Raw genomic sequence first — 141,553 nt, 5'->3', positions numbered from 1 at the left:
ATTATACTATTGTGGATGGCCTAAGGGCTTGTTCGGTTGAAGGTTTTTGTATTTGAATTTATAATGATTAGGATAGAGAGATAGGATAATGATTGGAGAGAAATAGAAATAAAAATGAAAGTAGTAGTTGAAGGTAGGAGTAATGAGTGGATGTTATAGTAGGGTAATAATTTGGAGTCTAAATCCTCAACCGAATAAGCCTTAAGAGGTTGTTAAGTTTGATTATGCTACTGTGAATACTTTTTTTGAGGGAACATTGTTAACTTTAACAACCTTATGATTTTGGTTATTCCATTGTGGATGCTCTTAGATAAAGAGATAGGGATAATAAGTTGAATGAAAAAAAAAATAGAAATCATGTTTGAGAGATAAGAGGTGGTTCTCAAGTGAACAAGAGTTTGAAAACATAGAATATTGCAAGCTTTACGCTTAGTGAAAATGCCCCCTTAGATAGAGACATAGGGATAATAAGTAGCATGAAAAAAATATTAGAAATCATGCAGAGAGATAAGAGGTGGTTCTCAAGCGAACAAGAGTTTGAAAACATAGTATATTGCAAACTTGACGCTCAGTGAAAATGTCCCCTTAGATAGAGAGATAGGAATAATAAGTAGAATGAAAAAAATATTAGAAATCATGCTAAGAGATAAGAGGTGGTTCTAAGTTTGAAAACATATTATATTGCAACTTGACTCTAGCCTAGGGCCCTTGGCATAACTCTTAAGGGGTTTTTTTGACACGGTTATTTTAATTGGTTTTTATTAATATTTTTAGAGTTAAAAGTCAAATTTCGGCACCATATTTTTTATCTCGACAGGAGAAATCGAAAAAGTATAGAAATATAGACCAAAACTGCAAAAAAAATCGCGTAAGATGTTATTTTGGTTTTGTTTTACTCACCGTTTAACGGGCATTTAGCGGAGGGTAACTATTGTATATTGTTAGGCAGGTAAGGGTGATACTGTTATTTTTTGAATACGAGGGCTGCTTCTGTAAATAAAGGAAGGAGAGCACATTACACGATTTTTGCTCAAAAGAAAAAATAAAGAAAAAGGGCAAGGACAGAATATTAGGTGTGTCCTCTAACAAATAAACAAATACACACCAAAGCAATACTAAAATCAAACCAAACTAAACAGGGCTCTAGGTCTCAATTGATTGAGATCAAGGCCGGTTCTAAGCTAAGGCCAGAGGCCATCATCGCCTTAGGCCCCCAACAATGGGTTAAAATTAGAGCCTTACTTATTTCTAGTATCTAGTATATAAGTCTAACTCTTTTTGCTGCAGAATAACACTTAGGCCTCGTTCAGTTAAGGTTTTTAATTTTTAAATATTTTTTTTTATTTACGAGATATGTCATTTTCTCACAACACATCACCTTTAATTTAAAAAATAAATAGTTAATTTATTTAATGAAACACACTCTTAGGGACCAATTTACTTAAAACTAAACAACCCATTTTAAACTTGAGAGCCTTTGGCACTGCTTCTTGAAAACAGAATACACTCCAAATCAAGGAGGGCCCATGTTAATCAGTAATGCTACACACACAGCATTTATGCACAGATTTTGTGCACAGATTTGTTGTGGGGCCCATTACGGGTCCCACACAAATAATCCGAGCCGTTCATTAAATGTAAAATATTTTTTCAAGAGCCTCCGCGAAAAATCAGCTCAATCCGATACCTATAAGTGCTTGATTTAATCATCTAACTTTTCATTATTCTGAAATTCGAATGAAAAGTTAAATGATTGAATCGAGCATCTGTAAATATCGGATTGAGCTGATTTTTCGTGGAGGCCCTTGAAAAAATGTTTTACATTTAATGAACGGCTCAAATTATTTGTGTGGGACCCGTAGTGGGCCCCACAATAAATCTGTGCACAAAATCTGTGCATAAATGCTGTGTGTGTAGCATTACTGCATGTTAATTGGATGTGGTGGCTTCATTAATGAGATCGGTGCATCTTTTCTCATACACTTAAGAAGTCTTCCTTTAAAAGCGAATACTATCGATCCGAAAAAAAGAAGTCCTCCTTTACAAATTTCTGTCTTTTTTTTTTTTTTTATATATATATATTTAAAGGTTTTTTTTTCATGTTGAATGCATGCATTTGTTTTTAGCATGTTCATTTATTGATTTTATATTGTATTACTAAAAAAACTTATTTAGGACCCCATTTTTTATGTTTACTTTAGGTCCCGAAATAACAGGGCCGGCCCTGATTGAGATGGTTATTGGAGTAGACAGCTATAGTTACAGGGAAAAGTTACGGCACGTTTGATTGTTTTTCTGGAAAATACAACAGTAAGGCTCCGTTCCAGAAATCTTCTTAAAAAATAAGCAGTTTATTTCATATTTTCAAACTCAAAAATAATATAAATGAAAAATAAATTTTCAATTTTTTTTTGCATCGTATAAAAGATTTCAATGAGATGTTTCAAAAAATATTCATATTATATATTTTTAAATTTTAACAAGCCTATAATTTTTTAACTTAAAATTATCTTTTTAAAAAATAAATATTTTTTTCCTGTTCCGGAACGGGGCCAAAAAGAACAAGAAAAAGCAGAGAATCTGATTTTCCCTTGACAGTCTATAAGTAACCGACCAACCTCCAAACTCACTCCCATTGCAAAGACAAACTAAAATCAACACTCACTAGTCACTACCACTCCTCTCTCTCTCTCTCTCTCTCTCTCTCCATATTTCAGCTCACTCAATTACTCCCCACAGATGACAATACTTGTAGCAAAAACCTCTCTCCCCTTCCCCCCTGCCTCTGACCAAATCGCCATCGCCATAGCTCTGATCCAAACCCTCCTCTCTTTCGAGTGAAATCCCCACAAACCTCCCAAAAACCCATCTCAGAAATCAATCCAATTTCTCATTCAATGGATGCAATCAACATCAACTTCGAGTAAGAGCCCCCAAAAGTCTTCAGAAACCCATCTAAGATATCAATCCAGTTCCTGATATAATGGATTCAATCAACATCTTCAACCTCAAATTCGAGAAATCCAATGCGTTCGCGAAGTACTGTAGGGTTGCAAGAATAACAACTCTGTTCCGGGTCGTCAAGCTTTTCGTCTTTCTGGTAATAATTTCCAGAGTTTTCGTCCAGTTCGCCTTCTCCGTAAAATTCTCCAGCGATTACTTCCACAAAATTTCATCCACCCTTTTCAATTCCTGGTTCGTGTTCCTCATCGGGAATGCAATCGTCATCACTCTGTTTCTCAAATCTGGATGGCTTTCTGAAAAATACATTAGCACCGGAAACAAATCCACTTCCGATTTCTGTGCAGAGTATGTGGAAAAAAGTGTGGGTGAGTATCCGAGGAGAGAGGATACAGTTGTGTTCGATACGGATCAAAATTCTACAGCAAGGAAGATATACAGGAGTCAATCAGAGAATTTAAACAGGGGTGGTGAGAAACAGAGCATAAACAGGGGTGGCAAGAAACAAAGCATAAACAGGGGCGGTGAGAAACAGAGCAGGCAATTAAGGCGGTTGGCGACCGAAAATCTACGGGAAATTCCACTGGCGGTGAGTTCTTATATGGCGGAGGAGATGAGCGGCGAAGAGTTCCGGCAGACCGTGGAGGCTTTTATTGCAAGGCAGCAGAAGTTTTTGAGGGAAGAAGAGTTTCAAACCATTGTATACTAACAGCTCAAGAAATCCCCTGTTTTTTATTCTGTTTACGTTTTCCTTTTCTTGTTTCACCCATGTGAGTAAGGTAATTTAAACTACTGTACTCTGAAGTGCTAGAACTTCTTGCTGTTTTCCCCCAGTGATGCTATGGATGTGTACAATGTACAATTAAAATTCCAGTTATCTTTGATTGCTCTGTAAATTAAGTTTTTATTCTTTTGAAAAAATATAATATGAATAAGCCGAGGATGTCAGCCGAGTAGAAGCATGACAACAATAAAGGCACTTATTTTCATAAACTCTAAGAATCGACTTCACTGGGGCTATTGAAAATTTGTTTAGCCGTTAACTTCAGAGTATTTGTGCTTAGTTGAGATGCGTGTAAATTGACCTGAATACCCAGTTTATCAAGAAGAAGAAAAAAGAATTTGACTGCAAATTCTCCGTTGCTATGAATTTTAAAACGCCTATGAGAGCATCTCCAATCAAATACTCTATTTGAGAGTACCAAAATACTCTATTTTATTCATAAAGTGATTTTAGAGAAAATCACTATTCATATTTACTCCAACCACAAACCCTCTATTTATTCATAAAGTGATTTTAGAGGAGATCCTCCATATTTTCTCCCATCCTCTAAATATGGAGGATCAAAATCTCATCCTCTCAAATAGAGGAGGCTTGAGAAGATGGGTTGGAGGAGTTCCATACTCTCAGATGGAGAAATAGAGCATGGGTTAGAGATGCTCTGATAAATATTTATGAGTTTTCCAGCAGCCATTGTTTATTATATGAAGATTTTCCAAGTCGAATATGAAGATTTTCCAAGTCGAATAGGAAGTACGTATTATTTGAATTAAAGGTGGTGTATTGTAAAAGAATGAGCTGTCTCGTAAATCGAAAAATAAGTACTTAAAAAATAAGAACCTTAACGGAACGAGGCTTATTTTTCGTTCAAAATTTTCCCCAACCTTCTCTCTGTATATTGTATCTGTTATCTATTCGCCCAAGCAAAAAATAAGTACTTAAAACTCAATTATTTACATTTCAATTTTTTTATTACTTAGGGTCCGAGAGTGCACCCTCCACTAATCCTGGGAACAATCCTACAATCCACTTGCGGGAGTCTCTCTATATGGATTGACCGCGGACTGACCGCAAAGAAGTTGATGCCACTTGAAAATTTTCTAGCCTGAAACTCTAAAAACAAATCTCTAAGTTCTAGGCTTTGACCACTAAAACTGGCTGGTGTCATTTCTTGATCACTATCAGTTGCCAACTAACCATAGTTTTGGCCTTTTGGGAAAGGAAAAGAAATGGGATGTTGAAGAGAGAATAGTATACTGCAATTATTGGTCTTGGGATCTGATGGTTAATTCGGTTATCCGAATTTTCGGAAACACATAGAATCACCTTTAATTAACGTGTAAAGCCACCACCAAAACAAAGCGGTTTTATGTGTTGGAACCAGTGAGTCGATGTCCATGCATTTTAGCACGAAAAGAACTAAAGAAGAAAGGGAAAAGAAAGAAGTCCATGCACAGCGTTGATGCTTCCAGAAGAAAGCATTTTGATCATGTTCGGTTTGGATTTTGAGAAAGATTTTTGAGAGTAATGAGTGGAGATATCTATATATAAAGAAAATTTATTGGAGACCGTGCTCAGAAATTTTGAGACCCCAGCAAAACTGTCTTTAACTAGAATCGGGAAAATACTGAAATAATAATTACCAACAATTAGTACCAACCTTTTACTCTCTCTCTAAAAACTTTCCCAACTTCTGCTAGGGTTCTTCTGTTATTTGCCGCCGCCTGGAGGGGAGGCGCCCTCCTCCTCCCCTCCTCTCCCGAGCCCCTCTTCCTCTCTTTCTTCTCCTGCTATCTCTCTCTCCATCCCTCTCCTGATCAAACCCTTCGGCCTTCTCCCCTCCTCTCCGTTCTTCGTGTTCCCGCTGCCATCTGGGTCTCCGCCTTCCTCTTTGTGGAGGGTGCAGCAGGTTGAGCCCCATGCTCTCTCTGCCTCCGACCGGGGGTTCCTTGGCTCCTCTGGGTGCTTAGCGGCGTTGGGATGGTCCAGGTGTGTTCAAAGGTTGTTGGCGGTGTTGTGGGGGCGGCGGCGGCGTAGATCTTGGTCAGGTTGCTGTGATGGTGGAGTGGTAGAGATGGTGTTCTTAGGATTTCTAATTTCAATTTGTGCAAGTTCTTTTTTCGAATTTGATCGGCAATGATGGCGGTCTCGATCGGCGGTGGTCTGTTTCGGTGGTGGTGAGGTGGATGTGGTTTGCTCAGGTTGTCTTTGTGTGCCAAAGTCTGGCCGACAACCGTTCCGAGTTCTCAGTCGAGCGTGGGACTGGCAGTTTGTCGCTCCGGTTTTGCTGTTGCTGTTTGTGATTGTGTTTTGCAGGGGTTTGTGCTGGGATTGATGGGTGGTGGTTTGCTCCTCTTTGTCCTATCTGTTTTCGATGTTTCATTTCCATAGGCCGGTTCTCACCACCGATCTCTACATCTGGGAGATGCCGACTTGGCTTAACGGCGATGCTGGGCTTCGGTGTTTTGTGCGGTGGTGGATGTTGAAGTGGTTAGGGTTTGAGGGTTGGTTTGGGTTTCAGTCTAAGGTTTGGGCCGGATTTGGGTATTTAGGTTGTCATTGTTTATATTTGGGTGTAGGATTGGGCTTTAGTTTTTATTTGTTTTGGACCATTGTAGACCCTTGGGTGTTTCGGGCTATGTCCTTGTATGATGTGTTGTCCAACTCTTTGTTGGATCCCCTCTACCCATTTTTCCGTTTTTAATAAAATTCATTTTTGCCGATAAAAAAAAAAACCTGGAATCGGGAAACTGATAACCTAATTAAGAGTTACGGCAGGAGGTGGAATTTGAACGCGACAACATGAGGGAAGCCAAATTAGATGGAGAATTTTTCGTAAGTTGATATTTGAAAATTACGCTCAGGCTTCCAATTTTTATAGAACGTTTATTAAAAATTATTGAAAAATGAGAATTTCGAAGTTTTATTGATGTCAAGTATCAACCACTCTTGGTCACCTTGTGCGCGTAGTGAACCTCACAAGATTAGGTCCATAAATGTTAAGTTATAATAAAATTTGGAAAAGTGATTTTGGCACTTTACATTTAGCCATTGATATATTATTTTTGTGTCTTCATCCCATGTAAAATTACTAAATTACCCTTTTATTTTGTTAGTGTTCATCAACTTTAAAGGATAATTTAGTAATTTCAAATAGAAAAAGACAAAAAGTGGAGTACCAAAATTAATTTTCTAAAATTTGCTATATTTTCCCCAAGTCCCCAATAAATATTGGAGCCTTATATAACAGATCCAATATAAAGAGAGAAGGTTGGTGTCATTTCAATTTTTTTTTTTTATTACTTAGGATCCGAGCCAATTTGAACGCATCTCGATAAATCGCGGAACCAATTCTACCACCCACTTGCGGAAGTCTCTCTGTATGGACTGCCTGCAAAGGAGTTGATACCATTTAAGAGATTTCGACCCCCGAGACTTCAGAAGCAAATCCCTAAATCTCAGGCTTTAATCGCCACTAAAACTCGTTGGTGTCATTTCTTGATCACTATATCAGTTTGCCAACTAGCCATAGTTTTGGAAGAAAATTTTCAGTGCCCAACAAATCCAAATATGTTTTGGACGGTCCAGATTTGTTTGGGTTTGAGGAGATATTTTGGTAATTTTACACTCAAAATTTATCCAAACAGATCTGGGCCGTCCAAAACATGTTTGGACAGCCGAGATGGTGCTCGGCATCACGTGGCCGGTACCCACCTGGCACGTGAAGAGAGAGAAACTGGTATGTTGAAGAGAGAGAGAGAGAGAGAGAGAGAGTAGTATCCTGCAATTATTGTTCTTGGAAGCAAATGCATGGTTAATTCGGTTATTCGAATTTTCGGAAACATATGCAAAGAATCACCACCTTTAAATTAACGTGTAAAGCAGAGACGGAGAGAGGTGTGGGCATATGGGGGCCACGGCCCCGTATGGTTTATGGGTTTTTTTTGATAAATATAAATATATTTTTTATTGTTTATTTGTTTGTTGAGAATATCTAGGTATTGTATTTTGTTTTGGGCGTTATTTAGACATAAAAATGCGTTCGTTTTTTGTCTCAAAACCCAATTTCTCTCTCTGTGCACGGCCTCTCATAAGTTTTTCCTTCAATTATTGATCTCATTTCTTTTTCTATCTCTCTCTACTTTCTACCCAAAAAACCCTCCCTCAAAATCTAAATCAAACAAACTACGTATTAGATATCCGAACCTTCAAATTTCAAAATCTTGTTCATAATTCGGCTCCCGTGTTTACAAAATCTTGGTTCCGTCCCTGGTGTAAAGCCACCATCAGCTTAACAAAGCAGTTTTTATCATTTTATGAGTCGAAGTCCATGCATTTTAGTACGAAAAAGAAACTAAAGAGGAAAGGAAAAAAGAAGAAGAACAAGAACAAGAACAAGAAGAGAAGTCCATGCATGCACAGCATTGATGCTTCCAGAAGAAAGCATTTTATCTCTTTCTTTAGGCCCAGTTCTTTTGAACTTAACTTGGCCCAGTTCTCTTGAACTTAATTTTATCTTTATTTGAATTTTTTTCACATTTATAAAATTTGTGTTAAATTTTTATGAATTATTAATTCGTCTCGACGATAGGAATTGGAAAAGTAATTTTTTTTTATTTTTAACCAAGTATTTTGATAAATAACTACTCCCTCCGTCCCAAATTCTTTGTCCAGTCCGCAAAACGGAGTATTTTTTCACAAATTAAAAATACTCATTGATATCTAGTAAGTTGTTAAAAAACTTATGATTTTTTCTTGCAAAAATTGTATTATTTTTAACATTCCGTTTTGCGGACTGGAGAAAAAATTTGGGACGGAGGGAGTATTTTTTAGCACAAAAATTTTATTTTTTTTAAAAAAATGGATACTTTTCCGATTCCTCTCGTTGAGACGAATCAATAGCCTGACGAATTATTAGCCCAAAAAAATTTGGCTCAAAACTAACAAATATAAAAAAAAAATTAAATAAAGACAAGGAAATTTATAAAATCAGCCCAATGGGTTGACAATAATAAGTGTGTGAATATGTATTCAATGGTGTAAAAATTATATAGAAATACATATTTTTCTTGTCTTATAATGTGCTTATCGTTAATGGGCTGACAATAACAAAACCGATAAAAACAATTCTTAAAATTAAATTAAGTTCAAGAGAATGGATCCTTAACTAGAATCGTTTACTTTACTGTTTCTTCCTTCGGTACCAAGTTTCACTCCTCGAGAAACTTTTTGGTATAATAGGTACTGTATATAGCTCACATGGCATCCCCCTTCACAAACTGACACGTGGCAAACAAAATTTGAGGACTTTAACTGTAATTTCCGCACAAGCTATTCCTCTTTCCGTACAAAGGCTTGGTTCTTTTTAATTAATTTTTTTCATTTTACGTGTTTTGTTCGTCTTTTTTTGGTTAGATTCACATAATATTTTTGAGATTAATCATCCTTCTAGTCGAGAGGTGTCTAAAAAATACAAAACTATAACCAAAAAAAAATCACTAAAGACGAAAAAAAGTATCAAACAACTGTCTTTTAGAGCTTAAGTGTCGTGTTATTTGAATTTTTTCATCGGTCTATATTTTTAAAGATTGGGTAGTTTTCATTTTTATATCTTTCAATCCATATATAGGGTATTTTTAGTATTATAAATTGAAAGACACAAAAAATTTCTTAAAATGTTCGGAATAGTAACATAGACACTCCATTCAATATGGAACAAATGCAGTATTTGTTCGAAACTTATTTCAGTATTTTTTACATTTCGCAACTTTTCGTTTAGCTTTTTGTCGTAATTTTTAGGGTTAATCGTTTATCTTGATGAGACGAATTAGTAAAGTATAAAAATATGAACCGATGAAAAGTTTCAAATAAAACGACAATTAAACTCTAAAAGACAGTTATTTGATACTTTTTTTCTCGTCTTTATTTTTTTTTTGTCATAATTTTGTACTTCTTAGACTCCTCTCATCTGGACGGATGATTAATTTCAAAAATATCACGTGAATCTAATAAAAATTTAAAAAAAAAACGAACAAAACATACAAAATAAAAAAATTAATTAAGTTAAAGATAACCAAGCCTTTGCCACGTGTCAGGTTTTTTTGTGAAGGAGGGATACCAAGGGTGGTGCTACTGGTACAGATTTAATATCTGTACCAGCGAGTACAAATGAATTTTTGGGCCTCTTTTGGGTCTCAAAAAAATGATCGGAATTGTTTATTTTGTTTAGAATATTTTGTTTATGATCCTTGCAAAAAATAAGCTCCATCCGATATCGGTAAGGGTATTTACAAAACATCCAATTTTGTCACAGAATTCAAGCCTGAATTCTAAAGCAAAGTTGGATGTTTTGTAAACGCCTTTACGGGTACTGAATTGAGCTTATTTTTTACAAAGATCATAAACAAAGTATTTTATACAAAAGAGTGGCTCCGATTATTTTTTTTGACCCAAACCATGCCTAAAAAGGCATTTATACGCACTGGTACAGAATTATGTCTGTACCAGTATCATTTCTGGATACGAAGTGGGTTATATACCCGTTGTACCAAAAAGTTTCTCTCACTCCTCCCTCTCTCTCTCTCACTACCATTTACAGAGTTTCTACGCTACCAAGTCCACCATTATCGCATGATTCACTCCCCCATTCTTCTTAAAAAGCCAATCAGAAAACACCACTCATCATTGCTTTCTCCCACAATCGCTTGATTTTGAGAAAACCCAAAAACATTTTTCAAAAAACAATCATGACCATAATTAAATTTTGACTCTACAGCTCTCGTTGATTAGCCCTAAGAGATATTTGATTCTACGACTTTCTTTGGGCTAATCAACGAGAGCCCTAAAGCCCAAATACAATTATGACCATTTAGAATAAAATTATCAGAAAACTAAAATCTTTCCACCGGTTCAAACGGATTGAAATTTGGAACACTTAATTTTTTAACCATATTTTTTAATATATAAACGGTTTAAAGAGGTTGAAAAATTAAGTGTTCCAAATTTCAATCCGTTTAAACCGGTGAAAAGATTTTAGTTTTTTGATCATTTTATCCTAAATAGTCATAATTAAATTTTGACTTTATGGCTTTCGTTGATTAGCCCTAAGAGATATTTGATTCTACGACTTTCTTAGGACTAGTCAACAAGAGTACTAGAGTCAAAATTTAATTATGACCATTTAGGATAAAATGATCAGAAAACTAAAATCTTTTTCCCGGTTCAAACGAATTGAAATTTGGAACACTTATATATTTATAAGGGCATGACCTGTCATAAATAAGGTCATGTAAATAAGGTCATGTACTGCTCACATGACCTTCTTCCGTTAAATTCATAACGGCTCACTAATGGACGGTGCTTAAGTGTCACGCGATAAACGATGAAAGGGGTTAAGTGTCTGAGTTAAACGATGAAGGGGCAACTCGTTACCGAGGTATAGTTGGAAGGGGCTTACTGTAATTTTCCCAAAAAAAAATTGTAAAGTCCATATTTTGGCAAATCCCATGACAAAATCTCTCTTGATTTGTATCCCATTAATTATGTTGGAGCTTATTGTTATAAGATTACTTGTTTTAGGAAAGGCTATCAATTGTAGTTTGTAATTGACAGAGAAAGTTTGTCAAAGGAAAGTAGATTGGTAGGATTCCATTTTGCAAGAGGATTTCGTGCAGGAAAGAAGAAAATCACGTGGGTGGTTATATGGAAATATTTTCAGTCACAGTGCTCAAGCAATTAAAGACAGTTATTTTCAGTGCTCGAGGAACCTTCCGTTTTCTTCAGCAGTCTATATTTACATGCGGCTTTGTTGGCTTTTCAAGACTACTGAATATAAGAGTGCAACCCCTCTCTTGCTCCAAAAACTGAGAAATGTCTAAGGGAGATTTTTAGTTAGTCTCTTGGAAAAAGTTATGATTGTTTGATCATCAAACTTCCGGATTAATTCCAAGAGCCCTCTCCATACTTTGTGATTGCTAATCAAAGTGTTCTTCCGGTGGATACCGACGGTGGATTCCGTAGGTTATTGGAAGGCTTGAGCGATTCAAGGCAGCGACGGTCAAGCACTGAGTGCGGTGAACGAGTGATTCGGCAATCAACCTTGGTCAACCGAGAGTGATTCTAGGTTGTAAGTATAGGTTTGTTTGTAACCGTACAATGAATTATAGTGCATGATTTTCTTCCCGTGGTTTTTTTCCGTTTAGGGTTTTCCACGTATATTCTGGTGTTCATCATTTATTCTTTGTTCCTATTATTTCTTGATTATTGGATCGGTAGGAAAATAGGAATTTAAAAAATGAATGGTTTCCAATGAGATATCAATTAGGACTGTCCACGGGTCGAATGTGGTCGGGTTAAACCCGACCCGACATATGGTCGGATAACAGATTTCTCACCCGAATTCGACCGAAACAATTGTCGGGTTAACACTGATCCGACCGTTAACCATTTCGGGTCGGGTTCGGTCGGATTGTCGGATTGGGCTTTTGTTGGGCCTTTTTATCTTAGGTTTAATCATTTTGATTGGGCCATTTTTTGACTGACTTGTTAGTTGTTAATTTCTTTGGACTTTATTTTTCACTTTTCCATCAGGCCTAATCAGGCCCAATGCCATATGGCCCATATCCACGTTTTGGGCCATATTTTAACATTTCCCAATTTTCCAGCAGGACCAACAGTCCAGCAACCATAACATTTCCAACTTTTCGATTCCAGTTCCATTTCCAATTTTCCAGGCTTCCAGCAACTCAGCAAGGCAGCAACAAACAATATCTCACTTAGACACAATCACTAACATTTCCAGCCACAATCATTAAAAAAAAGCATAAGCATATTAGAAGCCATAGCACACCATATTGTGGGCACGCGCCCCGGAAATTGCTCGATTTTATAAAATCGGGTGCGGCCCTCTTACGAAAAGCGCAGCGAAACGCTTCGGTTCAGAGTCGCCACTCGGGTTTTAGCGGTGAAAACACCCAAGGAACCGAACTCGAAAACGTTTGCTACGTTCGTTTGATTTTGGAAAAGGCGATAGACCGGTCCGTCGTCACCTTCGATATCTGAGGTTCGGGAGCTAGGTTACGAGAGAGGAAGGGTTTTATGGCACCCCTCTCGCCCAATCCGGAGATCGGTCTCTACTCAGGCATTTTGTTTTGTAAAGCGTTTGCATTTTTCTCTCATTTGACCATTTTTTAGCCAGTTAGGGCGGGGGAGCAGTTAATAGGGATTAAAGCTGTAACAAGTTGCAGTTTATGTGACAAAATGTTTATGAAGATGATTTGCTTGCAATGATGAATATAGATTAAGAACAAGCACTGAGAGCAGTATGAATAAATTGGGGTACGCTGCCCTGAAGGGACGTGAGCAGGTATCGTATCAGTATGCACCGGCCAGACCACTGCATACTAACGTAACCAGCGCACGCCACCTCATTACTGGCGTACTCCACTTACCACAAACTCACAGTCTTTGTTTGCAACCCTCTGGGCTCTGGAATGGACCAGCGCACACCCCGGACAAACCACGCAGTTTAACAAGACAAAATACACATAGTTACAGACATACGAAATGGCTTCAAGCCACTAAAAGCAACAGAATACCCCAAAAATAGTGTGGGGACAAGAAATAGGCCAAGATCACACTAAGATGCAAGAGCCAACCACTGGATCGTGGGACAACTGCCGTACGCCAGTCATAGAATGCCGTACGCAGGTGTGACCATCATCCAGTGCATGGCTTTGCATCGTCTGGGCTCTGGAACATGACCAGAAGGATCCCAGAGGCCTTTTAAGCAGATAAGGAGTAAGTATTGAACATTACAGCTAAAGCATTTTCGAATATAGAAAGCAGTAAACTGGTTATTTAGCATGCCAAGGTGATTGACAGAAATATAAGTAAACAGAAATGATGATCCATGATCCCCACGCCAGTAGTGCTCGTACTGCCATGACTGGCGTACGACATATGTGTACTGGCGTGCGCCATGTCTCATTTTAATACGACTGTTGTATTTTACCAGTTTAAGGCCAGGTCTTGTATTGCTTACTAGCCTGGGCCTTACTGGTCTCCCTCAGAAGTTGAAAACAGAAAGGGACACAAAGGTGGTATACCTTTTTGTGTTGAGGTTTGAAGGTGGTATTGAGCTTAAGGCTTGGAGATGGAGGCTTAGATGGTGACTGTATATCAGTAGAGTGTATGGAAGTGGGTTGCTTTCCTTTCTCTTTCAATGGGGGAAGACAAGAAGAGAGGAGAAGAAGGCTTTTTCTTCTTAATGTGTCTAACCCCTTGCAAATGAATGCAAGGGGGGGGGGGGTATTTATAGAGGAGAGAGAGACTGAGATCAGTTTGATCTAGGCCTTGTTTGGCTGGTTGGAACAAGGTTGGAGCCTCCCATGCATTAAATGCATGGGACTTGCCTTGATGGGGGGTGTAGGAGAGAAGGGGGGCGTCCCTGCCGAATGTAATCATCAGGGAGACTGTGACCGACGTCAAGGTGGCACAAAAGTCTCGTCCATGTGGCTGAATAAAGTTGATTTGACTGGGATTGACTGGCGTGCGCCACATATGGACTGGCGTGCGCCAGTAAAAACTGGGTCAACGGTCGATGACCGACACGTGGCAGCTAACTGGCGTACGTCACCCATGCACTGGCGTAAGCTAGTTGGGATTTGCTGGGGCCGTTTGAAGGGTTTGAAATGGGTTTGAAAGAGGCTTGGGACGCTCAAAGCTCACACCATCGTCCTCAGACTGTTCTCGACTATAATCATCATTGGGGAAAATAAAAGATCGACAAATAACGTTATCTGAACAGTCCAGAATGGGGTGTCTACAGAAGCCCCCCTTTGACGGCACTTGAAGCACCATTAACTGGAGATAAGTAACGTCAAAGGTTTTCTAGACACCCTCTTCAAGGTTATCCAGAGTACGAGAATTTTGAAGAACCTGTTTGATTTGAAATTGGACGGGTGGACCGTCGTTGACTTGAAATTGGATGGATAGATCGTCGTTGATTTGAAATTGGACGAGTGGATCGTCGTTGATTTGATTTTGGACGGATAGATCGTCGTTGATTTGAAATTGGATGAGTGGATCGTCGTTGATTTGATTCTGGACGGATAGATCGTCGCTGATTTGAAATTGGACGGATAGATCGTCGTTGATTTGAAATTGGACGAGTGGATCGTCGTTGATTTGAAATTGGACGGATAGATCGTCGTTGATTTGAAATTGGACAAGTGGATCGTCGTTGATTTGAAATTGGGCGAGTGGATCGTCGTTGATTTGAAATTGGACGAGTCGCTGCTTGGGGATGAGTCCAAAACTTTCCAAAATGAGTCGGGCTTTCATTTGAGGACGAATTCCAGCACAAGACATAAATTGGGCCTGAGGCCCAAAACTTACTGGCGTACGGCACAAAACTATTGGCGTGCGCCACGTTTCACAAAGATCCGAGCCCAGACCCGGCCCAGGTCCGGCCCAATCGTTCCATACGTCGTATAACTTCTGCAGAGGCTCGAAAACCGCCATCCTTCGACTTTTGAACTCCCAAAACTCTCAGACTCTCCCAAAAAATTGTCAATCTCTTCCATAATCCTCCATCTCTCTCCATTACCCACTCAATCCATTCATCCATGGCAGAACCCGGTGGTGGAAATGGCAATGGCAGTGATAGAGGTGACGGTGATGAGGTTCGGCTGAGGGGCGAGCCCGAGGGCCCTCAAATCGACGATCAGTCGTTAAGCGAAGCCCCGTCGGCGATCGGTGCAGAGGTTCCTGGTGGTTTGAGCGGTGGCGATGGCCATGCAGCGGAGGTGGTTGGTGGCGATGAGGGGCGTACGCCAGGAGAGGATGGGCGTACACCAGGTTTTGTGGGTACAGAGGGTCCTCAGGTTTGGCGATTGGACCCACAGAGTGGTGTAGAGGGCGTGGTGATTACTGGTCTGGGCTCGGTTGGAGCCGGCGGCAGTGGCAGTGGCAGTGGTGATGGTGGTGATCGACCGGGGACGCCACCGAGGGATCCGGTGAAGGGCAAAGGTCCCGTGGTCGAGGAGGGAGTATCCGGAGATGTACCCATGGAAGAGGTGGAGTTCAGGCCTGTATTGGGGTCTTCGGCACACGTACCCATCACTCGGGGGGATTTTGCGGAGTTCGTGTCTGAGGAGGAACTTGGCCGCTTGCTCTGGGAGAACCCGGGGGTGGTGGCTGCGGTGTTGGCAGCGCGCGAGGACAGGCTCCGGCAGGTTGAGAGGGCCCAGGAGGAGGAGCGCTTGAGAGAGGAGGCCAAGAAAGCCAGGGCCGAGGAGGAGGCCTTTGTGAGCGAGACCGAGGGAGCCGAGGAGGCTCAGGGGGAGGTGTGCTCTTTCGAGCGGGCAGTGACGCTCGCCGAGTCCATACGGCTGGCACCCCGTGCTAGGTTTGACGCAGCCACATACGTTTTGCCCGAGCCACACTTGTTTATTCCGTCTGGAGTGGACAGCCACGCACCTTTGCGGGAGAGCTACGACGCGGAGCTTATACTGAGAGACCCGCAAAGGCACCTGTCCGTGGACTGGGCACAGGTATCCCTTTGAACTCACTTTGATATGCATGCCTTGTCATTCGTAACCATATGTAGCTTAAATTGTGTAGCATAACTTGTAATGTACGTAGGCCAAAACGCTGAATTGTAACTTGACTGAGAAAGCAGAACTTGAATGGTATGCCTTGACTTTGAAACTTAACTTGACTGATAGAACACTTGGAGTGGTTGAATCGACTTGCAGAAAACCCGTAACTTCGACGAAAACCGTTAGTGCCAAACTTGAATCAATCATAAGCTGTCTCGACTAATAAGATAGCCCTTCGAACTTGAACTCGACTAAGTAGACTGCCATGACATGTTGAACGCCCGGATGGCGTGCCCCACAGCTTGAATCTACCATTTTGATAAGCAAAACACCAGTGAAATCGACTGAGAGGTGTGCCTCGAGAGAAATAAAGTCTTGTGGCTCGGAACTTGACTGAGAAATACCTTTGAATTGATTCGACTGATAGCAGAACTAGATAGAGTAATACGAGTGCCCGGTAGCTTTGTTCGACCTTTATGATGCCTATTTCGACTGTTATAGTTACTTTCGACGTCATGAATTCGACTTACTGCTTGAATTGCCATTGCTTATGAAACTCTTTCTGTTGTCTGTCTTTGTTGTGCAGAGAGGAGCAGCCAGCACTCGGGGCCATGGAGGTCCAGCGAGTTCACTCGAGTTGTACCGGGGGTTGCCCGAGTGAGTCAGGGCCTTAGTTGACGCTGCAGGGTTCCGGTCGTTCATTCTTACTCTGACGGCCGTGAAGAGCGATCACGCTCTGCTGACAGCGCTGGCCGAGAGGTGGTGGGATTCTTCGAACACCTTCCACTTGCCGATTAGGGAGATGACGGTGACTCCGTCTGACTTTGCAGCGCTCACTGGTTTGAGGGTAGGAAGAGAGCCTATCCCGTTCGATTCGGAGATTTACAGGGATCCCAGGGCTCTGGAGTGGTTCCTAGGGCAGGCGCCAGCGGGCGAGGCAGAGACCGTTCACTATGACCAGTTCAGACGGTACTTGCACGGGAGGGAGCCAGACTCGGAGTTGGAGGCGGAGCAGATGGCGAGGGCCTACTTGCTGTACTTGTTTGGGGCTACACTGTACCCGAACAAACGGTCCACGGTGCACCTGTCCTATTTGCCGGCCCTCTATGACTTGAGCACAGCTTCGAGGTTTGACTGGGGAGGAGCAGCTCTGGGCACCTACTATGGCTTCATGGGAGAGTTCTCGCGTGGGAAGAAGGCGACGGCCGGCTACTGGAGGGTGTGGAAGGTAAGAAACAAAGTTTGTAATTTACTTCCCGCTTTTCCATTTATTGCACTTGTCTTTAATTTGCATATGAACTGTATTCTGATGCTTTGATTGTCTGACCATTTGCAGCTGTGGGCCTACGAGGTGCTGAAGATGTACCCGCCAGAGAACAAGTGCCCAAACCTGAGGATGCTCCCTCGTGCCATGATCTGGGGTCCCATGTATAGTGGCAAGAAGAAGTTGAGAGGGAGCCTCTTAGCCGTTCGGACGTACCTCGACGAGCTGTCTGGCACCCAGGTATGCAACATGTCAAATTGGTTATTCTGCCCTTAGAATTGCTTTAATGCTGTCGCTGATGCCCTATAATCTGTGCCATTGTCTTGCAGGTAGAGTGGAACCCATGGAGCAGCGCCGAGCCTGAGCCTGAGTACCTAGCACGGAGCAGGGTGGTGACAGCGAGCCGGGTGCTGTTGGAGTCGGCCTTCGGGTGGCGATGGTACCTGGGTGACTGGGTGACACGACAGTCACTGGGTTCCATTGAGTTCCAGGTTCCCGGGCCACTTCCTCCTCACACTTCTCACACGGACAAGTACACCTTGGTTGAGTTGCGGCGCTTCACCGTTCCAGCCGGCCTTGCTGCTTTTCTGAGGCCCGAGCGTGACTATGCTATCTACAGGAGGCAGCACTTGGCGAGGCCTCTTGGAGTGTTGGAGCATGTTGCCGTGCAGAGCGAGGCGCTTGAAGCTGGCGAGGAGAGGCGGAGCCGGGAGAGCAGGGCAGCTCGGCCGAGAGAGAGGAGCGACTATGCTACAGCGACCGGGCTGCCTCGGCTTTTTTGGACTCTAGCGGTACGGGACGCGGAAGGAGAGGAGGCTGTAGTTCGGTTCGAGCTTGCCAGGACAGATCCCGCAGAGATCACAGGGCCGGTATGATACTCTTCTCCCCTTTGTAGTTTCCTTACTTTGCTTTCGGCATGCATATTTGGCTTGTATTCTGACTTTGCCCAAAAAAAATGTAACACAAGCTCTGATGGAATGGGTACGCGAGGCGGCTCGCCTGATGAAGGCCATGGAGAAGGAGTTTCATAAGATTGCCGGCGGCGCCTCTTTGCAGTTGCACTACCCACCGCCAGCTCCAGCTCCTGCTGTGCAGCCTCAGGTATAACTTTCCGTTCCGCTTTTGAATAGGATTGCTTCCAAAGTTTCTTGTACTTAGCATTTCAACATATACAATATGCACAATGTATGCTAAATGAATTTAAATGACCATGCAGGGACATGCTAGGGCGGCTCCTAGGAGGAAGAGCGTGCGGCCTCCTCCAGCAAAGAAGGCAGCATCGAGCTCCTCTCGACCAGCAACAAGGGTGGAACGAGGAGTGCAGATCACTCCGGCTAGCGAGGAGCTCCAGTTCCGCCGAGAGCTGAGGAAGAGGCCTGCAGAGAAGAGGCTTGCCGAGGGACCCTCGCAGAAGAAGAGGAGAGAGGAGGAAGAAGAAGAAGAAGAGGAGCAGACGTCCCTCAGCAGCGGCTCTGACTCGGCGAGCGACCCCAGGTTCCGGATAGACCCTCGAGAGTTGGCGGAGAGCGAGGAGGACGGCGACGATGAGGACCTTTTTGATGACTGAGGGCTACCACCGAGCCTTAGCTATGTTTTGCCAGCACTTGACACTTTGCGTAGACACTTTGATACTTGACATTTTGGATGGGGCCTGCGTGCCTCTTGACTTTTAGGCGAGTGTACCCTGATACTTCTAGTTCTGCCCGGGCCGTTGTGCCGTTTGATGCCTGATACATTCCTACCGTTACGTTTTGACACAGTAGTATATCATATACGCATTTTCTGTTTATCGTTTTCCCTTGCTTTGATGAGACTTGATGAAGGAAAAGGATAAAAACCTCCACTAATATCTAACATGCATTGATGAATGTTTTGAATCGACAAAAGGCACTTTGCACATGTACATGATTGGCTTAGCTCGAAGAAAAGATGGACAGAAAAGTCCTAGGATACGACACGTATCCCAGACACGCGGAGGATACGGGAATTTTGGGCGCCGGTAGGCCAAAACCAGACATTCTCCTAAACGAAGGAAACCGACCCTTTTGAAAGATAACATAGATGCATAATGACTTGCGCGAGCCATCAAAACCGGTAGAATTGCCCCGGTGCAAGGAAAATATCAAGAAAAAGCTAAAAATGCCACAAAAATGGACATAAGACGCCAAAGATGACTCGATATGGTCCCGGACCGAAACCAACACCCCCACACAGTCACATAAGGCCTACGTAACTTGTATGGTGTGACAAAACTCGGCAAAAGCCCCTAAAACGGGATTTGACCTCCCGTATCCTTGATTTTAGCTTGAAACGGGCCACCGAGGGTCCAAAATCTTCATCGGGCATGGCTTTTGGAATCCAATGCCTTGCCATAGTCTCAAATGATGTTTAAGACTTGTAGGAACCAACAAACGGCCAAAACCAGCCCCGAAATTGAAAACGACCATGCGAAGGTAGTAGCTGCTGCAAACTGGTTTCTGGTGAACCTTACTGGCGTACGCCAGAAATTGAGGCCCGTACGCCAGTAAGTGGGGGACACGGACACGCCAGTTATAAACTGGCGTACGCCAGGTTTTTGAACGCCAGATCCACTTGACTAACCAACTGTCCTTTTTCAGGGGCCACTTTGTTTTTACCCCCACACGGTTTCCGAGCTCTCAGGAGGCAGTGTCCTTTGCAGGTGCATGGTTTGGAGGCTAGCATGAGGTTTGAATGATTCATTGGTAGTGAAATGGCAAAGTCAAGGCCTATAAAGCAGAGGCATTGCATTGTGGTCTTCAGGACTGCACTGCTTCCTCTTTTCTCCAGTATACTTCAACATTCCCCATGGACAACCCCCTTCCAATTTTACTTAGGCCCTGGTTAGCGCAATTTCTAAGCGTTGACTGGCTCAATTTCCAATATCACGGCCTTGCTTCGTTCCGCTTCCTTCGACATGTGCCGCTCCGCCCAGCACTCCTACGGGCAGTACTCAGATTCTGGGATCCTGACGTCCACGTCTTTCGTTTTGGCGATGACGAAATGTGCCCGACCGTTGAAGAATTCCAGGCGTATCTCCGAACCTATTTGTCCTCTACACTTGTCGTTCCGCCTTATCAAGCAAGCATGCCTAAATTGCTGGCCAGCTCGCTCAACATTTCCCGGGGCTTGGCAAACGCTATCCTCGAGGGCGGCCAAATGAACACCATGCGGCTGATCGAGATGTACAGTCCAGACGGCGATTTAGATAACGACGAAGCTCAAGCGCGCCGCCGCTTTGCCTTGGTAATCTGTCTGCTTGCTGCTTATCTACTCGTGCCGGCCCACGGACAGGTCAGCCCTTCACTTGTGAGCGTCGCTGCCCAGATGGGGGCGCGAAGGAATGTGATCCCTTTGGTCCTAGCCGAGACACTCTTGGGTTTGGATTTGGTATATACGGGCCAGTTGGCCGCTTTCAGCGGAAGTCCGCTTTTGCTTCAAGTAACCTCACTCAGCTCACCTTTTTCTGGCTTTTCACACGTTCTTGTTTTACCTCGACACTCAGCTTAGGCTGCTTCCTAGCTTCTTACTTGTCTTTTCGCCTAGGCTTTATTTGACTTCTTACTTGTCTTTTCACTCATGCAGTTGTGGTTGTCGGACAAGTTGAATCTACTACATCCACCGGTGGCGGGCTGGAATCTCTTTCCAAAGAGGATTCATCAAAGGGAGATGCGGTACCCTGACATGGATATAGAAGGCTGGTATGAGTTCATGCAGCAAATGCAGCCTGAAGAGATCGCCTGGAGGTGCCCCTGACTAGACCTTCCAGACATGGCTATTCATTCCGATGGGTTCGACAAGATGGTGATTGCAGGACTGTCGAGCTTCACTTTCTACATTCCCGGCCGCGTCCTTCGGCAGCTAGGCGCCTCTCAGGAGAATCACCGTGTTAGCATTGGGGATTTTCGCGTCCCGAATTTCAATGCTCAAACGCTCAACGGTTACCAGAGGCGCTAGGGCCTTAGAGTCCTTCAGGCTGAGATGCCAGAATTTACCACAGGGTTGAGGGGTCGCTACAGACAGTGGCTGAGAGCGGATGTGAATGCAAGGGAAAATATTAACTGACTCCGGGCCACCTTGCTATGCTTAGAATAAACTGCAAGCCATTAGGCTTCTTTAAGCATTTCATTCTGTTTTTTCATGCATCAACTGTTTTAAGGCTTTTATGCTCAGCTTATGTATTAGAAATAGTAATTTGCAATAAAGTTGAAAGACGATGGATTTCCCCTTTTCTGATTCACTTCAATGCAACCTTGACTTGTGCTCGACCTTCCCAAACTGTGATGCGTACCCGAAATGTCAAACCTGGATCGAACTTTTGATGGAATGTGACCGAATCTCAAAGTGAGATTGCCTACGTATCCCTTTTCAAGGAATCAGGTCAGAACGTAGTTCAGGCTGAGGTTCACTCGTGTATTTTACCTCTCCTTTTATGCTCTAACTTTTGCCTAGAATCGCCCTTTTCAGGTTTTCGGCCTAGCGAGCTTTTGACTTTTGCCTATTTATTTTTGCCTAGAACCGCCTCCTTAGGTTTTCGATCTAGCAGGCTGCTCTGACTTTTGCTTGGAATCGCCCACCCTTGTGGTTTTCGACCCAACGAGCATCTCTCAGGGATAGTAACGCTTGAGTTGATCCAGGTTGACCAGGGTGTTGAATTCGTTGCCGTCGAGGTCGATGAGCTAAGCAGCACCCCCGGATAGGATAGTCTTGATAATGTAGGGCCCGGATCGCTTCGGTCTGAATTTCCTGCGGGGATCAAACACTGGTGCTCGGATTTCCTTTGTAACCATGTCTCCTTCGACTAAGCCCCTGGACTTCACCTTTTTGTTGAACGCACATGCGATTCGATGCTGATACCCCTGAACATGATACAAAGCCCGGAGCCTCCTCTCATCAAACAACATCAGCTCGACGAACCTCCCGCTTAACCATTCAGATTCTTCAAGACCACTCTCAACCATGATTCTCAGCGACGGGACCTCAAGCTCGATGGGAAGTACTACCTACATCCCATAGACTAAAGAGAAAGGAGTTGCACCCGTTGAAGTGTGAATTGACGTTCGATACCCCCAAAGGGCGAGAGGCAGCTGCTCATGCCAATCCCTCGCAGACTCGGCAGTTTTCTTGATGATCATCTCGACATTCTTGTTCGCAGCCTCGACCGCTTCGTTTGTTTATGGGTGATAGGTCGTGGAGTGATGGATCTCGATACCGAACTCCTCGAAGAGCTCCAAAACCCTTCCTTTGAAATGACTCCCGTTATCGGATACAAACGCCTGCGGAACCCCGTACCGATAGATGATATTATTTCGAATGAATTGAGCGACCTGAACCGTTGTCAGCGTCTTGTAGGATTCGGCTTCGACCCATTTGGTGAAGTAGTCTATAACCACCAGTATGAACTTATGGCCGTTCGAAGCAGATGGTCTGATCATCCCAATGACATCGATGCCCCAGACAGAGAACGGCCATGGTGAAGTCATGCCATACAGTTTGGATGGAAGGACATGCTGCAAGTTTGCATGGATTTGACATTTGTAACAGCGCCGTACGTAATCGATGCATTGCGATTCCATTGTAGACCAGTAATAACCCTGCCTGCGGATCTTCCTAGCGAGCATGACGCCGCTCATATGAGGCCTGCAGACTCCCTCGTGAACCTCTTCCATTATCCTTGTTGCTTCGACGCCGTTGACACAGAGCTTGTGCATTCCGCAGTGCGACCTTTGATACAATTTCCCCCCCACAGATGATGTATTGAGAAGCCAACCTCTGCAAAGCAATCAGATCCTTTTTCGTGGCCTCGGCAGGGAACTCCCCACGCTCCACAAAGTTCCAAATGTCATGGTACCAGGGTAGGCCATCATCGACATCATCAATGGCGTTGATATACTCGTAAGCAGGCAGGTCCCTCTGTTCAATCACAATCGGCCGCAGCTTAACACCTATTGGAAGTTCGATCATCGAAGCCAAAGTCGCCAAAGCATTGGCGAACTGATTCTTCAAGCGTGGGACATGGGTGAAAGTCACCTTATTGAAGCGAGGAATCAGTTCTTCCAAATCTTGATGATAAGGTTTCAGCTTTTCCTCACGAACCTTCCAATCTCTGTTGGCTTGGGAAACCACCAAATTTGAATCCCCGATTACTTCGAGCTTCTCGACTCCTAAAGCGATAGTGGCTTCCATTCCGACGATGCAGGCCTTATACTCGGCTTGATTGTTGGTGACATCGAAATTCAGCTTGAAGGTGAGCGGAATGTGAGCGCCGGCGGGCGTGATCAACAACACTCCTATCCCAAATCCCTTTTGGTTAGCAGCTCCATCGAAATAGAGCGTCCATACTTCCTCGACCACTGCTAACACCTCCTCGTCGGGGAAAGTGAAATCCACGTCTTCCGGGCCGTCGATCGGGTGATCAGCCAAAAATTAAGCCACAACGCGCCCTTTTACAGACTTCCTGGTGATGTGTTGGAGTTCGAACTCAGCGAGCAGAAGCAACCAACGTGCTAGCTTATGGGTGAGCACAGGCTTCTCGAACAAATACTTGATAGGATCCATTCGAGAAATCAGTCTCACCGAATAGGCTAGCATGTAGTGTCTAAGCTTTCTAGTAGCCCAAACCAGCGCCCAACATGTCTTCTCCAGAGGGGTATAACACTCCTCGGATCCCACCATCTTCTTGCTCAGATAGTAAACGGCTTTCTCGACCCCATTGTTTCCTTCCTGTGCTAGCAAACATCCCATAGCTGTTGGAGAGACGGACAGATACAGAATCAACGGTCGACCTGGCGTAGGCGGCCTCAGTACAGGCGGGTTCTGCAAATATCTATGAATAGACTCGAAAGCGGCCTGGCATTTCTCTGTCCATTCGAACGGGACCCCCTTTTTGAGTAAACGGAATAACGGCTCGCAGGTTAGAGTTAACTTGGAGATGAACCTGCTGATGAACTGGACCTTCCCTAGAAAACTTCGCACGCCTTTCTCAAACTTGGGCGGCTCCATTTCGAGGATTGCTTTGATTTTGGAAGGATCCATTTCGATTCCCCTTGCGGTGATCAGAAAACCCAACATTTTGCCTGACGTGACCCCAAATGTGCACTTTTGCGGGTTCAGACGCACGTTGTACCTGCGAAGCCTTTCGAAGAACTGCCTGAGTGAGGGAAGATAGTCATTTTCCTCCTTTGCTTTTACAATCATGTCATCGACGTAGATCTCAACGGTTTTATGGATAAAATTGTGAAACAGGGTCGTTTGAGCCCATTAGAAAGTGCATCCGGCGTTCTTTAATCCAAACAGCATCTTCACATAGCAGTAAGTGCCCCATTCCGTGACAAACGTCGTTTTCTCTTGGTCCTCAGGTGCCACAGAGATCTGGTTGTATCCGGAGAATCCGTCAACAAAAGAGAGCAAGGCATGCCCCGCCGTGTTGTCCACAAGCACGTCGATGTGTGGCAAGGGAAAACTGTCTTTGGGGCTTGCCTTGTTTAAGTCCCTGAAGTCGACACAGACTCGGATCTTTCCATCCTTCTTGGGGACATGTACGATGTTGGCCACCCATTTGGGGTATTCTGCAACCCTTATGAATCCCGCATCAATCTGCTTTGTAACCTCTTCCTTGATCTTTTGAACCCAATCCGGCCTCATCCTGCGGAGTTTCTGTTTGACGGGGACAGCCCCTGGCTCCAACGAGATTCGATGCTGCACTATTTCAGGATCAATGCCGGGCATATCCTTGTGAGACCATGCGAAAACCTCCGGGAACTCTTTGAGAAGCTCGATGGTTCCAGCGTGGTTCTTCGGGGACAGATTTGCACCAATTTGCATCATGCGGGGGTCGTCCTCATCTTTCAAATTTACAAAAATTACTTCTTCTTTTAGAGGCTGAGCACGCCTTTCGTCTTCCTTTTCGATGAGGGAATGCAACTCAGCCGGGATGTCCCCGTCGAAGTCTGTTCCTTCATCGTCAGGGTCGACACAGTTTATATAGAAGCTAGCAAAGTAGTCAGAAGTAGGATCATGCATTTCATAAAACCCAACAGGGTTGCCAAGTACAATAGACTCGAACCCAAAGTAAAAGCTACGACGTGGAGGGCCAAGAGGCACAAACTCCGACTCTGAGCTAGACTTAGACTTGACAGACTCTGTGTCAGATTCAGACTCATCGTCAATGCATGTTAGACGCGGAGTGAAAATGCAGTTATTGAGACTTCCCTGTCCCTTCACGATGAGAAAGGTAGGATCCTTGAGGGCATTTGAGGAGTCGGGCCCGAGCATCAGCACTTCAGCTTCTTCGCCCTTGCCAACCAAACCTACTTGGGAGAACAGCACCTCCAAACCCCCTTGATCAAAAGTCTTCAGCCAGTCAAACTCCTCATTGGTCTGACCCAGCCGTTTCTCGAATTCCCTTTTAGCAAGCTTCTCTTCGGCCGTTTCCTCTTCACCGTCGGCCCAGGTATCCGCAGCAAAGATTTCAAATCTCGGCAGCCAAGTGGAAGTCTCTGGATCCCAAAACGGCTCTATCTGTCCCGAATAAGCGGAGCCTCCTCCTTCTCGCACAAAATAGCTGTCGGGGTTACCAAAAAGGGTCCGAGGTTTTCCCGTGTCTTTCCTCCATTTGGCATCTTTGGCCGGCGGAGTGTAACCCAAGCCAAAACGGCCTTCGGTGAAAGGAAAGACAGGGAACTCAGCGATCCCTTGTTGGTTGACCCCGAGTCTTAGGCCAGGCATGAACGACATTTTCCTCATCATTTCGAAGACAGTTGAGCTTATGGTGAAATCGTCATCCATGGCGATGGCGAGGACTGAGCCAGATGTGTCGAAAGAGAAACCGCCGAAGTCTGAGTCTTCTTCCCCGTGCATGATCCCCAAAACAGGTGTTTCATCATCTGTGAGCGGGCGGATCCCAGAGTCCTCGCAGATTGTCAAAGTCCCGATAGGGAGCCCCAGCATGACCTTCTGGTGCAGAGTTGAAGGTACCGCCATGATGTCGGCCCTATGGAGCCATGGCCTGCCCAGCAGCAGGTTAAAGGTAGCAGGGACGTCGACAACATGAAATTCCACGTCCATCTCAAAGCCTTCGGCATCTAGTTTCAGCATCAGAGTTCCTTCCACTGCACGGCGAGTGCTGTCGTAAGCTTTGACGGCCAGATTAGATGGTGTCAAGTCATTCTTGGTGAGCCCCAAGGGGTAGGCAACCCTCATCGGGCAAACGTTGATAGCAGAGCCATTGTCGATCAGCACGGTTGGCACTCAATGTCCCCGGCACTTGACGGTGATGTGGAGCGGACGGTTGTGAGTGGTTCTTTCGACGGGCAGATCTCTCTCGATGAATGTGACGGAGTGTTTAGAAAGGAGTGGCAGCACGAGAGCAATCATGGCCTCGGGGGTGATGTCAATGGGCACTGTGAGCCGGGCCAACACGGGGGATAGCTTTTCACGATGCTCCTTTGATGACGATATCAAACCCCAGATAGAGACGGCGGCCGGAATCCGTTCGAGCTGTTTCAAAATGGCGTCTTCTTCTGGAACCCCATTCGGAAAGAACGGATCATTCCTCTGAGCAGCGAGAGTAGTGGTTTTCTGACCGGGCGGATTGGACGAGCTTCCAGCCTGGAGATTGGATGGCTGAAACACTCGGCCGCTCCTAGTGACGTTGGCCACATCCCACCAAGAAGATGAGTCAATGGAATCCCACAGATCGGCCGGTACTTCTTCCAGCTTACGCTTTCCCTTGTCCGTTGATGCCACCGTTGCAGACGAGTCTGGCCCCAGAGCCGTGTCCCATTCCAAATCCTCCATCACTAGTCCTTCCCAGAAAGTAGGGTCTTGTGCAGCATCCTCCTCAAATGGTGCCCCCGGGTTAGTGACAAACAGGACGTCCCAGAATCCCCCATCGACAAGAGCAGTGTTGACGGTCCACACTTCGTTCCCCATGTTTAGGTCGACAATGTTGTCCACATCCCAAATGTCCGCGGGCGGTGGAGTCTTAGCAGTTTCTTCTGCGTCCCACAGGTCGGCGGGAGGTGCATCCAAGACCATGATAGAGCAATCATCTCCAGGAGTCGAAACAAAAGAGCGAGGCTGCTCCGCAGAAACGATGTCCCGCGTAGGGTCAAACTCATGGGCGCAGCGGCCGACCATACCGTTAATCGAATTTACTAATGGTAACATGGCGCCAAGCGGGCGGCGGATATTGGATACAAGCTCCCCTTCTTGAAAATGGTCCCAGTACTCCTCACTGACGTCGTCCTGGTCCAAATCAGCCTTGAGACCTTGGCCTATTTGCCATCCATCGGGTTACGGATCCCACACATATTCCTCGGCTTCTTCCTCAACTTGGTTCAGCTCGGGTTGGTAAAAGAGTGCGAACAACGAGAGCCCGTCCAATGGGTCAGCCTGTGCCGCATTCCACTCTTCTTCCCACTGATCTAACCATATCTGATTGACTTGGGGGTGAGCGGGAAATCCCATGTTATACTGTTCGACCCAATCATTGCAAAGCTCCTCCCATTCCTTGGTTTTGTCCTCTATAGCCCAGCCGGCTGCCATCATGTTAATACTCGACTCAGAGGGAAAGGCTACGATCGGCTTAGGGTTGATGGTTGAGGTAATATGGTCGGTGGGATTGAATATGGTGGAGCTGAGGTTTATCTGGTTCACTTGAGGGTTGGGGTCATGTTTAGGTAGAGAATTGGAGATGACATTGGGTTTGGTAGGTGGAGTTGGAAGGGTACCATTGTCCACCAAATCTTGTATCGCATGACGGAGGCGATAGCAAGAGTCAGTGTAATGGCCGGGCATTTGGTGATACGCACAGAAAGCGCTGGGGTTATGGCTAGGGGGTGGATTTTGAGGAAGTGGAGTTAGGGCTAGAGGCCTGAGGTGCCCGGTTTTGACTAACTTCTTCAATATCGAGGAAAGTGGTGCCTCGAAATTGGCGAAGTTACGGGGTTGGTTGCGGTTTCGGGGTCTTTGAGGGGTTTGAACTTGGTTGATGTCGGCGACGTGGTTGGAACTTTGGGCAGAGGGGTTGTTAGCAGAGTTTGCATTGGCATAGCTGTTGCCACCGAACAAAGCAGTGCTGTTTCCGGTGTATGCACGGGGTTTTGATTTTGAGGCTGAGGTGGAGGAGGAATTGTCGCTTCTGGGCAAGACGCCGGTTTGAAGGACTTCTTCGATGGCCAGCCCGAAGTCATAGAAGGTTTCAAAGTTCGCACCTTGAACCAACACAAGGTTTTTGGCAAAGTCAGGCTGCAGATTACGGGAAATGATGCGGATCTGATCCTTCTCGCTTGGGCGATCGGGCATGAGAGCGGCCTTGGCTCTCCATCTTTGGATAAAGTCTGCAAAGGACTCCTTTGCGTTCATCTTAGTGGACTCCAACTCCCGAGTGGTCATTTTGAGCTGGGCGTTGTAGCTGTACTGAGCATTGAAGGCCGTGCCAATGTCTTCCCATGTCCGTCTCTTGGAAATGTCGAGCGATAGGAACCACTGGAAGGCTGGACCAGCAAGGGTTTGTGGAAACAGTTGAGCCATGGCATCCTCCCCGACACCATGCAGTTTCATTGCACCATGATAGCCTAACAGGTGAGTTTTCGGGTCCCCAGTACCGTCGAACTTTACGAAGTCGGGCATTTTGAAGCGATCGGGCAACCTGGCGTTCGGGAACGGGTAAAGGCGGTCCATGTCTAGTACTCCTGATCCTTTCCTTTCGGACTTAGCAACTGTCTCTTCCAACTTGGCCATTTTGGCGACCAAAGCTGCTATTTCCGGGCTTGGAGCAGGATTCTCGATCAGTGGTTCATCTTCGGTAACGATTTCCCGTTCCCGCCTTTCATCACCTTCCCCACCTGCCACAAGGGGAAGTCGTTCTTCGATTAGGGTTCGGAGATTGGCCATAGAGGCGTCGGCCTGGTCGGCCCTTTGCTGCATGATGGCCAGGTTGTGCTGCAGATCGGCCAATACGGTTGCAAGATTCGGAGGTGGGACATCTGCCATGGTTAGAACTTCTATCTTAACACGCTTTGGTGATGCTGGCGGGGACGGAGTAGACGGAGGGGACTCGTGCGGAGTAGTCGGCGCCGAATCCTCCCGTGACACAGTGCAGACCAGAGCTTCCGTTGCAGTCGACTGAGAGATAAACCCCAAATCAAACCCTCAAACGGACTCGATGGACGGTCCCAAGTAGGTTTGGCTCTTGATTTCGGAACCCCACTTTGAAATCGGCATGACTAGACAGCAAGGTATAAGAGCTCAGTGATAGCATGCAATCATTTTATTTGAAAGAATTCGACAAAAATGGAAAATGATCATGCCAACATCGTCGGTGTCCTCCTAGACTCTAGAACTAGAGGGAGTCTGCCCTACGATACTCGGACATTTGCCATAGAATCCTCGGATTTTCTTTTCGACGGTGTATCCTTGATTGAATCGAATGTCACTAAGGGATGCCAAAACAGCCTAAGCTTTTGGCCCTCACCCTTCTCGAAGTTTCAAAGTTTGGTTTTGGAACAAACTCGGTGTAGATGGCGTGATACCATAACCGAAGTGGCGTAAGCAGCACTGTGCCGGAGCCTAAGCGGTGTAAGTGATTAGCACTTTTAACCTAGGCGGTGTAGGCATCACGATAATCTCTCCGTTGTTCCTAGTTTTTCGGTTTGAAACCTCGATGGGGTATTGGACAAAGACTTAGAAAGTGTTGATTTCCCGAAGTCTCATTGATTAAGGACTTGAAAATTTTTGGTAACGTGCAACATCGAGATGCACGACTCGTCATCGGTCCAAGGCAACGTCGAACGGGCGCAAGGCAGACTCGATAAATGACACCCTAAAAGCCGCCCTAGCATGCTCCTATGCAGAACGGTTATGAATGTATGTACAAACATGCGATAAGGAAAACGGTAACACATAGACAGGATATGGGGTTAGAAACAACTAATCCTACCCTGCGGGTTCCTGTCTTAGGTTGAAAGGTTCTATTGTTTTGTAAGCGCTGTAGAGACCGGTTTTGGCTAAAGGGGTTCCTCTGACTAGAGCCGCGATATACCTCCCACTGCAATGCGTAGAGCAAAGTAATGGTCGAACGGCAGTATGACTCATCATCGTCCAAGGTTGTTGGGCGTTCGAGGACCCCGGGCTCCAATAAATTGTGCCGGTTACCCAAAACACCTCAACGGGGCTGACCAACCATCGATCGCGAACGGAGAATGCCGAAGAATGATTCGATGAGAGAAAAATGCAACGCTTTTGAAACAAATGCCTTTTGAAGCTTGGCTCACTTTTGTTAACTAATACTTGGAGAAAATTACACAAGTGAACAATAGTAAAAGCCCCAGTTCGGATTGGTCGGATGCTGAGATCCTGTTATGTTACCATTTCGTTCTTCAGCAGCGCAAAGCATACTGTTTTGACAGACTTTTGAAAATTGTTCGATTATGTATTAATCGCCAAATACCAATCAACACAATGAGTCCCCAGCAGAGTCGCGACTGTGGGCACGCGCCCCGGAAATCGCTCGATTTTATAAAATCTGGTGCGGCCCTCTTACGGAAAGCGTGGCGAAACGCTTCGATTCAGAGTCGCCACTCGGGTTTTAGCGATGAAAACACCCAAGGAACCGAACTCGAAAACGTTTGCTACGTTCGTTTGATTTTTGAAAAGGCAATAGATCGGTCTGTCGTCACCTTCGATATCTGAGGTTCGGGAGCCAGGTTACGGGAGAGGAATGGTTTTATGGCACCCCTCTCGCCCAATCCGGAGATCGGTCTCTACTCAGGCATTTTGTTTTGTAAAGCATTTGCATTTTTCTCTCATTTGACCATTTTTTAGCCAGTTAGGGCGGAGGAGCAGTTAATAGGGATTAAAGCTGTAACAAGTTGCAGTTTATGTGACAAAATGTTTATGAAGATGATTTGCTTGCAATGATGAATATAGATTGAGAACAAGCATTGAGAGCAGTATGAATAAATTGGGGTACGCTGCCCTGAAGGGACGTGAGGAGGTATCGTATCAGTATGCACCGGCCAGACCACTGCATACTAACGTAACCAGCGCACACCACCTCATTACTGGCGTACTCCACTTACCACAAACTCATAGTCTTTGTTTGCAACCCTCTGGGCTCTGGAATGGACCAGCGCACACCCCAGACAAACCATGCAGTTTAACCAGACAAAAAACACATAGTTACAGACATACGAAATGGCTTCAAGCCACTAAAAGCAACAGAATACCCCAAAAACACTGTGGGGACAAGAAATAGGCCAAGATCACACTAAGATGCAAGGGCCAACCACTGGATCGTGGGACAACTGCCGTACGCCAGTCATAGAATGCCGTACGCAGGTGTGACCATCATCCAGTGCATGGCTTTGCATCATCTGGGCTCTGGAACATGACTAGAAGGATCCCAGAGGCCTTTTAAGCAGATAAGGAGTTAGTATTGAACATTACAGCTAAAGCATTTCTGAATATAGAAAGCAGTAAACTGGTTATTTAGCATGCCAAGGTGATTGATAGAAATATAAGTAAACAGAAATGATGATCCATGATCCCCACGCCAGTAGTGCTCGTACTGCCATGACTGGCGTACGGCATATGTGTACTGGCGTGCGCCATGTCTCATTTTAATACGACTGTTGTATTTTACCAATTTAAGGTCAGGTCTAGTATTGCTTACTAGCCTGGGCCTTACTGGTCTCCCTCAGAAGTTGAAAACAGAAAGGGACACAAAGGTGGTATACCTTTTTGTGTTGAGGTTTGAAGGTGGTATTGAGCTTAAGGCTTGGAGATGGAGGCTTGGATGGTGACTGTATATCAGTAGGGTGTATGGAAGTGGGTTACTTTCCTTTCTCTTTCAATGGGGGAAGAGAGATAGAGAGCAAGAAGAGAGGAGAAGAAGGCTTTTTCTTCTTAATGTGTCTAACCCCTTGCAAATGAATGCAAGGGGGGGTATTTATAGAGGAGAGAGAGACTGAGATCAGTTTGATCTAGGCCTTGTTTGGTTGGTTGGAACAAGGTTGGAGCCTCCCATGCATTAAATGCATGAGACTTGCCTTGATGGGGGTTGTAGGAGAGAAGGGGGGCGTCCCTGCCGAATGTAATAATCAGGGAGACTGTGGCCGACGTCAGGGTGGCACAAAAGTCTCGTCCATGTTGCTGAATAAAGTTGATTTGACTGGGATTGACTAGCGTGCGCCACATATGGACTGGCGTGCGCAAGTAAAAACTGGGTCAACGGTCAATGACCGACACGTGGCAGCTAACTGGCGTACGTCACCCATGCAATGGCGTAAGCTAGTTGGGTTTTGCTGGGGCCGTTTGAAGGGTTTGAAATGGGTTTGAAAGAGGCTCGGGACGCTCAAAGCTCACACCATCGTCCTCAAACTGTTCTCGACTATAATCATCATTGGGGAAAATAAAAGATCGACAAATGACGTTATCTGAACAGTCCAGAATGTGGTGTCTACACATATCATTTCCAGCTAGCACACTATAATCACTAACAAAAACAAAACAAAAAACACCAAAACGAGATTACAAGTTCACCGCCACCAGTCCACCAACTAACAGATTACAAGTTTTCCAGACCACCAGATATTACAAGTTCTAAAGTTTAAAAGTCAGTGAAGTCACAACTAATGAAACCGTAAAAAAAAAAAAAAAAAAAACTGCTCATCTCCCTTCCATGTGTCCAAACCTGTTACATACAAATAAAAAATATATGAGAATAAAAAACTCCAAAGATCACAAAACAACATTTAACTTTAAATATTTTACCAACATCCAAAGCCCCATCACTCAATCCTTAGGAACTTTCGAACTAGCATCATTTCCCAAGATTTCTGGAAAAAAAACAGAAATTGAATTTAATACAATGTAAATGGTTAAATACTACCGACAATGCCAAACAACTATCAAGTTCACATTAAATTACCTCGTTCAATATCTTCAACTTTATCCATAGCTTGTCGAAGAGAGATTGGAACCGTGCTTAGAAGCCAATTTTGGGTGCATACAAGAGTCTCGACCATTGACGGTGAGAGTGAACTTCGAAATGGATCAAGTATGCGACCACCCGTACTAAAGGCCAACTCAGAAGCAACGGTAGACACGGGCATAGCTAATACATCACGCACTACTTGGGACAAGATCGGATACTTGTTGGAATTGTTCTTCCACCATAAAAGGATATCAAAATCCGGAATATCCTTACGTTCACACAAATCATTCACATACTTGTCTACCTCCGATGAACAAATACTAGAATACTCTTGCTCCAAGTAAGTGTCAAATTCACTTGCTAAACTCAACCGATCATCACAATCCTCATTCATCACTACACTCGGTGTTGCACTTGCCACTTGAACTCTAACTTCACCCTCGTTCGCATAAGCATCATACAACTTGTCCAAAACTCCCTTCACACGTTTCTCCATTTGCTCGGCCACCTCCTTCCCTTGGTTTTTATATAGCAAAACTTCACCCACCTTAACTTAAATCGGGGATCCAGTACCACCGCCACATAAAGTAAGAAATTGAATCTATCTCCCTTCCCCCAATACGTGTTAAATTTTTTTTTCATGTCAAATGCCATTTTAGACAAGAGAGGATCATTGTTGGCAATTAACTTCTCTATTTTTACTTCAACGTTATACATCTCATCAAAGAACACATTGGATGTGACAAAAAGAGAAGTCGACAATTTCTTGGTTGCATCATAGAAAAGTTTCAAGAACTTAGTAAACATCGTACAATTCTTCCAATCAAGCTTCGTTGGAATTCTTTGGACCCTATGGCTCCTAACTTGGCCACTCTCACTAACCAGCTCTATGGTCTCCCCATCCTCAAATGACACAAGCTCCCCATCATCGCCTTCCTTTATGCCAAATTTTTTTTTGAAACCACTGTCTTCCTCCGCCATTCTTTAGAATGCCTTCTCAAACTTGACGGCTACTTCTAACATCAAGTAAGTGGAATTCCACCGAGTACACACATCAAGACACACAATTTGGTTTGAAACAATTTTCTCCTTCTCCACACACTTCTTAAAACTCTCCAATCTTTGTGGAGAAGATCTCACATACCTCACAACATCACGAACACGGAGAATACTCTCATTCCTGTCTTTCAACCCCTCAACCACAATAAGATTCAAAATGTGTGCACAACATCGTACATGCAAATAATCATGATCCAAGATTGTCCGTTTCCAATCCTTTGTTTTCCTTTTTAAGAACTTAATAGCCGTGTCGTTCGAACTAGCATTATCTACCGTCAACGTAAAAATACCGTCAACGTTCCAATCAAGCAACAAAGATTCAATCTTCTTGCCAATGGTCTCTCCCTTATGATTTACAACTTGACAAAAGTTTAAAATTCTCTTTTGCAACTTCCAATCATCATCAATGAAGTGTGCGGTGAGACACATGTAGTTAAGATTTTGAATTGATGTCCATGTATCAGTGGTGAGGCAAATCCTACGACCCTTCAATAATTTTTTTAGTTTTCCCCTCTCATGGTTATGAATTGCACCAACCACTCTAGTTATCGTTTGGCGAGAAGGGACCGGTGACAACTTCGGTTGCATGACCTTACAAAACCTTCTAAACCCAATCCCCTCAACGAACCTAAAGGGTAGTTCATCAATGATGACCATTTTGGCAAGAGCTCTCTTACAATCGTCAAAAGAAAAAACATGAGTGCCAACGTCAACGCTGCCCCCATCTGCGGGTTTGAATGAAAGGTTTTGTTGTCCATGTTGGTCTCTATAAGGATATAACGGGCAAGTGGGGATATGAGCTTTCAAATTACTAACGCCATGTTTTTTACTTTCAGCCTTATATTGTTTCTTGCAATACTTACACTCAGCCCATTTGGTAACTCCCCCCTCTTTAATTTCATTGAAGTGATCCCAGGCAGAAGACCTATATCTCTCTTTTTTAGGTTTAGGCGCTTGTGGTGGAAGCTTTCTTTTCGGTCTATTTTCTCCAACTTCAACTATTGTATCATCTTGAACATTGACAATATCGGCATCGGTAGATACAAGAGGATTAGAATTACCTCCAAGTTCAACTTCTTCAGCATCTACCTCATCATCCTCAAGTTCCCCACCAAGATAGAAATCAAAAACTGGATCCATCACCTACAACAATCAAGTGTGACGATCAGATGGTTGTCAATTAGTTAAATTTTTAAACAAACTTGAATAGGCAACACTGATTCAATTAATAGGCAGCACTACAACACAACAATACAAACATGAACCGATGTACAAACATGAACATCTTTCAGCAGAGAACAAAATAACAGTCATAAAAATTAGAAATGGACCGCATGAGATCTCTTTGATCCCTTAGCTGTTTTCATTGGGAATTTGAGTTTAACGTAATTTTCATGTTGATGAGTCCGCAAAAAATGTTACATTCTATTCATCCAAATTGCGCTTAATAGCTTAATTCCAATCACTTTTATATTTTTGTAGTAAAGCATTCTGCAAAGAAGCAGACAGCAACAACGATGCTCCTCTATAAACTGTAAGAAACTAATCCAGAAATAAATTGTGCTAATAAACCGGCATGGTTTAGTCGCATTCTTCAAAAAACAGCAACCAATGTCATCAGCACTTCCAGACACAGTATACAAATTATGAAAATTCACAAATCTCTGTTATGAAAGAAATAACATGAACATTGAACAAATCAGCAGAAAACTTGATCATTTTTCTACCATCGTGCAACTAAAATGAATTCACCAGTCCGGATATAAACTTGATCATTTAGTCTGTACGTATGTATGTTTTACTCTCTCTATCATCTGATCAAAAGAGATTACACAGGGTGAAAAGGAAAATATAAGGGTGGTGATTTTCACACTCATTTTTTTTTTTTTTTTTATAAATGCACTCTATTTTCTGTCCTGCAATAAAAATTTTACGTGTAATTTTTTCACTAAAATACAAAAAATTGCATTTATCAAAAAATGGGAGCGGAAATTATTTCCCAAATATTAAACTTGACTTTTTCCCAAATATCCGGACTGGTGAATTTCTGTCAAAATATAAACTTGATCATTTTGAGTACTCGTACAAAATCACAGTCATAGACAAAATCACACACACACACACACACACAGAGAGAATCACAGTCGGGTCCTAGACAAAATCAGAGAGAGAGAGAGAGAGACATACACTGTAGACCATAGTAGGTCTCGAATCTCGATTTAGAGTGAGGGCCGAGAGGTGAGGCAATTTAGGGTGAGGAGGAGAGGCGGGGTTTCGTCTTCGATCAGTAGCGAGGGTGGACACTGTCAAACTGGAGACTGGAGAGAACTTAGAGAAGGATCTGACTTTGGTTTCTCCGGCCAGTCTGGTCGCCGATTGCCTGGGGCTGGGTGCCTGCCTGGGGGTGGGGTGGGGGTGCCGAGGTGGGGCGGAGAGAAATGAGAGAACTCAAAGAACCCTAAATGATGTATGAGAGTAAAAACTTTCATTATATAGTGTGCAATTCGATCGGGTCGGGTGACCCGACATTTATAATCATTCACCCAAAACCCGACCGACTGTTGGTCGGGTCCACAAAATTAAACCCGAACCCGACTGAGTGTTATGTTTCAACCCGTCCGTTGGTTTACTTTTCGGGTCGGGTTCGGTCGGGTCGGATGGCTGGACAGCCCTAACATCTATCAGTACTCCATGAACATAATTTTTAACATGATTAATGTTTTCGGAGACTTCTACAAAATGAATGGCATCGAGTTTCGATGTAAAACCTATAAACAAAGGGCCAACTAACTGGCCCTTTGTATCCAGTCCTTCATTGGGTGAATAATTCTCTCCTGTGGGCCCAAAGCGTAGAAAAACACAAGCGGGATGACCAAACTAACTTAACGGTGACAGATGGAGCACGAGACCAACTAATTTAGAAAAATACCAAGCACTCCATTACCATTTGAAATTTGGAAAATAAGCTACTCGAACAATAACAATGAATTATTGCAATTTAGAATTTGTAAGATAGTACAAGATTGTTGTCAAGTTGTCCTTTCCATAATTCTAGATTCGTGGTGGTTGTGCTCAGCGCTGTATGACGTAGATTCGGCCATCCGTTTCGGCAATGGAAGGTTTAAATTTTAAGCCGAGCAATGCACGATGCAAATCTGTTGGAGTTCGGATTAAATTTGAGTCATCTATGCCGAAATAAACGGTTGAATCAGCTGAACTACAACTCTGTGGTGTGGAGTGTACAACAACATGTCAACGTCTCCAAATCCCAAAATTCTACTTTGGAGTTGTGTATATTGGATTTAATTCTTTATTTTATAGCTTTAAAAAAAGGGGAAACACGGGGACCAGTGAACATGCAACCACGTGGTTATTTGTGTAGAGTCTTACTACAGCCACCAACCATGCATCTATCAATTCTACACCAACGGATACGCGGGGTTCATTTTGGGTTTCACACAGATGATACGAATAGTTCAATAATTTTTTTAAAAAAAAAAAACGAGTGTACAACAACAACCAACCTAATTTTGTGCAGGTGATCGGTGATTGTAGGTTTTTCGATTTGTGTAATTGTGTTGGTAGAGTGTACAACACCAACCAACCTACCGCCAACCCACGAGGGATCTATGAAAAAAAAATTGCCGATGGAGAAAATAAATAATAATGATAATGTAAATCTCACCCCCAAAAATAATTAACAGCGAACAAAAGAAGCTTAAAAGTCAAAAGATTCGGTCGTGGCATTTTGTTTTTGTTCAAAATGTGTCGAGGCACGTGCTACCCCAAACGTACCATTCAGACCAAGTGTAGCTCGGTCCGGTTTCAGCCGTGCTTGTTACTACGTAGTACTAGGAGTGGTACTATTTTCCCCGTCGTGGGCCCACAGTGTGGAAACCAGAACAGCATTAACAGACAACGACAAACAATCACTAAAAAAAAGAAAAGAAGACAACGACGCTCAAACTAAATTTTCTTCTTCTTTTTCTTCTTCTTCTCTCTCTCTCAAACTTCTGATTTGTTTTTTAATTCTCTTTTTTATAATTAAAAGTGTCTGGGTAAATTTAAGTACACATCGATTAATTTTGGAGATTATAAATCTACCGTCCACTAACGAGGCCCTCATTTAGAGTCGGAGAAAATGTTTGTATGAAATGGCCTCAAAAAAGGTTAGTATATGAGAAGTTTCGAATTTAAGATCATGTGAGGAGCAAACACATAAGTCTCAACCACTTAAAATTATTTTTGTCCAAGGGGTGAAGCTAAATAGTACTTCTCCAATTTTGAATGTATCCGCTTTGTTCAAATTGTTGCCCCTTGACCACTCTAAGAGTATTCATAATGTTATAATCAAAAGTAAAATATTTTTAAAGTTAATAATATTGGTGCAAAATATAGCTCACAATATTATAATCAAACTTAACAACCTCTATAGAAATAATCAAATTTTGGGTTTTGGATAACCAAAACTAGCAATGTAATGCCTCGATTTTTCACGAAATTTTGGAAGCATTAACCCTGAAAATATACTGAATTTTACAAACTACTAAACCCTTATTTGTCGTTATACAAAATTTACATTTTAAAATTTTAAAAAAATTCTAACATTTTATTTAAACATCTTCAGAGCGACTCTAGTGTTGTTACAGATCTCAAGCAGCCTCGGTCTTCGCCCTTGGTATTCCTCCTGTGTTAAATTGCTCCATTATTGAGCCCTGCACCCTCTGGCAAATTGATCGCCGAAGCAACCAATTTACCAGGATACAAATGTATCCATGAATGATAATTCACCTAGTAGAATAATCTCAATTCTACCAACCCATTACTTTACAATTAGCATTCAATAATAACAATAATATCACAATTGATAATACGCGAGAGTTACAGAATTATAGTAATCTTCTTTTTCTTTACTATCCATCATCTTACATGAAATCTAAGGATCATCACACGAGATCCTTTCCTCCCACATCCACTAACTACAACCGTCTCATGGGTTCACCATTCCTCTTGCTTATCCTGTACCAAGGTCCTAGGTGAGCGCACCTAAGTTATATACCGAACATGTTCTCACTTAAGACCATAACAGGAGGATTGAGTCATCCCATGACGTATCGTACATTAGGGTCGGACATCCACTACTCCACGCTAACTATAACCGTCTCATGGGACCCATTCTCTTCCCCAAAGAGAAACTTCCCATGACGTATTAGATATTAACGTCTCACTAACTATAACCGTCTCATGGGACCCATTCTCTTCCTCGAAGAGAAGCTTCCCATGACATATCATACGTTAATGTCATAACATATCACATCACTGGGCCTCGCAGGTAACCTATTTCAACACAGGACCCCATAGGTTACCCTTGCCATCGTCATGGCTCAATTCACAATCCACACAGTACTCACACTTTTAACACTTCACTATTTTCCATTTACTTATCATCGTCTACATGATTCACTACTCGTAACCACCCAGTGAACCTAAATCTAATCTAGCACGTACAACATGATTTATCAATAACAAAATAACGCATACAAACGATACATTTCAATAACATAACAAAATATAACAATTGATACGTGCAAGTACTTAAAGACATAAGGGTTTTCGATTGGGTCGGTGCCTTTCGGATTATTATGTTTTTATTGAATATGTTTTGTTTTCATCTTTATTATACTTGAGATTATTAATCTTGTAGTATCTCGTAAACCTTAGGATACTTGGACATACCTAATTTTTATCAATCTACCTCACACTTTCACTTAGTAAGACATTAATATAACAATTAATACAAATCTTTTAAATTAACAGTAAGTTTAGTTATTTAACTATTTTTTTGTTTTTGTTTTTGTTTTTGTTTTTTTCATTATTACTACTAATTTCTCTTTTCATCTAATCCATTATAAGTCCTTTATAGATTATTATTTATTTTAGCATGTTCAATATTTTACCTACAGTTTAGTTAATGTATACTTATATACATTATAATCACATTAACATTAATCATGGATAAACATGCATTTGTCATTTCATACTTTAAAATGTAAATGATGATAATAAGTCAAAAACAAGTTTAGGGCCGAATCTATTGCAGAAGTAAGTACAGGGACCTAAGTGTAATTCTAGCACAACATTTTTAAAACTCAACGTTCAGCTACAGTAGCTTTCCAAAAAATAGCGAAAAATCTCGGTTCATGGGTTTTGATGCATGAGCTCGATTTCTAGCACTATAATCCATTAAAATTAACATCTAGGAACTAAATATACTTATGAGATGGTAGGATAGAGATTAATCTACCTTAAATCTGGCCAAAAAAGCGGGTACTAGTTTGCGGATGATTTCGGTAAAATGAAAAAGGCGGCGGCGGCAGCGGGGGACTTGGGGCTAACTCGAAATGATTGGAAGATGATTTGTAGATACTTGGTGATGTAGTGGTTGATTGGGAACCTGAATATGATGTACGGAAGGATTTTATGTAGAAATTCGTCTCTCTCTCTTCTAGACTCAATAATAGAATTAAGAGTGAAATAATACATTGGTGTTCAATTTTTGAATTTATGTGGGTATGTATAATGAGAGAGAATAAGGTAGCGAAGAGGTGAGAGGATAAATGCGAATGGAGAAGGAGAGTGAAGGAGAGGGATACTGATAATAATAAGAGGGATATGGGACAAATACCACATTTGGTGGGGTTTTCTTTAATTCTAATGCATGTGGACGCGTATATGTATAGGGTGAGAATGTATGTCGACGCGTGTATGTATAGGATGAGAGAGAGAAATAGGGAAACAAAATCCCTTAAATGTGGGGTGTAGTTTGAAGGATAAAAATGGAGGTGGTAGAGTGTGAGAAGGAAGTGAAGAGTTAGTTTGAATAGAATTCTAATTAGGATTTAGATAGGAAAGATAAGAGATGAATATAAATCTTTAATTCCCTGTATATCTAGAATATAAATATATATCTTATACAATGGTGTAAATAATATCAATTGTATACATAATAATATATTTTAATTATTCAATCTAAGTAATTATTGAATTAGGAATTTAACAATATAAATTTGTATTTAAAAAAAAATTGAATCAAAAATCCGGATCGTTACAAACAATATTTTAACAATAACCAAATTTAATAGACTGTACATATTATCAATCAAATACACCCATCATTATACAAAAATGTTATAACTCTTTTCCCTTTTCCTCTCTCTCATTCTTTTCGAACAATATTTTCAAAAAAAAATATTTCACTAAAAAATTGTTTTATTAGAAAACAACTATTTTCCAAAAAAAAAGTTTCAAAAACTATTTCTATTCCCAGTAAATAATTTTTTATTAGTTTCAAAACTATTTTTAGAAAAAACTATTTTCTACTGTTCACAGTTTTTAGTTTTTTGTAATTTAAAAATATGATGTGATAAGTTTTAATTATTTAATTTTGATTATACCATTGTAGACATCTATATTTTTAATCTTAGCAATCTTTTAAATAAATAATATTTTTGATTATAAATTTTGGATTACAGAGCAGTATGGATACCGTAATCTTCTATTTTCTCGTCTCTGTATGTCCAAACCAAAATACTGTTCCATCCTAAACGACCCTGGCGAAAGTCTTCTTTTCTCCTTTACTTTACTGTTTCTTCCTTCGGTACCAAGTTTCACTCCTCTCTCTCTCTCTCTCTCTCTCTCTCTCTCTCTCTCTCACTGCCATCTACAGCGTACAGAGTTCCTACACTACCAAGTCCGCCAATGTCGCATGATTCACTCCCCCATTCTTCTTAAAAAACCCAATCAGAAAACACCACTCATCATTGCTTTCTCCCACAATCGCTTGATTTTGAGAAAACCCAATAACATTTTCCAAAAACAACCCCACTAAAACCTATCAATTGTTTCTCCCAAAATCGAATGATTTCGATTTTTGAGACCCAAAAACAATTTTCAAAAACAAACCCAAGACCCCACTGAAACCAATCAATACTTTCTCCCAAAATCGATTGATTTTGATTTTTCAGACCCAAAAACAATTTTCAAAAACAAACCCAAAACCCAGAGCCAACTATGTTGCCAAAAACCCAAATGCCCTCAATCCAAACAATAATCTCCGCCGCCGCCTCCGCCGCCGCCACCGCAATGGTGGTCCGGTCCGTGGCCAAGGACCTGATACCCCACGAGTTCCAGCACGCCCTCTTCGTCAGGCTCCGCCAGTTCCTCAGCACATTCTCCAACGAGGTCACCCTGATCATCGACGAGTACGAGGGGCTCTACCCCAACCACCTGTTCCAGGCCGCCGAGACCTACCTCGGCACCGTCATCACGCCCGACACCAAGCGGTTCAGGGCGAGCAAGCCCGAGAAGGAGAACCAGATCAAGGTGTCGATGGAGAAGGACGAGGAGCTCACCGATTCTTCGTTCGGCGGGTTTCGGATCCGGTGGAGATTGTCGTGCAAGAAAACCCCCGGGAGTTATATCGCGTATCCGGACGATTACCATCGCGGGTCGTTTCAGAAATCGGAGGCCCGGTTCTTCGAACTGTTTTTCCACAAGAAGACGAAGGACAAGGTAATTTTGATTTACATTAGTAGTTGTTTCGTTTCGTATTTCGTCTTGTTTAGGGTTTGTTTGTTAACCTACGGAAACACCGGTGTTCTAAATTTCGGAATTAATTGGCGATTAAATTGCTCTGTCGGGGGTTATCCGACTAATTACTATGTGCCGATTTATAGCCGATTACTAATTGCTGTGCGCCAATTACTAGGCTTCGAAGCTCGAAAGTGGCCAACCGTCCGACTAGCGCCTAACGATTTTTAAAAAATTGGGAAATTCTAAAGAAAAGGAAAAAAAAAAAAATCTTTTTCCGGTTTGAGAGTGTAGAATAACAAAACGAAGAATCGAGTTCGATGGATTTTTATAAACATTTTCTTCAAAGAATAGTTTTCCTTGTTCTTTCTTTTTGTTTCTTTTCCTCAAGTTTCCAAACAGGCAATTAAGGATGATGTACTACGTATTTGTAAGTACTTATTTTTAGAATTTGTAGGTGTGGTCAAAATTAGGATGATGTACTACGTATTTGTAAGTACTTATTTTTAGAATTTGTAGGTGTGGTCAAAATTATTAATCATTGAACAGAGGGGACTATTTGACCTTCCAATTAGCAGCGGACACGTGGCAATTTAGTTTGCGTGGAAAAGAGCCTTCTGTCAAACCTTGACCAAAACGGGGCCTAAATACTTCCACTATGGATGCTGTGTTTGAATAGGAAAAAAATACGAGTGTTTTTTACTTGCTTATTTTATCACGTAAAATCTCATGTGTTTGATTTCTCTATTTTGGCCCAGTAACTCCTAAAAAATCAGAGAAGCCAACGAATGGGTTTAATTTTTGCAAAACAAACGTGTTTTGTTCGTGTTGCTACCCGTGTCCAAGCAACATAATTTATCATCGGCACTACTTACTTGGTAAACCGAGTAAAAATGGACAGTTCGGATCATGTTCTTATGTCGAATTGGGGTTTCATGTAACCCCTAGGTCCCAATCACCATTTCTCAAACCAGAACGAATTATAGGACCACCACGGTTGCCATGGCAAATTTCAAAAACCCCATACCATTAAGTTCAACTAGAGAAGAAGTTATCCATATGGAATTTTAGTCGTGAAAGGAGAAGAAGAAGACACCAGCATTGAAAGGGCTCGCCACTGGTTCATTTGGTGGTGGTGGAAATGCCCATTTTTGCATTTTTCATTTCAGTAATTTTAGATTAGGAGTGTCTTTTGAGTTGATAATGATTTGTGAAATGCAGAATTTAAAAGTCACAATTGGGGAGAATTTTTTTTTGGATCTGATTATACTTTCATCCACACAATCTTGTCCTAAAAATCATTCCACACTTGTCATCAAACACTTTTATGCATTCTCATTATAGTCGAAAAATTCTAAAATTTATAGAATTGACTTCCGAACACCCCCTGCGTAGTGAGTACTCCCAACCTAAGAAGCACGTATCGGAGCCGTCTATTCAAGGGACCTAACTTGAATAACCTGTGTTTTACGTATTCGTTTTTATTCACAGGTAATCAACGAGTACTTGCCTTACATATTGGAGAAATCGAGGATCTTAAAAGAGGAGCAGAGGACACTGAAGCTTTGGACCCTAAAGAACGACCGGGGCATGGGGGGCCCGAGTAGAAAGCCGTGGCAATCCGTGAATCTAGACCATCCATCCACGTTTGACACTTTGGCAATGGAATTAGACGCGAAGAAAACTATAATGGCGGATTTGCAGAGGTTTGTGAAGAGGAAAGAATTTTACAGGAGAGTTGGGAAGGCGTGGAAGAGAGGTTACTTGCTTTATGGTCCCCCTGGGACTGGGAAATCAAGCTTGATTGCGGCCGTGGCGAATTACTTAAACTTCGATGTGTATGATTTGGAGTTGACTGCTGTGGGGAGTAATTCCGAGCTGAGGAACCTGCTCATTTCGACGGCGAATCAGTCTGTTTTGGTGGTGGAGGACATTGATTGCTCCATAGAGTTGCAAGATCGGATGAAGGCGGCAGCAAAAAAGGCGGCGGCAAAAGGTAGGGATCCTTTCCAGTATGGTTACGGGTACGATCCCGGGTCTAGCGGGGTAAGTGAATCACGGCTAATTCAAGTTTAGTCACACAAACACTGCTATTCAGAAAACACAGTACTGAATTTTCTCTCAATTGCAGGTGACCTTATCCGGACTACTTAATTTCATCGACGGGTTGTGGTCAAGCTGTGGGGACGAGCGGATTATTATTTTCACAACCAATCACAAAGAAAAGCTCGACCCTGCGCTACTGCGCCCCGGGCGGATGGACGTGCATATCCACATGTCCTATTGCACCCCTTGTGGGTTCAAAATGCTTGCCCAAAATTACCTTGGAATTTCAGAGCATCCACTCTTTATGGAGATTGAACAGTTGATGGTGATGAAAAAGGTAACTCCGGCAGAAGTAGGCGAGCAACTGTTAAAGAACGAGGAGGCCGAGAGCGCGCTGAGAGGCTTAATTGAGTTCCTTGAGGAGAAGAAGGAAATTGAAGAAGTTAAAGATGGTGAATTAGAACAAAAGGAATCTGGATCTGGAGGTGAGACAGATATTGAGACTTGATAAGGTGGGAGTTGTGAAAAATAAGAGATACTGTATGTTGCTACCCAGAAAATGTACTGAACAATATTGTTTCTGACAAAACTAGTAGTATTTGATATGTAATATCCCATCTTTATGCTACTATCCCCTTTTTTTTCAAATTCAAAGTGTTTCGGGTTAGTTTGCGCACATTTCGGACTAATCCCTACAGGTCTATCCACAGCTGTTTCACACGTTTATACGTGGGGGTGAGATGGTACAAAGAGTTATTGACAAAGAAAATCGAACCTGAGACCTTAAGATGGAACAAACGCTTATGTCTCAGGCCAAGATCACATTGCATTAATTTGCGGTTTTTATCCTAGCGTTTTTGTTAAAAAAGATCCGATGAACATGTAAACGAATTTATAAAGAAGTGATAGACGGTAACTAATTGAACAAATAGATTGAGTTTTTCAAAATATGTTACTCTAAAAGCATCTCCACCTTTCAAATTTGGAGGCGTTAATATTTTTTCGAAGGCTTATGTGACAAATTGACTAGTCTAAATTTGACTGGCACATAACCCTCTTTCTCTAACAACTTCAAATTTATGTGGTCACAGTTTTTTAAAATTTTGTTTTGTAATGGTTGCTTTTTCAAATAAAAAGAGATTTGAGATCGATTAATCCATTTTGAAATCATATAATCACAATTTGATCAAAGTGATTTTTCGATCAGGTCAACATTCTCAAAAAAACTCTAAAAGTGAACGATTATTGTTACGAGTTCGGAAAGAGCCACAATTGACCGAAATTAAACGGACCAGAGGAGATGCAAACTGGATGTGAGCTCAGTCAGTCATGTTGTTGGAAATGCACTAACCTGATAGAAACAACCCTCCAAGCACCAACCCTCCTAGGTTCAAGGATCCTAAAAATGACACAATGGTAAGGTACAATGCTGTAAACTAGCCGAGCCGATCATTGTCGAGCTCGAGCTCGACTCGTTTACTAAATGAGTAAAAAATTTGAGCTCGAGCTCGGCTCGAGTCGATCATTTGTTCAACAAGCCGAGCTCTAATGAGCCTAAAACTTGAACTCGACTCATTTATAAACAAGCCGAGTCGAGCTCGCGAGCTTCTTAGTTGGTTTACGGCCCTAGAGGCAGAGTCTTCTTTTTGTTTTTCTAGTAACTGAAGAGTCTTTTTTTCGTTCACCACTTTTATGTATTTCTTCCTTGGAAATTGAATTTGGCATTTCATCATGTGAGATTATAAAATAAAAATGTGGAGTGTCATTAGCTAAATCGGAGTGCCAAAATCTCGTCCATTCTTCTTTGGGCACAAAGTTCTACTCCTCTTCTCACTACCATAGAACCGAGGAGTATTTTGTTGCCGGGTGGGTATATCCTATGTGATACCTACTCGTTACATTCGAGCCGTCCAATACACTTTTGATCAGTTCGGATTGAAATACTCTCTATCCTCTCACCCCAATACTTTCTCTTTCTTTTTCATCTCTCCAAATCTGAACCATTCAATAACGATATGGACGGCACGAATGTGTTGAGCAAGGATCACGTGGTACCCATCCGGCACTGAAATTTTTTCCCCATAGTCCAATCTACAGAGCATCTACACCACCGCAGTCGCATGACTCCTCCCCGTATCATAACACTACAACATCACTCATCAATGCCTTCTCCCACTATCGATTGAGATTTCTAACATTTTTCGAAACCCAAAACCACGCTAAAGAGCTCCCCAATACCTTAAAAAACCCAAAACCCAGATAACCAAATCATGTTGCACAAAACCCAAAGACCTCCTCCCCATGCACAAATCCCCCATCCTCTCCGCCACCGCAACCGCAATGGTGCTCCACTCCCTCACCAAGGACCTCATCCCCCACGAGTTCCGACACAAGCTCTTCCTCAGACTCCACCGGTTCCTCAGCAGATCCTCACCGTCGAAGAGTACGACGGGCTCTACCACAACACCCTGTTCCAGGCAGCCGAGACCTACCTCGGCTTAGGGACGAATTCAGAAATGTTGTTTAGTGGGGGCATCTTGTTAATCACAGTAGCGAAAATTTAGTTTTCTAGTTAATCATAATAAGATCGTTACATAATTAAGACATGCAATTCAAACTACAAAAATATATAACACATACTTTCACTTAAATTATGTAGGGAAGTGCTACAATACACACCCCTTATTTGGGTGTGTATCATATACACCCTCATTAAAATACACCAAAATGTTATGAATCCCAAAATGTTACGAATCTATTGCTAAAAAGTTACGAATCATATTGTTGAAAAGTTACGAATTTTTAGTATAAAAGTTACGATACGAAATAAAATGTTATGAATGATCGGTCCTACAAGTAATTTTTTATGAGGTGGCACAATATGAATCACATAATAGGTGCATATGGTACACACCTTCAAGGGGTGTGTATTGAAGACTTTCCCGTAAAAATAAGCCCAAAATCTCAGACAAAATTTGAAAATATGTTTTACATGAACATTGACAAGTTTTATAATGATCGATACAGTTTTATTAATGATATTATTTTAAAATATTACTCTTAGACGATTAAAAATAAGTACCATTAAGGAATAATCGATTGAAGTAGACAAATAGTTCGAAAATCAACAAGTATAAAGGCACCATATGACGAAATTGAAACATAAAACTAGTTTTATATGTATATTTTCAAAATATATGCACTCGTTTATGTGTAGTAGCACACTTAATTTCATAATTATGTATAATTTATGAAAATATAACAAAATTATTTTAGTTTCGAGCGGGGGCACGTGCCCCCCTTTTCCTCCGTCCCTGCCTCAGCTCCGTCATCACGCCCAACACCAAACGTTTCCGGGCGAGCAAGCCCGAGAGGGAGAAGCGGATCAAGGTGTCGATGGAGAAGGACGAGGAGCTGACCGACTGGTTCGGTGGGGTTCCAATCCACCGGCGGTGAGTTCTTATATGGCGGAGGAGATGAGCGGCGAAGAGTTCCGGCAGACCGTGGAGGCTTTTATTGCAAGGCAGCAGAAGTTTTTGAGGGAAGAAGAGTTTCAAACCATTGTATATTAACAGCTCAAGAAATCCCCTGTTTTTTACTCTGTTTAAGTTTTCCTCTTCTTATTTCACCCTTGAGAGGCTCTGTTTGGAACTCATAAAAAGGGAAGGAAAAGAAAGGAAAATTAAAAAAAATTTCCTTTCATTGTTTAGTTGGAAGAGAAAGAGTGAAGAAAATAAGGATTTCAAGTGTAGTAAATAGTAAATTTTTTCTTCCATTTTTCTTTCTTTTATTTTCCTCTCTATGGGTTCCAAACAAAGGTAATTTAAACTACTGTACTCTGAAGTGCTAGAACTTTTAATGTTTTCCCCCAGTGATACTATATATGGATGTGTACAATATACATTTAAAATTCCAGTTATCTTTGATTGCTCTGTAAATTGAGTTTTTATTCTTTTGAAAAAATAGAATATAAATAAGCCCAAGATGTTGGTTGAGTAGGAGCATGACAATGACTAATTTTCACAAACTCTCATAATCGACTCCCATTGGGGCTATTGGGGATTTGTTCAACTGTTAAACTTCAAATTATATGTGATTAGTTGAGATGCGTATAAATTGGCCTGAATACTTGAATTATATAAAACAAATAGAATTTGACTGCAGATTCTACTCCATTCGTAGGAATTTTAAAACTCCAACAATAAATATTTATGAGTTTTTCCCTGGCCATTGTTTATTTTGTGAAGATTTCCAAGTCGGATAGGAATCCCAATAGTTTTAAGGCTCCATTCCGCTAAGTACTTATTTTTTGAATTAAAGGTGATGTATTGTGAGAGAATGACCTATTTTGTAAAACGAAAAATAAGTACTTAGAAAATAAGAATCTTAACAGAACGGGGCTTATTTATGTTTCCTATCATTTTTTTGGGGAAAACTTTGACTAATTAATGTATTGCTTTCCAATACACTCCTCTATCTCATGGAAATTGGGCAAATAGATAACAGATCCAATATAAAGAGAGAAGGTTGGTGTCATTTCAGTTATTTTTTTTATTACTCAGGGTCCGAGCCAACTTGAGCGCATCTCAATTAATTCTGGAAACCGATCCTACTATCTCACTTGCAAGAGTCTCTTTGTATGGACTGACCGCAAATGAGCTGATAACATTTGAGAGGTTTCGACCCCGAGACTTCAGAAGTAAATCCCTAAGTCCCAGACTTCGATTGTCACCGCAACTGGTTGGTGTCATTTCTCGATCACTATATCAGTTTGCCAAGTAGCCCTAGTCTTGGGGTTTTGGGAAAGGAAAAGAAACTGGCATGTTGAAGAGAGAGAGTAGTATATACTAGTACAATAAAGATAGAGTAGTATACTGCAATTATTGTTCTTGGAAGCAGATACGTGGTTAATTCGGATATTCGAATTTTCGGAAACACATGTATGCATAGAATCATCACCTTTAAATTAACGTGTAAAGCCACCACCACCTTAACAAAGCAGTTTTTATCATTCTATGAGTTTCGTCCATGCATTTTAGTACGAAAAATAAACTAAAGAAGAAAGGGAAAAAAAGAAGAGAATTAAGTCCATGCCTGCACAGCATTGATGCTTCCAGAAGAAAGCATTTTCTCTCTTTCTTTAGGCCCAGTTCTTTTGAACTTAACTTGGACCAGTTCTCCTGAACTTAATTTTGTTCTTATTTAAATTTTTTTCGCATTTGTTAGTTTTGCATCAAATTTTTGTGGGTTATTGATTTGTCTTAATGAGAGGAATCGGAAAAGTAAATTTTTTTTTTACTTTTACCCAAGTATTTTGAGAAATAACCATTTTTTAGCACAAAAATGTCATTTTCTAAAAAAAAATGGTTACTTTTCTGATTCCTCTTGTCGAGATAAATCAATAGCCCAAAAAAAATTGTCACAAAACTAACAAATGGTAAAAAAATTCAAATAAGGGCAATTCTTAAAATTAAGTTAAGCTTTAGTTAAATTCAAGAGAATGGAGCCTTAACTAGAATCGAGAAACTGAAAACCTAATTAAGAGGTACGGTAGGAGGCAGAATTTGAACGCGATCGATAACATGGGGGAAGCCGGATTGATTAGATGGAGATTTTTCATTAGTTGATATTTGAAAATTACGTTTAGGCTTCCAATTTTTACAGAACATTTGTTAAATTTATGAAAAATGAGAATTTCGAAGCCTTATTGAGGTCAAGTATCAGCGACGCTTACAGTAGCACCTTGTGAGTGAAGTGAACCTCACAAAATTAGGTCCATAAAATCAAAATTAGCAGCTTGTACGCTTACAGTAGCTCGGTGGACCCTAATTTTAACAGACTTTGTCTAGCCTTCTAAATGGTGGGCTGATGTGTTTGTCACTTTGTCACTAAAATCAAAATCTTTGCAAAAGTTGCACTAACAATTCTCTCCATTTTCCTCCTTTATGGAGGTTAATTATGTAGTGGGGAAAAAAAAACACAAATTAATCACTTATTTTGATAGGGGACAATAATAATATGAGGTATATCAGGGTCTCCAGAGGAAGTAGGAAAGCTAACTTTTATATGATTTTGTCGGATAGATTGATTTTCATAACTCGAACCTGTCTAACAATTCATCCTTCCAAAAAGAATAGAGTAGGGCAGCGACATGCGATGCAAATATAAATATTGGCCATCATCGTACGTGGTCATATTATCCTTGATAGAATGTCCTCGAAGAATTTTTAATCGTAAATATTCTTCCGCTAGATTAGAAAATATTAGGAGTAATATTTTTTAGTCTAAAATGAATGGTTTCCCATGAGACATCATTCGGTACTCCACGAACATAATTTTTAACAAAATTAATATTCTCGGGGACTTCTACAAAATAAATGGTATCGAGTTTCGATTCCAGACCCGGGAGTAAATGTGTAACGACCTGGATTTTTCTTGCCCTTTTTTTTTATACAAATTTATATTGTTAAATTCTTAATTCAATAACTAATTATATTGAATTATTAATTATAAATTATTATGTGTATGATTGATATTATTTTCACACTTATATAGGATATATATTTATACTTTAGATATATAAGTATACATACTCATCTCTTATCCTATTTAACCAAAATTCTATCAAAATCAATCTTTCACTCCCCTTCAAACTCTCTGTTTACACCCGTTTTTGGCACACAATCTTGGGCAAGCGTTGGAGGGCCATTTAATTATCTTTTAATTAAATTGGGCCGTGAAATGAAGAGTTATTGGGGCTAAATGTACTGGGCCAAAACAATGTTGGCGGGCCCAGTTAATTTTAGTCCAAGCCGACCATGGGTTCGAGTTATTTAATTATGGATTATGATTATTTAAAGCCCAATGGAGCATGCAAATTAGGCTTTTTATTGTTCAAAAGGCCCATTACCATGTCTTGGTAAGAATTTGACGGAAATCAAGAGAAGTCAATGGAAGTTTTCAACACATGTCCATTTGACCAAGTCAAATGGCCTATTACTCATCAGGTGCCCACGAAATAAGGAGGAGAAATAGACCCATTATCCTATTAACTGTCCATGATCAAGTAAACACATGGGTAATTGTTATTTACCTCCAATAACTACCCATGATCCTAATAAATATGTTAGTGGGTAGTTACTTGGGACGCTTGGCAACATCTGAGGCCTACTCGGGACACATGTCAGCTCGTGGTGAAGGTGAAAAATTTGGCTCAGGTCTGGATCAGTGCAGTATTTACCCATGATCTTTTATAACTTTCAATAACTACCCATTATTCCATGATCTCATGAATTGAAAGTTATGAAGGACACATGACGTCACGAGGAGAAGCCAACAAATCCGTTTGCATGCAGAATCGAAGACCCTTGGCCTATAAATACTAGAAGTCAAGAAGAAAAAAGGGTTCCCACACCAATCAAGCTCAACGCTTAAAACCAAAAGCCTTCCTAGCGAAGCAATTATCTCATTTCTCCCTCATTTCTATCTCTCTTGTACCCCCAATTTTGTTATTACGACATAACAAAATTATTCATATCTCCCTTGTATCCCCAACTTTATTATTACGACATAATAAAGTTATTCTTACGTTGTTACTTCTTTTCCTACACGGTTAGGAAATTATTAAGTCATCGCTCGTAGAGGCAAAACCACGGATCTTCACTGCAATCCAACCCTTAGGTTGCAGCACTATCGCCCTCACAGATTCGAAGTCAGAAAAGGGGCACTCAGTCCATTACGTTGGGCGCGACAAGTACTGGCACGCTCGCTCAGTCCTTGAGTCACTTCGGAGCCGAAACACTCTCCCTAAACTATATATCTCTCTCCTTCCGCATTCCACCACCTCCATATTTATCCCCACTCCTCTCTTACAATACAACACTCCTAATCCACTACATAAACATAAACAAGAAAAGAGGGATCACACCCTTTTAATTTTCGTCCATATCACGTCCCTCTGTTCACGGCCTATTTTTTCCTAGTTGCTGTCATTTTTAGGCCTAAGTTTTTTCACGAATGTTTTAGAGGGCGTCGAAAGCTTTGATTTCAACCCAAGAATCACCCAAAACGGTTAAGGATTGATAGAGTTATTGCTGTCCAAAGATCAGTGAAATTCTCGGATTTCTGTTTCTAGACAGCAAACAGGATTTATGAAAACCCCCACTTTTCTCCTAGTTCGAATGGTTTTCGGGCTTCGACTTCTTCACAAAAGTTGTAGGGTGTTTCAAGATCTTTGCGTTAGATACAAGAATCGTCCAGAACGGCAGAGGTTTGGTCAAGTTATTCCAGTCCAAAGTTGCTGCTAGAATACCGATCTTTCGCCGCCAAACGAAAACCCACCGGACTCCACCGAATCGTTTTGTCCGGATTAAAGGTAGATTAATCATTCTCCTACTGCTCCCTAAGTATATATACTCTTTACATGAGGATTTTTTTAACAAGTTTCAATTGCTAAAATCGAACCCATGAATCAAAATCATATAGTCCGACGTTTTTCCCCTGTTTTTCGAAAACCTACTGTTCCTGGACGTATTATTTTTGAAAATTAACACTAAAAATACAGTTAACCCCTTTAGGCTATTGAATGTATTGTTTTGGTCCAAAATTTAATGATACGTTATTTACAAATTGCAGTTTTAAACCCGTGATGGTTAATTGTACAGTTTCGACCCACTGTTATATTATCACTAATATGGTAACCTAACTTCATAAATCGACTAATAAAAGCATAGACTTACTAATATTTGAATAAAATTATTATTTATTTATTTATTTATTTTTGATAAAAATTTCTTGTATTGGTATTAACTTTTAACCATACAAGACTAAGAGCAATGGCCCGTTCATAAAAAGTTACGTGATTGCCTCGCTTGTTGTTTGTTTATTTCAATTATTATTTTGGTAATATGCATATTGTTCAAACTCTTGCTTGATATGCTAGATTGGACCCTAGAGATAAGGGTGATATGCGAATAGAATTCACCTAGACGATACTAGGTAATGGATGAATTGGAAAGTTTTATTTTTAGATTGCCTGCAGGCGTGATTTTGAGATATGATGAGATTTGTGATGAGATTGAAACTGGCGAGTGTCCAGTGATGAATTGATAAACTGGCGTGTGTCCAGTGATGATTGTGAAGTGATTTGTAAAGTGATGTATAAGATAGGCGAACCCTAGTTGTGGTTCAGGCATGATAAACTTTCCCCTTATTGTAGTTATTGGGGTGCACACTCGGTATATAACTTAGGTGTATCTGCGACAGCAAGGGGAAGTGATCTCATGGGACCGAGCATGGCTAACGGTTGGGGGAGGAAAGATCTCGCAGAGAGATCTTAAATTTCACGGTAGGTTAATGGATAGTAATGAACTGGCTTATGTGAAAAATATCTGTTTGATTTCTTCGATTCAATATTATCTTGTTATCTGTTAGTTGTATAGAAGGAGGGGTGGTTGGGTTGGATTATTCTATTGGGTGATTTATCACTCATGGATACGTCTGTATCCTAGCAAATCATTTGCTTCGGCGATCAATTTGCCAGAGGGCGCATGATTCAATGGAGAGGATACAAAGATGGTGCAGTTCGACACGGAAAGAATATAAGGAACGAAGATCGGGTATGCTTCGGATTTGTATCAAGCCTAGAGTCAGCTCTGAAGTTAATGTATTTTGAATCAGTAAATTTATCTTGTGACTGTAATAGCTAAACTTTTTTTTGAAAAATTATATTTATTTAGCAAATTTTCTTAAGATTTTATTTTATATTGCTTCCGAAAAATCGGGGCGTTAGAAAATGAGCCAAGAATTCCAATTTTGGGGTGATGCCATCTTTGCCTGTTTTTTCCAATTAAGTCCCCGATAGAGATAGGCTTGTGTGTAATGGGTAGGGTTATTTGTGTATTTTCGCTTACTTAGTGGTGGGCCTGTTTCACTGTTTGGCCATTTACCCAAATTACTAATATAGGTTTTCAGACTTTTGCCCTTTTCCTTTTGTATCCCTAAAAAAGCAATGGTATTTTGTCTTTATGCATTTGGTATTTTGCGGGTTTTTCAGGGATAGTTTTGTCTTTGCTCTGCTTCTTCGCTCTCTATTTGCTCTCTCTGTACTAAAAAGATACACGAATAATCTAGAAAACACATAAAGGTATCACAGCCAAGAAACTAAAAATACCAAAAAACGTCTAAACAAAACTGAAAATATCACACCGGGGCAAAAAACGAAAAAATTATATTCTGAATTAATGTTCTTTATTTAAACACTATTCAAAAAGCCCCGTTCCGCTAAACAAGTCAATTAGCTTATTGATTTTACTTAAGATTTTTCCATATTTGTTAATTTCTCGTCAATTTTTTTATAGATTATTGCATCGTCATAAAGAAAAGAATCTAAAACCTAAAAAACTATAGTCGAAATCACATTAATGTTCTTTATTTAAACTATACTTTTTCATCTTTATTAAAAAAATGTTTTCAATAATAATTTTTTATTTTTTAAATTCCTTTTATCATGACAATATAATAATCCACTAAAAAATAACACAAAACTAACAAATACGAAAAAAATTAAATAAGGACAAAAAAGTAAGCTAATTAGCAAACTTAGCCAAACAAAACCTAAATAAGCTAGGTAAGTTATTTTTTTACCCTTATATAAATTTCGCTATTCTTTCTAATTTCCCATCAATTTTTAACAATTAATACATCATAATGACAAAAAAAATCTTTAAAAAAAAATTACAATCTAAACCTAATATTTTTCAACAAATACAAAAATAAACCAAAAAACCATACACATTATTTCAAAATTTTCCAAATAGTAACAAAAACCCACCACTGGAAAGATGTGCAAACATAATTTCCATTTACCATTACACTATAAATTATTACATCAAAACAATTAATTGGGAAAATTGGAAAACAATAGAAACACAAACAATCTATTATAAAATTACCGATCAATATTTATTAAAATAGTACAACCAAAATCCCAAAAAACACCAAACAAAGTAAAATACCAAAATATATATATTTTTAAAAACAACCAAAACAACAAAAACAAAAAAAACTGGTCCATCTAATCAACTCAAAAAATAATTTCCTCATATCTCATAACGAATAATTTCTTCATTTTCCACTTATGAAAGTACAATACTGTCACTAAAACTTCAATACCAAATTTACAACCTAAATATTTCAAAAACCTAATATTCAATTTAAAAAATTCATTATTCATTTCAACTTATAACCAAAACAAAAATCTGTTCAAAAATGCTATTCATATGACGATTTAAACACAATAATTTATACAACTCCTTACATATATGTAGAGCTAACATAAAATATTGTATGTAAAACGAACATAAATATGAGAAATTACATTTAATCTTATGCCTAAATTATTTGCCAAATATCAATTTTAATATCTATTTTATACCTAACTATGAATGGGGAATATAAACACCACATGATCACACATGCACATGATAATTTTCTCCTTTTCTTTCCTCAACCCGTTCTTATCCCTTCCAACGTTTCGAAAAAATGGAAACAAAGAAAACCAGAGCAAAAAACGACAGACAACGGAAGAAGGGAAAAAGAACAAAAAGAGGAAAACAAGAACAACCACACTTCGCACTCCCTTTCCCAAATTCAGAATCCAAAAGTCCCAAGTTCAATCTCAATTCTGTTAGTATTTTTCTTCTTCTTCTTCTTCTTCTACTTAATGTTTCAGTGAAAATTGCAAAAAACGAAACCCTAGACCAGTTGAAATTCCATCAAAACTTTAACAACAATAAAATCGTCCAAAAAATACAAAAGTTAGGGTTTTAAAAGTTCTGAAGTATTTCCAAATTAACATTCTAATCAGATTCTAAAACAAAATTAACCAACAATAAACAAAAATCACATTACTTTAGATCTAGATTTTTATACTTGGTTAATCAAAAAACTAGATTTAAAATACGTCTTCAATAATACCTCAAAAACAATCAACACATATTACTCAATTAAAATAGATTTATATGTTACCATATCTATTACCATCAATTATATTGTATTTTGAAACCTAAACATGCAAATTTCATACAAGTCAAGAAATTTCTGAAGCAACAATGGCCTTGAAACCACCTTTTGTCCGTCCGCACTTTGATAGAACACATGAAATTGTTTCACTGGAAACAACACAAGGTCAATTGCAAACCGTTGCCTAATATTCAACTACAGGAACTACAAACTTGCTCTATGAAGCATGCCCTGCTTTCGTTGAAGAATACAGTAAGACAATATACATCGGCCCTGTTTTGCAATGGACTCCTTCTTAGCACAAGCTGAAGATAGTAAGTATAAATCTTATTAATCTATTTTTTTTATATTACCCTTCATAAAAAGAAAGCAACTTTATAATTTCAAATACTTTGCCTAATATTTAACCTTTTTAACCAATTTAGATCATGAAGGCTACTGGTTTGTCAAGACAATTACTACTAGAGATCCTATTGAATCTGCAGTATGTTTTTTAGAATTTTAAAAATAACTTCCACAAACATCATTCAATAATACAAACATTAATCCTTATCAAATATACATTGATATTCTCCTTCCACCTATTATAGGACATCCCCACAGAATACAGACAAATCTTCAAAGGTGCTAACAAGGATATTTGGATCTTGCTGATAGATGGAATCAATATATGGCCTATTCATACAATAAATAACCGATTCTGTGCCGGATGGGATAACTTTTGGATAAACCAAATTCTTCAACCAGGATGCCGCATTGTCTTCGGAGTTGAAAAAAAATGGATTTTTCACGTCATTGTTTTAAATGACAGTTTAGAAAAAGTTCATCATAATTTACCTCAAACATCTGATCAACTCAACTATGCAAGATTTCCTGACTCTGGTACAAAAAACAAAGTTCCAACTACATTTATTTACAACCATCTGTAGGGAGGTATTCCCGAGCAGATACATTTAGTTACCAAACACGTGATGTTTGGGAACACGTGGTAAATACGACTGGACTTATCGCCGAGCAGTTCGGTGAACAGCGATATGGACCAGTGATATGAGAAGTCATGGCTATAAATAGACTGTTCGGTTATGATACAGCCGAACAGATGTTGTAAAGAACCTAGCACGTGATACGAGTGATCACGGGTTGAAAGCAATGCAATCGATATCCGAATAAATGGTACGTGGGACCATAGTTTGAATATAGACAGGACAGTCATCATGCTAAACAAGTGTTCGGCAATATGGACCAGTGACATGAGAAGTCAATGGTCCAGGAAGGTTGTACGGGCTCAAGGACCAGTTACATGTGAGGTAACTGGTCCAAGCCGTCTGTTCGGCTATGAGACGGCCGAACAAATATGGAACTCCAATCGAGAGTAGGAGCAGAGAGAATACTCTGGAAGATTCCAGAATAGTCATGTCTCATATAGGGATAAAGATCCCAAGAATATAGGATCTGAGAAAGATACCCAACGAGTATGGGATGTTCGGCTCTTAAAGGAAAAGAATCCTAAAAGGACTCTTTTCCATAAACTGATAAAGGAAACGAGACTCCTTGATATCCTGGGTTTCCTATACGAGTTAAGAAATCCTATGGCAATAAGGATGCTTGGACAGCAAGCATCCATAAATCTATAAATATGAGGAAAACCTAGAGGTGAGAGGTACGCAATACGTTACATTATTATTGCTTTCCTACTGATAATTAGGGCTGAGTTTTCTAGTACGTGATACTAACAAAGGCATCGGAGGGCCTTTGCCACGAGAGGCAAAGGTGCACTCACCCCCTGTCTATTTTGCAGATTAGGGTTCAGACGTCGAGCTAGGGTTCCGGTGAAGAGGCACGAATAAGCCGTTGCAATCCAGTTGATCCGAAGCGTCAATTGTTTTCATCCCCCCACAATTGGCGCCGTCTGTGGGAAACGAAAGAGTTCCCTTTTGAAATACGACCATGGTGGAAGTAACTCCAGCAACGCCGCATGAACCAAAAGATGTGTTAGATAAGGGAAGGGACAAATCACCACCTGGGGCTCCGAGAAAGCCCCAGGGTGGGCACAGGAGGAACACGAGTAAGGACCACCCCCTTACCGTGCATCATAACTCCAAAAATAGAGGAGATGGAGAGACGGCTTCAAGATCCACGAGAAGGAGTAAATCCCGTCAAAGGGATGAATCGATCGCGCACTCCAGGAGTGTGCACCATAGTGACGACGTTCTTGCTAGAAAGAGGCAAGAAGTCGAGGAATATGCTCGTCTGATTAAAAAACGAGAGCATGAGATCAGAGAATTGGAAAGAATTAGGGAGCATCCGGAGGATTCTGGCCTGTCTCGAGGAAATTCTAGAGGCAGTAGGTATGCTATGGTACAATACAGAAAAGATCCTTCACGAGGAAGAAGGAGCAGAAGTCCTGTCATAGGGCGTCATGAAGCTTCTCCACGGAAAAGGGGAAGAAAAAGTAAAAGCCGAACACCAGAGAGAAGGACTTCTTCACGAAAAAGGAGGAGCAGAGACCGAAGTTCTACCCCCGAGGAAGAGGACACGAGAAAGCATCATCGAGACAGGTACGAAAGACCTGATGCTGATTGGGTCAGGACTTCGGCCCACAAGTCAAAGGAGCAAGAGGATGGGACAGTGACTGCACGAGAAGCAGCACGCAAGGCCCTGAGTAATATTGCAGCCTCTCCCTTTACAAAGAGGCTACAAGAAGCAAGGTTGCCGAGCAGAGTGAAGCACGGTGCATTCGTACTTTACGAGACAAATACGGATCCCGTAGCTCACATACAGCATTACCAACAGGCCATGTTTATGCACGAGGGGGATGATTCCATCTTGTGCAAGATGTTTCCCTCCAGTCTTGGCAAGGTGGCTTTATCCTGGTTTCATAAGTTGGCCCCACGATCCATACGAGGATGGAGGCAGTTGGCAGAGGAATTCACTGCTCGGTTCTTAACGAGCAGAAAGGCCCCAAAGACTTTTGAGAGTCTTTCCACCATGAAGCAGGAGGAGAACGAGCAGATCAGGGATTATGCAAAGAAGTACTGGGAAACTTTCAACGAGATTGAAAGTTGCAGTGAAGAGTATGCAATTGCTACGTTCAAAACTGGTTTGCCTGTTCGGGGGGAGCTGCGCCGTTCATTGAATAAACATCCAGTAGCCACCTTGGCTAAATTGATGGAACGGATAGAGCAACACGCCAGAATGGAGGATGACATACTCCGTGAGGATGGCAGGACGGTTGCCGAACAGCAGAAGGCACCTGCCAAAAAGGTGGATAAGCCAGAACCCAAGTCTTACAAAGACAGAAGAGAGTACGGGCAGGCTAAGAAGGAGGCATACAAGGACAAGCAAGCTCCTGACCCCAAGTCCTTCTTTTCTATCACTACGGTTTGGAAAGAGCCAATATACAGGATTCTTTATCGAATAAAGAATCAGCCATATTTTAAATGGCCCCCAAGTCTAGGTGGAGACAAAGATGCAAAACGTGCTACGAATCAGCACTGCAGTTATCACAAGGATTGGGGCCATATGACCGAGGATTGTGAGGTATACAAGAGGCACCTTGATGATTTGGTCTCTCGGGGCTATCTCAAGGAGTTTATCCAGGAGGATCCTAAAGAGAATGGGAAGGCCATGGAACTGGGTTACGAGCAACACCCTAAAGGCGTGATCCATATGATACATGGGCTGGCTGCACCTTATACGAGGAGTGAGGTGAGGCTGTTGCAAAGACAGGTCAAGCATGATCAGCACGTGATGCGGTTGGGAAAAAAGAGAGGGAGAGAGACTAATGCATGCAACGAGAGCATGGCATTTAGTGACGATGATTTGGCGGAGGTCCAAATACCCCACAATGATGCATTGGTCGTAACCCTCCGAGTTGGGGAGTACGACATCGAAAGAATTCTAGTGGACTCGGGGAGCTGTACAGAGGTGTTGTACTATGATGCATTCAAGAAGCTGGGCCTGGCCCAATCAGACTTAGAACAGTCTACAACGCCTCTTATTGGGTTCGGTGCAGGAGCAGTCTGGCCCCTCGGAAAGGTAACGTTACCTGTTCGGGCCGGATCAGTAGTGCTGAGAACAGATTTTTTGGTGGTCGATGTCCCATCTTCCTATAACGCGATTATAGGAAGGACTTGGTTGCACAAAATGAGAGCAGTTTCCTCGACTTATCACCAGATGGTGAAGTTCCCAGGATCAAATGGGATTGAAGTCCTTAAAGGAAACCAAAAGGTGGCACAGCAATGCTTGATTTCCATCATCAAAACAGCCCCAAAGGTCCACCATGTTCACACACTGGAAGTGCCAGATCAACCAACCATCGAGGACGTTGGGAGAAGCCCGGCTGAAAAAGTGGTTGAAGGCCTGGAGAAGATTCAGATCAACGAGATTGATCCTGAAAGATATTTTTTGATTGGGAAATCATTACCAGCAGACGAAAAAGTTGAGTCGATAAGATTTCTAAAGGAATACATTGATGTTTTTGCATGGATGCCAGAGGAAATGCCCGGGGTGGATGCAGACGTGATCTGTCATCATTTAAACATTGACCCTCAACACAAGCCGATCATTCAGAAAAAACGAAGGGCTGCCGCGCAGCATGTAGATGCAGTGATTGAAGAGGTCGATCGTTTATTGGAGGCCAAGGCAATACGTGAAGTCTATTACCCAGAGTGGTTATCCAACACTGTTGTGGTAAAGAAGAAGAGCAGAAAGTGGCGTGTCTGCGTGGACTTCACAGACCTGAACAAGGCATGTCCTAAGGACAGTTTTCCTTTGCCTAGGATTGACCAATTGGTTGATGCAACCTCTGGCTACGAGCGAATGAGTTTTCTCGATGCATATCGAGGATATCATCAGATTGCTATGTTTGAACCTGATCAAGAGAAGACTTCGTTCATCACACCACGAGGGTTATACTGTTACAGTGTTATGCCCTTTGGACTAAGGAATGCTGGGGCTACATACCAAAGACTTGCAACCATTATGTTCAAGAAGCTCATCGGGAAGACTTTGGAAGTTTACATAGATGATATGGTGGTAAAGAGTCGAGAAAAGGGAGGGCATATTTCTGATCTAAGGGAAGTGTTCGAAATCCTGAGGAAGTATAAGCTGAAACTCAACGCCTCGAAGTGTGCATTTGGAGTTGGTTCAGGAAAATTCCTGGGCCATTTGGTAACTTTGAGAGGGATAGAGGCAAATCCCGATCAGATTGATGCCTTACAAAGACTACAGAGTCCCAAAACTACCAAGGAAGTCCAAAGGCTGACTGGAATGGCAGCAGCACTTAACAGATTCATCAACAGGTCAAGCGATAAATGCAGACCCTTTTTTCAGCTATTGAAAAAGAGGGAGGGATTTGAATGGGGAGCAGAATGTGAGCAAGCTTTCCAGGATCTGAAGAAATACCTGGCCGAACCCCCACTGCTGTCAACTCCACAGCTAGGTGAGTCTTTAATTCTGTACTTAGCTGTTTCCGAGCACGCAGTAAGTGCAGTCTTATTGAGGGATTTGGGGACCGAGCAAATCCCCATTTATTATGTTAGCAAGACATTGTTGGACGCAGAGACGAGATATCTGCCTTTAGAAAAACTTGTCCTGGCACTTAGGACAGCAACCAGGAAATTGCCACACTGCTTCCAAAGCCATAAGGTTGTGGTTTATACTGAGTATCCATTAAAGTTACTGCTTCGAAAGGCAGATTTTTCGGGAAGGATCTCGACGTGGTCCGTGGAGTTAAGTCAGTATGATCTCGAGTATCAGCCACGCATAGCAATTAAAGGCCAGGTGTTGGCTGATTTTGTGGCAGAGTTTTCCCCCACTGTTGCTCCCTTGCCTCCTACGAGAAAGGAACAGGCAGTTAAGACATCATCCTTGAAGGATCAACCCGTAGCCGAACAGGATCCAAAAGAATGGAAGTTATTCGTTGATGGATCAGCGTGTAGTACTGGTTCTGGAATTGGAGTTGTCCTCTTTCCTCCTCAAGGAGTTCTGATTGAACTCTCTGTTCGGCTTGGATTCAGTGCATCGAATAATGTGGCTGAATATGAAGCACTCTTGGCAGGATTGAGAAGTGCGAAGACCCTTAAAGCAGAACGGGTCAGGGTGTATTGTGATTCCCAGCTTGTTGTGAATCAACTGTCCGGCGAGTACGAGACTCGGAATGAAAAGATGGTAGCCTACGTGCAGGCAGCAAAAGACTTGCTTGATACTTTCGAGAGGGTATATATTGAGCAAATAAGTTCTGGACAGAATGCTCATGCAGATTCTTTAGCTTGGTTGGCTGCAGCAGTACCAACAGAGTTTAAAAGAAGGGTGGCAGTAGAATACCTCAACGAGCCGAGCATTGGGAGGAGTGTAGACTTGGTCTTGGACGTGAACCAAGGACCAAGTTGGATGGACCCAATAATGGAGTTCTTACGAGACGAGATACTCCCTTCTGATAAAAAGGAGGCCCACAAGATAAGAGTCAAATCTGCTAGGTTTTGGCTGTCCCCAGAGGGTAAGTTGTATAGGAAATCCTTTACGGGTCCCTATTTGCTATGCGTACATCCTGAGATGGTACAGAAGTTCCTTCGTGAAATCCACGAGGGAACGTGTGGGAGCCATGCTGGAGGCAGATCTATTGCCCACCGAGCAATTACGCAAGGCTATTGGTGGCCACACATGCAAGAAGATGCAAAGGTGTATGTAAAGATTTGTGAGAAGTGTCAAAAATTCTCACCAATGATTCGAACACCCGCCGAAGATCTGGTGCCTTTGACAAGTCCCTGGCCTTTTGCTCAATGGGGGATGGATATCGTGGGTCCATTGCACAAAGCAACTGGGAATCGAAAATTCCTGCTTGTTGCAACTGACTATTTTACAAAGTGGATTGAGGCAGAACCACTGGCCAAAATCACTGAGCCTATGATAGAAAGGTTCGTGTGGAAAAGCATCATCACTCGTTTTGGGGTCCCTTATTCATTGATCACAGACAATGGATCCCAATTCCAAAAGAAATTCAAGGCTTTTTGTGCCCAATATGGAATAAGAAATTTTTATTCCACTCCGGCCTACCCTCAGAGTAATGGGCAAGCAGAGGCATCCAATAAAACTATCCTAGATGGGATAAAGAAGAGGTTGGACAAAGCAAAAGGAAAATGGCCTGATGAGTTACCGTTAGTTTTGTGGGCTCACCGAACAACGCCCAGGAGGTCTACGGGAGAGACCCCCTATTCGTTGGCATTTGGAACAGAGGCTGTCATACCTCTGGAAGTGGGTCTGCCGACCAACAGGACAGCTTTGGTTGAAAGTGGAGGCAATGATAGGGCCCTTGAAATCGAGCTTGATCTTGCCGAGGAGAAGCGAGAAAAGGCCTTGGTACATCTTGCTTCTTACCAAGAACAGCTGATGAAAAGCTACAACAAACATGTTCATCCTAGAGAATTTGGTGTTGGGGACCTTGTGCTACGAAAAGTGGTCGGCAACACCAAGGTGGCAAATGAAGGCAAGCTGGGGGCCAACTGGGAAGGCCCGTATAGAGTAACTGAGATTATAGGCATAGGAGCCTATCGATTGGCAGATTTGGATGGTGATCCAATTCCAAGGCCTTGGAATGTTCATAATTTACGAAAGTTCTTTGTTTAGAAGTATTAAATCCTGTTTTGGATTTACACTACGTGATTGTGTGGGAATTACGAATATAATTCCTTTGTTCTAGTTTTGATTGTTTTTTAAAAAGGGTACGAGTAACGCCCTCTTGCGTTTTACAGATTATGAATACAATCACTTCTTTCGAATAACTGTTGTGGTATTTAAATACGAACTACGAGTTTGGTTCTCCTTATTCGTATTGGGGAGCAGGGTATACCTTTTGAGTATGTGAGACTTGGGTATACATTTGAATGCAAGTATGAACACACTTGTATGTCTTTTCTTAAAGTACGTGATACTTAGCAAGTATGAAAATACTTGTTTTCTTTTAAACAAATACAAGTACGAAATACTTGTATGGACGTTCAAAGTACGAGATACTTATATGGTATTTTAAGTACGTGATACTTGAGAAACTATATTGGCTTGACTTATATGTAAGCCACATTTAGTTTAAGTACGTGAAACTGATGTTCCTAAGTATGTGAAACTTGAGGAAAACCTTTATGTTCAAGTACGAGAAACTTAAAAACATTAAGTACGTGATACTTAAACACAAGTATGAAACACTTGTGTGATTTCCAAACGGTTGAGTACGTGACACTTAAACACAAGTATGAAACACTTGTGTGATTAAGTGAGAGCACACTTATATGCCTTAAAAACCATTCAAGGTGGAACGCTTTTTAGTACGTGAAACTTAGAATTCAGAACAGCAAATCTTGTGTGAAAGATTTGCTAAACGTACGAAATACTTATGCAATCAAATGATGCTTAAACAGTACGAACTACTTAGATTGAAAATTGCATACGAACAGATGCAGCAAACATGGACGCCGAGCAAAACATAAAAGTTATGCCACGAAGGGCCGAATACCTGTTTTAAAAGTAAAGTATTGATAGTACTGGTACCACGCAGGGTTTAAAAGCTACGGTCACGCAGGACCAGCTCAACTGTTTTAAAGAAAGTCTTTTTTCAAAACTTACCAAAGGTTTAGTCCAGGTTTTGGACATCTGAGTTTGCCCTGACAGGTTCTTCAGTCGTGACATCTCCTACAGTCACATTCTCCTCCAAGTTGATGGGTTCAGGATTTGAATCTCGAACAGGAGACTGGACAGTCTGAGATCCAGAGGGAATATCTTCTTCTATTCCAGTAAAGTCTTCAATTTGTTGTTCAACATCATCTTCCAGAGGAACTTCTTGCTCTTGGGAAGCTGCAGCATGGCTGCTCGGTAGTTCATTGTCAATCCAGAGAGGAGAGTCCTCAGCAACGCCAACTTTTGTTAAACAAGTTTCCCAGCAAGCAATCCAAATCTGATCTTGGATAGCAGGAATCTGTTCAACATAGTTAGCAGTTGTGGTGTCGAATCCCTTCTGGTACCCATCTTCATATGCAGCTTTCTTGGCATTGTCAATCTCTGATAGAGCTTGGTTGAGACTCTCTTCGGCAACTTCAAGTTTTTCTTTGGTTTGGTTGAAATCAGACTTGGCTTTGTCTCTTTCTCTTTCCAACCTGGCGATTGTTCTGAGCATTCGGGTGTTGTCATTCATCAGCCTGACTCTTTCAGCATCAGCTTCTTGGTATTTTTTACCCAGAGTAACCATCTTTTGAATAAACTGACAAAAGAATTAAATAGTCAGAAACAATTGTAGCAATACAAGTTCGATAGCAAATACACGTATCGACCTTACAAAGGAAAAACAACAAGTACCAAATACCTTGATGCCGCTGACAAGTCCAGTAGAAACGAGCCGATCAGGTACAGATGCATTTTCTTTTTGCATATCCACTGGGAGCAGCAATCCTTGAGCTAGGGCAAGTGCGGTTTCAGATGAACCAGCACTATCCCCGACGTGAACGGGACGGTCCCCCCTAGTGAAAGGAGGAGTCCACGTCTGAGGTAGGACTTGAGCGGTTGGTGAGATGGGATGATGGGTTTCGGTATCTGCTTGAGAAGCAGTACCATCTTGATCATCTACCCTTGGGCGTTTGTCTCTATGAAGGTCAGCAGCCTCTGTGGTGGTGTCCACTTCTCGAGGAGAAGATGATGATCGTGCGGATCCCCCCCTATTACGACGAGATCGTGGGGGAGGGGCTCCAGTTGAGGCCACCCGCCCAGTCCCACGTCCCCGAGAAGAGACGGTGACGAGGGAGCTGAGATTTATGGGCTGGCGTGTCATAGTGCTCGGGATAGGAGGAGATAGAGAATAACCTGAGGATGAGGATTGGCTGGTAACACAGATGGGCGCTGGCTGTTCGGGTAATGGTAGAGAGGAGGCCTGACTCCGTGAGGATCTTCGAACCCTTATTCGTGGTAAAGGAATTCCTTCGGAAATTGGGACTTCACCCGGTTGGCCGGCTACTGTCACTCCAATGTTAGCTCTGGTACTCCTAAGTTGGGAAGCAGTGGAGGTGGAAGCAGTACTGGTGCTGGGGTGAGCGAGCCTTCTGTCTATAACCCCTCTATACGAAGGATCGTATCCCAGAAGAACTTCTGCGTTGCGACCCCGACCAGCAGTAGGAGTGCCAGGTTCGCCTGTATATTTTAGAACCTTGTTGATGTCCTCTGTTCGGATGTTGCTCGGAACGCGTCTGGGACGATAGTTAGCGTTTTCAGCTGTCGGATCACAATTGTAATATCAAGGTTAGACACATGTAAAGGCTATGAGAAAGCGGTAAACGAAAATATTACAAACTTATTGAAAGAGGAGTATTACGTGGGTATCCCCATATGTGGGGGCAGTGGAGTCCCACCACTTGACCATCCTCTCCTAATGGCTCGAAAGCTCCAGTAACGTATAAGAAGTCAATCTCATGATCCCGAGCAGAATCCGGCAGGTTGAGCACGAGACGCTTTTCTGCCCTTCTTACTTTGAAATAAAAGGTGTTATATTCAGGGTTTAGTACAATACTGTACCACCACTGAATGTCCCAGATCCCTAGCTGGGTCCCTAGAATTCTATTTAAAGCAATTACTCCATTTATCAGCCTAAAAACATTTGTTGATACTTGCATAGGAGTAAGGCGGTACCAATTTAGGATCTGACGTAGGAGTGGATGTAGGGGAAAACGGACTCCTCCTTCGACAATTGCAACGATAGGGATACACATTCTGTCCCATGAGCCACTATCTCTATCTGCTCCTAGAGGGGCAAGTTCGAGACCTACGTTATCAGGAACATTGTAATCCGTCCTAAACGTCGCCATTGCGGCGGGAGTATCACAGAATTTCCTAAACTTACTGGGTCTAGGAGGGGTGTCATGTTCATCCGCCATGGATATACTCGAAGAAAACGTAAATGAAAGAATGGGCGTGATTGAAACCCTAGAAATGACCACAATCTGAGAATGAAATCTCAGATGAAAACCTAAGCAGAAGAAATGGAGTTAGAACGAGAGTCTTACAACGATACCGTGATGATTTCTTGGAGTGTAATCGAATTTGCAGATGGCGGCGATGGCGGAAAGCTTAGGACTGAAAGTTCGAACGTTTTGGATGAACAACCAAAAAGAGCCCTTCTAGCGGTTTAAAGGTGAGAGACGGAGACGAAACGTCTCCTCTCACACCGTTACAGGAAAAAGTAACGGAAAGCAGAAACCGTTCTGACGCCGTTTCATAGAACGTCAGTTCGAATTTAATGCGTGGCATATGAAACATGCCACGTGGAGTCATTACCTCGAGATGGTATAATGACAGAGGCGCCAAAAGGCATCAATGAAGTATTGAAATTATGACTGCACGGGATCAAAAGAGTTTGGTCTAGATAGAATTCTGTTTCTAAGCGTCATATATTACCCCCGAACAGTGGTAAATACATGAAGCTGGGGAGCAATTGTAGGGAGGTATTCCCGAGCAGATACATTTAGTTACCAAACACGTGATGTTTGGGAACACGTGGTAAATACGACTGGACTTATCGCCGAGCAGTTCGGTGAACAGCGATATGGACCAGTGATATGAGAAGTCATGGCTATAAATAGACTGTTCGGTTATGATACAGCCGAACAGATGTTGTAAAGAACCTAGCACGTGATACGAGTGATCACGGGTTGAAAGCAATGCAATCGATATCCGAATAAATGGTACGTGGGACCATAGTTTGAATATAGACAGGACAGTCATCATGCTAAACAAGTGTTCGGCAATATGGACCAGTGACATGAGAAGTCAATGGTCCAGGAAGGTTGTACGGGCTCAAGGACCAGTTACATGTGAGGTAACTGGTCCAAGCCGTCTGTTCGGCTATGAGACGGCCGAACAAATATGGAACTCCAATCGAGAGTAGGAGCAGAGAGAATACTCTGGAAGATTCCAGAATAGTCATGTCTCATATAGGGATAAAGATCCCAAGAATATAGGATCTGAGAAAGATACCCAACGAGTATGGGATGTTCGGCTCTTAAAGGAAAAGAATCCTAAAAGGACTCTTTTCCATAAACTGATAAAGGAAACGAGACTCCTTGATATCCTGGGTTTCCTATACGAGTTAAGAAATCCTATGGCAATAAGGATGCTTGGACAGCAAGCATCCATAAATCTATAAATATGAGGAAAACCTAGAGGTGAGAGGTACGCAATACGTTGCATTATTATTGCTTTCCTACTGATAATTAGGGCTGAGTTTTCTAGTACGTGATACTAACAAAGGCATCGGAGGGCCTTTGCCACGAGAGGCAAAGGTGCACTCACCCCCTGTCTATTTTGCAGATTAGGGTTCAGACGTCGAGCTAGGGTTCCGGTGAAGAGGCACGAATAAGCCGTTGCAATCCAGTTGATCCGAAGCGTCAATTGTTTTCATCCCTTAAACCTATTCACATCTAAACCAATTGTTTGCTGCTGTTAATACAGATTACCTTTCAACCGCATGTCCTCCATTAACCATCACAAATACCAACTACTGTATAACTTCTAATTTGCCCATGTCTGCAGTGACACCACTTTTATTAATCAGGTTTGTTTCACACATACAATTATTTTACTTTCCGACTTCAAACTATTTATTTAAATCCTAACCATACAATCTAATATATCATAGGTATTTACTCAACAAATGGAACTATTCCGAATAGACAATGGTAATACGAGCGTGGAGTTCATAATGGGAATGGAAAGCTGGCTTATTCCAATTGTAAATGATGACTTCTATTACCCATTGTTTAGAGAATTTCTGGAAGCTTTGGAACTATGTAATGGAGATTTGATTTTAGTTGGAGTAGTAAAGAAAACAATGGTTCGTGTGCTGGTTCTAAATACCAACGGGCTAGAAAAAATTTATCAATGGCTCTAAAAAACCCAACAATATCAAACTTCTAAACTTTTGTCTGTAATAATTCCCTGCCCTCAAAACAACAACTTTAGATCTGTCTCTACTGCTATAGACTTTAAGTTTTATTCAAAGTTGACCTGCGGTTATGTAATATCTATTGATTTTGTGGTAGAAAAATGGCTTTAGTGCCGCTTTTTGTGCATCCTCAATTTCACCTACAATTAAATGTTGTTTTTTTGCAACATTCACTTGGGCAATTAAAAATTAGTACTTCATCCAGGATACAAAATACAACACAGTTGGTTTATGCAGCAAATATACATATAATGTCCAAATATGACAAGATAATATACATCAACTTCAACATTAATGAATTCTGCTATATCCCTTAAAATATAAGAACGGTATGACCACAACACTTACAAATTGTTACCTCACCTTTTCTCATACATTCGACCAGCGAGCAAGACCAAACGTGCAACGCATGTAACAAACCCCTAGTAAACCCTACAAACAAAGGGCCAACTAACCAGCACTTTGTATCCAGTCCATCATTGGGTGCATAATTCTTCTCCCGTGGGCTCAAAGCGTAGAAAAACACAAGCGCAATGACCAACTAACTTACCACTGACGGATGGAGCACATGACCGACTAATTTAGAAAAATACCAAGCACTCAATTACCATTTGAAAATTTGGAAAATAAACTACTCGAACAATTATAATGAATTTGTAAGATTACAAGATTGTTGTCTAGTTGTCCTCTCCATAATTCTGGATTCGGGGTGGCTGTGGTTAGCGTTGTATGGCGCAGATTCGACCGTCCGTTTCGGCAATGGAGGGTTCGGATTCTAAGTCGAGAAATACACAATGCAAATCTGTTGAAGTTTGAATTAAATTTGAGTTATCTATGCCGAAATAAACAGTCAAATCAAATGCACTACAGCTCTGTCGTGTGGGGTGCACAATAGCATCTCCAAATCCCAAAATTCTACTTTGGAGTTGTGTTTATTGGGTTTAATTCTTTATTTTAGCTTAAAAAAAGGGGGAAGCACAGGACTGGTGAACATGCAACCACGTGTTTATTTGTGTAGAGTCTTGCTACAATCACCAACCATACACCTATCGATTCTATAACAACGAGTACGCGGGACTTATTTTGGATTTCACATGAATGATCCGAATTGTTCAATAATTTTTTTAAAAAAATACATGTGTACCTCGCGAGAATCAACTTGATCCGATATGTTTAGGTAATCAGTGGTCGTAGGTTTTTCGATTTGTGTAATTGTGTTGGTAGAGTGTACAACACGAACCAACCTACCAACCTCGTCCTCGTGGGAATTATTTGCCCAAATATACTGAAACGGCATCGTTGCGACCCTGACAAAGCCTTTATAAATTCCTTCGTTCCTTACGAACATCTACTTGCACAAAGGGGGTGTTTGGATACCTCATTTTCACATTTTCATTATCTCATTTTTCAGTTTTGATTGTTTGGCTCCTCATTTCAAAACTCATTCCCAAAAAACACATTCACCGATTTTGCATTTAGAGGCAAGAAGTGAAAAGGAGCCCAAGAGGTCCTTTTTGCATTTTGGGCTTTTCCCATTTTCTGTTCAATTACCAAAATACCCTTACTGAAATTGGGTAATTACATACAATCCTTCTCCTCTATTCCAGACCTATTCTTTGCCACCACACACGACTGTTGAAGAGAGAAAGAGCAGACGAAAGCTGAAGAAAAGAGAAGCCGATCTAACCTCGTGGGAAATCCTCACCCATTTTTAATCTCGTCGAACACCCTTTGTAGTAACTGTGAGTTTGATTTCAGGAAAAATAAGTGGGTTTCTCTCAAATTTGAGTTACAAATAACTACCTCCAGAGATTTGTGGTTTCGTCTTCTCTCTCATCAATGGTTCTCGTTAATTATCAAACAAACTAAACAATTATTTATACACATTCCCATAAAAAATAATCAAGGGCAATATGGTAACAAATCAACTCATAATTCATTTTCATCACATATCTCCCAAATACTATTCCTATTGCAAAATGTATTATGCATTTATCATCCAAACACTCTATCATATTCAAAATACATTCTAACCATAATTCAAAAAGTCAAAAAGCCAAAAATTTAAAAATGAAAAGCCAAAAAGTAGGCTCCCAAACACCCCCAAAGTCTCTACATGCAAATACCTTGCATGATTCTTCCCCAAGAGCTCTCCGTTCACACTAGTAATTAAAACTTTTTGATTTTGTTTTTATTTAAAAAAAATTTCGCGTTTGTTAGTTTTGTACCAAACTTTTATGTGATATGGGCTCGTGTCGACTAGAGAAATTTAAAAAGTAAAAAATTAGTACTATGATTTTTACACAAGTATTTTGGAAAATATCCGTTAAACAGTCAAAAAATTGACTTTTTGAGCTTTTTTTTTTTGAACATTTTCCAAATTACTTGTGTAAAAGTCATAATTTTTTACTTTTCCGATTCTTCTCGTCGAGACGAATCAATATCACATAAAAATTTGGCGTAAAACAAAAAAATAAATTTGAATAAAGACAAAATCAAAAAACAATGGTGCATAAGATAATTACTAGCGTAAAGAAACCAACCATGTTTTCAAAAACCCAAATGCCCTCAATCCCGTTTAATCTTTGTATCCCTTTTCAAAGATTTATGAAAAAAAATTGCCGATGAAAAATTAATAATAGGAAAAAATTTAAAATGACACCTGAACTTTGAACATAATATCCCATAAACATTTGAACTTTACTTAATTTCAATTAGGCACCTGTGCTTTACAAAACCCCCAAATTCAGGCACCTAATGTTATACTCCGTCCAATATATCAAGAATGTGGTGCCATGGCATGTTTATTCAGTTAAGTGCCCCTTTGACACATGAAATCCAGTCCTTGCAAAGCACAGAATCAAAACCCATCCCCTCTCTCTCCCCCTGGCCTTCCTCCCTCCTTCACCCACCCCTCATCCTCTCGACTGCCTCCTCCATCGCCGCCCAACTCTCCTCCCACTCCTACTCCTCCGAGGCTGGCGAATAAACTCCTCTCTAATGAGCTTACCACCCAACTCCCGATTCCGACGAATCAACTCGTCTTCAATACCCCACCTCCAAGCCCAACTAAAAAGTTTACACCCAATCATGGAAACGATTGCTTAAAAACCCATTTCCCTAATCTGTTTCACTTTTTGGGCGCCCATAAAATGGAATTAAACAATTTCCAGCCGCCGAAACGCAACAGAATTTTTGAATTTTGTAAATCCAAATGAATTTTGTTACGATTTGATTTACCTTGATTCATGTAATTGCAGATTGATTGAAGACCAAAGAATTATCATAAAAAGAGAAGCTCCATTATCTCTACTGATCTCCAGCATCTTTATTATTTGTATTTCCACTGATGTAGGATCTAGATTGCTTATTACCTTGTATAGACTCCTTAGACTTAGGATTCAGATTTGCTAGTCTTTTTTATATATATGTGTAATATTTCTCTGTAAAGATAAATGAAAAGAAAGAGGATTCTCTTCTAATTACTTTCAAGTTTTCATGGTATCAGAGCGTTGATTTCTAGCGCCTCTGCAAAGCTTCCGCAACCTTTTGTTTTTCATGGAAGTTATTGATCAAGGAAATACAAAATCCTATCGATCAAGCCATGACTTCCGAATTATCCGACCCTAAAAAGCGTATTGATCAAACCATGACTTCCCTCACCATAGATCCATCTGATCCTCTTTATATTCATTCCTCAGATCATCCAGGACCGATTCTTGTTCCAAAGGTTCTCGACGGAACCAATTATGCTATGTGGAGATGATCAATGTTGGTGAGTCTCAGTGCTAAAAACAAATTGGGGTTCATCAAAGGAACCATACCTACCCCAACTGAGACTGATGCTGCACTTCCAGCGTGGCAACGCTGCAATGATATGGTCCTCTCTTGGATATTCAATTCATTGAGTCCAGACCTTGCCAATAGTTCTCTATGTCGAAACTCCCTCAGAAATTTGGGCAGACCTACAAGAACGCTTCTCACAAGGTGATTTTTCTCATCACTATCAAGTTCAACGTTCCATCGTTGAGTTGAGACAAAATCAAGATTCTATTTTCACTTATTATACTAAGATCAAAACTTTTTGGGATGAGTTGAAGATATGTAGCCCACCCATTCCTTGCACTTGTGGGGGAATGAAACATCTAAATGAAAGAGAAGAAAAAGTGAAGCTAGGACAATTCCTTTTTGGATTGAATGAGTCTTATTCCACTGTGAGAGGAAACATTATGATGATGCAGCCTTTACCAACAGTCAAGCATGCCTATTCACTTCTCTGTGAAGAAGAAAAGCAACGTGGACTAGTTGAACACAAGAGCATAGACCAAACTCATGCTATGCATGTCAAAACACACCCGCACTTTAAGCAACAAGGAGCTGATACCCAACGCCATGCCGATTCTCGTCCATGGACATCCTCTTCAAAATCCCAAGGGTCTAAGAAACCACTCCTATGCTCTTATTGTGACGGCACCACTCATACAGTGGAACGGTGCTATTATTTGATCGGCTTTCCTATTGGTCGCAAGCTTCATGGCAAGGATGTTCAACCTCCAAATCGAAACCGAAAGATTGCTGCCAATCAAATCGGCACTGAGCCCAGTCATGTCTCAACCAAGACAACACATACATCTGATCCATCAATCCAGTTCACCCCGGAAGAGCTCTCACAAATAAAGGCCTTTTTCCGTAATGGTAAAAATCCTCATTGTGCAAATTATGCAGGTATTTCAACACATTTTTGTTCATCATCCACCTTGCAAAATCCCAAATGTATTAATTGGATCATTGATAGTGGTGCTACTAATTACATAGCCTCTTCAATAACCAATGCATCTTTTGTTCCCATATCTTCTCAAGTATCTTTGCCAAATGGCTCTCATGCTAAAATCACAGGTGCTGGGTCTACCAATCTCTTGCATGACTTGCATGTTAAAGATGTTCTTTATGTCCCTTCTTTTCATATGAATCTCCTCTTTGTTAGTCAACTCACTTCTGATCTAAACTGTTCAATTCAATTCTTCCCTACTTTTTGTATCCTGCAGGACCTTGCTACGAAGAGGATGATTGGCCTGGGGAAGCAACATAAGGGGCTGTACTATCTTGTACCACACTCAGAGGCGTTGTCACCATCACCGGCATCCCACCATGTCTCCTCCCCGTCTGATATCACTTGGCATCAACGGCTGGGGCACCCTTCCAAAGGCCATCCCCTTTTTTATCAAAACAAATCCCTTCTTTTATGTTTGCTTCTCAGCATTTGTGTGAAATCTGTCCTTTGGCTAAACAAACTAGATTGTCATTTCCTTTAAGTTCAATTCAAAGTGTGCACTCTTTTGACCTTATTCATTGTGATATTTGGGGACCACATCGCGTTCCAACTCACACAGGAGCACATTATTTTTTGACCATTGTTGATGATTACACTCGATTCACATGGATTTTTTAATGAAGTTTAAATCTGAAACTCAAGGTTTGCTAAAATCCTTCATCACATTTGTTAACACTCAATTCAATTGCCAAATTAAATGTGTTCGAAGTGATAATGGCCTGGAGTTTACCTCACTGAAATCATTTTTTTCTACACTTGGTATCTTGTTCCAAAGTTCTTGTACCTCTACACCACAACAAAATGGCGTAGTAGAACGCAAACATCGTCACCTTCTCAATGTTGGTCGAGCTTTAAGATTTCAAGCTAATCTTCCATTAAAATTTTGGGGCGAAAGTGTACTTACTGCCACTTACCTTATCAATCGCCTCCCTACCCCGGTGTTACATCACAAATCCCCATTTGAACTACTGCATAACAAACCACCCACTTACACACATTTAAGAGTATTTGGGTGTCTCTGTTATGCCACCAATCTTCAGCCATTAACCAAATTCTCCCCTCGTGCTTGCCGGTGCATTTTTGTAGGCTATCCAACAGGACAAAAGGCCTATCGCGTTTATGATATTGTCACTCGGCAAATTTTTTCGAGTCGTGATGTTATCTTTCATGAGCAAATTTTCCCTTTTTCCATCCAAAACCTGGAAACACAACCAGATTCCCTTCCTTTGCCTCAACTTCCACTACCAACTCTTGACTCTAACCCCACGCTACTGCCATCTACACCAGACCCTATCAATTCTTCAACAGACCCATCTCTTACTCTTCATTCTCTTGCCACATCTCCCATATCTCCTTCACAATTTTCCCGTGACAACTCATCCTCATCTCCTGATATTCTCTCTTCTCCTTCTCCCTCACCATCGTCACCCATATCTTCCTCACCTCTTCCTAATCCAACGCCCCTCACCCCTGTTCTTCATCACAGCGATCGGCTTCGCCGACTGTCCGTGCTCCTACGTGACTTCCATTGTGGTCAAGCTAGTGCAGCTTCTGGCACTTCAACTCCAGGCACGTCACCCTCTTCACAGAAAGGTACTCGATACCCTTTATCAAATTTTATTTCCTACAATTCGTTATCTCCTTCCCATAAATTTTTTGTTAACACCATTTCCAGCACTCTTGAGCCTACTACATATACTCAGGCCATACAGGATCCTAAGTGGTGTGAGGCCATGAACTGTGAGCCCACTGCTCTTGCAAATCAAAAGACATGGTCATTGGTTCCCCTTCCCCTGGGTCAGCGACCCATTGGCAGCAAATGGGTCTTTCGCATAAAATATAATTCTAATGGCACCGTGGAGCGTTACAAAGCCCGTTTGGTAGCCAAGGGCTTCAATCAAAAAGAGGGTGTGGATTATCATGAAACTTTTGCTCCAGTTGCCAAATTAACGACTGTGCGATGTCTCCTTGCTTTAGCTGCCATTCAAAATTGGCCGTTATTTCAAATGGATGTCCATAATGCCTTCCTCCATGGTAACTTGGATGAAGAAGTGTATATGACTCCACCACCAGGTCTTTGTCGACAGGGGGAGAAGCTCGTATGTCGACTGCACAAGTCCCTCTATGGACTTAAACAAGCACCTTGAAATTGGTTTTCGAAATTCTCGGAGGCCATTAAAAAGGCTGGTTTCTCTCAATCTCATTCCGATCACTCGCTGTTTGTGTAACGACCCGGATTTTTGAACCAAAATTTTTTTTTTCAAATAAAAAGATTTATTGTTATCCTAAACTTTATTAATTTCTTTTAACTAGTTAGTTCAATAATTATTATGTAACAAAATTTAATCGATTACATGTTAAAATTAACTTTAACCATCTAAATATTTGTAATGATATATGTATATGTAAATATAGCAATAGTTTGTTTCCTGAAAATGAGGGATTATGCTCCATCTCTCATCTCCCGAATCTCTCTCTCTCTCTCTCTCTCTCTCTCTCTCTCGGCACCCTCCCACAATTACATACACATGCATCCATATACATATTAAATTTGAAAACCCATAAAACATGACTCATGCTTCCTTTCTTTTCAGCATTTCTCTCTTCCTCATCTCTCTCCGATTATCTCTCTCACTTCTCTCCACCACCTCCACCTTTATGCTCCCACTACTCCCACTTTTATCTCTACAAAACCATCCACCCCACTTCCTCGTTATTCTTGGCAGAGAAAGAGGGATAACCACCACTAGCCTTATTTATTTCTTCTCCTTCGTCCATATCCTCCAGCAAACCTATATGCCAATTTCCATTATTGATTTCTTTTTTTTAAACTCCTTTGGCAAAGAAATTGCTTCTCCTTCCCCATACTTACCACCACTTACAAGCACAACCATTAAGCACCATTTCCACCTAGTGAACACCACCGTACCAATCCATTCTAGTTTCCTTTTTTTTTTTTTTCCGGCTCCATTGTAGCTCTAAAAATTGCCCATTCTAGCCCAAAAAAACAGTTCCAAAATCAACCTTATTTTGGCTCTGAAACAACCCGAACACAGCACTGTTTCAACTTCAAAACAGCCCACTTCAACCCAGAAAAAAAAAAACTACAATACCATCAGAAAAATAGTCCCGAATCGACCACTCGAGGTCCCCCGTTCTCGTTGTCTTCTCCGATTTTTTCCGAAACTGTCCGAACCCGTTAACCGCTGTTTCGGCCGGAACCGAGGTATTATAATCTTTCTCCTACCTCTCCCTAAGTATATTCAGTCCTTAAATGATGATTTTAATGAGTTAGAATGGAAGAAATCGGTTCACGGATCAAAACCCAGTGATCCGAAGTTTTGCTCTGTTTTTCTCCGAATGAGCACTGTTCATGAACGTTGAAATTTTAAAAAAGGGGTACTGAAATTGCAGTTAGCCCCTCATGCTTACGTTGATTACAGAATTAACCCTAAACTATGTATTGTTTCATGTTTACCCTACTTGTCACACTTTGGTAATTAAAAATCTTGAATGTGTGTTACGACTCATTTATCCTGGTTAACTATTAATGAACAGAGATGTTTATTAAAAGTTTAAGCAACCCAAAAGGGCATCGGCCCGCTCATAAAATACTACGTGCTTTACTTTCTCGCCCCATGTTAAATGTTATGTTGTTATCTCATTGAAATGTATCGTGTTTGAGCTGTTATTGATTGTATCATGTTGTACGTGCTAGAATGAACTTAGGTTCATTGGGTGGTTACGAGTAGTGATTCACGTAGACGATGTTAAGTAAATGGAAATTGATGAAGTGTTGGAAGTGTGATTGTGTGGATTGTGATTTGAGCCATGGTGATGGCAAGGGTAACCAATGGGGCCCTGTGTTAAAATGGGTAACCAATGGAGCCCAGTGTTGAGAAATGTTGTGATGCTAACGTATAATGCGTCATGGGAAAATTTGCTTCTTTGTTCAAGAGGAAATAGGTCCCATGAGACGGTTATAGTTAGTAGTAGGTGATGTGCGACCCTAATGTATGATGCGTCATGGGATGATTCGATCCTCTTGTTATGGTCTTAAGTGAGAACATACTAGGTACATAACTTAGGTGCGCTCACCTAGGGCCCTGGTGCAGGACAAGCAAGAGGAAGGGTGGACCCATGAGACAGTTGTAGTTAGTGGATGTGGAAGGAAAGGATCTTGTGGAGAAGATCCTTAGATTTCATATAAGTTAATGGATAGTAAAGAAAATAATGATGTGTTATTATTCTGTACCTTATGTGTATTATCAATTGTTATATTGTTGAACTGTTAATTATAGAGTAAGGGGTTGGTAGGATTGAGATTATTCTACTGGGTGATTTGTCACTCACGGATACGTTTGTATCCTGGTAAATCGGTTGCTTTGGCGATCAATTTGCCAGAGGATGCAGGGTTAAATGGTGGAGCTATTTGAGACAGGAGGAATACCAAGAGCGGAGACTGAGTATTCTTGGAATCTGTATCAAGACTAGAGTCGCTCTGAAGATGTTTAAATAGAAATGTTAGATTCTTTTTGTATTTATTTTTAATGTAAATTTTGTATAACGACAAATAGGGGCCTAGTAGTTTATAAAATTCAATGTATTTTAGGGTTAATGCTTCCGAAATTCCTTGGAAAATCGGGACGTTACAGTTTGTGCAAGTAAAAGATTCATCTCTAACAGCGGTTCTCATTTATGTGGATGATATGATCATCACAAGGAATGATGCAAAGGCTATTCAAGATCTCAAACTCTTCCTTCATCAACAATTTCATATTAAAGATCTCGGCTATCTAAAGTATTTTCTTGGCTTGGAAGTGGCGAGATCCAAAGCTGGAATTGTCATATCACAACGTAAGTATACTTTGGAAATTATGGATGATGTTGGATTTCTCGGAGTTCAACCAGTTGATTTTCCTATGGAACAGAGTTTGAAGCTTACAAATAATCAAGGTGATCTCTTGCTTAATCCTTCTCGTTACAGAAGATTGATAGGTAGGTTAATTTACCTTACAATTACTAGACCAGACATCACCTATTCCGTGAACATTCTAAGTCAGTTCATGCATGCTCCAAGAAAGCCTCATTGGAATGCTGCTCTCCGCATTGTGAGGTATTTACAAAACAATCCAGGACTTGGGTTGTTATTCTCTTCCAATAGCTCTCTGACACTGAAAGCATATTGTGATGCTAATTGGGCTAATTGCCCTTTGACAAGGAGATCTACTTCGGGTTATTGTGTGTTTCTTGGAAATTCTTTAATTTCTTGGAAGACAAAGAAACAAAAAACTGTTTCTAGATCATCATCAGAAGCTGAGTACAGATCTATGGCTGCTGCAACTTGTGAACTTACTTGGCTTAGGTATTTATTTAACGATTTACAAGTTTCCTTGGGACCTGTAAAATTGTTCTGCGACAATCAAGCAGCGCTTCATATAGCTGCAAATCCTGTGTATCATGAACACACCAAACATATTGAGCTTGACTGCCATGTTGTGAGAGAGAAAATTCAGGCGGGTCAGATTATCACCAAGTTTGTCCCATCGTCTCTCCAGCTAGCTGATGTCTTCACAAAGGCTTTGGGAGGGAATATCTTCAAGAATTTAATGCGCAAGTTGAACATTCTTGACATACATGCTCCAACTTGAGGAGGAGTGTTACGATTTGATTTACTTTGATTCATGTAATTGAAGATGGATTGAAGACCAAAGAATTACCATAAAAAGAGAAGCTCCATTATCTCTACTGATCTCCAGCATCTTTATTATTTGTATTTCCACTGATGTAGGATCTAGATTGCTTATTACCTTGTATAGACTCCATAGACTTAGGTTTCAGATTTGCGAGTCTTTTTTATATATATGTGTAATATTTCTCTGTAAAGATAAATGAAAAGAAAGAGGATTCTCTTCTAATTACTTTCAAGTTTTCAAATTTGTTCGATAGTAAGTTGCCGGATAGCTTCGATTTTGTTCAATCGTAAGTCGCCGGACAGCATTCGCGATCTTAATCTCGTGGACCTCGTTGAGTTTCTTCTCAACCGACGCCATATCAACGCCTATGGCGATGACGTTGGGGTTAGAGAATGGGAGGCCTTGGGGTGTGGTAGTGGTATAGGTTGACGAGGTGGTAGACGAGGCAGTTGGAGCCGACGCAAAAGGTTGAGGAGATTGTAGGGGAATTTTTTTGGGTCAGTGGTGGTGTTGCCGTGGGAGTAGTATTGGGGTTCTCGGTTGAAGAGTGAATGACGACGTGGGAGAAGGGGGAGGCGAGGAGAGGAGATTGAGAGAGAAAGGAGGGATTTGATTGTGTGCATCTTTTGAAATCCTATCATGTGCAACTGACGCACTTAACGGCAAAAAGATGTCACGCCGGTACATTTTTTGACAAAATGAACGTAATATAACGGCAGGTGTTTGAATTAGAGATTTTTGTAAGTACAGATGTTCAATTAAAGTAAATTGAAGTTTAGATGTTTATGAGATATTGAATACAAAGATTTGTCATTTTGAAATTTTTCTTAAATAATAATGTAAATCTCACCCAAATAATAAATGGTGAAGCTAAAAGTCAAAAGATTCGGTCGTGGCAATTTGTTTTTGTTCAAAGGTGTCGAGGCACATGCTACCACCAACGTACCATTCAGAGCACGTGGAAAATTTTTCAATACAGAGCGAGATCACGTGGTGCTCGCTTGTGCATCCGAGCTGTTTATTATGTATTTGAACGTCTTAAATTTAGAGAGAGAAAAAGAAGAGAGAAATTGTTAGGGTAAGAGAAGAAAGAGGATTTCAATCCAAACTATCAAAAAATGTATCAGATGGCTCGAATGCGCATAACAATACTACATAGAATATGCTCGCTCAGCACTGAAAAATCGCTCAGAGCATGTGTAGCTCGGTCCAGTTTCAGTGGTTCACCCGTGGGTGTCACTAGTAGGAGTACTACTATTTTCTCCGTCGTGGGCCCAGAGTGTGGAAACCAGAAGAGCCTTAACAGACAAGGACAAACAACCAGTCAAAAAAAAACAAGAGAGGACAACGACGCCCCAACTAAATTTTGTACTTCTTCTTCTTTTCTCTCAGACTACTGATTTTGTTTTTTCATTTTCTCTTTTTTATAATTAAAAGTGTCCGTGTAAATTTAAGTACACATCGATTAATTTTGAAGACTATAAATTTACCGTCCACTAACGAGGTCCCCATTTGGAGTCGGAGAAAATGTTCTGTATGAAATGACCCCAAAAAAGGTTAGTACATGAGAAGTGTCGAATTTAAGACCATGTGAGGAACAAACACACAAGTCTCAGCCCTTGACCACTGAAATTTTTTTTTGCACTTGGGGTGAAGCTAAATAGTATTTCTCCAATTTTGGATTTACCCGCGTTGTTCAAATTGTTGCCCCTTGAGAAAGTGAAAGGTTTTTTAAAGTTAACAATATTTGTGCAAAATATGGTTGACAATACTATAATCAAACTTAACAACCTACATAGAAATAATCAAATTTTGTGTTTTGGATAACCAAAACTAGCAACGTTTTAACAATAATCAATTTAATAGACCTTACATAATATCAATTAAATACACCCATAATTATACAAAAATGTTCTAACTCTTTTCCCTTTTCCTCTCTCTCTCTCTCTCTCTCTCTCTCTCTCTCTCTCTCTCTCTTCGAACAATATTTTTTAAAAAAAAAATTTACTAAAAAATAGTTTTTAAGAAAACAGCTTTTTTCCAAAAAAAAGTTTCAAAAACTATTTTCTATTCCTAGTAAATAATTTTTATTAGTTTTAAAACTATTATCTACTGTTCACAGTTTTTAATTTTTTTTAATTTAAAAATATAACGTGATAAGTTGGTTATCTAATTTTGATTATACCATTATAGGCATCTACATAATTAACCTTAGCAATATTTTAAATGAATAATAAAAAATGATGTAGCAATTTTTGGTTATAAATTTTTGATTACAACATTGTGGATACCCTAATCTTCTATTTTCTCCTCTCTATTTGTCCAAACCAAAATATGGAAGAGAAATCTTTCTAATTTTCCTTTCCATCCATCCAAACAAACCCTTACCAAAAACGACGCTGGCGAAGTCTTCTTTTCTCGTTTACTTTACTGTTTCTTCCTTCGCTACCAAGTTTCAATCCTCTCTCTCTCTCTTTCTCTCTCACTACCATCTACAGAGTACAGAGTTCCTACACTACCAAGTCCACCATTGTCACATGATTCACTCCCCCATTCTTCTTAAAAACCTAATAAGAAAACACCACTCATCATTGCTTTCTCCCCCAATCGCTTGATTATGTGAAAACCCAAAAACATTTTCCAAAACACAACCCCACTAAAAAACCCATCAATGGTTTCTCCCAAAATCGATTGATTTTGATTTTTGAGACCCAAAAACAATTTCCAAAAACAAACCCAAAACCCCACTGAAACCAATCAACGCTTTCTCCCAAAATCGATTGATTTTGATTTTTCAGACCCAAAAACAATTTTCAAAAACAAACCCAAAACCCAGAACCAACCATGTTGCCAAAAACCCAAATGCCCTCAATCCAAACAATAATCTCCGCCGCCGCCTCCGCCGCCGCCGCCGCAATGGTGGTCCGGTCCGTGGCCAAGGACCTGATACCCCACGAGTTCCGACACGCTCTCTTCGTCAGGCTCCGCCAGTACCTCAGCACATTCTCCAACGAGGTCACCCTGATCATCGACGAGTACGAGGGGCTCTACCCCAACCACCTGTTCCAGGCCGCCGAGACCTACCTCGGCACCGTCATCACGCCCGACACCAAGCGGTTCAGGGCGAGCAAGCCCGAGAAGGAGAACCAGATCAAGGTGTCGATGGAGAAGGACGAGGAGCTCACCGATTCTTCGTTCGGCGGGTTTCGGATCCGGTGGAGGTTGTCGTGCAAGAAAACCTCCGGGAGGTATATCGCGAATCCGGACGATTACTATGGCGGGTCGATTCCGAAATCGGAGGCCCGGTTCTTCGAACTGTTTTTCCACAAGAAGATGAAGGACAAGGTAATTTTGATTTACATTAGTATTTGTTTCGTTTTGTATTTCGTCTTGTTTAGGGTTTGTTTGTAACCTACGGAAACACCAGTGTTCTAAAACTCGGAATTAATCGGCGATTAAATTGCTCCGTCGGGGGTTATCCGACTGATTACTATGTGCCGATTTATAGCCGATTACTAATTGCTATGCGCCGATTACTATGCGCCGATTACTAAGTGACCAACCGTCGGATTAGCATCTAGGGACTTTTAGAAAATTGGGAAATTCTAAAGAAAAGAAAAGAAAAAAACTCTTTTTTTCAGTTTGAGAGGGTAGACTAACAAAACGAAGAATCGAGTTCGATGAATTTTTCTCCACATTTTCCTAAAAGAATTGTTTTCCTTGTTCTTTCTTTTTGTTTATTTTCCACAAGTTTCCCAACAGGCAATTAAGAATGATGTACTACGTATTAATAAGTACTTATTTTTGAATTAAAGATGATGTATTGTTAGAGAATGACGTGCCTCGTAAAACGGAAAATAAGTACTCGTACTTATAAAATAAAACCCTTACCAGAAGGGTACCTAAATACTCCCACTATGGATGCTGTGTTTGAGTAGGAAAAAAATACGAGTGTTTTTGACTTGCTTATTTTACCACGTAAAATCTCACATGTTTGATTTCTCTATTTTGGCCCAATAACTCCTAAAAAATCAGAGAAGCCAACAAATGAGTTTAATTTTTGCAAAACAAACGTGTTTTGTTCGTGTTGCTGCCCGTGTCCAAGCAACATAATTTATCATCGGCACTACTTACCTGGTAAACTGAGTAAAAATGGACAGTTCGGATCATGTTCTTATGTCGAATTGGGTTTCATGTAACCCCTAGGTCCCAATCACCATTTCTTTGACCAGAACGAATTGTAGGTCCACCTCGGTTGCGATGGCAAATTGCCAAAACCCCATACCATTAAGTTCAACGAGAGAAAATGTTATCCGAAGGAATTTTAGTTGGGAAAGGAGAAGAAGAAGACAATAGCAATGAAAGGGTGTGCCACTGGTTCATTTGGTGGTGATGGGCATGCCCAGTTTTGCATTTTCCATTTCAGTAATTTTAGATTTTAGATTAGGAGTGTTTGGGAGTTGATAATGGGATAGATTTGTGAAGTGCAGAATTTAAAAGTCACATTTGGGGAGAGGTTTTTTAGATCTGATTATACTTTCATCCATACAACGTCGTCCTAAAAATCATTCCACATTTGTCATCGAACACTTTTACGCATTCTCATTATAGTCAAAAAATTCTAAAATTTATAGAAATGACTCCCGAACACCCCCTGCGTAGCGAGTACTCCCAACCTAGGAAGCACGTATCGGAGCCCTTTATTCAAGGGACCTATCTTGAATAACCTGTGCTTCATTTCTCCTTTGAATAATCATGGTTCAAGGTACGTAATCATTTTTATTCACAGGTAATCAACGAGTACTTGCCTTACATATTGGAGAAATCGAAGATCTTAAAAGAGGAGCAGAGGACACTGAAGCTATGGACCCTAAAGAATGACCGGGGCATGGGGGGCCCGAGTAGAAAGCCATGGCAATCCGTGAATCTGGACCATCCATCAACGTTTGACACTTTGGCAATGGAATTAGATGCGAAGAAAACTATAATGGCGGATTTGCAGAGGTTTGTGAAGAGGAAAGAATTTTACAGGAGAGTTGGGAAGGCGTGGAAGAGAGGTTACTTGCTTTATGGTCCCCCCGGGACTGGGAAATCAAGCTTGATTGCGGCCGTGGCGAATTACTTAAACTTCGATGTGTATGATTTGGAGTTGACTTCTATGAGGAGTAATTCCGAGCTGAGGAACCTGCTCATTTCGACGGCAAATCAGTCTATTTTGGTGGTGGAGGACATTGATTGCTCCATAGAGTTGCAAGATCGGATGAAGGCGGCAGCAAAAAAGGCGGCGGCAAAAGGTAGGGATCCTTTCCAGTATGGTCTCGGGCACGATCCCGGGCCTAGCGGGGTAAGTGAATCACAGCTAATTCAAGTTTAGTTACACAAACACAGCTATTCAGAAAACACAGTACTGAATTTTCTCTCAATTGCAGGTGACCTTATCCGGACTACTTAATTTCATCGACGGGTTGTGGTCAAGCTGTGGGGACGAGCGGATTATTATTTTCACAACCAATCACAAAGAAAAGCTCGACCCTGCACTACTGCGGCCCGGGCGGATGGACGTGCATATCCACATGTCCTATTGCACACCTTGTGGGTTCAAAATGCTTGCCCAAAATTACCTTGGAATTTCAGAGCATCCACTCTTTATGGAGATTGAACAGTTGATGGTCATGAAAAAGGTGACTCCGGCAGAAGTAGGCGAGCAATTGTTAAAGAACGAGGAGGCCGAGAGCGCGCTGAGAGGCTTAATTGAGTTCCTTGAGGAAAAGAAGGGGATTGAAGAAGTTAAAGATGGTGAATTAGAACAAGAGGAATCTGGATCGGAAGGTTTGACAGAGATTGAGACTTGAGAAGGTGGGAGTTGTGAAAAATAAGAGGTATATTGCTACCCAGAAATGTACTGAACAATATTGTATCAGACAAAACTAGTATTTGATATATAATATCCCATCTTTATGCTACTATCACCTTTTCTTTTCTTTTTTTTCCAGAGTGTCCCGGACTAGTTTATTCGGAGTTCGGACTAATTCCTACGGCTCTATCCACAATTGTTTTACACGCTTATGCTTAGGGTGAGATGACCCTAAGTGTTATTGACAAAGAAAATTGAACCTGAGACCTTAGGATATAGCAAACGCCTAAGTCTTAGGCCAAGATCATATGGCATTAATTTGCATTTTTATCATAGAGTAGCACTATTGATACCGACCTCGTCGGTACCGAAATCGTAGGGACGGCCGCGCCGGGCCGTCTCCGGACACCGGACGGCCGATCCGAGCCGTCCAAAAATTCTATAAAAAAAATGAGGGGGCTCACTCGGGAATCAACGGCATCCGAGGTGTGTAGGATGCTTGATCCGAGCACCCTTTTTTCGTGTTTATACGCATATATACACGAAAAGGAGGTGCTCGGATCAAGCACCCTACACACCTTGGATGCCGTTGATTGCTGCGCGGGCCCCTCGTTTTTTTTTTTGAGAATTTTTGGACGGCTCGGATCAACTGTCCGGTGGCCGGAGACGGCCCGGCGCGGCCGTCCCTACGATTCGGTCAGTACCAATATCATTTTCCTTTATCATAACGGTTCTGTTAAAAAAGATCATATGAACATGTAAACGAGTTTATAAAGAATTGATAGATGGTAAATAATCGAACAAATAAATTGAGTTTTTCAAAATATGTTACTCTAAAGCATCTCCACCCTTAGACTTCAAATTTGGAGGCGTTAATATTTTTTGGAAGGCTTATGTGTTAATATTTTTTGGAAGGCTTATGTGACAAATTGACAAGTCTAAATTTGACAGGCACATAACCCTCTCTCTCTCTCAACTTCAAATTTATAGTTGTCACAGTTTATTAAGATTTTGTTCTGTAATGGTCGCTTTTCCAAATAAAAAGAGATTTGAGATCGATTAATCCATTTCGAAATCATATCAATCACAATCTGATCAAAGTAATTTTTCGTTGAGGTCAACGTTCTAAAAAAAAAACTCTAAAAAGTGAACGATTATGATTATTATTACGGGTTCGGAAAGAGCCACCATGTACCGAAATTAAACGGACTAGAGGAGATGCAAACCGAATGTGAGCTCAGTCAGTCATGCTGTTGGAAATGCACTAACCTAGTAGAAACAACCCACCAGCCACCAACCCTCCTAGCTTTTTGCTGAACAAGCCGAAAACTCGAGCTCGGCTCATTAAGCCGAGCTCTTAATGAGTCGAGCCGAGCTCGCGAGCTTCTCAGTTGGTTTACGGTCCTAGAGGCAGTCTTCTTTTTGTTTTTCTGGTAACTGAAAAGTTTTTTTTTTTGTTCACCACTTTTATTTATTTCTTCCTTGGAAATCGAATTTGGAACTCCATCATGTGAGATTATAAAACAAAAATGTGGAGTGTCATTGGCTAAAATCGGAGTGCCAAAATCACGTCCATTCTTCTTTGGGCGCAAAGTTTTACTCCTCTTCTCACTACTGTAGAACCGAGGAGTTTTTCGGTGCCGGGTAGGTATATCCTACGTGGTACCCGCTCGTCACATTCGAGAATTCAGAATTAAGGAATCTGGATCTGAAGGTGTGACAGAGCTTGAGAATTAAGAAAGGTGGGAGTTGTGAAAAATAAGAGATCATATTGCTACCCGGAATATGTACTGAACAAAACTATTGGATATGTAACATCCCATCTTTATGCTACTATCTTACTTCTATCATGGCATTAATTTGTGCATGTTTTTATCATAAAGTTTCTGTTAAAAAAAGATCATATGAATATGTAAGTGAGTTTATAAAGAAGAGATAAGGGGGTAAATAATCGAATAAATAAATTGAGTTTGTCAAAATATATATTACTACTATAAAAGCATCTCCATCCTTAAACTTCAAATTTGGAGGCGTCAAAATTTTTGGGAGGCTTATGCGACAAATTGACAAGTATAATTTGACATTCCACATAACCCTCATTCTCTAACAATTTAAAATTTAGAGTTGTCAAAGTTTTTTAAGATTTCGTTCTCTAATGGTCACTCTTTCAAATAAAAAGAGATTTGAGATTGCCTTAAAAAATGACATGAGGTAAGTCCTGCCAAATTCACATGAGATATGGTACATTAAATAGCAACTGGATTAGAACTGGTGTTGACTTTAAAAGTCGTCGGCGCTTCGCCACGTGAGATTCGAAGGCTCTTGTTGACACTGCTCCAGACTATAATCAAGGCAATAAGTTAGAGAAAAATTCTGCAATCGTCTACTTGGTGTTTAGAAAACGGGCCGCTATAAAAAAATATATCATAGAGCTATGCAAAGAAAGTCCTTGGATCTTTAAGCAATGAACAAATCGATCCAAAGCTTTACTCATTCAAGGGACAAATCGTTCCATAAACGCAATTTAAGTCATCGTTTGTTCATAAATTGGAGAACGGTTAGTGAAAAACCAAACAAACATAATTCATAGTGAGAAAGGAACTTTCATCCTCGTCGTTGATTTTGCTATTCGTCGACGGCAATAGGTGAACAAAGGAATTGGACAACTAGTTCGGCGATGGTAGACTGCAACGGCAGAAGTAGGGCAGGAGATGCAACGAAAGTAACACCGAATCAACAACGTGATTGATGAGTTTGATCATTTCCTCGTCGGACTTGGTAGGGATTGTTGGGACCTTCGCTTTTTTTTTTTTGCGTGGAGAGAGATGGGGGATGGGTTGCTACTAGCCGTAGCTGCAACGAGTTGCTGTAGCATCCCCCAAAATGCGATGTCCGCTTGAGTCTGCTGGGTATGCAATTTTGGGTTTTACCTAGCCATTTTAGCCACCATTCAACTTTGCTTAGGCAGTTGGGAGCGCTCAGTTTACATCACATCCAATCCAGTCCACTTTCATTAATTATTTAGAGCTCACTAAGAACATCGACCACGTGAAAATCACGAGGATATAATTTAATTTGATGTAGAAATGTATTAAGTTTCAAATAATTGTGTCAAATGCGTTGTCATCCAATGTTGTACATTTTTTTTTCTTGCAAGATTAATCCATTTCGAAATCATATCAATCACTATCCGATCAAAGTGATTTTTCGATGTGGTCAAAGTTCTCAAAAAAAAAAAAAAAAACTCTAAAAAGTGAACGATTCTGTTACGGGTTCGAAAAGAGCCACAAATGACCGAAATTAGATGGGACCGGAGGGGATGAAAACTGGATGTGAGCTCAGCCAGTCTAAGGCTGTTGGTGGAAATGCTCCAGATAAGCCAATTTAATTGGAAACAACCCACCAGGCACCAACCCTCCTCGGTTCAAGGATCCTATAAACGATACCATGGTAAGGCTGTATAGGGCTGTAAACGAGCTAAGTCGATCTTTGTCGAGTTCGAGTTCGACTCGTTTACTAAATCAGTCAAAAACTTGAGTCTTTAACGCGCAGAGCTTAGTCATTTACTAAACGAGTCTCTCTTAACAAGACAAACTTTTGTTGAATAAATCGAGCTCTAAACAAGCCGAAAACTCGAGCTTTGAGCTCGACTTGTTTAGTAAACAAGCCAAAAACTTAAGCTCGTCTAGCAATCGAGCCGATCTAAGCCGAACCGAACGGATCTGCTCAGTTCGTTTACGGGCCTAGAGGCAGAGTCTTCTTTTTGTTTTTTCTAGTAACTGAGAAGTCTTCTTTTCGTTCGCTGCTTTAAAATGTATTTCTTCCTTCGGCACAAAGTTTTACTACTCATCTCACTACCATCTCAGAACATCTACACCACCACAGTTGAATGACGAGTTTGAGCTCCGCTCGTTTACCAAATCATGGTAATGCTAAGAGCCGTACGTAGACGAGCTGCAGGGCCGGCCAGGGGGTAAGCCCTGCAAGCCGGCCGGCTCAGGCAACACCCCGGCAAGGGGCAACAAAAAAAAAAAATTGTATGTATACAAAAAAAAAAAAAAGAAATCCAGCAAAAATATATATTTAGGGGCATCATCCAAAAAATTTTGTACAAATTTTTTTAAAAAAGTAAATATGTATGGTTTCCACCCACTTTTAAAAAATTATGAAACTTCAGAAAATTGGGAGGGCAAAGAGAGGTTTTCTATATGTAGGGTAAATAACAGATAAAAAAATTAAGAGGGTAAATTATTAAGAGAGAAAATTATGAAGGCTATCAGATAAGAAGAAAAAAAGAAAAGGGACGCTATAGCAAAAATGAGAAGGGGCGGGATTGTGCGAAACCCTTACTCTGATTTGCCCCCAAATTTACTTGGTGTAAATCCTTATTCTGATTTTATGAAGAAGTTAAGAACAATGCCGAGCGCCAACGCCGGATTGTGCGAAGCTGTTTTCTTTGTTTTGATCAAGACTCAAGAGCTAATTCAAGCCTAAGGTTCTCTCTTTACTCTTTAGTCTTTCAAGACCAGACTTTTTGTTTCTCTTTATCGGTAAGTGAACTTTTTATTTTCTTTATTTGGTTAGTGGGTGGTAGTAGTGGAGCATAAAAAATTAGTATAGTTGGTGATAGTGGACTAAAGTGGAGCATAACAAATTCATAAGAAAAAATCAGTATGAAATCTGATTCATTTTCGCACACTACTTTGTTTTTGAACTGGTATTTGCAAAAAAAAAAAAAAGAGTTGTTCAAATTAAGAAAGAACCAATTTGATGAGGATGTGGGAGATGATGCCAATAAAAGTCTATCATCGGAAGATCGTTTAAAATTTTCTTATTTCCTTCGCATCATAGATCAAGCTCTTGCATCATTTAAGGACCGATTTGAGCAATTTGAACTTTATGAAGCAATTGTTGGATTTTTGTTTAACGTGAATATCAAGAGTGTTGCTGAAGAGTAATTGATGGAGCATTGCACTAAAATATAAAGTTTCTTGGAATACAATTAACATGTTGATATTCACAGGAATGAGTTATTCTAAGAACTTAGACATTTGAAAACAATATTGCCGATAGAAGTAACAAAATCGATCGACATCCTTGATTTTATAAGGTCTTATTGGAAAGATGGTGGTTTCCAATGGTTTGGGTTGCTTATCGAATTTTGTTAACTATTCCGATCTTAGTTGCTTCGGTTGAGAGAAGTTTTTCGAAGTTGAAGTTGATAAAAACTTATCTATCATGTCACAGGATAAATTAAGTGGATTGGCTATGATATCAATTGAAAATAAGTACTTAGATAAATTAAAATATGATGATTCAATAATTGAAGAATTTGCTTCAAAAAATGCAAGGAGTAGTAATTTTTTTTGAATAGGATTGTGTTAATCATAAAGTACTATACCCGGGTGATGTAATTCAAGCTAAATGGAAAAATAATCTTGTTTTTGTTTTTATTCTTTTTTTTTTTTTGCTTGTATGTCTTTTTTTTTTTTTTAATACTTAACACTAGTGGGCAACCAAGTGGATGGTCAGGCTTGGGCAACCCAAAGATTGGGGCCGGCACTGACTAGCTGAGCCGTTCTTTGTCGAGTTTGAGCTTGCCTCGAACCTCAACGAACTGAGCTTATTTATTTACTAAACGAGTACTTTTAATCGAGTCGAGTTTTTGTTAAAAAATCCGAGCTCATTTAGTAAACAATAGTAAACAAGCCAACTGCACTCCTCTTTTCGTTCACTACTTTTACATATTTTTTTCGTGAATAGATATCCGTACTCCCTTTTTTGTTTTTTAATGTTTAAAGTATGTGCGTTTTTTTTGCTAAAAAACACAAAAAGAAAAGAAAAAGAACTGTAGATAAAAAAAGGAATTGATTTATACACTCATTTTTTCCATAACCACACTCCCTCTTTTTTAATTTTAGTGTTGCAAAAGTGTGCATTTTTTGTTGCTAAAAGACAAAAAGAGAAGTATGAATATCATAAAAAAAGAAAGTGTAAAAATTAATTTCCTAAAAAAAAAAAAGTGTAGAAATCAATTCCAGTTGTTTCTTGGGCGCAGAGTGTTTCTTGGGCGCAAAGTTTTCTTGGGAGGAGGCGTTGATGAGGAGTAATGCACACTTTTGCGACAGTCGCGTGAGTCGTCCCCCCAATCAAAACACTGCAACATTACTCCTCGTAAACGCCTTCTCCCACTATCGACTGAGATTTCAACATTTTCCAAAAACCCCACTGAAGGGCTCCTGGAGGAAACTCCAAAACCCAGAAAACCAAAACAATGCTGCCCAAAACCCCGAGGCCTCCTCCCCACCCGCGAATCCCACCCATCCTCTCCGCGGCCGCCTCCGCCGCCGCCACCGCAATGGTGCTCCGCTCCCTCGCCAATGACCTCATCCCGCACGAGTTCCGACACGAGCTCTTCCTCAGGCTCCGCCGCTTCCTCAGCAGGTTCTCCAGCGAGCTCACCCTCACCGTCGACGAGTACGACGGGCTCTACCCCAACACCCTGTTCCAGGCCGCCGAGACCTACCTCGGCACTGTCATCACGCCCGACACCAAGCGGTTCCGGGCGAGCAAGCCCGAGAGGGAGAAGCGGATCAAGGTGTCGGTGGAGAAGGACGAGGAGCTGACCGATTGGTTCGGCGGGGTTCCGATCAAGTGGCGGTTGTTCTGCAAGGATACCCCCGGGAAGTACGTCGTGAATCCGGACTCGTTGGGCTACGGACGCGGCGCGGCGACTCTGAAGACAGAGGCCCGGTGCTTTGAGCTCGTTTTCCACAAGAAGATCAAGGACAAGGTAGTGTTGTTTATTAGAGTCTTATTGTACATTATTTGTTTGGGATTAAACTAAACAATACGAAGTAATAACAATATTTATTACGGTTTGTTTGAAACATTTTAGTGGAAAAGAAAAGAAAATGAAAAGAGGATTTGGGGATGTTTCAGTGCGCAATAAATTTTTCTCTACTTTTTTTTTTTCTTTTCAGATTTTTATTTTCCTATTTTTTTCCCTTTTATTTTCGTTGATTTTCCTCAAGTTCCGAACAATCACTTTAATACTAACTATGGATGCTGTTTTTGGATGGATAATAATAGTGTTGTTTATTTTTTTGCTTATTTTGCCAACGGAAAAAACCTCACTTGTTTGATTTATCTATTTTTGTTAGTCTTGTGTCTTTTTCAAAAATCAGAGAAGCCAACAAATGTGTTTCAGTTTTTGCAAAACAAACGTGTTTTTGTTCATGTTGCTGCCCGCGTCCGAGAAATTTAATTTTTCATCAACACCACCACTTACGCGGTAAATCCAATAAAATGGACAGTTCGGATCATGTTTGTCCAATAAAATGGATACTAGTTTGGATCATGTTTTTATATCAGATTGGGGTTATGAGTGTTTGGGAGCTAATAATGGGATAAATCCGTCAAAAGGCATTGTGAGAATTGAACTAGGAAATGGAAAATTTAAAAATCACATCTGGAGGAGTTTTTTAGATTCTGATTACACATACTTTCATCCACACGACCTCATTACAAATTTCACTCCACACATGTCATCGAACACTTGTACGCATTCTCATTAGCAGTGAGGTGATTGTGGTTCCACTGAGCTATGTCAGCTCAAATTGTGTCGTTTTGGGTTACAGCAAGTACTCCCAAATTAGGAAGAACGTATCTGAGCCGTATCCTAAATTCAAAAATGTACCAAAACTTATTGTATATACTTAATTGATGTATGAAATATGTAATGGACCTATCTTGAATAACCTGTGATTCACTTTTCCGTTAAATAATCGTGGTTCAAGGTACGTATTTGTTTTTATTCACAGGTAATCAACGAGTACTTGCCTTACATATTGGAGAAATCAAAGATCTTAAAAGAGGAGCAGAGAACACTGAAGCTTTGGACCCTAAAGATCGAACGGGGCATGGGGGGGCCAAGATCAAAGCTGTGGCAATCCGTGAATCTGGACCATCCATCAACTTTTGACACTCTGGCTATGGAATTAGAGGCGAAGGAAAATATAATGGCGGATTTGCGGAGGTTTGTGAAGAGGAAAGAATTTTATAGGAGAGTTGGGAAGGCGTGGAAGAGGGGTTACTTGCTTTATGGCCCCCCTGGGACTGGGAAATCAAGCTTGATTGCGGCCATGGCGAACTACTTGAACTTCGATGTGTATGATTTGGAGTTAACTGCTATGTGGAGCAATTCTGAGCTGAGGAACTTGCTCATTTCGACGGCGAATCAATCGATTTTGGTGGTGGAGGACATTGATTGCTCAATTGAGTTGCAAGATCGGTTTAAGGCGGCGAAAAAACCGGTGGTAAAACCTTTGGTGGGTGGGGATCCTTTCCCTTACGAACACGGGTACGATCACGGGTCTACCGGGGTAAGTGAATCATGGCTAATTCAAGTTTACTCACACAAACACAACCTGCATTTGTATGCTTTACATCCGTTTCTCTCTCACATGCACAGGGCTCTCGGAATGGCGTGACATTTATGCCTGATCCTTTTAGTTAGTCAAGTAGTCATAGATTTTAGCTACTATTATTGTTGGGTTATTAGGAGGCAAAAAGTGATCCACACAATGTGTGAAACGGTAACTCGTAGACTGAAAGTATGCAATAACTAATCGGCTCGCGATTATTACATCAACTACGTAGAGGCCTGAGATGCTTTGTTTCCAAAAGTCTTTGTACATGCTTTAATCAAGTATAAATCACATGATATGGTCTGAATCTTCAAACAAACGAATTTCTGAGGCATGATGGTGCACACTGTAACAAGAGGGTCAAAGAAGCTACTTTGGTTCTTGACCTTCTTTCAAAGAAAATCCCATCGATTCAGAAAACATAGTACTGAATTTCCTCTCAATTGCAGGTGACTTTATCCGGACTACTGAATTTCATTGATGGACTGTGGTCAAGTTGTGGGGACGAGCGGATTATTATTTTCACCACTAATCACAAAGAACGGCTCGACCCTGCACTGCTGCGCCCTGGGCGGATGGACGTGCATATCCACATGTCCTATTGCACACCTTGTGGGTTCAGAATGCTTGCCCAAAACTACCTTGAGATTTCGGAGCATCCGCTCTTTACGGAGATTGAACGGTTGATGAAGATGAAAAAAGTGACTCCGGCAGAAGTAGGCGAGCAATTGCTGAAGAACGAGGAGGCTGAGAGTGCGCTGAGAGGTTTGATTGAGCTGCTTGAGGAGGAGGGTTGAGAATTAAGAAGGTTTGAGTTGTTAAAAATAAGAGATTATATTGCTGCCCAAAAAATGTACTGATCAGTAAAGACTCTTGAAACACCCTTAGAATGGCCTTAAAATCCTTAGTAAAGACTTCTAGTTGTATTTTGCTATAGAAATAGATTCGTTCCGGAAAGGTTTCAGTAGATATTGAGCGTAAATGAGAAGATTGGTTGCGGAGAAAAAACAAAGATAGATTTGTATTCACATACATTTATGCTACTGTCATGGCATTAATCTGAGTTTTGTTCATATCATCTACTTATAATAAATAAATAAATAATCTGAGTTTTGTTCATATCGTCTTTAAAAAAAAAAAATCACGAATACGTAAACGAGTTTATAAGGAAGACATAAATGCATAATACTCTAAAAACATGTCATTAGACTTCAATTTTGGAGGCATCAATAATTTCTGAAGACTTATGTGACAAATTGACATGTAGACTTTTTGGAGGTGTCAATAGTTTTTGAAGACTTATGTGACAAATTGACATGTCTAAATTTGGCATTCACAAAACCGGAATGGGAGGGGCTGTAGTGCACCCGCCGTACTATGTAGTGCGGTCAATCTGACCTTCCATCTCGGCAAGGCTGGCTTGGATGAATCCGAACTCCTACAAATATTGGCTGTCCATTCCTGAGATGAACGACCGGATTGGCTGCACTACACGTGTACTGCAGGGGGTGCACTACAGCACTCCCGGGCCACAAAACCTCCTTCTCTAACTTCAAATTTAGAATTCTCTAGTGCCGTTTTTTCAAACAAAAGGTCGTTTAAATGAGTTCCTTGAGGAGAAGAAGAAGGGGATTGAAGAAGTTAAAGATGGTGAAGTAGAACAAAAGGAATCGGTATCTGGAGGTGTGACAGAGCTTCCCAGAAAATGTACTGAACAATATAGTATCAGACAAAACTATTTGATATATAATATCCCATCTTGATTACTTCTATCATGGCATTGATTTGTGTTTTTATCTTAACGTTTTCTGTTTAAAAAAGGATCAAATGAATATGTATACGAGTTTATAAAGAAGAGATAGACGGTAAATAATCGAACAAATAAATTGAGTTTGTCAAAATATATTTACTCTAAAAGCATCTCCACCCTTACACTTCAAATTTGGAGGCGTCAATATTTTTGGAAGGCTTATGTGACAAATCGACAAGTATACTTTGACATCGACATAACCCTCTCTCACAACTTCAAATTTAGAGTTGTCGAATTTTTTACTGAGATTTTGTTCTCTAATGGTTGCTTTTTCAAATAAAAAGAGAACTGAGATTTCTTTAAAAAATGAGTACGTCCTGCCAGATTCACATGAGATATGATACATTAAATGGCAACTAGATTAGAGCTAGTGTTGATTTCAAAATAAGTTTGGTTAGAGCTGGTGTTGACTTCAAAAGTTGTCGGTGCTTTGCAACGTGAGATTCGAAGGCTCCTATTCAAACAGTTCAATCTATAATCAAGGCAATAAGTTAGAGAAATTTTTTGCAATCTCAAATCTCATAGAGCTATGCAAAGAAAGTCCATGGATCTTTTAAGCATGGAACAAATCGATCCAAAGCTTTACTCATTCAAAGGAGAAATTGTTCGGTAAACGCAATTTAAGTCATGGATTGTTCACAAATTGGAGAACGGTTACTGAAAACCGAACAAAAAAAATTCATAGTGAGAAAGGAACTTTCATCGTCGATGTCGATTTTGCTATTCGTCGACGGCAATAGGTGAACAAAGGAATTGGACATCTAGTTCGGCGGTGGCGGACTGCAACAACAGAAGTTGGGCAGGAGGAGTCGACGAAAGCAACGTCGAATCGACAACGTGATTGATGAGTTCGATCATTTCCTCGTCGGGGCTTGGTAGGGATTGTTGGGACCTCCGCTTTTTTTGCGCGGAGAGAGATGGGGGATGGGTTGCTACCAGCCGCAGCGAGTTACTGTAGCATCCCCCAAAATGCAAAGTCCTCTTGAGTCTGGTAGGTATGCTACTTCGGTTTTTTAGAGCTTATTGAAAACATCGACCACGTAAAAATCACATCGATTGGATGTAATTTAATGTGAGGTCGAAATGTATTAAGTTTCAGATTATTGTGTCAAATAGGTTGTCATCCAATGTTTCACACTTTTTTTTTTTTGCAATATTAATCCATTTTGAAATCATATCAAATATTGTATCAATCACTCTCCGATTAAAGTGATTTTTCAATGTGGTCAAAGTTCTAAAAAAAAAAACTCTAAAAAGTGAACGATTCTGATCATTATTATGGATTTGAAAAATGCCACAAATGACCGAAATTAGATGGAACTGGAGGGGATGAAAACTGGATGTGAGCTCATTCAGTCAGGCTGTTGGAAATGCTCCAACCAAATAGAAACAACCCACCAGGCACCAACCCTCCTCGGTTTAACGATCCTATAAACGATACCATGGTAAGGTTGAATGGCTGTAAACGAGCTGAGCCGATCTTTGTCGAGTTTGAGCTCGACTCGTTTATTAAACGAGCCAAAAACTTGAGCTCAAGCCTTAATGAGCCGTGCTTAGTCATTTACTAAATGAGTCTTTTTAATCGAGCCGAACCTTTCTTAACGAGCCGAACTTTTATCGAACAAGTCGAGCTTTAAACGAGCCAAAAGCTCGAGCTTGAACTTGGCTCGTTTAAACGAGCTCAAACAAGCCAAAAACTTGAGCTCATTTAGTAAACGTGCTGAACCAAGCCAAGCATTAACGAACCGAGCCGAACCCATCTGCTCAGTTCGTTTACTGCCCTATAGGCAGAGTCTTCTTTTCGTTTTTTCTTTGAAAATTTGTCTTTTCGTTCAGTTCTTTAATGTATTTCTTCCTTGGGCACAAAGTTTTACTCCTCTTCTCACTACCATCAACAGAGCATCTACACCACCACTGTCGCATGACGAGTTCGAGCTAAACTCATTTACTAACCATGGTAGTATTGAGAGCTGTAGACAAGTCGAGTCGATCTTTGTCGAGTTTGAGCTTGGCTCGTTTACTAAAAGAGCCAAAAACTTGAGCTCGAGCTCGGCTTGAGCCTTAACAAGCCGAGCTTACTCATTTACTAAATGAGCCTCCGTAATCGAGCCAAGCTTTTGTCGAATAAGAAGAGCTCTAAACGAGTCTAAACGAACTGAAAACTTGAGCTCAAGCTCGGTAAACGAGTCGAGCTCGTTTAGTAAACAAGCCAAAAACTTGAGCTTGTTTAGTAAACGAGCATAGCTCAAGAGCTGCTCAGTTCGTTTAAAGCCCGGGAGGTAGTTTTTATCTTAGGGATTCCATACAAACGATCCAAACCGTTCAATAATTTTAACATAATTATTCGAGTGGTCTTGGATTAAATCAGCTGAATCGAATATTTGAAATTAATTATTCTACTTCGTTCAGCTTTTCATTTAGAATTCATGCCCTAAAATCCGAAAGAATCTTTTAAAAAAAAAATTAGAGAATTGTGCATTTGGTATCCCCTTATCTAAACCGCATATATTTTAATGTACGTTGAGAAGAATATTTATTAAAAAATTTATCGTGATCGGATATCGATAGGATTTTTGAAAAATAATTGTTGCGTTTTGAAAATAATTGTTGCAGTGATGCTACTATTACATTGAGAGGGTAATTTAGGAAAGTTCGGCTAATGGGACAAAAAAGAGGAGCGCCTGAGGAGTATCTCAGTGGCGTTCTTCCTTGGGCACAAAGTTTTGTCACTACCATAGTACCATCTTTACACCACCACCGTCGATTGATCGAGATTTCACACCCAAAACCCCACTGAAGAGCTCCCCAAGACCTAAAACCCAGAAAAACCAAAACCATGTTGCCCAAAACCCAGAAACCTCCTCCCCACGCACGAATCCCACCCATCCTCTCCGCCGCCGCCTCCGCCGCGGCCACCGCAATGGTGCTCCGCTCCCTTGCCAAGGACCTCATCCCCCGCGAGCTCCAGCACGACCTCTTCCTCAGGCTCCGCCGCTTCCTCAGCAGGTTCTCCAGCGAACTCACCCTCACCGTCGACGAGTACGACGGGCTCTACCCCAACGCCCTGTTCCAGGCCGCCGAGACTTACCTCGGCACCGTCATCACGCCCGACACTAAGCGGTTCCGGGCGAGCAAGCCCGAGAGGGAGAAGCGGATCAAGGTGTCGGTGGAGAAGGACGAGGAGCTGACCGATTGGTTCGGCGGGGTTCCGATCAAGTGGCGGTTGTTCTGCAAGGATACCCCCGGGAAGTACGTCGCGAATCCGGACTCGTTGGGCTACGAATACGGCGCGACGACTCTGAAGTCGGAGTCCCGGTTCTTTGAGCTCGTTTTCCACAAGAAGATCAAGGACAAGGTAGTGTTGTTCATTAGGGTCTTTATTCTGCATTATTTGTTTGGGATTAAACTAAACAATACGAAGTAATAACAATATTTATTAGGGTTTGTTTGAAACATTTTGGTGGAAAAGAAAAGAAAATGAAAAGGGGATTTGGGGATGTTTCAGCGCGCAATAGATTTTTCTCTGCTTTTTTTTTTCTTCAGATTTTCATTTTCCTGTTTTTTCCCTTTTATTTTCGTTGATTTTCCTCAAGTTCCAAACAATCACTTAAAATACAAACCATGGAAGCTGTGTTTGGATGGATAATAATAGTGTTTTTTTTGTGTGTGTGCTTATTTTATCGGAAAATCCTCGCATGTTTGATTTCTCTATTTTTGCGCAAGAACTCCTAAAACCGCAGCAACAAAATATAGGAGTATTTTTTTGTTTGTCTCGTCTCTTTTTTTCAAAATCAGAGAAGCCAACAAATGTGTTTCAGTTTTTGCAAAACAAACGTGTTTTTGTTCGGTTGGTGATGAGGTTGTAGTAGCGATTGGAGCAATTTTATTTTTCATCAACACCACCACTTACTTGGTAAATCCAACAAAATGGACAGTTCGGATCATGTTTTTGTATCAGATTGGGGTTATATGAGTATTTGGGAGCTAATAACGGGATAAATCCATCAAAATGCATTGTGAGAATTGAACTGGGAAATGGAGAATTTAGATCACATTTGGAGGAGTTTCTTAGATTCTGATGATACATAATTTAATTTCATCCACACAACCTCATTACAAATTTCACTCCACACATGTCATCGAACACTTGTACACATTCTCATTATGGTTGTAAAATCTAGAACGTATAGCTCCCGAACACCCCCTGAGTAGAATGGGTTGCAGTGAGGTGATTGTGGTTCCACTGAGCTATGTCAGCAAGTACTCCCAACCTAGGAAGCACGTATCTGAGCCGTATCCTAAATTCAAAAATGTACCAAAACTTATTGTATATACTTAATTGATGTATGAAATATGTAATGGACCTATCTTGAATAACCTGTGCTTCACTTTTCCGTTAAATAATCGTGGTTCAAGGTATGTATTCGTTTTTATTCACAGGTAATCAACGAGTACTTGCCTTACATATTGGAGAAATCAAAGATCTTAAAAGAGGAGCAGAGAACACTGAAGCTTTGGACCCTAAAGATTGAACGGGGCATGGGGGGGCTAGGGGGACCGAGATCAAAGCCGTGGCAATCCGTGAATCTGGACCATCCATCAACTTTCGACACTCTAGCTATGGAATTAGACGCGAAGGAAAATATAATGGCGGATTTGCAGAGGTTTGTGAAGAGGAAAGAATTTTATAGGAGAGTTGGGAAGGCGTGGAAGAGGGGTTACTTACTCTATGGCCCCCCTGGGACTGGGAAATCAAGCTTGATTGCGGCCATGGCCAACTACTTGAACTTCGATGTGTATGATTTGGAGTTGACTGCTACGTGGAGCAATTCTGAGCTGAGGAACTTGCTCATTTCGACGGCGAATCAGTCGATTTTGGTGGTGGAGGACATTGATTGCTCCATTGAGTTGCAAGATCGGTTTAAGGCGGCAAAAAAACTGGTGGGAAAACCTTTGGTGGCTATGGATCTTCGTCAGCCTGATCAAGGGTATGATTGCAGGTCTAGCGGAGTAAGTGAATCATGGCTAATTCAAGTTTACTCACACAAACACAACCTGCAAATGTATGCTTTGCGTCTGTTTCTCTCTCACATGCACATGCACAGGGCTCTCGGAATAGTATGCCTGATCCTCTTAGTTAGTCAAGTAGTCATAGATTTTAACTACTATGATTGTTAGGTTATTAGGAGACAAAAAGTGATCCACACAATGTGTGAAACCGTAACTCGTAGACTGAAAGTATGCAATGGCTAATCGGCTCGCGATTATTACATCAACTACGGAGAGGCCTGAGATGCTGTGTTTCCAGAAGTCTTTGTACATGCTCTGATCACGTATGAATCCCATGATATGGTCTGAATCTTAAAACAAACGAATTTCTGAGGCATGGCAAGAGGGTCAAAGTAGCTACTTTGGTTCTTGACCTTCTTTCAAAGAAAATCCCATCCATTCAGAAAACATTGTACTGAATTTCGTCTAAATTGCAGGTGACTTTATCTGGACTACTGAATTTCATTGATGGATTGTGGTCAAGCTGTGGGGACGAGAGGATAATTATTTTCACCACTAATCACAAAGAAAGGCTCGACCCTGCACTGCTGCGCCCCGGGCGGATGGACGTGCATATCCACATGTCCTACTGCACACCTTGTGGGTTCAGAATGCTTGCCCAAAACTACCTTGAGATTTCGGAGCATCCACTCTTTACGGAGATTGAACGGTTGTTGAAGATGAAAAAAGTGACTCCGGCAGAAGTAGGCGAGCAATTGTTGAAGAACGAGGAGGCTGAGAGCGCGCTGAGAGGTTTGATTGAGCTGCTTGAGGAGAAGGAGGTTGAAGAAGTTAAAGCTGGTCAAGTAGAACAAAAGGAATCTGGATCTGAAGGTGTGACAGAGCTTGAGAATTAAAGAAGGTTGGAGTTGTGAAAAATAAAAGATTATATTGCTACCCAAAAAATGTACTGATCAGTATTGTATGAGGCAAAACTATTGGATATGTAGGAAAGGGTCTTCAAACACCCATAGAATGGCCCTAAAATCCTTAGTAAAGACTTCTAGTTCTGTTTATCTATTAGGAAGAGATTCGTTCTAGAAAAGTTTCAGAAGATATTGAGCGTAAATGAGATGATTGGTGGCGGAGAAAGATTTGTAATCACATACAATTATGCTACTGTCGTGGCATTAATCTGAGTTTTGTTCATGTCATCGATCTGTTAGCATTATAATACTCAAGCATCTCCGTAGACTTTAATTTTCGAGGCGTCAATAGTTTTTGAAGAGTTATGTGACAAATTGACATGTCAATTTTTAAAGATTTCGTTGGATTAGTGATGGCGTTGAAGTTGAACAATGGTTGTCGTTTTCACCAAGTGAGATTCGAAGGCTCCTATTCATACGTTTCTAACCTATAATCAACATGATCATATATATATATATATATATATATATATATATATATATATATATATATATATATATATATACGGGACGGTTCCGGAAACACCCAAAAAAACACCTAAAAAAACACCCCATAGCTCCCGATCAAATTTTGATGATCCGAGCCGCTCAATGTGATTAGAACATGATTTTAAGGGTACTCGCGCGAAATCAGCAAAAAAAATGACCGGGAAGGGCTTGATCCGAATAGTTTCGAACAGTTTTTTATTGAACGGTTTAAATAAAAACTGCTCAAATCAAGCCTTTCCGTGTCATTTTTTTTGCTAATTTCTTGCGGGCACCCTTAAAATCACATTCTGCACACATTGATCATAAAAATTTGATTGGGAACTATGAGATTGAAATTTGGGGTGTTTTTTTAGGTGTTTTTTTGGGTGTCCCTTGAACCGTCCCGATAATATATATATATGGGGCCGGTTCTAAAGACAATACATTTGACAATACTTTTGACAATACATTTTTCGGAGCCCCACACAAATAATCGGAGCTGTTCAATTTGTTTAAAACATGTTTTTAAGGGTTCCCGTAAAAAATTAACTCATTTGGATATCGGCAAGGACTTGATCGGCTCATTCAATTTTATCTTGTCAAGTTTGACAAGAATCAACTAAATGAGCCGATCAAGCCCTTATCGATATCCAAATGCGTTAATTTTTTACAGGACCCCTTAAAAACATGTTTTAAATACATTGAGCGGCTCTGATCATTTGTTTGAAGGTCCCATGCGGGGTTTCAAAAAATGTGTTGTCAAAAATATTGTCAAAAGTATTGTCTCTAGAACCGGCCCCTATATATATATATATATATATATATCAGGTTCCGGAGAGGGATCCCGCATTTTATTAAAATGCGAGACTCCCATTCCCGATTGAATTTCAATGATCCGAGCCGCTCAAAGTGATCAGAACGTGATTTTAAGGGTCCAAGCGAGAAATCAGCAAAAAAAATGACTGGGAAGGGCTTCATCCGAGCAGTTTTCATTGAACGGTTCAATGAAAACTGCTGGGATGAAGCCCTTCCCGATCATTTTTTTTTGCTGATTTCTCGCGAGGACCCTTAAAATCACGTTCTGCACACATTGAACGGTTCGGATTTTCAAAATTTGATCGAAAAATGAAAGTCCCGCATTTTAACAAAATGCGGGATCTCTCTCTCTCTCTCTCTCTCTCTCTCTCTCTCTCTCTCTCTCTCTCTCTCTCTATATATATATATATATATATATATATATCAGAAATGATTCGTGCACAGCAAGCTGTGCACAACAGCCTTTTTCTCCCGCCCCGGGTCGCACAAAGATGATCGGAGCCGCTCATTTTGGGTGTTTTGTTAACACCTCTAACTATATCGAACGAAGCTCATTTTTTACAGAGACCTTAAACGACATATTTTGAACAAAATGAGTGGCTCCGATCATCTTTGTGCGATCCGGAGCGGGAGAAAAAGGCTGCTGTGCACAGCTTACTGTGCACGTAGCACAGCTCTATATATACACACACACACACACACACAAAACTTCCAATAAGGGCGCCCTTAACTTATTAAGTTAAGGATGTCCCTTCCCGACCAATTTGCGATGATCCAAGCCGCTCAATATATTCAGAACGTAATTTTAAGGGTACCTACGAGAAATTAGTAAAAAAAAAAGAGACCGGAAATGGCTTGATCTGAGCAGTTTTTGTTTGTATTTTATCAAATGGTTCAAATAAAAACTGCTCAAATCAAGCCCTTCCCGGTCATTTTTTTTGATGATTTCTCTCTGGTACCCTTAAAATCATGTTCTGAACACATTAAGCAGCTTGGATCATCGAAATTTGATCGAAAAAGGGGATGTCCGCATTTTATTTAAAATAAGGATGCTCTCATAGAAAGGGGACTATGAGTAGAAGCTTGGAGTGTGTTAGTCCCCTTCTATTAAGGAAGTTCTTAACTTATTAAATTAAGGACCTTATCAGTTTGACATTGTTCCTGCTCAAATTTTGATAATCTGAACCATTCAATGTGTTTAAAACGTGATTTTAAGGGTGCATGCGAAGAATCGGCAAAAAATATGACTGTAAAGGGCTTGATCTGAGCAATTTTTCATAAAAACACTATAAATGTATTTTTATAAAAAACTATTTGGATCAAGTCCTTTCCGGTCATATTTTTTGCCAATTTCTCGTTTGAATTCTTAAAATCACGTTCTATACACATTGAATGATTCGAACCATCAAAATTCTCGCGTGCATCCTTAGTTGAAGCTTGGTGTGTGTATACAATCAAAGCAATAAATTAGTGAAAATTTAGACAGTCATCCCATAGTATATGGATGATCTAAATTGCACTTTCATGGACACCAAACCCAAAGAAAACGGGAAGCAGAATATCCCATAAAACTCTGGAACGAAAGTTTTCTTCTTCTTTAAACTCCAAGGAATTTGGTCAAGTGATTACGAGAAAGCAAAAGGTACTCCTCCATAAAGTCACAGGTTATCCGGAGGCCAAATATCTCAAATCTTGGGGCCACTGGAGGTTATACCCGGTCGTTACCTTAAAGGCTCCGGAATTAATCGTGCGCAAGCTAACCCAGTTATAAAAAAGAAAAGAAAAGGAAGTCTTCTTTAGGTCTCTCTACCACTCTTTTCAATCCTCCGCAATTTCGTAGAATATGTGCAGTTGACCTTGACTAGTTGACCTGAACGTGAGAGACGGTCACAAACGAATACCAACCTCAATTCTCTGTCAAACTCTCATACCAAAACCAAAACCGAAACGAAAAAATGCATAACATAAATGCTTTCTTTTTCTCTATCCATTGATTTGAGACCCAAAAAAACCATTGCAAAAAACCCGAAACAAAGACCACGCGTAATAGCCCTTAGCTTCAATTCGTGTGCGTGCGTGGGCGAATGGGCGTGAACGCGAGTGTGTGAAAATCTTTAAAACACACGACAAATCTACTAAAATTCGCGAGACCGAAAGTTGAGAGCACGAGCATAACTTGAGACATGAAAATGGGAACCCAGGTATTTTGAAGAATTATGCATGTGACCACCACAACACACCAAAATCCCTCCAATCAAAGATTCAAAGGCATTTAAAAAAACGCTCAAAATAAACCTGCCTGGCCTTTTTTTTGATTTCCATGTTGCTTTTTAATTCCCCTAAACGACTTCCATCCCTGGCATTCTGGCAAAGTCTTTTTTTAGTTTACTTTTCTCTTTACTTTTCCCCTAAACGACTTCCTATAATACTATTGTATGCTTGATTGATCTGAGCTGAGACACTCAAAGACCAATTCCAATATCAAAACACAACTAGTTGCGTCTTTTTTATCGGGCGAAAGTCAGTATTAGTAGAATAGTTAAATTAAATTACCTTATGTTTTCTCTTCACAATTTATTGATTTGATAGGGATGACAACTTCCCCATATCCGATGGATACCCGCCGCGCCCCACTCCGCTCATATAGAGGCGGGGTTTACTCAAAATTTTCCTCAATAGTAACGGATATGGTAGAATTCAAAGAAAATCTGCTCGGTTATGGAACGTGTATGATTTTGCAATCCCCACCCCGATTATATATAAAATATAAAAATATATATAGGAAGGAACATAGGTATAAATCTTGAGTGTGTGTATATATATAAAAATAATAATTACCTCTTTAATTAGAAAATCTTATCAATTACCACCTATTATGGAGTACTTAATATCCTAAGAATATCAATGGAGATTATATTTCTAATTAGAAATAGCAATTTATTTTCATTCTCGACTTTTTATAATTTTTTGTTTGGATATGGTTATATTTGGGGAAACTCCAATTCCCATCGGGGGGTGGGTTTAGTTCTTTATCGAATATTCCCAATGGGAAACGGGGTGGGATGGTGAAAGACTCTTGGAACTTGGAATCGGGTATGGAATAGGGTCTCCCGATCCATACCCTACTTGTTGCCTGCCCCTATGATTTGAGACCCCTCCTAAAAATCCAAAAATCTCACTCAAAAATTTTCTAAAACCTCTCCAAACCAAACCCCCAAAACAAAAACCAAAAATGCTATTTGCACAATCGTTGTGTTGGTTGTGTGCGTAATTCTGACCGTTCAGATGTATTTGGAAGATCTAGATTTTATAAAAACTCTTCCAAGGAAAAGTTTAACTTTTATGGGGAAAAGTTTAACTTTTATGGGGAAAAATTTGAGCGAATCCTGGCCTTTTATTACAGCAATGGACGGCTAGAGATTGATTGTGTGTTATGTTTTATACAACCGTTGTGTGTGTTGCACTTTTGAACAAAAACTATCCAAAAATCCCACTCAAAATCCCCCAAAACCTTCTATTCCAAACCTTCAAAGGCTCCTGTTTGAATTGCTCTAACCTATAATCAAGGCAATGAATTAGTGAAAATTTCAGCACTCGTCAGATAGGACGTAGGTGAACAAATTTGCATTCTTATGGGTTAGGTAAAAAATGCCATAAAACTCCGTAAAGAAAGTCCATTGATCTTAAGCATACCGCGTTGCGAAGACCCTGGTAAAGTCCATTGTTTACTTTCTCAGTATTCTCTCTACCACCATTTTCAATCCTCCACAATTTTGTAGCACATGTACAGTATGACTCATCGACCGAGAAATTGTCGTTTGTTCTTGGAGCACCGCCACTCTAGCTCTTTTCCACCCACACTTGGCGGTAGAACCGATACAAATATGTGCTAAAAAAGATCCTGCAGCACCGGGTGCACGAGGCGCACTCAATAACTCTCCTCGTTGACCTGTAGGTGAGACAGTCACACACGCAAGTCCATTGAATACCAACCTCTCTTCTTTGGCAAAGAGTCGTACCAAAACCATGACCAAAACGAATTCCCAACATCAATGCTTTCTTTTTCACAATATCCAATTATTTGAGACCCAAAACACATATTCCCTCGGCGTCTCCATTTATTAGTCCATCATTCTGTCATAACCGGATAAAAATTTATAATAAATTTTATATTCAAGATGAATCTTAGAACTTGTTTGATAGATCTCAATTAATTTTATAAGATAATATTTTTTAAAAGGCCTTCAATTTCCATGCTGCAATTTCCACAAGGCCTAAGCTTGGCTTGTTTTGCACGGGGAAAATGTGGCTGGAAAAAATACGCCAATAAATCCACAATGCCTTCAATTTCCATGCTGCATTTTTTTCCGAAATAGAGGTGCAAACGAACCGAGCTTCATAATATTTGAGTTTGGCTCATTTACTAAACAAGACTAAAACTTAAGTTTTAGCTCGGCTCGTTTGTAAACGAGCCGAAAATGACTAATTTATTCAACGAACCTCTTTAAAGAGCAAAATTTTAGCAATCCGAGCCGAGCTTTTAAGTGTTGAGTCGGCTCGTTTCGTAAACGAACGTAAAACTCAAGCTCGAGCTCGACCTAATTATTAAACGAATTGAGCAGCCCTGCCCCGAAACGACCTCCATATAGGAAAAGGACATCGTTGAACTGGCATTCTGGCAAAGTCTTTTTTTTAACTAGTTTCCTTTCCATCTTCAGTCTCACTCCTCCAATCCTACAGCTTTCCTATCATATAATTTACATATTTCCTATAGCCTATTGTATGCTTCATTGGTCTAAACTGAGACAACTCAAAGATCAATTCCATCACCAAAAATCCCTTTTTATTTTCCCTTCACAATCCATCGATTTGAGATCACCAAAAACATCAAAAACCAAAACCAAAACCGAAACCGAAAACTACCCAAAAATCCCACTCAGAATTCCATAAACCCTTCAACTCCAAACCAAACCCAGAACCAACCATGTTGTCAAGCACCCAGATGCCCTCAATGAAAACAGTAATCACCGCCGCCGGCTCGGCCGCCGCGACGGCGATGGTGATCCGCTCCGTGGCCAGGGACCTCATCCCCCACGAATTCCAGAGCTACTTCTTCCTCAAACTCCGCGGACTCCTCGGCAGGTTCTCCAACCAGGTCACCATGATCGTGGAGGAGTACGACGGGATGTACCCGAACCAGCTGTTCCAGTCCGCGGAGCTCTACCTCGCCACCGTGATCAGGCCCGACACGAGGCGGTTCAGGGTGACGAAGCCCGAGAACCAGAAGCAGATCATGGTGTGGATGGAGAAGAACGAGGAGGTGAGCGATGAGTTCTGCGGGGTTCGGTTCACGTGGCGGTTGCGGTGCCATCAGGTGCAGGGGAGGCACGTCGCGAACCCAGATGATTATTTTCACGGGTCGACTCTCAAAACGGAGGTCCGGTTCTTCGAACTCGTTTTCCATAAGAAGTTCAAGAACAAGGTAAAATATGTTTTGACTATTTCATTTTTCGCTGAGCTTGTTGTTTTTGAGCTTGACTCGTTTATCAAAGAGGCAAAAAAAAATTGAGCTCGAGCTCGATTTGGTTATAAACGAGTCAAGTCCAGCTATGTAGTATTAAGTTCGGCTCGTTCACAAAGCAAGCCCAAAATTTGAGTTCGATGACTGAAAACCATAATGCCCATTGAATAACTTCTCTGGCAAAGCCTCGTACCAATACCAAAACCATGATCAAAACGAAAAAGGCATATCATCAATGCTTTCTTTTTCACTATATCCAATGATTTGAGACCCAAAACACATAATTAAAAAAAAAACCCAAAACAAAAAACAAAAAAATTACGCAAAATCGCACCCCACACCTCACCAAGATCCCTATAATCATAGATTCAAACTACAAAGATCCCTATGGTAGCCTATTTTGCTTTTTTGGTGTACGCAAGGCCACATATGACATCTAGCAATTAGCATTTTGGCTTACGTATTATGCCCGTCTTTGTTTTTGAAATCTGTTTTTTCTTTTATTAGGTAAACCTTTGGATCCCCGAATTGGGGCGGGGATAGAGGGAAAAAAACAAATCCCCGTTAGGAATTAGGTCATGGACGGGGAAAGAGTTTGGGGATAGCACGGTAGCACCTTTCGGCTCCAACGCGTCCCCATTGCCAATCCTAATTCCCATGCTGCATTTTCACCGAAATAGGGGTGCAAACATAGCTGAGCTTCATAATGTCCGAGTTCGGCTCATTTACTAAACAGACCTAAAACTCGAGCTCTAACTCAGATCGTGTATTTAACGACCCTCTTTAAAAAATCGAAATTTAGCCAGCCGAGCCGAGTTTGTAAGTGTTGAGCTCGGCTTATTTCCTAAACGAGCCTAAATCTCAAGCTCGAGCTCGGCTCAATTACTAAACGAGTGGAGGCAAGCCAAGCCACGAGCAGCTCACGACCAGTTGGGTTCGTTTGCAGCCCTACCCCAAAACGATTTCCATCTATCAAAACGACATCGTTGACCGGGCATTCCGGCCGGCAAAGTCTTTTTTTAGTTTACCTTTCATCTTCAGTCCTCCATTCTTCATTAGTCTAAGCTGAGACACCCAAAGACCAATTCCATTACCAAAACCTTATTTATTTTCTCTTGACAATCCATTGATTTGAGACCCCCTGAAAAACATCAAAAACCAAAACCAGAACCAAAGATCCCACTCAAAATTCCATAAACCCTTCAACTCCAAACCAAACCCAGAACCAGCCATGTTGTCAAACACCCAAATGCCCTCACTAAAGACAGTAGTCTCCACTGCCGCCTCTGCCGCCGCGACCGCGATGGTAATCCGCTCCGTGGCCAGAGACCTCATCCCCCGCGAATTCCAGAGCTACTTCTTCCTCAAACTCCGCGGACTCCTCAGCGGATATTTCTCCAACCAAGTCACCATGATCGTGGAGGAGTACGACGGGCTGTACCCCAACCAGCTGTTCCAGTCCGCCGAGCTCTACCTCGCCACCGTGATCAGGCCCGACACGAGGCGGTTCAGGGTGACGAAGCCCGAGAAGCAGAAGCAGATCATGGTGTGGATGGAGAAGAACGAGGAGGTGAGCGATGAGTTCTGTGGGGTCCGGTTTAGGTGGAGATTGATGAGCCATCAAGTGCCGGCGAAGCATGTTGCGAACCCAGATGATTCTTTTCCCGGGTCGACTCTCAAAACGGAGGTCCGGTTCTTTGAACTCGTTTTCCATAAGAAGTTGAAGGACAAGGTAAATATGTTTGGCTATTTCATCGTCCGCCGAGCCTTAGTTGTGTTTGAGCTCGGCTCTTTCACGAAACGAGCTCGAAAATTGAGCTCGAAGACCGAAAACCATAAAGCCCATTGACCATGTTGTCGTCCACCGAGCCTTTTTGTGTTTGAACTCGGCCTGTTAATCAAACAAGCAAAAAAAATTGAGTTCAAGCTCGGCTCGTTCACGAAATGAGGCCAAAACTCGAGCTTAAACTTGGCTCGATTATTAAACGAGCCAAACCGAGCGAGCCCTAACGAGTCGAGCCTTGAGCTGCTCGCAAAGAGCTCGGTTCTTCTTCCGGCCTGCAGGCAGGATGCATTATTTGTTTTGGTGGAATAGGACTATTAAATGTGTGATAAAAAATGAAAATACAACTGTACGTTGCTGACTAGAGAAAGTTATTTGACCCCTTTTTTAGCAAAAAAATAAAATCACTTATCAAACTAATTTGGTCGAAGTTATTTTCCAACATGCTGCCATGCTTAAAAATAAGAAAACAATAGATATGTTGTTGCCATGCTCTTCCCAGATGCAGCGTAGCCTCCTTTTATGAAATTAATAATTACAAGAAAAAAACACAAACAATGTTTGAACCAAAGGTGGACTATTTAAACAAACGATATTGAGATAAATCTCGGTTTTTCTTTAATTCATAAACAACTGTCTCTTCTAAGGCCATCCACAGTGGTATAATCAAAAAAGAATAATCAAAAGTTGACACATCAGCTTTTGATTATTCACTTAAGAGGTTTCTAAGCTTAACAATGTTAAGCTTTACTATGGTCACTTTTAGTCCATAACCAAAATATGGGGTCCACTACAATTTCACTCTCTATCCCCCTCTATTTTCCGTCATTCACTTCCTTCCATTTATGTTTTTTATGGGTTAAAATATATCAATTCCCTCTCTTAATTTTGGAAAAAAAAAATTGGTGACTTCCTTCCCTCCTATTATGAATTTTTTTTTGGTGGGGTGTGTGTGTGTGTGTGTGTGTGTGTGTGTGTGTGTGGGGGGGGGGGGGGGGGGGGGGGGGAATTGAAACAGGAAAGAAGAGTGAAACACTTTAATCCGGCAACGATGAGTTGAATTGTAGATGATCGAGAGATATGAGTTTCACTTCTTAAGGAAAAGAAAGAGAAATAGTTTGTGGGTGAAGTGAAGAAGACATAGAGTAGGCGAAGAAACTTGGCTACATAAAATTTTTATTCTTCAATTTTATTTTTTTTACCAAAAAAAAAAAAGAGTAGGCGAAGAAGAGAAAAAGAAAATACCAGTTGAAACACGTGTGTATACAAATTTTGAAACTAGTTAACTTATGTGGTGTAGGGTTCACAAATTTTGATTATTGAAAAAGGTTGCTAGTTTTGGTTATCCAAAGCCAAAAATTTGATTATTTCTATGGATGTTGCTAAGTTTGATTATACCATTGTGAGCGATCTTTTACAACAACATTGTTAATTTTAAAAACAATTGGCATTTGATTATACCACTGTGGATGGCCTAATGCCACCCTACAACCAGGGTTGCAAACGATCCGAGCCGCTCGCGAGCGGCTCGGAGCTCGGCTCGACAACGGCTCGACTCGGCTCGGTTCGAGACACAAACGAATGAGCTCGAGCTCGAGTCCTGGGCTCGTTTGGTAAACGAGCCGAGCTTGAGCTAGTCGAAACTCGGCTCGAATTGGCTAGCGAGCTCAATTATATTATATATATTTATATTTATTTATATATATATTTATATATATTTGTTTCATAAACGAGCCGAACGAGCCGAGCTCGAGCTCTGTAAATACTTCTCTAGCCGAGCTCGAGCTCGAGTTCTGCAGCTCGTCACGAGCTCGAGCCGAGCTCGAGCCAACTAAATTTTTGGCGAGCCGAGCTCGAACACTCTAAAACTCGGCTCGGCTCGGCTCGTTTGCAGCCCTACCTACAACCCATTTTATACTAGAAAACTAGTACCGAAAGGGAAACACCAAAACAAGAAGCTAAATCCCGGTAATTGACTAATTAATTACCAAAATCAAAAGATTTAAGCTATTTCCAAATTTGATTACCAGAGAATAAAGAAACTTACCAAAACAAACGTCACTTAATCAGAATCTCCTCCAACAATCTATAGCCAAAATAATGAAAAAAAATTAATATAAATGCGAATCTTTTAGAGGAGGGAGAAATTAGTTATTAATTAGTTGGATGAGGTGATAAGATTTGCCAAAATCAAATTTAATAAACAAAAGAAATACTAACTAATTGGACAGCGAGTTTGATAGTATCTGGTAGACGGCATTTTGGTTTCCCCACCCCCCCCCCCCCCCCCGGGCAAATTTTGATAATTCGTAGGGTAAAGATCACTTAGGCCTTGTTCGTTTAGTAATTTTGGGTATTTTAGTTTTAGTAGTGGGTGGAGAGAGAAATAAGGTAGTGATTGGAGAGAGGAGTAATGATTAAGAGAGATAGAAAGAGAAATAAATTAATAATTGAAAAAATAGGATAATGATTAGAGAAAGATGTAGGATAATGATTGAAAAAAAAAGTTAAAACAAAGTAAATATGTTAAACGAACAAAGCCTTAACCTACGAGGTTTCCCTTATAAGTACAAATGCCCCCTCCGTGTTTGGGAAATTATTTTTTGCCCTCAGTGGTTTGGTGCTGCATTTCAATTACATCCAACTATTAGTCAACAGATAGGTCAGTGTTAAAACTTTTGGAATGCCCATTTAACTATCAAAAAGAAAAAATATGGGTACATCAAATGTATACTGGATTGTGCGAGTCCCTCGGATCCCACACAAAAGATCAAAGTTGTTTAAAATATTTTTAATTATAAGAGTCTTTGTAAAAAAATCAGCTTAGTCGGATATCGGTAAAGGCTTAATCAAGATTAAGCCATTCAATTTTTGGTCCTATAAATTCACAGACCAAAATTTGAACAAGTCCTTACCGTATCCGACTAAGTTGATTTTTCATGAGGGCTTTTCAAAACATGTTAATTTTAAACAAATTATTGAACGGTTCGGATCATTTGGGTAGGACTCCAAGGTGGGTTCCACACATTCCAGTGTGTATTTTGTGTAACACCAAATGGTGTGCTTATAGTGTTTTTTATTGTTAAAATGGGCATTTCACACAAGAAGAGATCAACTAAACTTACCAACTAACGAGTAGAAGATTGCAATGCCATTGATTTTTTCACATAAGTATTTAAATAATCTCAAAGTCGATAATGACAATAAGTATTTTTTTCCCGTGGGGTCGGACAACCCCGCAGATTCGCACATGTCATTGCCACGAATTTTTCTATGATGCCTCAATGTGGTATTAGGAGATGCCCCCGTAAATCTCAGCCATTAGATAAAAATGGGTGAATCTCATCTATTGGATCAAAACCACATAAAAAAGTAGGCTAAATTTGCTAAAACGAGGTGGTTTTGTGAGTTTTCTTCCAAAAAAATTGCACTTATACCTACAACAAAAAATGACTATATACATAGGAGTATGTTTTATGATCGCACTTATTACAACATATGATTATAATTACTACAAAATATAGCCGTTCAAAAGAGAAGAGAGAGTGGTGGGGTGATGGGAGAGAGAGGGAATAAATTTTGGCCGTTCAAAGCATATTTAAACGGTTGGAATCAATGACAGATACCACTACCCGCTCGGCAACCAAAAATTTATCTATAGAAACTAGTAGTATTCCAATAGACAACATGTTCATCAAATTACACTCTTTGAACGTATTTCTTTGATCTCCCTGGCAGGTAATCAACGAGTACTTGCCTCACATATTGGAGAAGTCAAAGATCTTAAAAGAAGAGAACAGAACACTGAAGCTCTGGACCCTAAAGAACGACCGGATGATGGGGGGTCCGAGAAGGAACCCATGGAATTCCGTGAACCTGGACCATCCGGCGACGTTCGACACTCTGGCAATGGAAGCGGACGCGAAGAAAACCGTGATGGAGGATCTGCAGCGGTTTGTGAAGCGGAAGGACTTTTATAGACGAGTTGGGAAGGCGTGGAAGCGGGGTTACTTGCTTTTCGGGCCCCCCGGAACCGGGAAATCAAGCTTGATCGCGGCCATGGCGAATTACTTGAATTTCGACGTGTACGATTTGGAGTTGACTGATATAAGGGGTAATTCTCAGCTGAGAGATTTGCTGATTTCGACTGCGAATCGGTCGATTTTGGTGGTGGAGGACATCGATTGCACCATTGAGTTGCAGGATCGGAAGGTGGCGGCATTAAAAGCGGCTAGGCCTATGGATCCTTTCGGACATAGCGTCCATGGATCTGCTGGGGTAAGTTTTTGTTCTAGCTTTATGGCTTTTAGTACTAGCTTCAACTTCTTCATCCAATGCCATTGTGATAATTGGGCTTACAAATCTAAAGGCCGTTAAGCGCAAACGAGAGCATACCATTGAGGATAGTTGCAACGATCTTTATGTGTACCGTGCCCCACAACATCCGGTGCTTCAATAGTACCCTTTTTCGGCTCATGATTCTCTAATGGTTTTTTTTGCAGGTGCTTGAGGAATTGATATTCTCTAATGATCCTCATGTTTAGTTGCTTTTGCATCTCATTTGGGAGGGTCAGATATTTCTCTTTTTGTTGTTTGTTTTGGTCCCTGCTTTGACTGTCTTCCTATTTGGCTTGTTTCTTGTACTTTTTATTATTATTATTAATGAATTTCTTGTTCTTACACCAAAAAACCGAACATCTTAGGGCCGTGTTTGGATCATGAATTAGTTGTAGCATATAATAGGAGGAAGATAAATAAGATGAAGAAAATCAGGGAAACTAGTCAGTTTTTTTTGTTTTACTTGAATAGCTAGCTGCTCTCTTCGCTTATCTTTTTGTTTCTCTCTACAAATTGCAGATTACCTTATCAGGGATGCTTAATTTCATCGATGGATTGTGGTCAAGCTGCGGGGACGAGCGGATTATTATCTTCACAACCAATCACAAAGAGAAGCTCGATGCTGCGTTGTTGCGCCCCGGTCGGATGGACGTCCATATCCACATGTCCTATTGCACCCCCTGTGGATTCAAAATGCTTGCCAAAAATTACCTCCGAATCACAGAGCATCCGCTCTTTTCAGACATCGAACTGTTGATAGGAACGAAAAAAGTGAGTCCCGCAGAAGTAGGCGAGCAGCTGATGAAGAGCGAGGAGGCCGAGGTCGCGTTAAGAGGTCTAGTCGAGTTTCTCGAGGCGAAGAAGGAGATTGAAGAAGTTAAAGATGGGGAAGTAGAGGAAAAGGAATCTGGATCATCCGAAGGTGTAACACAGGTTGAGAAGAAAGGTGGGAATGAGGAGGTGACTTCGGTGTCCCGGGTCATTTTGGGGACACCGTAACTTTTATAAAGAGGAGAGAAGTAATATAATAAAGAAATTTATATTTGGCGCGATACGAACTTCTAATCTTTTAATTCTTGTATAAATAACCGATTCTAATACAACCTTAGTGATCACTTAATACGACGTTGAAACTTATGTACCTAATAACTTCAACTTTTATTTAAATTTAATAATGTTTCTACGTTTTTATCAGAAAAAATCACAATCTAAAGTTTCTGCGTAATATAAAAAGTGCATGTATAGAATGTTAATATTAATTATAATTCCACTCCAAATCTCTATTTTTAACAAAGCATAAACATTACTCCTTTTTTCATATCAGAAAATGTAATCATAAAATTTTAACTTTCTACGGAACATATCATGTGGTGTGTCATTTTTTTGGATGGGAAAATGTACGGAATAGTTTTTCCTAGGAATGTGAGGTTAAAGAGACGTTAGAGGAGTCGGTTAGAGTTTCAGTTGGCTAATATTCTCCATCTGGTTCAAAATGTTTTTTCGGTTCGTAAAATGAGTAAAAATAATACAACATTCGTAAGGAAAATTCAAAATAATACGTATTTAACAGGTATCAATGAGTTCTAGTATTAATTTATGTAATTTGTTTTGAATTTTAGGTTGATAAAAATGTATTATTTTCAACTTTTCATTTTGCGAATCGGGTAAATTTAATGGGATGGAGGAGTAGTATTACAGGTATACGTGCACAAATTCAACATATGTGTTCAGATGGTCCGATGCATAGATGTCACTTAGTACATGCAGAACTCGCATGTATTGAACGACTCTGGACACTTTTGTGTCTGAATCTGTAAGCATTTATATATGTTTGTAATATTTTTTTCATTAAGAAATTGAACCAACGAGGAGCTGGTTTAGTGGTAACAACTCAAGACAAAGTACAAGTTTGAGTTTTCGTAAGCTCTCATTGGAGCTAACATACTCCTAATACTACCGAAATGTGATGAGACGTATGTTATCGGATCCCTCCAGTAATGTAGGGTGTGACGGGACAATATTATTGGCGGATGCGACAACCAACGCTTCCATTTTAAGCGCTCACACAAAAATAAAGAGAGAGAAATTGAACGGAGTGGCTTGCCTTTCGCGCTCTCTCCCTCTGGCCTCCTCAAACCATTTCTCTCTCTCTCTCTCTCTCTCTCTCTCTCTCTCTCTCTCTCTCTAAACCATTGTATATGTATATTTTTTTCTCCCTGTATCTATATTTGGCACTGGATTGTTTTGCTGTATCTACGCAGAGATGCATGGGGGGCCGCAAATTCAGTGGGGAATCCGGTCATAAAAACGTCTCCCTCTCTGATTCTTTCTCCTAGTCCGACATTTTGTCTCTGGTAATCTCTCTCTCTCTCTCTCTCTCTCTCTCTCTCTCTCTCTCTCTCTCTCTCTCTCTCCCTCTAGGCCATTCAGGAATCACATTTTCATTCACCAGTGTAAAATTCTCATCTCCATCCTTACTTTTGTTGAATAATTTTGATTCGAACTCGTACTTGTTTGGGTGTATCTAGCTGTTTGTGGAAATGTTTTAAATCCTGGTAATTACCATTGTTTTTGCTGTTGCTATGTTAGTATTCAACGTCTTGAAGGAATTATTTGTTCGTTTAAGTTATTTTTTGTCGTCGTCGCGGCGGTAGTATTGTTGTTTTCTCTTTTGCCTTATTGTTGTTGAACCTCAATCTCCATTTGAAAGTTCGGATTTCCATAGAATGAAGAAATTAGGAAAGATTATTGTCCTTGGAGATGGAGATGTGGCTGTGAGGTTGCAATTTTTCGATTACTTTTGTCAAATGTTTTTATAAAGATGTTGTTTACTTGAAAATAAAACGGAGACAACGGATTATGCAGCTGATCCCAATTGGTTGGGACTTAAGCCTCGATTTGGTTTGGTACAGACATTCTCCTTGTTTTCAAATGTTTTTTAATTTTCGGGGCTAGAAATTGTGAACATCTTTTTTTTTGGTCAAATATTTTTATAAAGATGTTGTTTACTTGAAAATAAAACGGCAACAACGGATTAAAGCAGCCGACCCCAGTTGGTTGGGACTTAGGGCTTGGTTTGGTTTGGTACAGACAATCTCCTTGTTTTCATCTCTTTTTAGATTTTGGAAAATTCTAAAATCAGCCCACAATAGTGAGTGTGAATGTGTATTAAATGGTATAAAAGTATACAGAAATACATGTTTTTCTCGTTTTCTAGTGTGTTTATCGTCAGCCCAGTGGGCTGACAATAGCAAGACCGTAAAATTTTTGAGGTTAGAAATTGTGAACATTTTTTTTTTCAAAAATGATTATTTTCCAAAATTTTCTAGAAACTAACTCTTGGAAATCGTCAACCAAATTGTTTCGAAGAACGTTCTGAGATATTGATTTCGGAAACTGCAACCAGCCATTTCGATCTGATCAAAATTTTTGCATTGTTTTCTAGCCTTTAACATATGGTTCTTATAGCATTTAATTCTCCCTTGATCTGGGATGAATCATATTCTGTATACTCAATAATTATGGATTCGTAGTTTTATGCGAGTACTATACACGTATATTCGTTTAAATTTATTGACTAGCTTCATGCGGTTAGCATTTTTAAGTTAACTTAGCATTAGCATTGTTGTTCCTTGCTTGAAGATATCCCTCACTAAACTTTTGTCTACTGAAAGATGTCGGCAAGAGCTTAAGCTTTGGTGTTGTGGTATGATCGATTGATCCTCTCGCACATTTGCCGTCTCACGTGAGCTAGGTTGCAAACTACAAGCATGAGTGCTGACACTATGTCTGGACCCCTCGAGCGACCCATCAAGCCAGGTAATTTCTATCCAATTGTCTTTTCGTGTTTTGAAGACCTGTAACTGTAGTTCGTACCAAAGATTCGTTGGAGCTTTTGGCATATCCTTGACAATTATGTTCAGATGTGAACAAAAGTGCAAAACTACCATTAAGCTGCTTGTATTTCGATAATGTCTTCAGACTATTTTTGTTTGAAGAAAAAGCCAAATAAAGCAAGTAATTCACATATTTCGTCTGTTACTGCACGACAGGCATCATTTTTAGTGCGAGTGTTAAAGTTAAATGACGGGAACCAGGACAGGTGAAGAAGAGCAACGAACACATGAGATGACGAAAATATCATTTTCAAAAGCATCTCTTGCTATCATTTCTCAGGGAAGCGACAAACTATAGAATATTGACACGAAAGAAGCACTAAAAAGTCGTAGTCGTGAAAAAGATACATTGGTAGGGTAGATGATTAAAAAGATTTGTTGGTTCCTTGATTGCTTTCAATTATTGGGTTTAGTTGAAATGGTTAGGGTTGAGATCACCTTGATCTATACCAAATCCTATTTCTTAAGAATGGTGCACGTATATAGCTTTTGCTTTTGATGTTTTGAGTAAGCAGCACCAACAACTACTTGAATGTTCATTGTGTTTATTTGTTGTGTTTTGTTTAAGCGTCCTCTCTTCACATGATTTGATCACAGGTCTCGAAAGATCTGACATGGAAAACTCTGAGGATGAGAAGAAGACAAGGCTTGGGTCTCTCAAGAAGAAGGCAATTCATGCCTCGACAATGTTCAGGAATTCTCTGACAAAGAAGGGCAGGAGAAACAGCAGAGTTATGTCTGCTGCATTTGAAGACGAGCATGATGCAGAGGAACTTAAGGCAGTGGACGCATTTCGCCAAGCTCTTGTCCTCGAAGAATTGCTACCTGCTAAATATGATGATTATCACATGATGCTAAGGTTTCTTTCTTTTCTTTTGCTACATTGTCCATGGTCAATTGCATGAGCAGTTATTCCAAGTTTATAATTATCCATGGCTTGAAAATCAAATACTCTTTTGTATTTGACAGAATCGCAATAAGTTTCAACTGTGCTCCCACCTGCTCTTCAAATTCAAAATGGTGGATTGTTACACAGTTTGTAGTGGATGAAAGTGAATGGTTTCTAGCTCGTCTGTGGTTTTTATTTTGATTGAGGAATACAATACTATTAGCTTGTCGTCATCTTATGAGACTTGTCAAGTAAAAGAACTCAAGCCAAGTATGTTGCTTTGGGTTGTTCTTTGTCCTTTTAGAACATAGTCCAGTCTAGGAAGCCTTGTTTCACCTCCCCCCTCATCCTCTGCTCCCATCATTTTACTTCACCATTCTCCTTTTGCTGGTAGTTCTTGTGCATAACCTCTTTCTGAAACTTATGGCAACTATTTTGATAGGAAAGATTTGTAAAAATTTTTTTTGGATGTGATCGCAAAAACCCGCAATGCTTTATGCCTTCGGTCAATTTTGTGCTCCCTGGCTTAATTACTTTTGCATGCATCAGGATGAATGATGAGGCTGTAATCTTGTTTTGGTGATCAGATTTTTGAAGGCGAGGAAATTTGATCTTGAGCAAGCAAAGGAAATGTGGGCTGATATGATCAAGTGGAGAAAGGATTTCGGTGCTGACACTCTCATGGAGGTATTTCCAGGGAAAAAACTGACTATTACTGGATTTAAATTAACTACTACTCTGTCTGATCTCTGATTTTTACCTGTCCGCTTTTTTGCTTAGGATTTTGAGTTCAAGGAAAGAGATCAGGTCCTTGAACACTACCCGCAGGGACATCATGGGGTTGATAAGGATGGGCGACCTGTTTATATTGAAAGACTTGGCAAAGTTGATCCAACCAAGCTTTTGCAAGCCACGACAATGGACCGCTACTTGAAGTACCACGTCCAAGAGTTTGAGAGGACCTTTGTTGTCAAGTTCCCAGCCTGTTCGATTGCAGCAAAGAAGCACATCGATCAGAGCACTACTATCCTGGATGTTCAAGGAGTGGTAGGTGACGATTCTTAAAAAATGCCTTGAATAAAAAACCAATTGCCTGTATTTCAAAGCAATTGGCCTTCAAATGAACCATGATTTATACCACCCCCACCTTATACCTTCAAAGTGGTGGCCTTTTATGCTCAATGTGTATCAGATTCGAAAAGTGTCGACAACTAAAGTCTTGGTGCATGTCTCTATGTGCTATTATTAAGAATCTTTTTCCATAGAAAAATCAAGTTGGCAGATTAAATAACATTTACAGTAAAAAAATTCTTGACCCTGACTTGCACTTATCAATGCCTCAGGGACTGAAACATTTCAGCAAAGCTGCAAGGGAGCTTATTCAGAGCATTCAAAAGATTGACGGCGGCAATTACCCTGAGGTCCTCACCTTGACTTGTATTTGATGTTACTTTAACTTTTTGAGTTCTAAAATAAACAATCGTTTTCTTTGTAGACACTGTGCCGTATGTATATTATTAATGCGGGTTCTGGATTTAGGCTGTTATGGAACACCGTGAAAACGTTCCTGGACCCCAAGACTACTGAAAAGATTCAAGTAAGCTATTTACATTATCTCAGAAAAGAGATGATTTTTGTTGAGGGGTTTGTCTTAGCTCATTAATGGTTTCCTTGTAACAGGTTTTGGGCAACAAATATCAGAGCAAGTTGCTTGAAGTCATTGATGCTCGGTGACTTATTTTTTCTTTGACCTGACATAGCCTTTTTTTTCCCATAAACTTGCCAATATAACTTTGAGTTCTTACTGTATATGATTGCAACATTACGGTCAGTGAGATTCCTGAGTAACGTTTTCTGCTATTCTTAACACATAACATAACATTGCATGGGTTGGCTGTTAAACACATTAGTGTTGGTCCTTACCTCACCTTTTTTCTACCATGATCTGTATCAGTGAGCTACCAGACTTTCTGGGCGGTACATGCACTTGTGCAGACAAAGGTGGATGTATGCGTGCGGATAAGGGCCCATGGAATGATCCTGACATATTGAAGGTGCTGCATACCCATTTTTCTGTTGTAATTTCCTTTCTTGAAGTCTGCATTTCATGTTTAAGCATTTTTGCAGAAGATTCCATAGCTTAATCGTTAATTTGTTTGTGCTAGATGATTCACAATGGTGAAGCCAAATGTTCAGCAAAAACTTTGATTTCGTCCATTGATGAGAAGACAATTACTGAGGATGAGAGTGCAAATCCTAAGGTACCTAGTCTTAATCTAGATATTCATCTGTTGATTCCTTCGGTTGATTTTAATCTGCTGTTTAATTTCCTGATTGATCATTTGTCTTTGAAGTTACCGAACTGTAGTAAGACTGACGAACTTTCTCAATTCTTAGGGTGGGAAGAAGTGTGACTCTTTTAACTCAGGAGCAGTTTTGGGCATGGATGATAAATGCTCTCGCGGGTATCAAAGAGAGTATGTACATCCACAACTCTATCCTGTTCGTGAAGAAGTAAGTTGTTGGCGCTCTTTTCACATTTGAATGGTACTGTGTAATTTCTTAATAGGATTTGGTGTGAGCCTATTGGCATGAAGCAGCTAGTAACTTGTTCCTAATAGTCTAATATAACACATTATTGTTAGACGAATGCTAAGACTACAAGAAGTCTCTAAAGAATGTTAATTCCAAATTGCCTTACACGGTCATTGTGTGTTAGAACATTTTATCAATTTTGAAAAGTCTTGTGAGGTCTTGTAGGCTTGAATTTTAGGGAACTATAGCACTTCATTTTGTTGACACACGTACTAAAATAGGAACGTTTGAAATGGATGTGACCATTCAGTGGTGTTACATGACAAGATACAACATGAAATGAATCCAGTAGAGGGAAGTTAGACGTGGCACCAATACGGGAAAGTGAAAGAAAGTAATTTGAGATGGTATGACCATGTAGGGATGTAGACTTGCTAATGTCCTTGTCAGGATTTGAGTGAATTGATCTGTGTTGAGAGGGTGAAGAACAGAGGAAAATTTAGGACACAGGTTGAGGCCATAACAAAGAACATGATTGCTTAAACTTAAAGGATGACATGGCTTTTGAGCTAACTGGAGCAAACAAATCTTTTTGGCCAACCTAGAGAGAGAGAGAGATCAGAAGATTAAGAGAGTGAGATCAGGCAACTTATATTAAGATAGATACACATATACCCGACATTAAGGAATCTGGATCGTATCATGGAGCACCATTTCTTTTAGATAGAAAGGTGTTCTGACTCGATGTTCAAGCCTTGGCTTTTTAGTCATATTATTTCCTTGAATTCCTTCTCTCTGTTATTTTTCGAATGATAAATCTCTGATTGAAAATAGTTGAATTGTTCTCTACAGGCCACTGGCCACGAGCATGATTACTTTGCCCCAATGGTTGATAAGGGTGTTGATGAAACTTTTTGCAAAGCTTTACAAAGTGACAAATTTGCCCCTTCTAAAGGTAACACTGTAACATAATGTGCTCCAAACTGTGCTAATTATACTCTCTCTCTCTCTCTCTCTCTCTCTCTCTCTCTCTCATGATTTTGGTGTCCTGATCTCTGTAATTTGATCCTTTGGATCTACTATTTAATGCTAATTATAAATGTATTTACTTCTAAAAGGTTGGTGAAATAGATACTTATTTGATTTTGTAATGGTTTACTCATCTAAAGATATCTTTTTGTTGACATTTCAAATAACTTGACTATTCCTTTGTTGACTTTTGTAATTACCTGACATTAAATTAGGCGTAATTCTTTGTGATATTTCTGTTATTTTGGTATTTTTCTACGGGCTTTAACTACAGCTTCAGCTCTATTATTGGTCTGAGCAATACACGACTTATTTGACATGAACAATTAATCAAAGAAGCCTTTAGGCTTTCTTCAGCGTATTCCATATTTACCGCGTCAATTGCCAATTCTTGATCGTTTAGATGACTCACGGAAATTCCGATTATTATCTAGATTTACATATTCCCTCTCTTTTTTTCCCTCCTTTCAAACGAATTGAAACGATTGAAGTTTTTCAATTTGGAATCATGTTGGCGTAATTCCTTTTAGTTTGTCTCTTCTCTCTTTTCCTAAGCTTGTTGTCCAGTGTAGGATAATAACCGGTTTTTTCCTTCTTTTTTTTCCATTGAAATCATAGACTGTTTCACAGTGCATGAAGCTAGCAAGCCTTCTCAAGGAATAAGCAACCAGATTTTCACCGGGGTCATGACCCTTGCAATGGGCTTCGTGACCATGGTCCGCTTGACTCGCAACATGCCAAGAAAGCTAACCAATGCCACCCTCTATTCTAGTTCCATGTTTGGCGACGTTGATCCCATGATGAAACCCCAGGCCCAGCCTTACCAGTTACCGGCACCCGCCATCTCCACTGCCGACTATTTTTCAATCTTGAAGCGCATGAGCGAACTAGAGGAGAAGGTGATTGTTCTCAGCAACAAGCCTGCAGTTATGCCTCCCGAGAAAGAGGAAATGCTCAATGCTGCTCTAAGTCGTGTTGATGCGTTGGAGCAACAGCTTTCGGCAACCAAGAAGGTATTGATCTATTTTTCTTGGAGTTCTATGTGGTGATTTTAGGTAGCTAACAAATTGGTTATAATAAATAGCATTGCTGAGACAAATAGAGAAAGTTTAAAATGGACTTCTAGATAATTCGAAGCAGATTATGTTTCGCGATTGAAATTCTCATTTAACCTGAGTTTTATAAAGTTAATGAGGTGTGAGATCTGCCTCAGGTAGTTGGCATATGCAACAAAATGCTACTGGATTAACTAAATCCTAGAATTATAGTTTACTTAAATGTTAATTCTTGTTTTTCTTGTCCAGGTTCTTGAGGATGCTCTTGTTCAACAAGGCGAACTAGTGGCCTACATTGAGAAGAAGAAGAAGAAAAAGAATTTTTTCGGTTTCTGATTGGACACTCTGTTCTGCTTCCAAGATAATCGCGCTGCAGATGCTATATTGTATGAGGATATATTCGTGTGTAATTGCGATATGATATATCGGAACTGGTGGCGCGAGTGATATTCAGCCCCAATGTATACTTTGCTGGATTTCTCAATTAACCTACTTGTATAGTATATAGCGTGCCATCCTTTGCAACAGTTGCATAATTTCACTAAATACAGTTTGGCATGGATTCATACGTGATGTTTTGGTCCGTAAAGGCAAGTCCCTGCATTAAAAAGCTCTATGGCCATAAACATTTCAGGGCATAATTTTGCCGGAAAATAATGAAACCAGAAGCATGTATATTCAGAATGCAAAAGGTTGAGTATAACCAACTCCGTGTACAAATTTTCACAGAGAATTGTATTTAGTCTTTCCACAGAGAGTCGTATTGCCCAATTATTAGGTTAACATGGTGTGTGTGTGGGTGGGTGTTTGAATGCAAGCATAGAAAAAACACTTTTAGAAACCAAAACATATATCCTCGCTGCATAGCATCTCTCCTTCACAGGCAACATCTCTCACCAGCAAAAATGCTTTTTTTTCTGCATCAAGAAAGACACATCAGCCCTGAACCTCATACAAGAATTTCAAATGGGGATCAAGATATTGGTATTGTTTCCGTTAGCTAGGAAAATGAAATGTTCCGAAGAGGGATTATTTCCATGGGGTGTCCAAACAATTCAATGGTTCAAATTTCGACATGCTTCGGGGTGTTTTAGTTTCGTTGGGAACATTGCAATAGAAGGGTCACACTAAGGCTTCGTCTGGTCTCCTAGGAGACATAAACATTTTGACGGTTTCACCTGAAACAAAACAATTTTTTTTATTCCTTCCTTTCAAATGGAAAAGAAGAATGAATCTTTCTTTCATTTTGAAATGGGAGGAGTTCTTTCGGTCTATGGTAATAGTCCGTTTTGTCTCCAATTTAAGAAGAAAGTTTGTGTAAACTCACCCGAAGCTTCGCTTCTGCTTGACTGTCTATGTAAGCAAGCAGATCGTCCTGCCTCATTAAAGCCTCATGCAGAGCCTGCTTGAGAAAACCATAACTATAATCAACTCAAGCATCATTTGAAAGATGAAGGGTACAAAGATAAGAGGCGCAATGATACAGCAAGTAGAAGGCAAGAAATGCCATTGCAAAGCCTGTATTGTTTTCAGTAATATGGTCTCACGATCAAAAAGTGAACTATCCATGAACCTTCCAATGAGCCGCAACCAGCAGTTCAGAGCATTACAAAAGAAGGCAGACAACTTATTTTCCATGTATTGTAACTTACAAAAACTTTTTTCTTTACTTGATTTGACTCCCATTTAACATGGAACTTATGTTTACGGAATATCGTGTCAATCAGAAATTTGAACCAACAAGAGCCACATTAATTTTTCATGCAAGCCCTCTCATCGCCTAACCTGCCCATTCTGATGCACCAGATATATGGATACCCAACTACTACCCCATGGATAAATCACACCATTTATACATGTACTAAATTCTAAACTATAGTGGTTATACCTTTTTCGTAGCAATTAACTCCGCTTCCAGGGCATCCACGCGGTAAACAGCAGCATTCAGCAGCTCCTCTTTCTCATAAGGCATCTTAGACGGCTTCGCTTGAAGAGTGTCAACTTTTTCTTCAAGATCCCCCAGTTTTCTCAGAACAGAGGAGAGCAGTTCGGCATGTGCAAATCCTGGAATTGGTGAAGGCGGGCGGAACTCTTCTTTCGGTGCGGCATCTAGAGAGAGTTCGACAATATTTTGGTTGTGGTCAGAGGAAGTGTCTTTTGGAAGATTCTTGGTCAAATGGCTTGCTACTGTATGGAAAAGTGTGAAAAGGGTCATGAAGAAGGCCATGAACATTGCCAAAATCCGAGCCTGAAATCCTTCAGGTGGCTTTTGAGAATCAAGTAGTGGAAGTGTCCCTGCATTTGATATTTGGAAATCAATTCTCAGTTGTGCCATATCAATTCAAGATCAGTTTCAAGAAACAGCAGAAGCATCTTATTTTGAAGTTTGGGACTGCAGTCCTCGTATAAAATTCTCCGGCTGCAACTTTGGACATAAAAGCTCTAGTCTTTTCGCCACGTCCGATTTGATTTATTCGTCATGCAATTTTGAGATGTCCCAAAATGTTTGTCCACTTTGAAAAGTCAATAAATAAAACTTTCAAGTTTCCGAAAACCCGTTACAAATGATCTTCAAAAGGTGGTTGTAAAGGGGCGATGTGGAAATTCTACACCTTTAAATTGAATGTGAGTGCATTAACCGCACGTCTCCTTAAAAAGTTGGAACTTCCAAAATGGGATGGAGGGTGTATGCAACATGAAAGCTACTTTATAATCATTCCAAAGGACAAGAGTAAAGGGGGTCTCCAAGTGACTACAAAAATAAGGCAAAAACCACATGCATGATACATGTTGGGAAGGGGGCAGGATACGGGTGGCAGAGTTGGAACCTACTAGTTGTGGAAAATAAAACAAATAGAAAATATTTTATGGTGAATAACGAAATCAATCGGAAGTGGAGAATAAGTTTCAAGAGGATTCCGACAGGTATGGTAATTGGTAAGGAAAATAGAAAACAAAAAATTGAACTCGCTAACCTCTGGACGCACAAGGCTTTTGAGAGGATGCTTGCTTCCAACCTGCATCAACAGCCTTGTCAACCATGGGAACATATTCATCATACCCTGAAAAGCTACCAGCATAGCTTGCCTTCCCAAAAACCTTAGCCTGTATATTCATGGGGCTATCATATTAGCATAAATAAAACATTTTGACCAGAAAGATAAATTAAAGTTCACCAAAGACAGAAAAAAAGCTGGCTTTTAAGACTTCCCAAATGGAATAGTGACCGTGCAGGAAAGTCAAGAACTTACTTCTTCACGAACGGGAGTTAACCGAAAATGTGAATAATTCCTCGTTGCTTTCGGCGACGCAATATCTTCAGGTTCAGATCCAGACTCAGCAGTGGATGTGTCACCACTTTTAAACTGCTTCAAATAGGACAACAAAAGCAACAATGTATCAAATCTTAACTGAAAGCAGATACACTAAACCCGCTATGTCCAAGCAACTTCAAATAATGTAGCATGTCATACCATTGGGTAATTTGGCTTAGCATAAACCACCTTCCCCTCACTATTCAGAATTTTAACTACTTGTCTAGCACGCCGTGCTTCACCACTAACAACCATCTGCAAAAGGATGCCCACACAAGAAATTGTTTCAGCAAAAACCAAAAGAGGTGCAATCTGTGAACGAAAAACCTAAAGTAAGGCGGATATTTCCCCATAAAAAAAAGGAAAAAACAAAACAAAAGGTTTTACATCCCAAGGAATGCACTGGACCTTCAAGATCTCTGGGTTTTTCCAAGGCCCTTTATCAGAATGAAGACAACCACCTTGATCAGCACACGTACAGGTACCCCCCATGAAATCAGGCAACTCACTGCGAAGGTCCACAATCATCAATACGTTTTGTGAAATGAAAAAAGGGAAAACTATACAGACGGTTAGAAGACAATGTCAGAGTATGAGATAGCAAAAAAAAACATGTCAAACTAGTAAAACAATCCCTACCTGGCATCAATAACCTCAAGCAACTTGTTCTGGTACTTGCATCCAAGAACCTAAGTAGAGATTCCAACCAAAATGTAAACGATACCAGAAATTTAAATGGCTGTATGGTAACTAAGAAAGTGTGTAAACAATGGAAGGATGAAAGTATTCGCATACGTGAATTTTGGAAGTTGTTCTGGGATCTAGAAAAGACTTTACAGAATTCCACAACAGCCTAAAACCAGGACCAGCATTGATGATAAACATTTGGTGGAGTGTCTGCAGCAATTAAGAGGATCAAAATCAAAAGTTCCAACTTAAATTAAGGGCAGTAGTCAATTCCTGTATTTCAGTAGGATTTTAGTATTTTTCAAGGAAGAGAAAAGAGATTACTTCAGGATAATTGTCGCCATCAATCTTCTGAAGTCGCGTTATAAGATCACGTGCACTCTTGGTGAAGTTTTTCAAACCCTGACAGCAAACAAGTATATTTAGATTCCACCCAGTACTTTCCAACTGAGAAAAACACAAGGGGCCGGACATACCACGCCTTGAACATCCAAGATTGTTGTGTTTGAATCTATGTGCCTTTTTGCAGCTACGGTACAAGCTGGAAACTTAACAGCAAAGAGTTTCTCAAACTCCCTGACATGGTATTTAATATACCGGTCCATTGTGGTAACTTGCATAAGTTTGTTGGGATCAACTTTTCCCAATCTTTCAATATAGACAGGTCGCCCATCCTTATCCACACCATGATTACCATGTGGATAGTACTTCAAAACTTCATTCAACTCTTCATATTCAAAGTCCTGATGAAAAGATAAACAATGTAAAAGCTTATAAACTTGAAGCGAGGATACTAGAACACTATCAGGAGCCACACAACCACCTCAACAATGTTCAAAGTAATTACCTCCATAATAGTGTCAGTACCAAAGTCTTTCCTCCAATGAATCATATCAGCCCACATGTGCTTTGCCTTTTCAATATCAAACTTCCTTGCTTTCAAGAACCTGCAATTTTTATCCGTTATTAAACAAAGTTAATCATAGACAAAACTATCTGATTTGCAGGTCAAATTTTCCAGTGACCTAAGCTGAATTGGTGTAAAAAGGAAAACCCAGAACATATGGCTCTAACTTAAAAAAGAAAGTAGTAGAGAAAGAGAAGAAAGATTACGGATGGAGTACCTTAACATCATATGATAGTCATCATGTTTTCCAGGTAGCAATTCATCCAATATTAATGTTTGCCTAAATTCATCAACAGCCTGTAGCTCATCAGAGTCCCGAATATCCTCTATTGAAACAGAGCTAACCCTTCTACCATCACTTTTTCGTCTACCGTTCTTTTTCTTGAGAGAATGTTTGAACTTTGTTGAAGCATTGATTGCTTTCTTTTTCAGTGTACCGATTCTCGTCTTTCTTTCATCCTCTGAGTTTTCAAAATCAGATTTTCTTTCTCTTCTTTCATCATTAGCAGAGGACCCCTCAAAGCCTGACACATAGAGAAAATTAATTCAGATACCACTACAAAAAACCTCACTAGCATCAAATTTTCTCGAATAGCACACTGTTCTCCAACTATTTTTTGAAAGACATAGACCCAGTTGTATGTACTGCACTGCATGTATTGTTGACACCAACTTGTATGTCACCATAGCGTCAAGCCCATTACGTTCACATTGCACATAGACCCAGTTTCCTTACCATCACATAAAAATGACCCCAAAACAAGGCAAAGTAACGGATAGGAACAGTATAAATTGTGCACCTGACCATAGCATTACTGTTACCCCAAACTCTTAAATCTCATATCATACGATAACTGACCAACAGCACAAAACATATCATATGTGTAAAAAACACGGTAAGTGTGGTTCCAACAGCATTGACCAGCTAAAAAATCCAAGAGAAAAAACACTAGGCTCTGATTTCAAGAAACAAAGCTTTATAATTCCTACAGAAATAAATCCTCTCACAAAGAAACAACTGTAATTTACAGCCTAAGTTGTCATGTCCTAAGAAAACTGACCAAACCCACAAAAAGACACACCATAAGAATGTCCGAAACACAGTAATTGTGGTTCCCACAGCATCGACCCGCTGAAAGGAATCCAAAACGATACCCTAAGCTCTGGCGGCAAGCATAAAGCTTTATAATTCCTAAGAAATAACTCCTCTAACAAGGATGTTGATTTTGGCACTCCACTTTTGTATGCAAGCGCTCCACTTTTAACGTGAAATTACTAGTAACTTCATGCACAAAATGGAGCGCCTGCAGACAAAAGTGGAGCGCCAAAATCAATTTCCCTTTGACAAACAAAAAACTTGAAGAAAACTGATCAGTTGACTTCAATCTTCAAAATTTCTTCTAGCTACAAACCAAACATCGGTAAATGTTCTTGAAGATTTACTGAGAGAGCTAATAGAGAGCATGAATAACCAAATCAAACAATAATCCAAAGTTCAAAAACATAAATCCAACATCTCAAACAAAAACCCTAAACAACCAATCTAAAGAATCAAGCTCAACAACAATAATAAGAACAACCCCAAGAGGTTGGTTCAAGGCCCGGGACTTAGGGTTTGCAGGTCTCAGGTTCAAAACATCCATACTGGACTTCAACCGGCTTAATTGGGCCCCGCTAGTAGACGGTGAATTGGTCCCAATATTACTCAAGGGTCCCAAGACTAGTAGAGATTACTCGAGGTGCAGGCACCGGAGTTATCAAAATGAAAACAAGAACCAAGAACAACCCCAAGAGGAAAAATGAAAACAAGAACCAAGAACAACCCCATGTATTCCTCTTGATGTCTCAGATTCAAAACCTCCATGCCGGACTTCAACCAGCTTTAATTGGGCCCCGCTAGTAGATGGTGGATTGGTCCCAAGATTACTGGGGTCCCAAAATTAGTCGTATTCAAGATCAGCAATATGTTGACCCGGACAACTTGAGTTATCAAAATAAAAACAAGAACAAGAACACACCAAAAGGAACAATATCAGAGAAGAGAGAGAAGAACTCACAAGGCCTCGCAAAGCGATCCAGCGGACCAGACATAGCAGCTGATGCCTCTCGATTCAACAGCTCCCTCAGATCTCGACGATCGTTCGTAATCTAACACTACAAAAACGACATTACGATCAAATTTCACGAGGAGATAGGAATCGAAGAAACCCAATAAGACATAAAGTCAGCTATAGAATTTTCTGAATAAAAAGGCTGCGTACATGGAATCTGGTCGGTCGGGAATCACGAGGCGGATGATCCAGCGGCGTTGAATGCGTCGATGGTTGATTGCAAGCAACGAAGTGGAGTGTAAAAAGGACTGCAACGGTGTTTCAGAGGTTGCGCAGTAATTGGTCGAACGAATGCTGTGTGCTTGCGATGGGGGACGGCGATGGGGGAGAGAGAGAGAGAGAGGGAGGGAGGAAGAAAGGGGTGTTTTGATTAGTGGGCTGTGGTGTGGGGTCGAGTGTCAGTAAATAGGTGTGGGGTGACACGTGGCAGCAGAAACCAAACGGTCGGGGGGATATTATTCACTGCCTGTGCACCGCCGCATAATAACCCGGGCAACCTTTTGGCCACACAATTATCCATGCGGGACACAGAGCGAGTCCCGTATATCTGTCAATTTCCGATCAGTGCTCTGGCAGTTGGTGGCCTTAGCATTTTCGTTTATCCAGCTCCGTTCTCCCTAATTTTTCAGTTATTTGTATTTATTGTAATTATATTTTTAACTTTATATATAAATTTTCTACCTAGTAATTGGTTTCGACAGGAGACTTCAAGAAAGGTAAAAGAAAAATTAGGACCGAAATTAGAAAATTTTATATAAAATGATACTGAATAAAAAATACCAATTGTGTGGGTTTTTTTTGTCTTTAGTTAACTCTTTTTTTTCATCCTCTCATTTAATGATTAGTTTAAAAAAATATGACGCTAATCTAACAAATATGAGCAAAATTTTGAGAAAAAATAGAGCCAAAGTGTGTAGACCTCCGTTAGTGTGTCATGAAAAACGAGCCTGAAAAATCATGTTACGGTGTCCCGATGACATTGAATAATTGTAATAATCTCTCAACCGCGGGGATGTCTCGTAGAAAGGAAATGCTTGGGGTTCAATGCCAAAGGTGGTTGTGATTGAGAAATGATTAGGTCACAACCGGTAGGGTGTAAATTGGGCTGGGTTTTGGGTGGGGTGGGCCGCCTTCAGGTTTGACTCCATTTTTTTACTTCAAATTAAACTTTTGGGTTATTGACTATTCCATTATACTAGGAATAAAAGGGAGACTTTTTTTTTTTGGTAATACAAGGTGTTTCGGGTCAGCTTGCGCGCACCTCAGACTAATTTCTACAACCCCTCTCATCGCCGTTTTACACGCTTCTGCTTGGGGTGAGGTGACTCAAGAGTTGTTGGCAAAAAAAATCATATCTGAGACCTTAGGATAGAGCAAATATCTAAGTCTCAAGTTAAGACCACTTATTAATATGATATAGAGAAAAGGGAGATTTTAGTTGATATGATAAATCATTTGTTAATAGTAGAGTGAATTATAATCCTAATAGGTTCCGGTATGGGCTATCGTAATTCCTACGCCTGTTAGCTTGTGGTCTTTACGAATATATTCTGGTTACATAAATTTTATGAAATAGTATTTTACAATTGTGTTTATTAAATCTATATCAATATAAAAGGATGGATATATGAATCTATTTTGCAAGCACCACACCCAAACACACACTCACATAAAAGGTGGGTCCCGCACACACTAGACTCATGTGAGTATGGGTGCGTGTTTGGGTATGATTTTAGAGATATTGATATGTAAATAGACGTCTTGTACGGAATCGTCATAATGAATAATGAGCATAATTTGATATTTCAAAGATGAGTATGGGATGAATTTTAAAAGAAAGAGAATGAAATGATTTATTGTATTGAAACATCCGAGCGATGATTTGGTGCCTAAAGTGATAAAGGACATAGCCGAGTATCTTATGGACATGATATTATTTTTCACATGGCGGGGTCGCTCCCCCCAAAACCAATTTCCGGTCTTCCACCCATCAATGATGTTTAATTTGATATTGACGGTTTACAGTTTCGAGCTTAAAAACTTTGATGAATTTAAAAAAAAAGAGAGAGAATGAAATGATTTATTGTATTAAAACATTTGGGTGATGATTTGGTGCCAAAAGGATGTAGCCGGGTATCATATGGACTTGATATTATTTCCCAAAAGGCGGGTTCACTTCCCCGTTTAATTCGATATTGACGGTTTGCAGTTTCAAGCCTAAATACTTGCATTATTATTTGACGGTTTCCAGTTGCGAGCCTAAAAACTTATTTTAATTACAGATTATTTTCTGCTGAGATAGTGTCATGGTTTTTTTAAGAAGTAGATTATTCCCATGTGAATTATATAACCTTTGTATATCGTAACACTCACTTAAATGAGTTTGTTTTTATGAAACCATTTCAAGACACAGATGGTATAGTTGGCTCTACATGGTTATAGTATAGTTAATAGTTATTTATGTGATTTAGATTTGTAACGAAGTTCATGACATTTCGAAAACAAGTTCAATTATTGTGAGCCACATGTTTTTAATTTTAACGCCATTAGGCAAATTCGTACTATATTGCACGTAAGTCAAGTTTTGATGTATTTTGATTAAATTTATTTATGCTCTCACTTTTCAATGGATTATAATTTAGGGGGAAAAATTACTATAATTAGGAGCTAGATAAGGCCTGGAGTGATCTAAAGTCATTGGTCGGTCATAGATTCTCACCCTCGGGTTTGGGTTGTGACACTATTATTATAGGCTACATCCCCTTTTTTTATAGTCTAACATATTTTACTTGTTGATTGGAGTGTGGACCTCGTTCCTTACTCAACTAGAAAATAATAGATTCTTGTTTTTTTCAATCGGCCAAAAAAAAAAATTACTAAAGGAAAACACTAAATAGATTCTTATTTTTACTCAACTAGGAAATAATAGGTTCTTGTTACCCAAGGAAAACAATAAAGGAGAAACAAAGAAAGAAAAAATAAAACACAAACCAAAATAAAAGATTTGAATTGACCTACCTAAGAAAATAGAGACCTTTAGGTAATAGAAACATGCCAAAATAAAACAAGTGGCACAAAATTAAAGTTTCCAAAACCAAGTATTACCACAGTAAATAGATTCTTATTTTTACTCACTCTTTGATATTTAGGCTTTTTGCCTACAGATGAATAACACTCTTCACTTTTTGTCAAAAAAAAAAAAGAAAAAGTTTCCATCAAATTAAAACCATAAAGATCTGAACTAACGTGCGTATGGAAATAAAGACTATTGAGAAAGAAAAAATAGAAACACTAACGAAATTAAAAGATATGCATTAACCTTCGCATGGAAATTAAGAGTACTAGGTACTAGAAGAATTGGAAGATAGTGCTGTGCAGTAGTGTGCGCAGCACTAACGGCTCAGATATCATCTCAGCAATAAACGGCTCTTAATCGCTGGTTGCCGAGATGAGATCCGAGCCGTCGGATGCACTATCCGACGGCTCAGAAGTGCGCAACACGGTTGCACAGCACCAACCCGAAGTCCGTACTAGAAACATGCCAAACCAAGTGGCATGAAATTAAAATTTAATTCGGCCCCATTCTGATGAGATTCTTATTTTTTAGGGGAACTTAAATATGGATCATTCCCTGTATAAAAACTTAAGTCTTTATCCTAGAGGGTTTGAAAAATTATCTTTCCATCCTCAAATTTAAATAAATCCTAAACTACCCTCTCTCTCTCTCTCTCTCTCTCTCTCTCTCTCTCTCTCTCTCTCTCTCATAATATTAGAAATCTTTTACACTTTTTATCTTGGGAAAATAACGGCCAAAGACGTATTTTGATAATTAATACCCGCCAAAGACATTTTCAGCATTAACAAATGTGCTCAGCATGTCCTTAGCTATTAATTATCAAAACACGTCATGGGCCGTCATTTTCCCTTTTATCTTTCCTAATTTATCTCATTCTCTCTCCTAATCTTCTCTCTCCAATTTTCTCTTACCTAAAATCTAAAAATAATATTTAAAAAATAAAACTAATATCTACCATAAATTTGAAAATGAACATTTGTAAAATTGTGCTGACGAAATTACAGTAAACCGAAATTATGAAAAAATTCGGAAAAATCGAAACACACATACTGAAATCATGACAAAATTTATGGAATTACCATAAAACATAAAAAAAATTATGAACACGTATCATAAAATCATCCCAATGAAACTACAATAAACAGAAACCATTACAAAATTTGAGAAATCGAAACATATAAACCAAAATCATGACAAAAGTAGTGGCTTATCCGCTGAGATACATATTTATTTTCAAATATGATGAATTCATAACAAATATGATTAATTTACACTCCAAATTAAAAAAATTGAAATGATAATTACAAATATACACTTTAGAATTAATATTGTGCTGCCTGTGGAAAAGATAACCCCAAATATACACTTCAGAATTATCATGTATTAAAAATTGATCATATTTTTCATAAAAACAATTATTTTCATGATTAATTTGCACAAATCAATCATGTATAAATCGGAACAAATCATCCATTATTTACATGGATTATTTATGCAAATTGATCATGAAAACTGAATAATCTACCCAAAAAGCAAAAGATTTAACTAATCCAAGGAAAGAAATTATTAGAACTAAGGAGTACATAGAGGATAATGCCGACGAGGTTGGCGACTGCGCCTTTGAAGAAGGCTTTGGTAGATTATATTCTCCGGCATCTTCGACGACATAATGGGGCATCTTTGACGGCATAATGAAGTACAACGAGAACAATGCCGACAAGATCGGCGACGATGTTTTTGTAGGAGGCTCCAGCGGGCTCGAAGAATCCGAACTCGTCAGCGACTTCATTAGCAGCGCGGACGACAATTGAGTCGACAGATCTGAAAAAGATATTGGAAGACAGGAGAGAGGGTAGCGGGTTTTGGCAGGAAGCGAGGAGAGAGAAGATGTCAGTAATGGAGAAGCACAAGAGGACGAATAGAATTTGTCTGGGGACAACCAGTCCTCCCCATTCCTCATTCTCCATGAGAGAGAGTGGAGAGAGAGAGAGTAGGGTATAATTTGGAGATACAGAGAGTCAATTTATTGGGCGAGAAAAGAGGAACAGATTTGGTTCAAATGGGATTGCATCGTCCCGGATTTTTGGGCCCATGGAAACGACGATGGATATTATTAAGGTAAATGGAAATAATATATATACAAATATCTATATCAATATATACTAGGGGTATAAAGGGGTAACAATGTAGTTCAAGGATGAAAGCATAAGTATTTAAAATCCATAAGATAGACACATAAATAAATCAAGTATAGAAAGCCTATTTAATTTTCTCTATTTTTTAAGTACTTATTTTCTGTTTTACGAGACAGATCATTCTCTCACAATACATTACCTTTAATTCAAAAAATAAGTACTTATTTTAGTTAGTAGAACGAGACCTCTTATATATATATCATATTCCTAAAGAAATTAATAACTTTTTCAAATTATATAGTTCTCTAACTATATAATATAGCCAGAAAGGTACAGAAAAAATATACAAATATATATTCACTATATAACATGATAATGTTACGAAAAAAAATATACAAATATATATTCACTACTCGAAGAACAACCCTCATAATATAATTCATGGAAATATGATTGTAGCAATTAACTTGGTTTAGAAAACTTCAATTTATGCAACACTCTTTTTTGGCATGTTCCTACTACCTAATAGTAGTGGTTTTTAGTTCCATGTGTAGGTCAAATCAAATCTTTCATTTCTGTTAGTGAATTTTCTTTTTTTCTTTTTCAAATTTCTTTTATTGATTTCCTCAATCGCATTAACAAGAATCTAGTATTTCCTACTTTGTGCCGCTTGTTTCGGCATGGTTCTAAAGTCCCGTTCCGCTAAGGAAAATTAAGTATTTATTTTTTAAATTCAAGATAATATATTGTGAAAGAATATATAACCAGTCTCGTAAAACGGAAGATAAGCAGAACGGAGCCTAATTCCTAAGTGTATTCATTTCCATATCTATCTCGAGTCAAATCTTTTACTTTCGTTAGTATTTTATTCTTTCCTTCTCATCAGTCATCAGTTTCCATTCTTGTTTCATTTTCTTTGATCGGCATTCCTTTTATTGTTCTTCTCGATTTAGCAAGAATCAAAATCTAGGAGTATTTCGTATCGAAAAGAAATCAATCAATAACTTCAATTATCAAAAACCCACCGCCTCTATCATGCATGCATCCGATATATAGTTATCGATGTGGCTATATAAACATATAGTCAGAAAGGAATCGGAAAAGTATACAAAATACAGATAATTCGCTGCAAGAAAAAGTACCCTCGTAATCATGGAGCGAGTGGACAACCCTTTCAAAAAAAAGAGCGCGGAGGACGGGATGAAGGCCAACAAGGAATGGGCTGCAGGGATTGACGCACTGGTAAAGACGAAACTCCCGGAGGCGGCACAGCTGGGGAAAGTATACGAAGGTAGGGCAAAGGGTTTGGAAGTGAAGAAAGACAAGTTGGAGAAGAAGGGTAGTGGGGAGAGTAGTGTCAAGAAATAATTTTGATGATAAATGGCGGAGTATTATTTATTTTGCCTTTTGAAATAAAATGAGTTTTGTTGATTTATAAGGTGGAAAAAATAAATATTTGATTCATGGATTTAGCTTTTAGGTTCTTTTTTTTTTTTTTTTATTGTGGTAAACGTTTGGAGTATTTAGTTAATTTTCAGATTTTTAGTGGCAATAAAGAATTGATCATAAATGACAGAGTACTATTTTGCGTTCCGAAATTAAATGAATAGTTGATTTGAGATGGAAAATTATATTTGATTTACGGGTTTGGTTTAGTTTTTTTTATTTATTATTATAGTGGTATACGTTTGGTATCTCTTTAGTTTTCAGCTTTTTCTTGGTGTTTTTATTAATCTTATTTGTGTATGGAATAATTTGTTTTAGTTTCTAACACATCTTGATCAGAGAAATCATAAGGGAAAAATTAATCCCCGAAAAGTACCAAAATAAGCCCTTGTCTAAAGCTTATTTTGTCTTATTTTTTTGTAATGTTTAAAATTCTTCCAAATGTAATCCATGTTGTACGTGTTTTTTTTGTTAAGAAATAAAAAGACCTAACTTTAAAAAAAATTCCAAACACAGACATCACCCGGGGATCGATGCTGTCGAGCAGCTCCCCACAGAGCGGGTGCAGAAGGGTCGATCCGGCCGTTCATCTCAACACGGACGACTCGATCAAATTTAAGCGCATACGAATTGCATACAAATCTAAACCGTTCGTTGCTCGATTAAAATTCAAGTTGTCGATTGCCAAAATAACCAACCGAATCGACCGCTCTGCACCCCTCTGCAAGAAGATGCTCAACAGCATTTCCGATTCCTGGGATATCTATTATCTGTTACAATTTGAAGGTCAATAGGTCTTTTGGGGACCATGGATGTGAACGTTGGTGACCTGAAAAGTCAACAACCGAGATTGTGACTTCTCAGTTCTCACCCTCTTTTGTTGTCAAATAATGCTACGTACGTAGCTACGAGAGTTGACATTCGACCTTCTTCTCTCTTTTTTTCTTTTGGGTAATACAGGGTGTCCCAGGTCAACTTACGCGCACCTCAGATTAATTCTTACAGCTCCTCCCACAGTTCTTTCACTCGCTTACGCGCGTGAGAGTGAGGTGACTCCAAACGCTGTTGGCAAGGAAAATCGAATCTAAGACCTTAGAATGAAGAAACGCATATATCTCAGGCCAAGACCACTTGGCCAATCCTTTGGGGTTACATTCAATCTTCTTCTTTTTCATAAGATCAATTGTGACCTATAAGTAACTTATACAAAAGCGTGTGTGTGAATTGGCAAATATAGCAAGTGGAATAGAATGCAGTTGGAGTCTCATTTATACTCTTATGCACATGAACAAAGTTCGATTTCTGTAAGCACTAATTTTCCTCCCCAAATACACTAGAATAGAGTAGATTAGGTTTAACGAATGCCAAAAAAAAGGCACATATAAAAATGACGGAGTACGTTTTGCGGATCCTAAAAGAAAAGAACAATTTGTTTTACTACTCTCTAATCCATCTTGATCAGATAAATCAAAAGAAAAAAAACTAATCCCAAAAAATTAGCTTTTAAAATTAATGAACGGTTGGATCGTTTTTGGGAACCCCAAAGTGTGGCCCGCTAATCCGTCCGTCTGTGCTGTGCAAGTAGCATTCCAGTTTTAAATAGACAATCTGTGGTAAACGGTTTTTTTTTTAAATCAGAATATGTGGTAAACGTTTGGAGTATTTAGTTTTCAGCTTCTTGGGGGCTTTTTTTGAGTGGAAGAGCAAGAAATGCATTAATAAGAATAAGAAAAGTACAACAGTCATGTCGCCGTTACAATAATGAAGACACGCCAGTGACGAGCGAAGACCAAACTAGGGCCTAAAGAACAGAACACAACGTACTGATCTTCAAGACACAAAATCCACAACTACTATGTTACAGCCAGAAGATAAAAGACAACAAGAGGCCTAGCTAGGGATGCCGGCAATAAGCAGAGGCCAACAAGAGCGGAGTGTGGGGCTTTTTGTTGGTGTTTTTTTTTTTTTTTTTTTTTATCAAGTTGTTTTAGTTTCTAGTCCATCTCGATCAGTAATATCAGAAGAGAAAAAAAAAACTATTTTTGTTTTAGTGCAAATATTGTAGTTGGTTTAGTGGACAAGGAACCTTTAGTCCACATCGTGTGGCCGAGCTCAATTCCTCCTCCCAACATATTTTTTGAGTGTATATTTTTGTCAAAAAGTGATGCCATTGTGAAAATTTAGAGTTGTCAAGTATCGAACCTGGGTCTTGGAGAACACAAAAAGCATAACAAAACTAATGAACCAAAGCAAGTTCTTTGTTCAATTTGTACTAAAATTATATATAAACAAACTATCCATTATTTAACTAAGCCACAAGGTTCCACTTAACATTTCGGCCTAGGGCCCCTGAATACATTGGGCCGGTCCTGGCCCAAAGGCTCCTTTAGTGGAAGGCCGGCGTTCAAGTCCCATAAGGACGCTTTGGGAGTGATGCTACTTCCCCTTCCCCTAGAGTAAGTTCAACGATTGAAAAAAGTACGAAAATAAGCCTTGATTTCAAGCTTATTTTTTCTTATTTTTGCGAAAATTCTTCCGAATGTAATCCCTGTTACAATTTATGTTTTTTGTTGTCTCATTGAGAAAAATTGATAATTCGTTGATCGAAGACTAGAAAAAAGAATGCTTAAAGGGCAAATAACTCTAATAAAAAGACTTTTAACTTTAAAGAAAATTCCAAACACAGACATCCATG

General features: G+C 40.3%; 10 protein-coding genes and 1 long non-coding RNA gene across 18 annotated transcripts; 9 read left to right on the top strand and 2 right to left on the bottom strand.

Annotated features, from left to right (window-relative positions):
- Positions 1-16,962: 16,962 nt before the first annotated feature.
- On the top strand, positions 16,963-17,969 carry LOC131325187 (uncharacterized). The gene is made up of 2 exons (XM_058357300.1): positions 16,963-17,572; positions 17,681-17,969. The coding sequence occupies exons 1-2, from the start codon at positions 17,147-17,149 to the stop codon at positions 17,882-17,884; spliced, it is 630 nt and encodes a 209-aa protein (XP_058213283.1). The 5' UTR covers positions 16,963-17,146; the 3' UTR covers positions 17,885-17,969.
- Positions 17,970-42,258: 24,289 nt separating this feature from the next.
- On the bottom strand, positions 42,259-42,740 carry LOC131325188 (uncharacterized). Its single transcript, XR_009199607.1, has 2 exons — positions 42,606-42,740; positions 42,259-42,516 (listed from the first exon to the last, which is right to left on the bottom strand). It is a non-coding gene; the product is annotated as an uncharacterized LOC131325188 (long non-coding RNA).
- LOC131325186 (AAA-ATPase At3g50940-like) lies at positions 42,510-45,888 on the top strand. The gene is made up of 3 exons (XM_058357299.1): positions 42,510-43,196; positions 44,706-45,260; positions 45,346-45,888. The coding sequence occupies exons 1-3, from the start codon at positions 42,696-42,698 to the stop codon at positions 45,766-45,768; spliced, it is 1,479 nt and encodes a 492-aa protein (XP_058213282.1). The 5' UTR covers positions 42,510-42,695; the 3' UTR covers positions 45,769-45,888.
- A 27,300-nt stretch (positions 45,889-73,188) lies between these two features.
- LOC131325185 (uncharacterized) lies at positions 73,189-75,487 on the top strand. 2 transcript variants are annotated; one of them, XM_058357298.1, is made up of 2 exons: positions 73,189-74,952; positions 75,303-75,487. In XM_058357298.1, exons 1-2 carry the CDS (start codon positions 74,394-74,396, stop codon positions 75,344-75,346), a joined length of 603 nt encoding a protein of 200 aa, XP_058213281.1. In that variant the 5' UTR covers positions 73,189-74,393; the 3' UTR covers positions 75,347-75,487. The 2 variants fall into 2 exon arrangements, with proteins under 2 accessions (XP_058213281.1, XP_058213280.1); XM_058357297.1 differs by having other exon boundaries at positions 73,189-74,982.
- Positions 75,488-78,941: 3,454 nt separating this feature from the next.
- Positions 78,942-80,739, top strand: LOC131327522 (uncharacterized mitochondrial protein AtMg00810-like). The gene is made up of 2 exons (XM_058360680.1): positions 78,942-79,073; positions 79,744-80,739. The coding sequence occupies exons 1-2, from the start codon at positions 78,942-78,944 to the stop codon at positions 80,737-80,739; spliced, it is 1,128 nt and encodes a 375-aa protein (XP_058216663.1).
- A 2,440-nt stretch (positions 80,740-83,179) lies between these two features.
- Positions 83,180-86,747, top strand: LOC131325184 (AAA-ATPase At3g50940-like). Its single transcript, XM_058357296.1, has 3 exons — positions 83,180-84,129; positions 85,574-86,128; positions 86,214-86,747. Exons 1-3 carry the CDS (start codon positions 83,629-83,631, stop codon positions 86,634-86,636), a joined length of 1,479 nt encoding a protein of 492 aa, XP_058213279.1. The 5' UTR covers positions 83,180-83,628; the 3' UTR covers positions 86,637-86,747.
- A 6,064-nt stretch (positions 86,748-92,811) lies between these two features.
- On the top strand, positions 92,812-95,864 carry LOC131327521 (AAA-ATPase At3g50940-like). The gene is made up of 3 exons (XM_058360679.1): positions 92,812-93,431; positions 94,462-95,022; positions 95,517-95,864. Exons 1-3 carry the CDS (start codon positions 92,913-92,915, stop codon positions 95,862-95,864), a joined length of 1,428 nt encoding a protein of 475 aa, XP_058216662.1. The 5' UTR covers positions 92,812-92,912.
- A 3,724-nt stretch (positions 95,865-99,588) lies between these two features.
- Positions 99,589-103,080, top strand: LOC131325183 (AAA-ATPase At3g50940-like). The gene is made up of 3 exons (XM_058357294.1): positions 99,589-100,232; positions 101,318-101,887; positions 102,364-103,080. Exons 1-3 carry the CDS (start codon positions 99,714-99,716, stop codon positions 102,781-102,783), a joined length of 1,509 nt encoding a protein of 502 aa, XP_058213277.1. The 5' UTR covers positions 99,589-99,713; the 3' UTR covers positions 102,784-103,080.
- A 5,733-nt stretch (positions 103,081-108,813) lies between these two features.
- Positions 108,814-116,830, top strand: LOC131325182 (AAA-ATPase At3g50940-like). Of its 3 annotated transcripts, XM_058357293.1 has the most exons (4): positions 108,838-109,573; positions 111,345-111,389; positions 115,179-115,718; positions 116,298-116,830. In XM_058357293.1, the coding sequence occupies exons 1-4, from the start codon at positions 109,121-109,123 to the stop codon at positions 116,775-116,777; spliced, it is 1,518 nt and encodes a 505-aa protein (XP_058213276.1). In that variant the 5' UTR covers positions 108,838-109,120; the 3' UTR covers positions 116,778-116,830. The 3 variants fall into 3 exon arrangements, with proteins under 3 accessions (XP_058213275.1, XP_058213276.1, XP_058213274.1); XM_058357292.1 differs by lacking the exon at positions 111,345-111,389 and having other exon boundaries at positions 108,814-109,618; XM_058357291.1 differs by lacking the exon at positions 108,838-109,573 and having other exon boundaries at positions 110,541-111,389.
- A 1,055-nt stretch (positions 116,831-117,885) lies between these two features.
- Positions 117,886-125,685, top strand: LOC131325175 (phosphatidylinositol/phosphatidylcholine transfer protein SFH3-like). Of its 4 annotated transcripts, XM_058357275.1 has the most exons (15): positions 117,980-118,132; positions 119,453-119,597; positions 120,272-120,533; positions 121,151-121,250; positions 121,344-121,610; positions 121,907-121,984; positions 122,059-122,160; positions 122,244-122,293; positions 122,518-122,617; positions 122,729-122,824; positions 122,961-123,077; positions 123,951-124,053; positions 124,746-125,140; positions 125,432-125,523; positions 125,592-125,685. In XM_058357275.1, exons 2-14 carry the CDS (start codon positions 119,549-119,551, stop codon positions 125,516-125,518), a joined length of 1,806 nt encoding a protein of 601 aa, XP_058213258.1. In that variant the 5' UTR covers positions 117,980-118,132; positions 119,453-119,548; the 3' UTR covers positions 125,519-125,523; positions 125,592-125,685. The 4 variants fall into 4 exon arrangements, with proteins under 4 accessions (XP_058213257.1, XP_058213261.1, XP_058213258.1 ...); XM_058357274.1 differs by having other exon boundaries at positions 117,886-118,132; positions 125,432-125,685; XM_058357278.1 differs by having other exon boundaries at positions 117,979-118,132; positions 124,758-125,140; positions 125,432-125,685.
- A 151-nt stretch (positions 125,686-125,836) lies between these two features.
- LOC131325174 (phosphatidylinositol/phosphatidylcholine transfer protein SFH8-like) lies at positions 125,837-132,685 on the bottom strand. 2 transcript variants are annotated; one of them, XM_058357273.1, is made up of 15 exons: positions 132,352-132,685; positions 132,148-132,244; positions 130,308-130,614; positions 130,031-130,130; positions 129,660-129,926; positions 129,508-129,585; positions 129,292-129,393; positions 129,136-129,185; positions 128,905-129,004; positions 128,656-128,751; positions 128,434-128,547; positions 128,158-128,287; positions 127,071-127,477; positions 126,510-126,584; positions 125,837-126,099 (listed from the first exon to the last, which is right to left on the bottom strand). In XM_058357273.1, the coding sequence occupies exons 2-15, from the start codon at positions 132,179-132,181 to the stop codon at positions 126,076-126,078; spliced, it is 1,884 nt and encodes a 627-aa protein (XP_058213256.1). In that variant the 5' UTR covers positions 132,182-132,244; positions 132,352-132,685; the 3' UTR covers positions 125,837-126,075. The 2 variants fall into 2 exon arrangements, with proteins under 2 accessions (XP_058213256.1, XP_058213255.1); XM_058357272.1 differs by having other exon boundaries at positions 128,434-128,550; positions 132,352-132,571.
- Between the last annotated feature and the right edge of the window lie 8,868 nt (positions 132,686-141,553).

The sequence above is a fragment of the Rhododendron vialii genome, chromosome 5a (assembly GCF_030253575.1).
Source record: "Rhododendron vialii isolate Sample 1 chromosome 5a, ASM3025357v1".
NCBI lineage: Eukaryota > Viridiplantae > Streptophyta > Magnoliopsida > Ericales > Ericaceae > Rhododendron > Rhododendron vialii.
Note: the sequence above shows the minus strand (reverse complement) of the source record. Positions and strands in the feature narration are given on the sequence as shown.

What these genes read in the sequence shown, in the direction of transcription:
- LOC131325185 (XM_058357297.1), top strand. Translation starts at nt 74,394, where the DNA reads ATGAAACATCTAAATGAAAGAGAAGAAAAAGTGAAGCTAGGACAATTC. An exon ending in TCATTGTGCAAATTATGCAG is followed by an intron (nt 74,983 to 75,302) that starts GTATTTCAACAC and finishes TGTATCCTGCAG; the next exon opens with GACCTTGCTACGAAGAGGAT.
- LOC131325175 (XM_058357274.1), top strand. Translation starts at nt 119,549, where the DNA reads ATGAGTGCTGACACTATGTCTGGACCCCTCGAGCGACCCATCAAGCCA. An exon ending in GTGCTGACACTCTCATGGAG is followed by an intron (nt 121,251 to 121,343) that starts GTATTTCCAGGG and finishes TTTTTTGCTTAG; the next exon opens with GATTTTGAGTTCAAGGAAAG. An exon ending in ATGAGAGTGCAAATCCTAAG is followed by an intron (nt 122,825 to 122,960) that starts GTACCTAGTCTT and finishes CTCAATTCTTAG; the next exon opens with GGTGGGAAGAAGTGTGACTC.
- LOC131327522 (XM_058360680.1), top strand. Translation starts at nt 78,942, where the DNA reads ATGGGGCCCTGTGTTAAAATGGGTAACCAATGGAGCCCAGTGTTGAGA. An exon ending in GGTCCCATGAGACGGTTATA is followed by an intron (nt 79,074 to 79,743) that starts GTTAGTAGTAGG and finishes GGGACGTTACAG; the next exon opens with TTTGTGCAAGTAAAAGATTC.
- LOC131327521 (XM_058360679.1), top strand. Translation starts at nt 92,913, where the DNA reads ATGCTGCCCAAAACCCCGAGGCCTCCTCCCCACCCGCGAATCCCACCC. An exon ending in ACAAGAAGATCAAGGACAAG is followed by an intron (nt 93,432 to 94,461) that starts GTAGTGTTGTTT and finishes TTTTATTCACAG; the next exon opens with GTAATCAACGAGTACTTGCC. An exon ending in ACGATCACGGGTCTACCGGG is followed by an intron (nt 95,023 to 95,516) that starts GTAAGTGAATCA and finishes TCTCAATTGCAG; the next exon opens with GTGACTTTATCCGGACTACT.
- LOC131325183 (XM_058357294.1), top strand. Translation starts at nt 99,714, where the DNA reads ATGTTGCCCAAAACCCAGAAACCTCCTCCCCACGCACGAATCCCACCC. An exon ending in ACAAGAAGATCAAGGACAAG is followed by an intron (nt 100,233 to 101,317) that starts GTAGTGTTGTTC and finishes TTTTATTCACAG; the next exon opens with GTAATCAACGAGTACTTGCC. An exon ending in ATGATTGCAGGTCTAGCGGA is followed by an intron (nt 101,888 to 102,363) that starts GTAAGTGAATCA and finishes TCTAAATTGCAG; the next exon opens with GTGACTTTATCTGGACTACT.
- LOC131325184 (XM_058357296.1), top strand. Translation starts at nt 83,629, where the DNA reads ATGTTGCCAAAAACCCAAATGCCCTCAATCCAAACAATAATCTCCGCC. An exon ending in ACAAGAAGATGAAGGACAAG is followed by an intron (nt 84,130 to 85,573) that starts GTAATTTTGATT and finishes TTTTATTCACAG; the next exon opens with GTAATCAACGAGTACTTGCC. An exon ending in ACGATCCCGGGCCTAGCGGG is followed by an intron (nt 86,129 to 86,213) that starts GTAAGTGAATCA and finishes TCTCAATTGCAG; the next exon opens with GTGACCTTATCCGGACTACT.
- LOC131325187 (XM_058357300.1), top strand. Translation starts at nt 17,147, where the DNA reads ATGACGGTGACTCCGTCTGACTTTGCAGCGCTCACTGGTTTGAGGGTA. An exon ending in GCTACTGGAGGGTGTGGAAG is followed by an intron (nt 17,573 to 17,680) that starts GTAAGAAACAAA and finishes GACCATTTGCAG; the next exon opens with CTGTGGGCCTACGAGGTGCT.
- LOC131325182 (XM_058357291.1), top strand. Translation starts at nt 110,889, where the DNA reads ATGTTGTCAAACACCCAAATGCCCTCACTAAAGACAGTAGTCTCCACT. An exon ending in ATAAGAAGTTGAAGGACAAG is followed by an intron (nt 111,390 to 115,178) that starts GTAAATATGTTT and finishes TCTCCCTGGCAG; the next exon opens with GTAATCAACGAGTACTTGCC. An exon ending in GCGTCCATGGATCTGCTGGG is followed by an intron (nt 115,719 to 116,297) that starts GTAAGTTTTTGT and finishes TACAAATTGCAG; the next exon opens with ATTACCTTATCAGGGATGCT.
- LOC131325174 (XM_058357272.1), bottom strand. Translation starts at nt 132,181, where the DNA reads ATGTCTGGTCCGCTGGATCGCTTTGCGAGGCCTT. An exon ending in GACTATCATATGATGTTAAG is followed by an intron (nt 130,131 to 130,307) that starts GTACTCCATCCG and finishes TAAAAATTGCAG; the next exon opens with GTTCTTGAAAGCAAGGAAGT. An exon ending in AAAGCCTTGTGCGTCCAGAG is followed by an intron (nt 127,478 to 128,157) that starts GTTAGCGAGTTC and finishes TATCAAATGCAG; the next exon opens with GGACACTTCCACTACTTGAT.
- LOC131325186 (XM_058357299.1), top strand. Translation starts at nt 42,696, where the DNA reads ATGTTGCCAAAAACCCAAATGCCCTCAATCCAAACAATAATCTCCGCC. An exon ending in ACAAGAAGACGAAGGACAAG is followed by an intron (nt 43,197 to 44,705) that starts GTAATTTTGATT and finishes TTTTATTCACAG; the next exon opens with GTAATCAACGAGTACTTGCC. An exon ending in ACGATCCCGGGTCTAGCGGG is followed by an intron (nt 45,261 to 45,345) that starts GTAAGTGAATCA and finishes TCTCAATTGCAG; the next exon opens with GTGACCTTATCCGGACTACT.